At 38.1% G+C, this 140,397-nt stretch overlaps 4 protein-coding genes, 1 long non-coding RNA gene and 1 pseudogene across 7 annotated transcripts; 2 read left to right on the plus strand and 4 right to left on the minus strand.

Annotated features, from left to right (window-relative positions):
* Positions 1-26,709: 26,709 nt before the first annotated feature.
* LOC143856009 (desmethyl-deoxy-podophyllotoxin synthase-like) lies at positions 26,710-28,916 on the minus strand. Its single transcript, XM_077366052.1, has 2 exons — positions 27,889-28,916; positions 26,710-27,590 (listed from the first exon to the last, which is right to left on the minus strand). The coding sequence occupies exons 1-2, from the start codon at positions 28,786-28,788 to the stop codon at positions 26,970-26,972; spliced, it is 1,521 nt and encodes a 506-aa protein (XP_077222167.1). The 5' UTR covers positions 28,789-28,916; the 3' UTR covers positions 26,710-26,969.
* A 20,996-nt stretch (positions 28,917-49,912) lies between these two features.
* LOC143856012 (uncharacterized) lies at positions 49,913-66,300 on the minus strand. Of its 2 annotated transcripts, none has more exons than XM_077366055.1 (6): positions 65,710-66,300; positions 58,268-58,359; positions 57,987-58,109; positions 57,102-57,905; positions 55,723-55,942; positions 49,913-50,885 (listed from the first exon to the last, which is right to left on the minus strand). In XM_077366055.1, exons 1-6 carry the CDS (start codon positions 66,002-66,004, stop codon positions 50,338-50,340), a joined length of 2,082 nt encoding a protein of 693 aa, XP_077222170.1. In that variant the 5' UTR covers positions 66,005-66,300; the 3' UTR covers positions 49,913-50,337. The 2 variants fall into 2 exon arrangements, with proteins under 2 accessions (XP_077222170.1, XP_077222174.1); XM_077366059.1 differs by lacking the exon at positions 65,710-66,300 and adding an exon at positions 62,240-62,263.
* Positions 66,301-83,770: 17,470 nt separating this feature from the next.
* On the plus strand, positions 83,771-85,153 carry LOC143869942 (uncharacterized). The gene is made up of 2 exons (XM_077376484.1): positions 83,771-84,544; positions 85,058-85,153. Exons 1-2 carry the CDS (start codon positions 83,771-83,773, stop codon positions 85,151-85,153), a joined length of 870 nt encoding a protein of 289 aa, XP_077232599.1.
* A 1,443-nt stretch (positions 85,154-86,596) lies between these two features.
* LOC143863380 (eukaryotic translation initiation factor 3 subunit B-like) lies at positions 86,597-86,965 on the minus strand (annotated as a pseudogene).
* Positions 86,966-99,585: 12,620 nt separating this feature from the next.
* On the minus strand, positions 99,586-115,072 carry SAP (Transducin/WD40 repeat-like superfamily protein). Its single transcript, XM_077366067.1, has 2 exons — positions 114,794-115,072; positions 99,586-100,847 (listed from the first exon to the last, which is right to left on the minus strand). Exons 1-2 carry the CDS (start codon positions 115,007-115,009, stop codon positions 99,708-99,710), a joined length of 1,356 nt encoding a protein of 451 aa, XP_077222182.1. The 5' UTR covers positions 115,010-115,072; the 3' UTR covers positions 99,586-99,707.
* On the plus strand, positions 100,184-110,663 carry LOC143856028 (uncharacterized). 2 transcript variants are annotated; one of them, XR_013238090.1, is made up of 3 exons: positions 100,184-100,977; positions 101,750-101,898; positions 110,443-110,663. It is a non-coding gene; the product is annotated as an uncharacterized LOC143856028 (long non-coding RNA). The 2 variants fall into 2 exon arrangements; XR_013238089.1 differs by having other exon boundaries at positions 100,190-100,977; positions 101,753-101,898.
* Positions 115,073-140,397: the final 25,325 nt, after the last annotated feature.

Below are 140,397 nucleotides of genomic sequence, written 5' to 3' on the forward strand. Positions count from 1 at the left end.
ACAGGTACATATAAGTAAAAACAAGGACCTAATTATTCCAGCATACAGCTTGGGTGTTGAGGATATGGAGTTTTGAGCTGAGAATCATAAACAAGGATCACATAGTTCCAGGTGTAAGCAAGCTTTGAAATACAAAGTTTATTTATTTGTTTAATGACAATAACGGCAAGATGATATCAAAGCAAGAAAGGAGAAACGTATAGCAAGCATAGTTTTAAAACTCCCCCGCGTTCGCGCTGACTCCCCAAACTCATTCCGAAAGATCACCAGCAAATCTAATTTGCCTCATAATATATTATTTAAGAGCATAAAAGCATGTCCTATGATCTCTAAAGATTCAATCATTACTACATTTCTAGATTTGTGGACACGGATATGAGTGTCACATGTCGACACGGACATGTAGTGTCGGACACGGCAACGATCCCAAAAATAAGAAAAGGGAACACGGCTAAAACAAAAAGTATATATCTATGATTAGGGGAGCTATAGGATACATTAAATATAATATTAGAATAAGAGTTTGTTTAGGGTATTAGGTTTAGGAGAGAGTCTCAACTCAACTCAACAAAGCCTTTGTCCCAAACTAGTTGGGGTCGGATAGAGAGCTAAAAGAAGAGTATATAGCAAAAATATTAGTTAAAGATGAGCTAAAAGAAGAGTTAATAATTAAAGAGGTAAACACAATATTCAATAATAATAAAACATCACGCTTGATACGGTACAAAAAATGTGTCGACACGCCCACATTAAGTTTGACACTTATAGTAGTACATTTACAAGTGTCAAAAGGAGAGCCGACACAGGTTGACAGGACACGTGTGTCAGCAATAAGTTCAAAGTGTCGGCTAAATCATAGCTACCTTCTCATATCAACATGGCATTGGCAACATAATTGCCAAATTTAGGTAAGACTAGAAATTCAGGAAAATATTTCAACTTATTGAAACATCAAGTGGTTCGCGATTTATTCAAAATAAACTCAAATATCTATGAAAAAAATTTAAGTGCGAATTGAATCTGTTAAAGTATAAAAGATAAATAACGCCTTTCTCCAATAGCTTAAGCTTTTGGAGAAGTTGTAAGCTAACATGGTATCAGAGCCAAAGGTCTAAAGTTCAAACTTCCCGGGTAGCAAAAATCCACATGCGATTGTCGGCCCAAAGTGGGACCACATGTGCCACGTGTTTGCCAAGTGGGCCACACGTGAGGGCGAGTGTTAAAAGTATAAAAAATTAAATATTGCCTTTCTCCAAAAGCTTTTGGAGAAGTTGGTAAGTTAACATGGTATCAGAGCCAAAGGTCTCGAGTTCAAACCTCCCGGATAGCAAAAATCCACATGCGATGGTTGGCCCAAAGTGGGACCACATGTGCCACGTGTTTGCCAAGTGGGCCACACGTGAGAGGGAGTGTTAAAAGTATAAAAGCTTAAATACTGCCTTTGTCCAACAGCTTAAGCTTTTGGAGAAGTTGGTAAGTTTCTAACAATTTCACATGTTAACTTACCAACTTCTCCAAAAGCTTAATCTATTGGAGGAAGGCATTATTCATCTTTTATACTTTAACACTCCCCCGCAAGTGTGGCCCACTTGGCAAACACGTGGCACATGTGGTCCCACTTTGGGCCGACCATCACATGTGGATTTTGCTATCCGGGAGGGTTTGAACTCGAGACCTTTGGCTCTGATACCATGTGAAATTGTTAGAAACTTACCAACTTCTCCAAAAGCTTAAGCTGTTGGAGAAAGGCAGTATTTAATCTTTTATACTTTTAACAGAATCCATGATCATGACAATCCAAAGAGACACACCCAACCACTATACCATGCAATCCAATTCTAAAGGATTCATTAGCCGACCCCAACTAGTTTAGGACAAAGGCTTAGTTGAGTTGAGTTGAGTTGAGAATCAAATTTTTACAAATATTTCTCGAACTTTTCGAACATTTGTCTAGCCAAATTATTCCCGAACACGATCTTGGTAACTATGGTTGCAACCACAACTATTTCCATAAATTTCAAAATGGAATTTTATTGCTTGCAATTCCATGTGAAGAATTTAGAGCTAACTTCAGTTTGGGGTTTGTCCCTTTGAAGGAACTCGGATATGAGAAATGAAATGATGTAGAGATGATAGGGCTGATTGGAGAGAACCCAAATAGATGGAAAGGGGGACTTGTTATTACTTTCCAAAACAAAGCCGAAAACCATGAGGATGGCTAGGTACGTGAAGAGACACTTGGTCCAATTGTGACTATGGTGCATGCGCTCATGAACATGCATGCACACATGCAAATACAAGTGGAGGTTTTGTGTAACTACTTTCCAAAACAAAGCCCAAAAATGAGGGCGGAAAGGTAAGTAAAGAGGCACTTGGTCCAATTGTGACTATCGCACACATGCTCGTGAACATGCATGCTGTTGGGATATGGATTGAGTTACCCGTAACCCAAAGAAATGTCGTCGCCCACATAGGTTGGTGGGCCCCAACAAGCTAAAGGGATAAATCCAAATTAGTTGGGAGGAGATATTTGATGTCTATTATGGTTTATCATGATAAGGCATTAGAATTGGACTTGGGTGGGATTCCTAGACTTCTATCTTAAGAGGGAGACTTAGAATCCTAGACTACATATAGGTAGTCGAATTCCCTATAATAAAAAATAACATGAGAGGTCCATTCTCTCAATTTTCTCTCCCTCAAGTTCCCTCTCTCTCTCTCTCTCTCTCTCTCTCTCTCTCTCTCTCTCTCTCTCTCTCTCTCTCTCTCTCTCTCTCTCTCTCTCTCTCTAGAGCGATCATCCTTAGGCTCTCGGATTTGTGATCGTGAAGAACAAAGGAGCGACTCTCGTAGTTTCTCCTACGACACACAATGAGATCGTTACCAGATTGATTGCGATATCAACGGGCTCGTACTTCAAGCCAAGATTCTGACTTCCGCGTTTGGGTTGCGCAAATAAGGTATGACTCGCTAGCCATTTGTGTGCAAGGTGCTTAGTTGTTAATTATTATATAACACATGCATCCATGCAAATACACGTGGATGTTTTGAGAGGAGGCAGTAGTAGTGTGAGAAAGAACGCAGATGAGACTAGTGGTGGTTCTGGGTGAAGAAGAGAGAAGGAAAATTAAGGAGCAAATGTCAAGTACATCTTTTCGGCCATTTTATTTAAATTGTTGAAAATGAAAAAGGTGCCAAATTTTGGGAGTGCGGATATCAGCCCTCAATAGTTTAGTTCACGCAGATGTAGTATAGTTGTATTCATATCCCTTTGTTTAATGGTGATAGAAAAAAACAAATAGAGGGGGTCTCAAAGCAAAAGAAAGCAACACAAACGAAGGCCAACAAAAAGGAAACACAAAAGGAGCAGCAAAGAACCTCAGTGAGAAGATGACCAGAAGCCCTAATCTCATCTCTATCAACTCTGAAACGAGCAAGCGATCTGCATTGCAATTGGCTGATTGTCAGACGTGATGAATCTCAATATCATGAACCTTGATCAAATTGGGGATCTCCCCTATAGCATCCACAAACCTCCACGGGTAGAAAAGTATATGTCTCACCCATCTAACAACATTAAGGGAATATCCCTCAATGATAAGGTAATCCAACAAGGTCTGATCAACGAGAAAGATACCATAGCAAAGGGATTGCCCCTCCACCTCGTTGGAATGCTTCTCACCAATAGGACCTGAAAAAACCCACCCACCCACCTCCCTCCCTCTGAATTCCTCAGCAAGGTTTCAAATTTCAGTTTGGCTTTAGGTTTCAGTCGCCACGGAAATAGAAATATTTCGGTTTCGATTGAAAATTTCAGTGGGCATCTTAAAAATTATGAAAACGTATGGAAACATATGCAAATGATAGAATTTTAAGATGAAAGTTCAGCACATGCTAGAATGAACATAAATACAAACTTAGAAATCATCACATGACCAAGACAGTTATCCATAATGGTTTAATTACATCGAACACTGAGGGACATCCGTTGTCTGGTAAATCGATACATGGCACATCTCACATGTAATTCATATATAAATATGTATATGTAGTCCATACACCACATTTCACATGCCATTCATATAAATATAATCATGCAATGTGTATTGATATAGTATACCACTAATGCACTTACAATTTTGGTTTCAATATGCATTTTAGTTTTAGTATGCTACAGTGAGGATGGAAATGGATGAAAATGGAAATATTTCAATTGAGTTGTGTTGTGTCGTTTTCGATGGAAATTTAAACAATGCTCCTCAAAAGAACCCCAATGCCAGTTGGACCAGGATTCCCAAATGCTTGAACAATCGAAGTTGCATTCATATCTTCATTTATTTATTTATTTGAAATCACATCTTCATTTATTTGTGTAACTTCTAATACAACTTATATCTTAATTTATTAATGTGTAACTTCTAGTATAACTCATCATATGAATACAACATTCAATTTAATATGCAACAAACCAAACATAAAAAATATAAAGAAAAGGACCTCAAGGTTTAGGAGGGTTGATACACGATTCTTTTTTCTTTTTAACTACAGATTGTTAAACAATTCCTTGAACATATTTCCTTTAAATTTTACCACTCTAAGGGCTATACTTACTCCCTAGGAAACAAGGTGTAGGGGTGCAACTTGGGTCAGGTCGGGTTGAGCTTTTGCTAAAAAATGAATAGGAATCAACCCGAACCCAACCCGATTTCAACCCAAATTCCCAAAATCATCCCGAGTTGCACCCCTAACTAGGTGTGCATGTTTGTGACAAAAAAGCAAGAGACACAAATTCTTTCCTTCAATAATAAATTAAAAAAATTGATATTTGATATTTGATATTTGATATTTCAATTTAGTGTAAAAAGAGTTTTGTATTTAAGATTTAGAACCCTTGGAAATGAACACAAGAAAATATAATACAAACACAACTGGCAAAACTCATATACCCTATTTTCGAATGTATGCGTGTCTTAGTACCTAAACTTATGCCATACCTGAATCCCATAATACAGAAAATGTTTTCCCACGACAGCACCCTACGTTTGATTGTGGCTTTCATGTTGTCATGTCACCTTGTCCCGAACTGATTCGACCTTATCTAGCCTGGCACTTGGGAGGTTTACAAGACGCTTAGACAAGTTTCATCTGATAGATGGCAACTAGATCTTGTGACAACTCAAGGTATAACCGACTCTTAGTGTTAACGTCTATCAATGAGTGTGTTACAGTTGTTTTATGACCATGGATTAACCATTGAAGGCCCTACTAAGCCATGTTAAACACTCAATGGAAGCCAGGCTTAAAAAGCACCAGCATGGTTGGAGGCAAGAAGTATAAAGTCAGTATTCTGCTTAGGACTAGAGCTGGACCAAAACCAACTCAGTTTTCGCCAAAACAATCACAGCAAAACAGAGAGCAACCAAAATGTTTTTGTTCCAGTGTATACTTCGTACCAAAATGAACTAAAACCAGTAATTCAAACGAAATTAATCATTTCTGTCAGAATTTAAAATCCGCTTGGAGGCAACATCTATTTCACACAACAGCTTGAAAAAAGAACGTCTAACATGCAAGCTAAGAAATGTGACATGCTCTCCCACACGCACACAACCTCTAAAGCCTTAAAGCAGCTTCAAACATGCTGGTTTCACACATTGCTCTACCAACATGCACCACGAGGTCCAAGAGACCCAAAGCGTTCAAGGTGGCCAGGTACATACATGATTGACACCAGTATACTCCACATGTGCTAAGATGAACAATCCATCGGGGCGCAGGAGCAATGGCATTAATAATAGTAAGTAAACATATTACTGATTTCCCCGAAAAAAGGGTAAGCTAAAAAATGTAGAGCAATGACACCATTTGCTTGTGTGATGTCACAATCTGTCAGAGAAAACATTGACGAACATTTTCATAAGCAATATAAAGCAAAGCTGATAACACATAAGAAGAACAGACAAGAATTACCCAGAGAAAAATAAATAATCTCAGTACAATTGTCTTTCTGCAAGAGCAAATTGTAAAAAAAAAAAAAAAGGGACAGAAAAATGAAAATGAAAGAAATGAAGTCTAGCTCAATAACCAGATATATTGCTCCAGCAACCCATCATTTTCAGAACCATAGTTGCTAGAGTGAGAAACGAGTGCGAGAAGCGTTGTAGGAAAAAGAAGCACTAAGCGAGGAATCTAACAACAAGAAATGTGGGAAACAAAAAAGCTCTAAAGTAAGAATAAACATGTTGGAAACATCATCGATAAGTTAACATGAAGTATGTAATAAGCATCACTAGAAGTGAAGAAGAAGCATATAGAAAGAGAGAGGGTTATAGACTGCACCTCACATCCATGTGTAGATAACATAGCCTTAGTTATAGGTTTGTAGGATTTCGAGGTGAGAAGGCAAAAATGTAAAGAAATTTGTATTTTATATGTAACATGGGCCTTTGGGCCACATTGCTAATGTTTTAGTCTCTCTCTCTTTGGAGGCTATCATGTAAATGCATGTAGTATGCTTTTTTTTTTTTGAATGGTATGTAGTTATGTCATCTTTGTCTGGTATTAATGTTGTAAACTATGTAAATACGAAGCATTTGAAAGGTTCCTTCATTTGTTTTGCCTGCAAATGCTTCTGCTCATACAATCATTCAAAAAAAATAAAATTGCTTCTACTCATAGAATGATGTTATTTATCATGTTTGCTGTTTCATTGTACTACCAATACAAAGCAACAATGAGAAGTTGTTGCTTTTATGGACTCAATTTTGAGTTTGTTTTATCCATGATTTTGACATTCTAGAAGTTTCTTGGTAGACTTGATGAGAGGAAACGGAGAAAGGATTTTATATTGGAAAGGAATTTACTTTATCCTTATCCCCTGGAGGAGAAACTCTCAAGTGAAGACCGGGAGTTATATCAGCGTTATAAGGTTTTCATGCGTTTTCATTCACAGGAAGAGCATGATGCCTTAATTCAGGGCCTTATTCTGGAGCGTAATATTCGGAAAAGAATTCAAGAACTTCAGGTGTGATGGTTGCCCGACTTTCAGCTCACAATACTTGATTCTCTGCACATTTTTCATATTATATCATTATCTAACTCTAGCATAATTTCTTGATCACTAAAATATTATGAGAAAAGGTTCTTCCTGAGTAAATATCTGAGTTCGGTCCTTGATATACATGCTTTGTTGAGCTTTCTACTGCGACACATCTCTGGCTTAATTTCTTCAGCGGTTCAAAAACATGATAAAAAAATCCATCTCAAGCTTTCCATATTCTTTGACAATTATTTCTCAATAAAAGGTTAGCTGCGGCGTTACTGTTGCCAACCCAGAATACGCTTCATGATTTCTACTGGTACCTCTATGGCTGCCAGTTAAAAGGCCTTGCTTCTCAATCAGTACTTGGCTCTACTATAAAGTCTATTCTCACTTGCTTTTTCAAATATCTTTTTTTAAATGATCACCAATTTTTTTTCAAAACAAGAGGTGGTCAAAGTACAAAGATATAGAATCAAGAAAAAGAGAAAAGTAAAGACAAATACAATAATACTGTCAGTGTAACACCCAGCCCCAATGCTTGAACTTGTTTTAACTTCTTGAAATGGGTGTCATTACCAAAAATCAAGCTCGGGATTAATTGCTTAGAAATGAGTGTCGTTACCAAAATGAAGCTTGTGAATTTTCTTTGAAATGGGTGTTAATACCAAATGAACTTAAGATTAATTTTATTGAAAATGGTAAAGGGTGCTATTATCATCAATGGAGTAAAGTCCATTTAAACACCTTTTAAAAGACTGCTCATTTTGGAAAGCAAAATAAGGTTGACCGTATATAACACCTTCACTAAAGTTAAATTTGGCTTTGAATAGAATCTTCCACTAGTGGGTAGGATTTTTTAGGAATCTCTATCTTTTCAAGATTCAATCTTGGTAGGTTTCCCCCTATGGATTTTCAGCTAACAGAAAATAAGGTAGCAAACATTTCAAAAAGGAAAAGGGAAGGTCAATAATTCCTTGTTTCAAAATATTGCTTGCAACGAAAAGGGCATGTGAGCCACATCGTTTTGGACAGTTCCTATGGGAAGAAATATTGGGTTATCATATCTTTAGAAAGGAGCTGCTTCATAGGCTAATTGAAGGTCTTTAATTCTCTATTTAATTAGGATTCTATTCTTAATAAAGTAAGACACTAAATGTAATGGTAACTGCCTAATTGATTTGAATTACTTTCTAGGAAAGAGGGTGCCTCTATACATGAACGAAAATCACTAAAATCTTTACGGAAATCATATAGAAGGTGAGAAGGGTCGTGAGTTTCAAAATGCACAGAAGCCTTATGATATCTACTTCTACCCCAGACTTGCAATGGATTTCTTTTGCCACTTGAAGCTTGCTTCCAAGGTTTAGAAACTGATGAGCCTTACCTTGCAACTCTTGTCTCAAGTAGATTTTTATATTTTTAGCCATTGGAAGCCTCTGCTGCCCTCATCGTGCGGATTCAAGAAATCTGCAAACAACTTATAAAAGTTGCATTTCTTGATAGTTTTATAATAGCAATGGATCTCGCCCATAAACTCCATCCGTTGGTGAATCTCTGCTAATTTAGCAGCCGTAAGTTTCAAACTGGGTACTTCGCTAAAGGAAATTCTTGGAGTAGCGCTTAAGGTAGGTGATCCTACCCTATGTCAGTGTATTATCAAATATTTACATTTAGCTAAGTTGAAAGCTTTCTATTACAATTTTTGCATATCTACTCTCACTTGGAACTTGTTTTGGAGAAGATTCTCACTGACCGTTTTTTAGTATGTCATTCTAAATAGTTGAATGTCATTATGCATGGTATCCTTTAGTCTTGAAATGTTTTCATTCCTATACATGAAAAGCTTTATGAAGAACATGATTTTGAAAATTAGAATTCATGAAGCAACAATTTGAAAAGCACTTGGTTTACGATATGGTTTTCATAGATTGGAATGGGGGGAGTCCCCTATGGCTTGAAGCGTTTACAAAATTTATGGCACGGTATTGCAAACATTAAATTGCTTCTATCTATAATTGTATACAGTCTTGGTATGGAATGGATTCCGCCAGTAAGGTTGATCTCTGGTGGGGATCTAGTGCCCAACCTACCAGTGGGTGAGTACACTGGACGTGATCACGTTGACCGGTCAATTTTTATCTGCCCATAAGGTTGATCTCGGGCGGCCAGTAGGGAGTCCTCTGGCTATTGATAATATTACATTGCGCGCTTTAGGACCTGTGAGTCCCCGCGAACGAGTGTTCGCCTTGGGTATGCTACTTGCCAATAAGGTTGGAAATTGGCCACAGAGAAGACTGTTAAGTATTTGATTTCTAAGTGGAAAAAACTGCAAAACCAAGTGTTTGGAAATATATATTCATTGTCATTGATTTCAAAGCGGAAAACTGCATAACCGAGTGGTTGGAACCGTTTTTGTAAAAACATGTATTTTTCTTATGTAGCTAATGTAGAAATGATTTTCCCGCTTCTTATCAATTTCTGCATAGACTAAAGTTTTATGGCATGTTACTTCTTTTCCGCACCATCATGTTTTCATTTTTCCTATTAGCTGGCTTGGATTTGGAAAACCGGCTGGGCTGTTAGCTCATTATGTGGTTTAACAATTTTCAGATACCGAGGAGCGGCAGTAGACTTGCTGAGTTCAGGCACTTGGATTGGAACCTAAGACATTTCTTGCTTTCTTTCATTATTTCCACTTTAGAAGCGTTTGTTATTTTATTGTGGATTTAGACTTTTTGACCTATATATGTATTTCGTTTGAGCTTTAATTGAGACTAAAATTTCCGCTTTTATTAGTCGCTCTAAATATTGAGAATAGTTGGTTGTGAAGAAGCCTTGCATGCTTGTGGGGGTGACCCTATGGGCGTGTGGTGGCTGTCACGTGCGCCTTACCTCGAATTCTGGGTTCGGGGCATGACAGTCAGGTAGGAAGAGAATCAACCACGGCCACAGGTTCTTTCAACATTCCTCTAGCCAAACTGTCGGCCACCTTATTTGCTGATCGGTGGAAGTGCTTAAACACAAATGTAGAAGTTCTCATCCAATGGAATATCTTGTCAAAAAATCTGTCGAATCTCCACCGGTGATTTTACAAACCTTGGAGCCACTTAGTCACACTCAGGGAATCCCCTTCAACGGCCACATTGTCCACTCTATCCCTAGCCAATAATTTTAAACCTTGAGAGAGAGAGAGAGAGAGAGAGAGAGAGAGAGAGAGAGCTTGAAGCTCATATAGCTTATATGAGCTTGAGGGCCCAAACACATGTGGGCCCACATTGTTAGGATGATCCAAAGCATTCATTTGAAAGGCCCTTACATAGATAGGGTGTGTAAAAAAAATCAGCTCCGTAGGATCATCCTAACCCATCCAAAAGTGGAGGGAAAAATGGACAGACACCGTTTGCCACAAATCTTCCCATTTTTTCCCTCCGCTTTTGGAGGGGTTAGGATAATCCAATGGAGCTGATTTTTGGTACACACCCTATCTATGATGGGGCCATGTAAATGAATGGTTTGGATCACCACAAAAAATGTGGGACCTATGTGTTTGGGCCATCAAGCTCATATAAGCTATATGAGCTTCAAGCTCACAATCATTTTCCTCATATATATATATATATATATATATATATATATATATAGAGAGAGAGAGAGAGAGAGAGAGAGAGGAAAGTGTTGGTGAGCTTAAGCTCACCAAACTTATGGTGAGCTTAAGCGCCCAATCACATTGGGGGCCTACTTTGTTAGGATGATCCAAAGCATTCATTTGAAAGGCCCTTACATAGATGGGGTGTGTACCAAAAATCAGCTCCATAGGATCATCCTAACCCATCCATTTGTTGAGGTCAAAATGGACAGACATTATTTGTCCACAAATCTGCCAATTTTTGTCCTCCACAAATGGAGGGGTTAGGATGATCATATGGAGCTGATTTTTGGTACACACCCTATCTATGATAGGGCCTTGCAAATGAATGGTTTGGATCACCACAGAAAATGTGGGACCCATGTGATTGGGGTGCTTAAGCTCACCATAAGCTTAAGCTCACCAACACTTTCCTCATATATAGAAAGAAAATGGTTTCTGCGCTCGAGCGTAGATAAGCTTATCTGCGCTTGAGCATAGAAACAAGGGGGCGGGGGGGGTGGCACATTTTTTTGTGGGATCCAAAGCATTCATTTGATGGGCCCTTTCATCGATAGGGTGTCCACCAAAAATCAGCTCCATTGGATCACCTTAGGGTGTCCATTTGTGGGCCCCAAAAATGGGCAGATAGTGGACAAACAGTATCTACCCATTTTTGGCCCCACAAATGGACACTCTATGATGATCCAATGGAGCTGATTTTTTGTAGGCACCCCATCCATGATGGGGCCTTCCAAACGAATGCTTAGGATCATCCCCCCAATGCCCCCCTGTTTCTGTACTCAAACGCAGATAAAGCTTATCTGCGCTCGAGCGCAGAAACCCTTCTCTCTCTCTCTCTCTCTCTCTCTCTCTCTCTCTCTATATATATATATATATATATATATATATATATATATATATAGAAAAGTGATCGTACTCGGTTGAGCAGATAAGCTTATCAACTCGGCCGAGCTAAAAACAGTGGAGGCCTACATTGTTTGGGTGATCCAAACCATTTATATGAAAGGCCCTTACCTACATAGGGTGTCCACAAAAAATCAGATCCATAGGATCATCTAACCCCTCCAAATGTGGAGGGAAAAATGGACGGACACAGTTTGCTCGTAAATCTGCCAATTTTCCCTCCATTGTTGGATGGGTTAGGATGATCCTATGGGGCTGATTTTTTGTGGACACTCTATCTAGGTAAAGGACCTTTCAAATGAATGGTTTGGATCACCCAAAAAATGTGGCCCCCAACTGTTTTTAGCCGACCGAGTAGATAAGCTTATCTACTCGACCGAGTATGCTCACTTTTCCTATATATATATATATATATGGGGAAAGTGATTGTGAGCCGCCCCTCATACAAGCTTATATGAGGTGACCGCTAAAAACATGGTGGGCCCCCATTTTTGGGGTGATCCGAACCGGTCATTTGATAGGCCCTGACATAGATAAGGGATGCCCAAAAAATCAGCTCCATAGGATCATCCCAACTCTTCGTACTATGGTGGTGAAAGAGGGGAAAATGGACGGGTAAGTGGGCAAATTTATACCCGCCCATTTCCCCCTCTTTCACCTCCATAGTTCGAAGGGTTGGGATGATCCTATAGAGCTAATTTTTTGGGTACCCCCTATCTATGTCAGGGCCTATCAAATGACCGGTTCGGATCACCCCAAAAATGTGGGCCCACCATGTTTTTAGTGGTCACCTCATATAAGCTTATATGAGGGGCCGCTCACAATCGCTTTCCCATATATATATATATATATATATATATATATATATATATATATATATATATATATATATATTGTTAAATAGCATGTTGTAGGGTAGTTTAGTCATTACCTCTAGTATAGAGGGTATTGTAGTCTTTGTACTCACTTGCCTTATTTGGGCCTATATATACATTGTATGTGTGCAGAGCTCCAAAGTGGAGTCTTTCCAACCTTCACTCCTCTTCTTCTTACTCTCTTCTCTAACCCTAGATTACTTCTAACATGGTATCAAAGCCAATGGGCTGATCATTCAAGAAGGAAATAAGAAGTGTATATCTCCCTCCATGCCGTTCATCTCTTTCTCTCGTATCTCTCTCGTATCTCGTTTTCCTCTCTTTATCTCCTTATAGTGTCTCCTTAAATCTTCCCTAAGAACTCTCTTCCCTATTGTCTCTCTCATATTTCTCTATTTTTTGTTTCAAACCCTTAAAATCTCTCTCGGTATTTTTTTGTGTGTGTCGTCATTTTTCTCTCGGCAAACCCATTTTCCTCGGTCGTATTTACTCTCTTTCTCTCATTTGGGTTTTTGTATGGAGTATTGTCTTCTTGTCTTTCATTCTCTTCTTTGTTTTTCTCCCTCTATATTTGTTGTGTTTCATGTCTTTTGTCTTCAGCTCTAAGGTGCCCACCAAGTGTTTGGTGAAATGTCCGAAAGAGATTTGGTGCCTTGGATGTCTTCTTTTCGTTTCAAGTTGAAGGCCCTTGGCTTCAACTTGAGGGGGAGTGTTGTCTAGTGTTGTCACCTCTTTCTTTCCATTGTTTTGTATGTGTTTTATGTTGATGTCATCTCTTTCTTTACATTGTCTAGTGTTGTCTTATATGTCTTTTTTATATCTTTTATGCAGTTCTTCAAGGCGCACACCAAGTGTTTGCTCAAATGTCTAAGAGAGGTGTAGTGCCTTGTTTCTCTTTGTTTCTTTGTCTTCTTCAAAGTGCACACCAAGTGTTGGATGAAATGTCCGAGAGAAGTGTGTTGCCTTGTTTGGCTTTTTTTTTTTTTTAGTTACAAGTTGAAGGTATTTGACCTTCAACTTGAGGGGGAGTGTTGTCATGTAGTTCTTTGTGTCTTTTCTTTAGAAGGAGTGTTGTCCACTTTGTTGTCTTTTCTTGAGGGAGAGTATTGTTAGTGTTGTCTTTGTCTTCTTGAAGGAGTGTTGTCTTGTTTTCATGTCTTGTTTTTCATGTCTCTTCGTGTTGTTCGGCTTTATGCCTTATCCCTTCATGTTGTCTTCTCCCTCATGTCTTCTCTTGGCGTAGTTTTACACATTCATATTTCTTTCCGGCTTTATGCCTTATCTTCATCGGGCGATGGTTCCCTATCGTTGTTCGGTTATCTTCTTCCTTTTATCTTGTTATCTTGAGGCGGCGGTTTCCCCGTCGACCTCCCATTAGGCGATGATGTTCATGCCGTCGACCTTCTTTCTAGACGATGGTTCACCCATCGTTGATTGGTTATCTTCTCCCTCCTTTTTCGGGCGACGGCTTCCATATCCATCGTTGGTCGGCTCTCTTACAGGCGACGATCTTTTCCCGTCGACCTATCTTTTCCAGACAATGGTTTCCCCATCGTTGGTCGGCTCTTTTCAGGCGACGATGTTCATGCCGTCGACCTTGTCTCCAGGCAATGGTGTCCCAATCGTTGGTTAGTTATCTTCAGGCGACGATTTTCATGCCGTCGACCTTGTCACCAGACGGTGGTTTCCCCATGTTGTTTGGTTGTCTTCTCTATCTCTTCTTCTCTCTAAGTGACGGTTTCTCCGTCAACCTTCTACCTGATGGTTTCCACATTGGTTGTCCTCATTTTTCACATGGCGATGTGCTGCTTCGCCGATGTTCGTTGTGCGCACATTTGGTGTGGTCATTTTGTTTGCTGGATCGTAGTTGTTCCTGCCATGACGCCTCAATTGCTTGTGATATGCAGATGTGATCATCGTGCCCTCATTCAGGGGAGGCCATGTTTGTTTGCTCTTGCTGTTGTGCTACTTCAGGGGAGCTGCTCTTTTTTATGGCCATTGATCTCAATGCTGTTTATTGTGGCCACTGCTGTCCTTTTTAGTATTATGCTTTCATTATGTATTCACCACACCAACTTGAGGAGTGTTATACCAAGCTGGATGTGTGTATGGGCTTATTGTACCTTTTTAATGTATGGTCCTCTTCTGTTATTTTTAGTTGTTGTAATCTCCTTTGTACCAAGTTGGAGTTCCCTAGTATATACACTCCAGCTTGAGGGGGAGTGTTGAATAACATGTTGTAGGGTAGTTTAGTCATTACCTCTAGTATAGAGGGTATTGTAGTCTTTGTACTCACTTGCCCTATTTGGGCCTATATATACATTGTATGTGTGTAGAGCTCCCAAGTGGAGTCTTTCCAACATTCACTCCTCTTCTTCTTACTCTCTTCTTTAATCCTAGATTACTTCTAACATATATATATATATATATATATATATATATATATATATATAAGGAAATGGTTTGTGTGTAGCACCTGCACGGATAAGCTATTTGTGCATGACTGCACAAACCATAGTGGGGGCCATATTTTTTGGGGGATCCAAAGCATTCATTTGGAAGGCCCTTCCATGGATAGGGTGTGTACCAAAAATCAGCCCTATAGGATCATCCTAACCCAATCAAAGTTGGAGGGGGAAATGGACAGACACTGTTTCTGCCCATTTTTTCCCTCCACAAATGACAGGGTTAGGATGATCCTAAAGGGCTGATTTTTTGTACACACCCTATCCATGGAAGGGCCTTCCAAATTAATGCTTTGGATCCCCCCCAAAATGTGCCCCCCCCCCCCGGTGTTTGTGCAGCCATGCACAAATAGCTTATCTGTGCAACTGCACACAAACCATTTCCTCTCTCTCTCTCTCTCTCTCTCTCTCTCTCTCTCTCTCTCTCTCTCTCTCTCTCTCTCCCTGCAATCCTAAAGGGCTGATTGGTTTATGAGCAGCTGCTCAGATTGTTATCTGAGCATGGTTTTTTAAAAGACACCCTATATTGGTCTGTGACGTGGGTCCCAAAATGATTTTAAAGATGAAATCTGGATTTTACAGGTTAAAACCTGGATTTCTGAAGAGAACCTGGATTGCAGGAGCAGATCCAAGGTAAATAAAAAATAAAAAAAAATTCATAGATTTCGGCAGAGAATGAACCCATAGATTTCGGCAAAAGAGTTCTCTGTCTTTCCATAGATTTCGGCAAAAAACAAAAAAAAAAACAAAAAATTTTGTGGAGAACAGTGAGAAAAATACCTCGAAAGTAGCAAGGAAGAGTTTCACGCTAGGTTTCTCTTGCAACATTTTAGAGGGTATGAAGGCTCCTGTCATATTCTCTTTCAAACGTATAAAAGCTACTGTCGATATTGTCCTGTGGGACCCACTTCACAGACCAATAGGGTGTCTTTTAAAAAACCATGCTCAGATAAGCTTATCTGAGCAGGAGCTCACAAAGCATAGGGGGCCAACATTTTTTATTTTTTTTTGGGGGGGGAGGGGGGGTCCAAAGCATTCATTTGGAAGGCTCTTTCATGGATGGGTGTGTACCAAAAATCAGCCCTATAGGATCATCCCAACTCTGCCATTTGTGGAGGGAAAAAATGGGCAGAAACATGGACACACAGTGTCTGTCCGTTTTCCCCTCCACCTTTGATTGGGTTAGGATGATCCTATTGATTTGATATTTGGTACAAACCCTATCCATGGAAGGGCCTTCCAAATGAATGCTTTGGATCCCCCAAAAAATGTGGCCTCCCCTATGGTTTGTGAGCTCTGCTCAGATATTATCTGAGCAGCTGTTCACAAACCATTTCTCATATATATATATATATATATATATATATATATATATATAGAGAGAGAGAGATATATATATATATATATATATATATATAGAGAGAGAGAGAGAGAGAGAGGGAGAGGGAGAGGAAAGTGTTCCTGAGCTTGAGCTCAGATAAGGTTATCTGAGCTCAAGCTCAAAAACACATGTGGCCCTACATTTTTGGGAGGATCCAAGGCATTCATTTGGAAGGCCCTTCCATGGATAGGGTGTGTACATAAAATCAGCCCTATCGGATCATCCTAACCCAATCAAGGGTTGAGGGGAAAATGGACAGACACTGTGTGTCAATGTTTCTACCCATTTTTTCCCTCCATAAATGGCAGGGTTAGGATGATCCTATAATGTTGATTTTTGGTACACACCCTATCCATGGAGCTTATGTGAGCTCGTGCTCAAAAACACATGTGGGCCCACATTTTTTGGGTGATCCAAAGCATTCATTTGAAAGGCCCTATCATAGATAGGGTGTCCACAAAAAATAAGCTCCATTGGATCATCCTAACCCCTCCAAAAGTGGAGGGGAAAAATGGATAGATTTGTGGAAACACAGTGTCTGTCCATTTTTCCTTCCACTTTTAGAGGGGTCAGGATGATCCTGTGGATCTGATTCTTGGTACACACCCCATCTATGGAACGCCCTTCCAAATGAATGCTTTGGATCACACCAAAATTGTGGGCCCACATGAATTTTTACGCTCGAGCTCAGATTAGCTATCTGAGCTCGAGCTCAGGAACTCTCCTCTATCTCTCTCTCTCTCTCTCTCTCTCTCTCTATATATATATATATATATATATATATATATATATATATATATGAGTAAACAGTTCCTGCACTCGAGCTTAGATAGCTTATCTTCACTTGAGTGCAACAAACAAGGGTGGGCCCACATTTTTTGGGTGATCCTAAGCATTCATTTGAAAGGCCCCATCATGGATGCGCTGTGTACCAAAATTTAGCTCCTTTGTGGGTGAGAAAATGAACAAATACTCTTTGTCCACAAATCTGCCCACTTTTTCTCCCCACAAATGGAAGGGTTAGGCTGATCCAATGGAGCTAATTTTTGGTACACACCTCATACATGATGGGGCCTTTCAAATGAATGCTTAGGATCACTCAAAAAATATGGGCCCACCCACCATATTTCCTGCACTCGAGCGCAGGAACTGTTTCCTCTCTCTCTCTCTCTCTCTCTCTCTCTCTCTATATATATATATATATATATATATATATATATAGAGAGAGAGAGAGAGAGAGAGAGAGAGAGAGAACGGTTCCTACACATATGTGTAGATAAGTTATCTATACACTAGCTTAAAATACAGTGGGGGCCACATTATTTGGGTGATCCAAACAATTCATTTTTAAGGCCCTCACATAGATCGGGTGTCCACAAAAAATCAGATCCATAGGGTCATCCTAACCATTCGAATTGTGGAGGCAAAAAATGGACTAATTTGTGAAGGTTTAAAGACATCCATTTTACCTCCACAAATCGTAGGGTTGGGATGATTATGGATCTGATTTTTTGTAGACACCCTATCTATGTGAGGGCCTTTAAAATGGATGGCTTGGATCACCCAAACAATGTGGGCCCCCACTGTAGTTTAAGCTAGTGTGTAGAGAACTCTCTACACATATGTGTAGGAACCGTTTTCTCATATATATATATATATATATATATATATATATATATATATATATATATATATGGGATTTGCTAAGGTCCATTGCAAAAGGCATTTCACAGCTGATCTGTCGCATGTCAGACCAGCCACCTCATGAATGATGACAACAGCTTTTGTCTCCATTCACGAGGTGGCTGGGCTGACGCCTTTTGCAATGGACGCTAGCAATTCCCTATATATATATATATATATATATATATATATATATATATATATATGAAAAGGTTTCTGAGCTCGAGCTCAGAAACCACCACTCCCATAGTTGTTTGACTCATCCAACCCATTCATTTTATAGGTTATGGTTATGGTTAGGATTATGATTTGTGGAGGTTTATAATAGATGGCTAGAAAATGGGCTTCTATAGATTGAATGGTTAGGATTATGGTATGAAGATGGTTTGTTAGGAGCACCTTATCTATGTGAGGTCCTATAGAATGAATGGGTTGGATGACTGAAACAACATGGAAATGGTGTGTTTATAGAGCTCTAGCTCAGAAAATCTATCTGAGCTTGAGCTCAGATACCGCGCCCCCTATATATATATATATATATATATATATATATATATATATAAGGTAAACGTGATATAATATATATGTAAAACATAATCCTAGACGACGTGGGTGCGCCACGTGTCACCCCTCCTCAAAAAATCTATAAGGTGATATATTTGGATTGTAGAAAAAATCTCACCATATCCCATGTTTTTAGCAAAATTGTTTCTATTACTACAAAATTATTTCTATTTATTGGAGAAAAAATCTCCACTATGTCCCATGATTTTAACAAAATTGTTTCTATCTCTCAATATCCTACTTATAACTAACTCTCTCTATAAGGTGATATATTTAGATTGTAGAAGAAATCTCACAATATCCCACGTTTTTAGCAAAATTGTTTCTATTACTCAATATCCCACGTATATTAGCAAAATTGTTTCTATTTATTGGAGAAAAGAATCTCCACTATGTCCCATGATTTTAGCAAAATTGTTTCTATCTCTCAATATCATTCGTATATTGGCAAAATTTTGGCTAATTATTTATTTTTTTCCGTGCATCGCACGGGTTGTCCACTAGTGAGAAAACTATTCCTGCACAAGTGTGCAGGTAAGTCAGCTGCACACGAGTGAATAAACAGGGTGGGGGCCCACATTTTTGGGGGTCCAAAGCATCCACTTGGAAGGCCCTTCCATGGATAGGGTGTGGCCCAAAAATAAGCCACATTGGATCATCCTAACCCTGCCATTGGTGGAGGGGGAAAATGGGCAGAAACATAACACAATATCTGTCCAATCCCCCCGCCCCTCCCTACACACACAACTCTGATTGGGTTAGGACGATCCAATGGGGTAGATTTTTGGGCCACACCCTATCCATGGAAGGGCCTTCCAAAGGAATGGTTTTGATCCCACTAAAAATGTGGGCCCCACCCTATTTCTGCACTCGTGTGCAGGTAACTTACCTGCACACTTGTGCAGGAACAGTTTTCTCATATATATATATATATATATATATATATATATATATATATATATATATGAGGGAAGTGTTTCTAGTCTGCCGACTAGAGATCATTCTCTAGTCTGGCGACCAAAAAACATGGGCCCCACCTTATTTGGGTGATGCAAAGCATTCATTTGATGGGCCCTGACATAGAGAGGGTGTCCACAAAAAATCAGCTCCATAGGATCATCCCAACCCTGTGATTTGTGGAGCTTAAAATGGACGGTTATAAATTGGCACAAATCTGTCCATTTTTTAGCTCCACGAATGGAAGGGTTAAGATGATCCTATGAAGCTGATTTTTTGTGGACACCCTATCTATGATGGGGCCTATCAAATGAATGCTTTAGATCACCACAAAAAGTGTGGGACGCAAGTGTTTTTGGTCGCCAGACTAGAGAATGATCTCTAGTCGGACTAGAAACATCTCTCTCTCTCTCTCTCTCTCTCTCTCTCTCTCTCTATATATATATATATATATATATATATATATATATATATATATGTATATATATATATATGGGAAAACGGATCGTGAGCTTGAGCTCATATAAGCTTATATGAGCTTGAGTGCCCAAACACATGGGTCCCACATTTTTTGTGGTGATCCAAACCATTCATTTGCAAGGCCCCATCATAGATAGGGTGTGTACCAAAAATCAAGTCCATTGGATCGTCCTAACCCCTCCAAAAGTGGAGGGCAAAAATGGGCAGATTTGTCAACAAACAGTGTCTGTCCATTTTCCCCTCCAATTTTGGATAGGTTAGGATGATCCTATGGACCTGATTGTCTGTACACACCCTATCTATATAAAGTCATTTGAAATGAATGCTTTGGATCATTCACATATATCAAGTGATTGTGGAGGGTCAAGCAGATAACCTTATCTGCTCGATCGAAAAACAGTGGAGGCCCACATTTTTGAATGATCCGAAGCATTCATTTGATAGGCCCTGATTTTTGGGGCACACCCTATCTATGTCAAGGCCCATCAAATGAATGGTTTGCATCATCCAAACAATGTGGGCCCCCACTGTTTGTTGGCCGACCGAGCAAATAACTTATCCGCTCGACCCTCCACAATCTCTCTCTCTCTCTCTCTCTCTCTCTCTCTCTCTCTCTCAAAAGCTATTACAATTCCCAAAAAACTCTCAGCAGCCAATTAGAGAAGTGTACAACAAAGCGATTCGTCCCGTTATTAAAACATGGTTGTGCGGATTTAAACTTCACGCGTACTCAAACTAAAATAAAAACCTTTATTGGAATGAAACTAGAACTATAATCCTTGCATCCGGAATTAACCATCTTAGAAATTGCTGCATCTGTGAACCTAGCAAAAATCACCTCAAGTACGGCGGCAACAGAAATAAATAAGATAAGATAAGAGATTAAGACTTCTTGAATTTGATAAAAGGACCACTGAATACCAAACCACTGTTCATTGATGTGGGGACTTGTAGGCCACCTTTGTGTGCGTCGAATTTCGTGGTCGTCAGTTATTAGCGTTAACTGCAATTTTCTTGCATACCATATTTATTTTTTTCAAATACAACTATAGTTCCCATTCATATAGTTAATTCTATAGTTGGATATGAGCTTGATTTCATCTATCAAGTGGCAAATTGCATGCTTAAAGGCCCTGATGGGTTAATTTCATGTCTCCCAGGAACAAAAGCTGTGCTGCCAGAACAGATTACTGCCTTCTCATTATCTCAAAATGCTAGAGATCTTGACATTGGGGATGTTTAAAGGAACCATTGTCAAGAAATCTGATGCATATCAATTCTTCAAGGTTGATCAGAGCAAAGTCGATCTTGTTTATGATATGGTAGTAAAGAAGGGGTTGGTTCAGCGCCAGGATGCCCCGATTATTTAATTTTTCTTATTTATCTTTGTAGTCTTTCTCCTCAGTAAGTATTCGTCTTTCATGATCATCTATTGGGTACCAAGATGGGGGTCCGATTCATCAGGAACACAGATTTGTTCGGAAGATTCCAAGATCTACTTGAGAGTGAGTAGCAATGCTCTGAAAATCTCCAAGATGCCTCCGTAGACAAATTATCGAGAGACCACAGTGGACTCCGTAGGTGGGCCGTCGTAGGTTTCAAAGAAGAAATACTCCTGCAGCACTCCCTACCGAAGATGCTCCCAAAGATTCCAATATGCACTCATCACACTAGCCCATTATGTAAGTCATTACCCATCCATTGAATGTTGAACTACATCCACAAAATGTGCATGCATTACACGAGAATCCCATTTTTACATACTTCTTTCCTTGTTAAAGCTCAAAGGGAACCTTTGGCCTCAAGGCTGCCATACAAAGCGATGTCTAGGCTTGGCCCTAGGGTTTTTGTGTCGTTGACTGCCTTGTGATAAAGTTGCGGTCCAATTAATGAATTTTTGACCATTCAAGCAAATTGAATAGTTAGGATAATCTAAATAGGTGGGCCTACACTCTACTTCTTTGGGACTTGTATATATATGTATATATTTTCTATATACGAACAAAGATAAACTCTTTGCAACATAAAACTACAAAGTGCAAGCCATATAACAAAGAAGGCAAAACACTCTGCCATTTCTCTCTTTCCACGATGGGCCACCTTCAGTAACTAGTGTAGAGACCAACCTATGAAATTATTGAAATTTGCAGTGGGTTTCAATGTGGCCTACTTGTTTGCATCGTTTAATAATTATTTACTGTCATTAGCACCACAAGGTTTAGGTTAGAGGAAATTCATGGTAAGTTTGATAGGATCCTTGAAATTATAATCAAAGAGCACAAATAGAAGAAGACGATAAAGAATAACAAAAAGGAAGATGATCACGTGGACTTGGTTGATGTTCTTTCAAGACATCAACTGCATGGCAACCTCCACTGTCCTCTCACAATTGACAACATGAAAGCCATCATCTTGGTATGTATGTTTTTCTAATGACTAGGCAATGCAATGCTTTGAAGGACTAAACCCAGTAAGTTTGTAGACTCCCTTTTCTTTCCTTGGTTAATCAAACAGAAAACAAAATAGAATTTTGACTTTCATTCCTTTAGTTTCCATAGCTACATCAAACAAAGAAAATCTACTTTCAACTCTATTTCAACTCCTCTTTCACTTCATTGGAAATTCCACTTCATAGTACTTTTTGAAATATCAAACACAACCTATCTTATGTTCACTTCTCAACCTGAGCTCTTTATGACAACTACTACCGAGCTCCTTGAAGAAGGAGGTGAGTCCTATGAAGGAGGAGGTTGTGAAGAACAATCAAGGCTTGCATTTTTTTTTCAATAATTGGATTTAGCTAAGATTTTAGGCAATATACCCATTTTCGAATGGTAGATGAGTTGAACTTTTTGATTGAAAATAAGATTTAGACATGATACTCTATGCTTCTACTATTGCATCGATATCATTTAGTTTCTTACTAAACATCGCTAAATGGCCTTTTTTTTTTGAATTTTAGGGGGACTTTTTGGCTGAGATTTGAACTGTAAGAGCTAGGGTTCAAGCTTTGGGAGAGAGAAATCACTTGTAAAAGGAACTTTGAAGGTTGTTTGAAGGGAATTCCTGCTCAAGAAGGCCTTCCACTTCATCTACTTCTCGGTTTTGAGCTTTAAACTGTGCTAAGTTTTCTTTTACTGTTATCGTCATTGAAATTCAATAAAGAATCAGTTCATCTATGTTTTTCTCATCTTCTTATGTTTTTCTATCCATTTCAGCACATTTTCTGCATTTTCTGGACATTTTCTGCAAATTCCAGGAACATACTGGTTTTAGTACTGTTTTGATCAGTTTTTGTGTTCAATCAAAGGTGGCACCCACTATTCCTTAGTAGGAACCCATTGTGCCATGTGTGCATGCCGAAATGTGAGCTGCAATTTTTCTTTTCGACTTCAAGAAGATAAATATAGGGAAATGATGTATCCACCCGCTTTTCTTCTCCGGGCAACCCCTTTGTAGTGTAAAAAGAGTAGTCTTAAATACACTAGAGTGGGTGGCCCGGTAAAGAAAAGGGGGCGAATATATCACTTCATTGGGAAAAAAACTTCATCCTTCCTCCGTTCGAAAGCACGGGATGGGAAACGTTTTGGCACGCCTCGGAGGTGATTGAAATTGTGTCAGATGTACGGTGTCAACAGTGTTGACGAAGAGGGACCGACGGTGTGGGAAAAGATAGGAAAAATTAGGGGTGCAATTCGGGTCGAGCTCAACCGGAACCAGACGGGTTCAGCTTGAAAAAAAGTCGGGTTGAGTTCGGGTTCGGGTTGAGGGTTTGGGCAACCCGACCCGAGTGAAACCCGGCATTTTTTATGATTTTTTTTGTAAGCTTAAAAATTCCGGTTGGGTCTGGTTGAACTCGGTTTGGGTCGGGTTTGGGTTGGAAAAAAGGTTCCTCGGGTCACGTTGAGTTGAACCTCATCAAGTTGGAAATCGGGCCGGGTCGGGTTGGAAACTTGACCCGAGTTGCACCCCTAGGAAAAACAATGGGAAGGTGGTTTTTTTTTTCTTTGAAGATTTTCGTTTGGGTTCTTCTCTCCTTTGGTTTGTGATGAACTATGAACAGACCGGGAAGTGTAAGTGGCGGCTTTTAGACAAGGAAAACTGGACTGCTCTGTAAAATGAAGTTTAAGTGCCCCATTGGATCCACATCACTTATCATTTCTTTAATTTTGCATTTTTAGTGCAGTTATAAATGTAGTTGGGTGGCATGGATCCAATGGGTAGGGGTGCATCTTGGGCCGGGCTCAATCTGAACTCGAGGGGTTCAACCCAATTTTAGCTTAGGTTGAGTTGGCATTTCCAAATGTTGGGTTGGGTGAGGGTTGGGAAAAGCCAACCCGATTTAATAATGGGTTGGGCTTGGGTTGAGGCCTTGGCAACCCTATCCGATCCGAACCCAATGGCTATCCTCATTTTATCGTTATTTTCAAAATTGTTGGAAAAATTGCCTTGTTTCCCACCACCACCGGTTACCTGATATAATTAGGTTTTCTAATTGCGGTGGTAAGGCAAAACGTGAAAGCGTATTTTTTTTTAGATTTTGTAGAACCTAACATATAAAAAGGCGGAGGAGGGGGGGGGCATTTTTCTCTTAGGGGGCGGGAGGCTCTTTGTGTGGCAGTTGCAAAGAGCAGGCAAGAGAGAGAAGAAGAGAAGGGAGAGAGAAAGAGGGGATAATAGAGTTTCTTCTTGGGATTTTCTTCTCGAGTTTTCTCTTTGGATTTTTCTGTATGATCTTGGTTGAGAGGACAAGGAAAGGGTTATGGTTTGCAGGTTTGCGGGTTAATCCCATTGTAATCCTTGTAATTTTGCTTTCTCATGGTGAAGACTGTGTTCTCGCCTGTGGATGTAGGCATCTTGGCCGAACCACATAAAATCTAGGTGTTCATCTTGTGGCTTGTGTTTATCTTTTTACTTTTTCGTGTATTTATGCACGATGAGATCAGATTTGTCCGGCGGATTTCTCAACAAGTGGTATTAGAGCTCAGGTTGAAGCGATCGTCCTAGGGTCGCAGTTGGGAAGAGTAGTTTCACCTTTGGTAGATGAGGGTGAAGGACATCCTTGTTCAACAAGGCCTGGCTAAGGCGTTGAAGAAACGATACGAAGACAGGGAAGATGAAGGATACCGATTGTGGCAAATTGTATTGTTTGGTTGGGGACACAATGACTAGCGTTCATAAGATTCTCAATAGCTAGTTGGAAGCAGAGTGGTGACTTGTGCACACATAAGATCTCTAGCGCAGTTAGTGTAGAGATAAGTTTCTAGGTTGTAGACGATGGCGAGGAGGTGATGGTATCCGCGATGGGGATGATGTATTGGGATCCCTCTCTATGGTTGATTGGGTGAGTCAGCGGTTGGCAGCTACACATGTACATTGGCCGCGTTGATTGAGTGAGGTGGAGTAAGAACTTGGATGATTCGAGGGTGTGTAGCTGGCACTTCGAAAGGCCAATGGTGGTTTGCAGCGACAACAGATCGATGACGACATCAACAGAAAATCTTCAGTTGGCTGGGAAACAAGCCAAGGTGGAGATTGTTGGTAAAGTTACCTTATTTCTCACCACCTCTAGTTACCTAATATAATTAGGTTTTCTAATTGTGGTGGGAAGGCAGAACATGAAAGTATGTTTTTTTAGCTTTTGTAAAACCTACGATATGAAAAGCTAGAGGGAGGCTTTTTCTCTTGGGGGTGGGAGGTTCTTTGTGTGGTGGCTGCAAAAGGCGGCAAGAGAGAGAAAGAAGAGAAGGGAGAGAGATAGAGAAGAAGAAGAGAGTTTCTTCTCGGGGTTTTCTTCTCAGATTTTCTCTTGGGAGTTTTCTCGGGGTTCTCTTGTTTACAGTCTTGGTTGAGAAGACAAGGAAAGTGTTTTGGTTCGCGGGTTAGTGGGTTAATCCCGTTGTAATCCTTATAATTTTGTTTTCTCATAGTGAAGATCCTGCTCTCACCCGTGGATGTAGGCATCCTGGCTAAGTCACGTAAAATCTAGGTGTTCATCTTGTGGCTTGTGTTTATCTTTTTACTTTTCCGTTTATTTGTATACGATCAGATAGGGAGTGGATTTGTCCGGCAGATTTTCTCAACAAAAATCTTAGGGTCATGTTTTTTTTTTTTGTATTTTATCTATTTCTCCTCGGGCCAATCAAACTGATTTGGAAAATCATGTTAGATGGGTTGGGTTAGTGTTGAGTGTTTAGACGCGGGACTGGGTTAGGGTTGACCCTCTTCGACTCGAGGCTCGGTTTGGTTTGGGTTGGGTTAAGGCTGGGGTAATGCTACCTCAGTTGCTCTGGGGTTGGCCTCAAACCGATCTAACACGGCTTGAGTTGCACCCCTATTGTTGGGGCACCCTTACGACTAGGTTTTTGTTGCATTACTTAAAATATAAAAGCATACATGCAATGTGTGCATGCGCGCGCGCGAAAAAAGTGTTCAAAGTTCAATAATAAAGATTATCTGCCCATTTGTCACGACTTTTTGATCGAAGGCAAATAAACACAATCCTACATATAAGAAACTCACATGGTCTCCAAACATTGTATAGTTGATATACCCTATTGTTCATAAAGCGAAATGTAGAATTTTGAAAATGGAAGATGTAAATTGTCTTAATAATATCTACTTTACCTCCCTACTAGTTTTTTACCTATTCAAACTGTCTGAGTCGATGTACCAGCAGTCATCTATTCCTTGATTAGTATACAAAGAGGTAAAGAATACATTTCCATTACTGGGGCCGCCAGTTCCTCCTAGAGTACAGATGTTTCTGATGGAATATTTCCTGATGTTAATGAACAAGACATCTCTTTGTGGACACTCTCTTCCCTGTGTTTGTGTGTGTGAAACTCTCAAGATGTGGAAAATATTGATAAGAACATTTACATGTCACTATTACATAACTTGGAAGCATGAAACACATGAACTGTACAAATCAAACTTCTTTATTCTTCCTTACAAAAGCATGCTAAATTCAAAACCCATCTGGAAAATGAGGGGTTGCGATTAAGTTTAGGTTAGCTTTTCTTGCCAGAGTTATGCTAAAGTTCTCACTCATGTCCAAATCCTCTGCTTTCATCCCATGAGGGAGTTTCCAATCAAAGAAATAGAGAAGGTTGGCAAGGGCTAACTCAGTAGAAGCTAGTCCAAAATAAATACCAGGACAACCCCTCCTTCCTGCCCCAAATGGGGTATATTCAAAGTTCTGCCCCTTGAAATCGATAGAATTACGAGAAAACCTCTCTGGCTCAAACTCTTCAGGGTTTTCCCAATGTCTTGGATCTCTTGCTATTGCCCATGAATTCACAAGAACCCTAGTCTTCTTGGGTATCTCATATCCATTGATTTCACATCTCTCAGTGGATTCTCTTGGAACTAGCAATGGAAGAGGAGGGCGCAACCTCATAATCTCCTTGATAACTAGTTTTAAGTAGCTCAATTCATCAATTTCACTCTCTGCTATCTTGTCCTTTCCTTTGAAAACCTTTCTTACCTCTGCCTGTGCTTCCTCCATCAGTCTAGGGTTTCTCATTAGCTCTACCATTGCCCATTCCATGATAGTTGATGAGGTCTCAGTCCCTGCTGCGAACATGTCCTGTAAAGAGAATAAATACATTGATTTCACATAACCAACCAATGCTTTATTGGCTGTATCAGTGATTAAAATCCTAATACAATCAAGGAATTAACTAAATTTTTTGAGAATGAGATTGTTTTAGTTTTTTTCTCTAGTCTTTTTCTTTTCAATTTGTTTTGTGATTGAGTTTCAAGTTCAGTTTTTATTTCTACTTCTCTTGACAACAACAACAAAAAGTTCTGAGGTTGTTATTGGGTTTCAAGTTCAGTTTTTATTTCTATTTTCTCTTGCCCTATCTGTTAGGAAACATACATACCAAGATGACTGCTTTTATGTTGTCGTCTGTGAGAGGAAATTCAAGGTCTCCATGCTCTTGAAGTCTTACAAGAACATCAACCAAATCCTCTTCAACTTCCTCCTTATTAGTCTTCATCAGCTGCTTCTCTCTGTGTTCCTTGATGATGTTGTCCAGGATCCTATCGAACACCCGATGGAGCCTCTTTAACCTAAACTTTGTTCCCATAATCACACTTACGAATTTTAAAGAAGGGAAAAAATCAGTTACATTTAACCCCCCTGCATATTCCAATGCTGCCTTGACTGCTGTTATGAATCTTTCTTGGTCCCCACACTTGTTACCAAAGGCTGCCCTCGATGTTATGTTGTTTGTCAATGAGATGAGCATCTTGGTGAGGTTAACTGTCGACCCATTTACCGATGAAATGGATTGAACGAGATTTGATACCTCTTCTTCCCTCTCTTTGTAAAACGATTTGACACGGTTGGGACTTAAGAGCTCCAAAATGCAAATCTTTCGAAGTTGTCTCCAATAGTCCCCATACGGAGCAAAGACAAGGTCCTTACGATTATACAATATTATATCTGGGAGAAACAACTCGGGCCTGCTTGAGAATTTCAGATCATGAGTCTTCATGATCTCTCTAGCAACTTCGGGTGAGGAGATTACAACTGTAGAGACCTGGCCAAGCTTGAGGTGCATAAGAGGTCCATGCTTCTTGGCTAAGTCCCTAAGGGCGTGATGTGGTTGTGAGCCTAGCAAGTGGTGCATGCTACCTATGATGGGTAGCTTCGATGGCCCTGGAGGCAATTTTGGAATTGGGTTTTTAGTCTTGAATCTCTTTCTCACTTTCATCAACATGAACATGAAGAGAAGGAATGTGAGGAGCAGAGGAAAGGATGGTAAGTGGACTTCCATGGGTGAGAGGAGAGAGAAGTTGCAGTGTATTTTGATGTCTTTGTTATTGGACTCGTAGTTATGTTGATGCCAAGAGTCTATCTTTTTATTTATACTGAATCTGTTGGGTTTCAAAGAGCAAATCCCCACTGCAGCATCTTGCTGGTACTTCTCATATAGTACAAATATACATTCTTAGTATATTTTATTAAGGGAAGTGATATCAGCACAACCATGTTTTAATAATTGAATAGACCCAGCTTGTCTTTTTCTGTTTTAATTGTCTTCTGAGAGGTTTTCTGGAACTGTATTAACCTTTTGCCAACTCTTTAAATACTAGAAGATAAGATGGTAAGTGAAAATATCAAAACATGGTTGTGCTGATATCATTTCCGTTTATTAAAGGTAGTTTTAATTAGCGTTTTAGAACTCATATTCTGGATGAGAACTCAGAAATAATCGAAGGGAGCCGACTTTGGCGAGTCTTTGATTGACACAGTCAATTTTTATTAACTTGGGCAAGGAGTTATGATTGAATTGGTAGGAAAAAAAACTCAAAACTCGGGCGAACTCGGCCAAGATAAGAGGGAGTCGACTCGGACAAGTTGATGAATTACGTGGGGAGTTTTTAAACATTGGTTTTAATATAACACATTGATATTCAAAATATTAGACTGTTCTATGTTGTGTTTATGATAGTATAAAAAAATTCAGTAGTATTCCCATATGATACAAACATTCATTCATGGTTGGACATCATTTTTTTTTCTCGCCCAAAAAAAAAAAAGGGATCAATGTAGAAGAGCAAACAACAAGATTAAAGAAGAGGCAATGGGGAAGGAGAAATGACCAAGGAGAAAGATCATAAAAAAAATGATATTTAGGCACTTTGTTTATATCTTCAGCGATGAGTGAGCGGATTTTCTTATGAATTCAAAGAAGACCTTTAGGCTCCACCACTGTTGATTTTTTTAATGGATCCATTAGTGTTGATTATTAGGCAATTGCGAGGAAGAGGATTCCAATTTACTTGGATGATCTTTGGGTTTGTCAAGTGATTTGTGAAACTTAGTTCAAATTCACTGAAAATTGTAGACAATTTCATCTTTCTCATACTACATATTCCAAAGGATTCAATATATTGAAAATTAAGTAACCATTCAAATTTTTTTAGAAGAAAAATCTTGACGATAACTTGTGCTTCTGGACTTCGAGATTTTGTTATATTGGAGTCTAAGAGTGTTTTTTTTTTTGGCAAGAAAGCCATTCAAAATTTACACCCATCTGTAAATGAAAAAAAAAAATGAGCCTCAAATTTGTTTTTCGCCCATTTTATATTGAAAGAACATAGCCTCAAAGAATACTTTGGGGGGTAATATGGGCTTCCACATAAAGATGGCCCTAAAAGTCAGGATGTTTGTTTCTAAATCTTTCATAGGTTTATGAAAAAGATTACCATAAGAGGCCGAAGCTAGAGCCATTCTTTGTTTTACGAAGCATTGGTAAGGCCCACTAATTATTGAGTGACACTATTGTAAAGCAAGTGGCCCATGAAAAATCTTGGCATTATTATGGAAATCAGATACCTTTTTGTGCCAAATTTGCTCCTAAAAGTTCCAACAAAGGCCTCAGCGAATGAGCAAGCAAACAAGATGACAGTAGGTTTTGAAAAACAGATTGGTCTAGCAAGGTCTAATTTATGGCTTGATTGAATCCAGAAATGAGAAAGGTTATTCGGTCTTTAAATTGGGCACTGTTTTAGATTTCCAAAGAAAAAAAAATGAATTTGTACTTATCTATTTGTTGAAAACCTTGTTAAAATCAGATTTGAGGAAGAGAGGCTGAGTCGTGCCACATGGTCACTCTCCTTAAGAATCGTATTCGCCCCCTACGGTGCAACGGGATCCGCGAACCGACGCTCCAAGATAAAACAGCCAGAAAGGCTCCAGTCCATGTGCACTCGCTGACTGGTCCACCCAGAACCACCTTGGAATAGTACTCAGATATAGAGGGAACGGAGGAAGAAGATGACAGAAAACAGAAGCAATTCGTTGTAAAAGCTGTGATCTCCAAGCTATGATCTCCAATGGTGTTGTTCTCTCCTTTTTATAGACGAGAAAATGACTGTTGGAGGATGATTAATCACCATTATTAGTGTCTTAACCGTTTCTCTCCCAACAGTCACAAATATGACTGTTGGATATGAAACGGTTCATACACTTAATATGGGTGTTAATAATAAAAACGTGGGGAGATTAAAAACTGATTTAATTTTAATGGGAAAAAGAAATACGTTTTACGGGCCACGGCCCGGCGAGGCGAGGCGCGCACTCGCGTGTGTTTTGAACATGGATTTGTTCTCTTCTAAAAGCCTAGGATCCAACAAATTCTAAAGCCCCTTCAAGGCCCAAGCCTTTCTCCAACTCTCCATCTTATACGGATGAGAAGAATTTTGTTCCAAAGCAATGTGGGACTATTTGTTTTTGCTTGTAAATGAGAGCTCCCTTTTCAAACACACACACCAAGGTCTTGGGTTCAAATCCCTATTCAAACAAAAATCTTTTGCGTTAAAACAAGAGAGACTTTAATTTGAATCTTCCCTCAAATTTTTAAACTAAAAGAAAAGGCATCTTTGACTTTTCAACTCTTTATCTTTTAAAAATTTCTAACAATTCCCCACAAGATTCAAAATACAATTGAAATTTGAAAACGGACGTATCTGAGCACATTAGAAAAATAGAGTGGATTCATACCGGTGTCTTTTGGACTTCAACCGATATTTAGGATAAAAAGATTACGTTACTGAGTACGGGTAGAGTTAGACTCCTTCCACCTTTCCTCGTATGTGTAACCGACTAACCTGTTACCCACACCCTATCATCGATTCATTGGTGATTCATTCACAGTATTGGAACATTTTGGCCTTGTTCTCCGCTTGGTTCTCATGAATGTTCTAGAGAATTACCCGTTAAATTCTCATAGGAAGCGGCCTCACCTCCACATTCACTTAGGTTAGTCATCAAGTATGCACTACAAGTAACATACCACCTAATACAGGTAATGAACTGATTAAGAGTCTTCAACTCACCCTACCTCATTTGCAGTGAACACTATCTTCAATCATTTTGCATCTAAGAATATGGGTGATAGTATTAACAAACCATCCGGTGACTTGTTAGTACCCATTGAACCTAATTCCAGGGATCTCTTTTCACATAGGTTGGGTGTCCATCACTAATGGTTTAAGCCACGGCCTTTAACCCCATTCTTATCGATGCCTCATAAACCACGTTATTTATCTGTGGTTTTGTCAGAGGATCTGCCAAATTCCTTTCTGACCTTACAAAGTCGAATGCAATTGTTCCCTCACCCAAATATTGCTTTACCAAATTATGCCTCAGACGAATATGCCTTCTTTTGCCATTATAGGTCTTACTTTTGGCCTTGGCTAAAGCAGCTTGGCAGTCACAGTGTAAAAACACTGAGGGAACTGTCCTTGGCCATAAAGGCACATCTGCCAAAAAATTCCTGAGCCATTCGGCTTCAGCTCCTGCTAGATCTAAGGCTATAAATTCTGCTTCCATAGTGGAACTTGTACTACAAGTTTGTTTAACCGATTTCCAAGAAATTGCACCACCACCAAGGGTGAATACATATCCATTGGTAGACACTGAATCTCGTGAATCAGAGATCTAATTCGCATCACTATAGCCTTCCAAGACAGCAGGATACCCCTTAAAATGCAGTCCAAAGTTCATTGTACCTTTTAAGTACCTCAACAACTTAGTCAAAGCCTGCCAGTGTTCATGACCTGGCCTATGTGTGTGTTGACTAAGTTTTCCAACTGCTAGTGCAATGTCAGGTCTAGTACAGTTCATTAAATATGACACTGAACCTATAATACTTGAGTATTCCTTTTGAGATACCATCTCATCCTTGTTTTTCTTAAGATGTACCTGACAATCTAAAGGTGTTTTCACAGGTAAACTATCATATTGTCCAAATTTCCTTAGAATGTTCTCTACATAGTGAGACTGAGACAATATTATTTCATTTTCTTTTCTGATGATCTTCATCCCTAAGATTACATCAGCTTCACCCATATCTTTGGTTTCAAAGTTTGACATTAAAAATCTCTTAGTAGATTTAACTATGTCTAAACTAGTACCCATGATTAGTATATCATCTACATATACACACAAAATTACACCTTTATCACTATTAAACTTACTATAAACACACTTGTCAGATTCATTAATCTTATAGCCATTTGTAACTAATACACTATCAAATTTGTCATTCCACTGTTTAGGTGCTTGTTTCAAGCCATATAGTGACTTAATTAGTTTACAAACTTTGTTTTCATGTCCAGACACAATGAATCCTTCAGGTTGTTTAATGTAATTTTTTTCTTCTAAATCTCCATTTAAGAATGTTGTTTTTACATCCATTTGATGTATTACCAGTTATGAATAGAAGCTATAGCTAATAGAGTCCTAATAGTGGACAACCTAGCAACAGGAGAGTATGTATCAAAGTAGTCTATCTCATTTTTCTGTCTAAAGCCTTTAGCTACTAATCTTGCTTTAAACTTATCAATTGTCCCATCAAGTCTTAGCTTCTTTTAAAATATCCACTTGCTATTTAGTGCTTTAGTTCCAGGAGGAAGGTCCACTAGTTCCCCAGTGTGATTTTCTATTATGGAGTCTAGTTCACTTTTTATAGCTTCTTTCCAGAATACAGCATCTGGAGAAGTTACAGCTTCAGTATAAGTTACAGGATCTTTATCTATTAGATAGGTGAACATCCCATCTCCTAGATTTGTTTCTTTCCTTTGTCTTTTACTTCTTTTGAGTTCTTGAAACTCAGGGTCCAATTCCTTTTCAGTTTTAGTTTGATTTCTTGAAACATTATTAGGTTCTTTAGGAATTTCTTTCTTCATAGGGAAGTGATGTTCAAAGACTCAACATCCCTAGATTCAATTATAGTGTTATATTATAGGATATTTTCAACTGATTTCAAAACTAGAAATCTATAGGCTGTACTGTTTTGAGCATATCCTATGAATACACAGTCACAAGGCTTAGGTCCTAGTTTTCTTTTCTTAGGTTCAGGTATTCCAACCTTAGCCAAGCAACCCCAAACTCTCAAATGAGATAAACTAGGCATCTTGTTATGCCACAATTCATATGGTATATGACCCTTCTTCTTTGGAGGAATCCTGTTATATATATAACAAGCCGAAAGAAGTGCTTCCCCCCACGAGTTTAAGGGTAAATCAGAACTTATCAACATAGCATTGAACATATCCTTTAAGGTTCTGTTCATCCGTTCTGCTATACCATTTGATTCAGGTTGATAAGGGGTTGCGGTTTCATGGATAATACCATTATCATCACAGAACTTAGTTATAGAGTATTTTGTACCTCTATCTGTTCTAAGTCTTTTTATCTTTTTGTCTAATTGATTTTCCACTTCATTTTTGTACTTTACAAAGGCTTGTTCAGCCTCATCTTTGGTTCTTAATAGGTATACTTTAGTGTATCTGGAAAAGTCATCTATAAAGGTTATGTAATATCTCTTTTCTCCTCTAGATTCAAGTGATCTGAAATCACCTAAATCACTATGAATAAGTTCTAGTACATCTGATTTTCTTTCAACACTAAAGTGAGGTTTCTTTGTGAATTTTGCTACAACACATATTTCACATTTGTTTTCACTAGGTTCAATTTTTTCGTTTATTAAACCTAAGTTGCAAAGTCTTTTAATATAAGGTGCACTTCTATGGCCTAGTCTACTATGCCAAATATCAAAGGACTCAACAATGTAAGCAGAAGAAGATGATGCTTTTCCATTCAGGATTTCAAGTACATTAAGAATAAATAAACCATTGGAATTGTAGCCCTTTCTTACAAACACATTATTTTTGCTAATGATTGCCTTATCTTCTTCAAAGGTGAGCTTCAGTCCGTTCTTGTTGAGAAGTGCTCATGATACCAAGTTAGGCCGTATATCCGGCACATGCAGCACCTCCTGAAGTGCAAGTACTTTCCCTGAAGTTAACTTCAGCAATACTTTGCCCTTTCCAATAACTTTTGAGGTTTGTGAGTTCCCCATGAAAACTTGATCCCCTTCCTTAACTATGGTGTAGTTGTAGAAGAAGCTTCGGTCTCCACAAATGTGCTTGGTAGCACCAGTATCTAGAACCCACTCCTTAGGATTTTCCACCAAATTTACCTCAGTCACAACTGCTGCAATAACATCCGCCTCGGTTAGATTAACCTTGGCACTGGACGAACCAGTCTTTCGGTATCGGCAGTCCTTGTAGTGTCCGGGTTTTCCACATTCAAAACAGACTCCTTTCTTCTTGGGTCCAGATTTCTTGAAGTTCTTTTCCTTCTTCGGTTTCAGATTCTTAGACCCATCATTCTTGGTTTCAACAATGTTTGCCTTAGAGGTATACTCTTTGGCATTTTGTTGCTTATCTTTTAGTCTGTTTTTCTCTTCGATTTTAATCCGAACAACTACTTGGTCTAAGGTCCATTCCTTTGTCTTGTGCTTCATTCCGATCTTAAAATCTTTCCAAGACAAAGGCAGTTTCTCAATAAGAGAACCAGCCACGAATGTGTCAGGTAATTTCATACCTTCCTTAGCCAATTCTCCAATTAGGAACTAATACTCATCTATTTGAGCAAAAATAGGTTTCCCATCTTCCATAGCAAAGTCTAAAAAATTCCCTATCACATATTTCCTATTTCCAGCATCCTCTCAATCATCTTTAGTTACTAATGCATTCCAAAGATCAGCAGCATGTTCATATGAATAGTATACATTATAAAGGTCATTTGACAAACCATTCAAGAGATGGTTCTTGCAAATATAATCGGCATTATTCCAGTTTTCAAATTCAGCAGAATCTTCAGATGGTTTTGATTGGGTAAGAACAAAAGCAGCACCGATTTGTTGCAGAGCAAACAAGATCTGTTGTTTCCATCGTTTATAGTTCAATCCAGTAAGGCGTTCGATCTTGGAAAAATCTGGAACGGTGTTGAGAATTCTGTTCACAAGAGGGATGCGAACAACTGAAGTTGGATTGGAATTCTCAACAGAGATGGGATCAACAGAACTTGGGTTTTGATTCTCGGAAGCCATAAAATCAGATCTGGTAAAATACAATTCTTAAGATTTTTGTAAAAACAGATTGGTCTAGCAAGGTCTGATTTATGGTTTGATTGAATCCAGAAATGAGAAAGGTTATTCGGTCTTTAAATTGGGCACTGTTTTAGATTTCCAAAGAAATAAAAATGAATTTGTACTTTTCTATTTTGTTGAAAACCTTGTTAAAATCAGATTTGAGGAAGAGAGGCTGAGTCGTGCCACATGCTCAATCTCCTTAAGAATTGTATTCGCCCCCTACGGTGCAACGGGATCAGCGAACCCACGCTCCAAGATAAAATAGCCAGAAAGGCTCCAGTCCACGCGCACTCGCTCACCCAGAACCACCTTGGAATAGTACTCAGATACAGAGGGAACAGAGCAAGATGGCAGAAAACAGAAGCAATTCGTTGTAAAAGCTGTGATCCCCAATGGTGTTGTTCTCTCCTTTTTATAGATGAGAAAATGACTGTTGGAGGATGATTAATCACCATTATTAGTGCCTTAACCATTTCTCTCCCAACAGTCACAAATATGACTGTTGGATATGAAACGGTTCATACACTTCATAGGGGTGTTAATAATAAAAACGTGGGGAGATTAAAAACTGATTTAATTTTAATGGTAAAAAGAAATACGTTTTGGCACTAAAAAGATACCTTACCCAAGCCCGTACCTCGGACCACGGCCCGGCCCGGCGAGGTGTGCGCGCGCGTGTGTGTTTTGAACATGGATTTGTTCTCTTCTAAAAGCCTAGGATCCAACAAATTCTGAAGCCCCTTGAAGGCCCAAGCCATTCTCCAACTCTCCATCTTATATGGATGAGAAGAATTTTGTTCCAAAGCAATGTGGGACTATTTGTTTTTGCTTGTAAATGAGAGCTTCCTTTTCAAACACACACACCAAGGTCTTGGGTTCAAATCCCTATTCAAACAAAAATCTTTTGCTTTAAAACAAGAGTGAAACTTTAATTTGAATCTTCCCTCCAAATTTTTAAACTAAAAGAAAAGGCATCTTTAATTTTTCAACTCTATATCTTTTAAAAATTTCTAACAGTAGGCAGCAAAGTCGCTTTGTTGCTTAATTACCATTAAGAACCACATATTTGTTGGTACATCACATTCATGCATTAAATTACAATTAGGTCATTTTGACCGAAATTACAATAATTTTGGCCTAAATAACCAAAATTTGCAAAAATAAAATAAAATTTGGTTTCGGGTATTTTGGTTTCGGGCATGCTGTTGAAAGGAAGAAAGGAGTAGTTTAGGATATTGTACTTTGACTACTTTTTTCCATCTTCGAATTAGCCTCAGATATGCCGGTGTTTATACTCTTCGATATTTTGTAAAGCAGGATGGGACTCCTGGTCCCGAATGCCATCATAATATTAATGAGCATGAGTAAGCCACATAAAGATGGCCCTAAAAGTCAGGATGTTTGTTTCTAAATCTTTCATAGGTTTATGAAAAAGATTACCATTACAGGCCGAAGCTAGAGCGATTCTTTGTTTTACGAAGCATTGGTAAGGCCCACTAATTATTCAATGACACTATTCATACATCATCACTTGGACTTTAAGTAAAGCAAGTGGCCCATGAAAAAACTTGGCATTATTATGGAAATCAGATGCCTTTTTGTGCCAAATTTGCTCCTAAAAGTTCCAACAAAGGCCTCAGCGAATGAGCAAGCAGACAAGATGGCAATAGGGAGCAAAGTCGCTTTGTTACTGAATTACCATTAAGGACCACATATTTGTTGGTACATCAAAATAACAACTTCAAACTGTCCTCACCTCACTCTCTAGGCAAAAGAATCTCGAGAAGAATCATGAATAAAAATTTGACAGTTTGACTATATTTTATGATGATGTGATCAACCATGAGCACTGAGTGAAGGTTTTCTGATAGGAAAAGAGATAACATGGGATAATCTTCAAGCCAAATATCGAACCATAGCAATGCAATTTCTCGTTTTCAATTATCCATTTTTGAACAAATTTCATGCAGATAATAAAATGCTCTCCATATAATAGATCCATGGAAGGTAGGCTTAGCTTGCCAGATGGGGAGAGAATGAAGGAATTCTTCATTAATGAATCAGGATCAAACATAATTATGAGTCACAACATGTCACCCTAACTTCAACAAACCCACCATATTATGTCTTTGATGCTAGCTATAAAAGGTTATATTTCACTAATCTTGGATGATTGCAATTAACCCTGACAAGTATTGATATAGAAAACTAAAAGGGATCAACATTGAAAACAAAGATAAGTAGGGAAAGAGATACTCCAAATCTAGCCTGGTATTCTAATCTAGCTTAGTTGCGAAATCTAGCACCCAGACGATCTAACGACGTGATTAGGTGATCTCATATACGATAATATGCATCCTGAAACATATGTAGATTTAAAATTGATAATGAATTTGATTACAATAAAATTTCTTGAATAAGAAATGAATTAGAATCTATCAGTTTAATATGTATTATCAAAGATTTGTGATAGATGTTCGCAGAAGATAATAACTGATTCATGTTACTGAAGATGTTGAAGTTGTCACTTGGAACATGAGCCAAGAAATTGGGGAACGAAAGCCAATAGATTATGATAGAACCAATTTTCGGCCGAAATTAGTTATGTCAATTTCGGTCTCCTCGATTAGGTCATTTTGACCGAAATTACAATAATTTTGGCCTAAATAACCAAAATTTGCAAAAATAAAATAAAATTTGGTTTCGGGTATTTTGGTTTCGGGCATGATGTTGAAAGGAATCAAGGAATAGTTTAGGATATTGTACTTTGACTACTTTTTTGCATCTTCGAATTAGCCTCAGATATGCCAGTGTTTATACTCTTCGATATTTTGTAAAGCAGGATGGGACTCCTGGTCCCGAATGCCATCATAATATTAATGAGCATGAGTAAGCCACATAAAGATGGCCCTAAAAGTCAGGATGTTTGTTTCTAAATCTTTCATAGGTTTATGAAAAATATTACCATTAGAGGCCGAAGCTAGAGCGATTCTTTGTTTTACGAAGCATTGGTAAGGCCCACTAATTATTCAATGACACTATTCATACATCATCGCTTGGACTTTAAGTAAAGCAAGTGGCCCATGAAAAATCTTGGCATTATTATGGAAATCAGATGCCTTTTTGTGCCAAATTTGCTCCTAAAAGTTCCAACAAAGGCTTCAGCGAATGAGCCAGCAGACAAGATGGCAATAGGCAGCAAAGTCGCTTTGTTACTGAATTACCATTAAGGACCACATATTTGTTGGTACTTCAAAATAACAACTTCAAACTGTCCTCACCTCACTCTCTAGGCAAAAGAATCTCGACAAGAATCATGAATAAAAATTTGACAGTTTGACTATATTTTTTATGATGATGTGATCAACCATGAGCACTGAGTGAAGGTTTTCTGATAGGAAAAGAGATAACATGGGATAATCTTCAAGCCAAATATCGAACCATAACAATGCCATTTCTCGTTTTCAATTATCCATTTTTGAACAAATTTCATGCAGATAATAAAATGATCTCCATATAATAGATCCATGTAAGGTAGGCTTAGCTTGCCAGATGGGGAGAGAATGAAGGAATTCTTCATTAATGAATCAGGATCAAACATAATTATGAGTCACAACATGTCACCCTAACTTCAACAAACCCACCATATTATGTCGTTGATGCTAGCTGTAAAAGGTTATATTTCACTAATCTTGGATGATTGCAATTAACCGTGACAAGTATTGATATAGAAAACTAAAAGGGATCAACATTGAAAACAAAGATAAGTAGGGAAAGAGATAATCCAAATCTAGCATGGCATTCTAATCTAGCTTAGTTGCGAAATCTAGCACCCAGACGATCTAACGACGTGATTAGGTGATCTCATATACGATAATATGCATCCTGAAACATATGTAGATTTAAAAGTGATAATGAATTTGATTACAATAAAATTTCCTGAATAAGAAATGAATTAGAATCTATCAGTTTAATATGTATTATCAAAGATTTGTGATAGATGTTCACAGAAGATAATAACTGATTCATGTTACTGAAGATGTTGAAATTGTCACTTGGAACGTGAGCCACGAAATTGGGGAACAAAAGCCAATAGATTATGATAGAACCAATTTTCGGCCGAAATTAGTTATGTCAATTTCGGTCTCCTCGATTAGGTCATTTTGACCGAAATTACAATAATTTTGGCCTAAATAACCAAAATTTGCAAAAATAAAATAAAATTTGGTTTCGGGTATTTTGGTTTCGGGCATGATGTTGAAAGGAAGAAAGGAATAGTTTAGGATATTGTACTTTGACTACTTTTTTGCATCTTCGAATTAGCCTCAGATATGCCGGTGTTTATACTCTTCTATATTTTGTAAAGCAGGATGGAACTCCTGGTCCCGAATGCCATCATAATATTAATGAGCATGAGTAAGCCACATAAAGATGGCCCTAAAAGTCAGGATGTTTGTTTCTAAATCTTTCATAGGTTTATGAAAAAGATTACCATTAGAGGCCGAAGCTAGAGCGATTCTTTGTTTTACCAAGCATTGGTAAGGCCCACTAATTATTCAATGACACTATTCATACATCATCGCTTGGACTTTAAGTAAAGCAAGTGGCCCATGAAAAATCTTGGCATTATTATGGAAATCAGATGCCTTTTTGTGCCAAATTTGCTCCTAAAAGTTCCAACAAAGGCCTCAGAGAATGAGCAAGCAGACAAGATGGCAATAGGCAGCAAAGTTGCTTTGTTACTGAATTACCATTAAGGACCACATATTTGTTGGTACATCAAAATAACAACTTCAAACTGTCCTCACCTCACTCTCTAGGCAAAAGAATCTCGAGAAGAATCATGAATGAAAATTTGACAGTTTGACTATATTTTTTATGATGATGTGATCAACCATGACCACTGAGTGAAGGTTTTCTGATAGGAAAAGAGATAACATAGGATAATCTTCAAGCCAGATATCGAACCATAGCAATGCCATTTCTTGTTTTCAATTATCCATTTTTGAACAAATTTTATGCAGATAATAAAATGCTCTCCAAATAATAGATCAATGGAAGGTAGGCTTAGCTTGCCAGATGGGGAGAGAATGAAGGAATTCTTCATTAATGAATCAGGATCAAACATAATTATGAGTCACAACATGTCACCCTAACTTCAACAAACCCACCATATTATGTCTTTGATCCTAGCTGTAAAAGGTTATATTTCACTAATCTTGGATGATTGCAATTAACCCTGACAAGTATTGATATAGAAAACTAAAAGGGATCAACATTGAAAACAAAGATAAGTAGGGAAAGAGATAATCCAAATCTAGCCTGGTACTCTAATCTAGCTTAGTTGCGAAATCTAGCACCCAGACGATCTAACGACGTGATTAGGTGATCTCATATACGATAATATGCATCCTGAAACATATGTAGATTTAAAATTGATAATGAATTTGATTACAATAAAATTTCCTGAATAAGAAATGAATTAGAATCTATCAGTTTAATATGTTTTTTCAAAGATTTGTGATAGATGTTCGCAGAAGATAATAACTGATTCATGTTACTGAAGATGTTGAAGTTGTCACTTGGAACGTGAGCCACGAAATTTGGGAACGAAAGCCAATAGATTATGATAGAACCAATTTTCGGCCGAAATTAGTTATGTCAATTTCGGTCTCCTCGATTAGGTCATTTTGAGCGAAATTACAATAATTTTGGCCTAAATAACCAAAATTTGCAAAAATAAAATAAAATTTGGTTTCGGGTATTTTGGTTTCGGGCATGATGTTGAAAGGAATCAAGGAATAGTTTAGGATATTGTACTTTGACTACTTTTTTGCATCTTCGAATTAGCCTCAGATATGCCGGTGTTTATACTCTTCGATATTTTGTAAAGCAGGATGGGACTCCTGGTCCCGAATGCCATCATAATATTAATGAGCATGAGTAAGCCACATAAAGATGGCCCTAAAAGTCAGGATGTTTGTTTCTAAATCTTTCATAGGTTTATGAAAAAGATTACCATTAGAGGCCGAAGCTAGAGCGATTCTTTGTTTTACGAAGCATTGGTAAGGCCCACTAATTATTCAATGACACTATTCATACATCATCGCTTGGACTTTAAGTAAAGCAAGTGGCCCATGAAAAATCTTGGCATTATTATGGAAATCAGATACCTTTTTGTGCCAAATTTGCTCCTAAAAGTTCCAACAAAGGCCTCAGCGAATGAGCAAGCAGACAAGATGGCAATAGGCAGCAAAGTCGCTTTGTTACTGAATTACCATTAAGGACCACATATTTGTTGGTACTTCAAAATAACAACTTCAAACTGTCCTCACCTCACTCTCTAGGCAAAAGAATCTCTAGAAGAATCATGAATAAAAATTTGACACTTTGACTATATTTTTTATGATGATGTGATCAACCATGACCACTGAGTGAAGGTTTTCTGATAGGAAAAGAGATAACATGGGATAATCTTCAAGCCAAATATCGAACCATAGCAATGCCATTTCTCGTTTTCAATTATCCATTTTTGAACAAATTTCATGCAGATAATAAAATGCTCTCCATATAATAGATCCATGGAAGGTAGGCTTAGCTTGCCAGATGGGGAGAGAATGAAGGAATTCTTCATTAATGAATCAGGATCAAACATAATTATGAGTCACAACATGTCACCCTAACTTCAACAAACCCACCATATTATGTCTTTGATGCTAGCTGTAAAAGGTTATATTTCACTAATCTTGGATGATTGCAATTAACCCTGACAAGTATTGATATAGAAAACTAAAAGGGATCAACATTGAAAACAAAGATAAGTAGGGAAAGAGATAATCCAAATCTAGCCTTGTATTCTAATCTAGCTTAGTTGCGAAATCTAGTACCCAGATGATCTAACGACGTGATTAGGTGATCCCATATACGATAATATGCATCCTGAAACATATGTAGATTTAAAATTGATAATGAATTTGATTACAATAAAATTTCCTGAATAAGAAATAAATTAGAATCTATCAGTTTAATATGTATTATCAAAGATTTGTGATAGATGTTCGCAGAAGATAATAACTGATTCATGTTACTGAAGATGTTGAAGTTGTCACTTGAAACGTGAGCCACGAAATTGGGGAACGAAAGCCAATAGATTATGATAGAACCAATTTTCGACCGAAATTAGTTATGTCAATTTCGGTCACCTCGATTAAGTCATTTTGACCGAAATTACAATAATTTTGGCCTAAATAACCAAAATTTGCAAAAATAAAATATAATTTGGTTTCGGGTATTTTGGTTTCGGGCATGATGTTGAAAGGAATCAAGGAATAGTTTAGGATATTGTACTTTGACTACTTTTTTGCATCTTCGAATTAGCCTCAGATATGCCAGTGTTTATACTCTTCGATATTTTGTAAAGCAGGATGGGACTCCTGGTCCCGAATGCCATCATAATATTAATGAGCATGAGTAAGCCACATAAAGATGGCCCTAAAAGTCAGGATGTTTGTTTCTAAATCTTTCATAGGTTTATGAAAAATATTACCATTAGAGGCCGAAGCTAGAACGATTCTTTGTTTTACGAAGCATTGGTAAGGCCCACTAATTATTCAATGACACTATTCATACATCATCGCTTGGACTTTAAGTAAAGCAAGTGGCCCATGAAAAATCTTGGCATTATTATGGAAATCAGATACCTTTTTGTGCCAAATTTGCTCCTAAAAGTTCCAACAAAGGCCTCAGCGAATGAGCAAGCAGACAAGATGGCAATAGGCAGCAAAGTCGCTTTGTTACTGAATTACCATTAAGGACCACATATTTGTTGGTACTTCAAAATAACAACTTCAAACTGTCCTCACCTCACTCTCTAGGCAAAAGAATCTCTAGAAGAATCATGAATAAAAATTTGACACTTTGACTATATTTTTTATGATGATGTGATCAACCATGACCACTGAGTGAAGGTTTTCTGATAGGAAAAGAGATAACATGGGATAATCTTCAAGCCAAATATCGAACCATAGCAATGCCATTTCTCGTTTTCAATTATCCATTTTTGAACAAATTTCATGCAGATAATAAAATGATCTCCATATAATAGATCCATGGAAGGTAGGCTTAGCTTGCCAGATGGGGAGAGAATGAAGGAATTCTTCATTAATGAATCAGGATCAAACATAATTATGAGTCACAACATGTCACCCTAACTTCAACAAACCCACCATAAAGGTTATATTTCACTAATCTTGGATGATTGCAATTAACCCTGACAAGTATTGATATAGAAAACTAAAAGGGATCAACATTGAAAACAAAGATAAGTAGGGAAAGAGATAATCCAAATCTAGCCTGGTATTCTAATCTAGCTTAGTTGCGAAATCTAGCACCCAGACGATCTAACGACGTGATTAGGTGATCTCATATACGATAATATGCATCCTGAAACATATGTAGATTTAAAATTGATAATGAATTTGATTACAATAAAATTTCCTGAATAAGAAATGAATTAGAATCTATCAGTTTAGTATGTATTATCAAAGATTTGTGATAGATGTTCGCAGAAGATAATAACTGATTCATGTTACTGAAGATGTTGAAGTTGTCACTTGGAACGTGAGCCACGAAATTGGGGAACGAAAGCCAATAGATTATGATAGAACCAATTTTTAGCCGAAATTAGTTATGTCAATTTCGGTCTCCTCGATTAGGTCATTTTGACCGAAATTACAATAATTTTGGCCTAAATAACCAAAATTTGCAAAAATAAAATAAAGTTTTGTTTCGGGTATTTTGGTTTCGGGCATGCTGTTGAAAGGAAGAAAGGAGTAGTTTAGGATATTGTACTTTGACTACTTTTTTCCATCTTCGAATTAGCCTCAGATATGCCGGTGTTTATACTCTTCGATATTTTGTAAAGCAGGATGGGACTCCTGGTCCCGAATGCCATCATAATATTAATGAGCATGAGTAAGCCACATAAAGATGGCCCTAAAAGTCAGGATGTTTGTTTCTAAATCTTTCATAGGTTTATGAAAAAGATTACCTACAGGCCGAAGCTAGAGCCATTCTTTGTTTTACGAAGCATTGGAAAGGCCCACTAATTATTCAATGACACTATTCATATATCATCGCTTGGACTTTAAGTAAAGCAAGTGGCCCATGAAAAATCTTGGCATTATTATGGAAATCAAATACCTTTTTGACCAAAACCGAAATTTGTTATTCAAAGTTCTATACTATTCATTTGTTAGGCCCTAATGTAGATAGTCTTGGATAGTCTCCATCCTAAAAATATTTTTTATAAAATGATCATAACCCTCCCGTTTGTAGTGGTTTAAAATGAGCTTGGGACCATCGCAGAAGGCATTTCGCGGGCCTGCTGTTGCATGAGAGAGGAGCCACCTAAGATGAATTATAACCATCCGATTTATAGTTGTTTAAAATAAACGAAATGGCATACAAATCCCAAAAAATATTCTCGGACGGGATGATATACAAATCTGTCTATAATATGTACTTACCATGTTTCTTTCGGTTGTCATTTGGTTAGAACTTTTGTTACTAGAAAGTCTCTCTCCATTTTCTTTTTCTTTTTTTTTACTTTGAAAGGTAACAGTAACAATATATTCCAAGAAACTATGATACAGGGAAGAGGGACAAGATGTCCCAAAAACAAAAAAAGTATCAAGTGGTCAACGTAATGTGGGAGCAAATGGGAGCAAAGCTCAACCCAATTGATATTCCATCAATTACATAAGTTAATCAACATCCAAAATCCCCTCTAAAGATGGTTTCTAACTCTTTAAATAAAAGAAAACCAAAGCAAATTCGTTCAAACTCCTCCACTAGCTAGCTTAGAGACTAACATAACATTAATTGCATTGGAACTCACTAACTTTGACTGTTTTGGGAACCCACAGACACAGTCCATAAAAACTGCCAACCCATATATGATGAGGATCTTATTGACTATTCAAATCAACCCATATATGATGAGGAAGATGGCATACAAAATGAAGAAATCGAACCTGAAGAAGGAGAAAGTTTGGTGATCCAAAGAGCACTTGCTACACCAAAGGTTGAATCCGATAATGATTGGCTTCGTTTCGATATTTTCAAGACTCGATGCGAATCTCATGACAAGGTTTGCTCCATTGTGATCGATGGTGGGAGTTGTGAGAACATCGTATCTCATAAAATGGTGAACAAGCACAAGCTCAAAACCGAACAACATCCAAAGCCGTATCGGATTGCATGGTTTAAGAAAGGGTATGAGAGTAACTTTTTTATTTCCAAGAACGAATTTGATCAAAAGACCAACGATAATGGTAAATTCAATGCTCTACTTGTTGTTGACACTAACGAGGAGTACGAGGAACTTCAACGGCAATTCAATGAATTCATCACCAAAGAAATTGGATCTGATTGCATATTAGGTGAACCGATGGATATTGAAGTGATGGGTGAATGGAAAAATATTACATCGATTTTTTCATTCAATTACATCGATCCATTTTTATTCGATCCTACATTGAAGCTCACAGTTGATATTTATATATTCAAACATGTTCAAAATCTAGACAAATTATCACTTCTTCATGGAGATTTTGAAGCGGAGTTTGATCTTGGGAAGTTTCAATTGATGATCATTCTTCGATACTTCAAGGTTCGAGGGCGAGTTTTCTCGAACCAAGGAAGTTTAGCAAATTTCAAGATCGTGTGGATGCCCATTTTCAAGTGCTTAAGAAAATTGGGGATAATGCATTCAAGGTTGAGCTCCCTCCAAATATCACTACTCACCCAACTTCAATGTTAAAGACTTGACAACTTATCATGAAGAGCTTGATGAGAACTCGTGGGCGAGTTCTTTCTCTCCCGGAGATAATGATGCAGTGCAAACATGGCAGCCATGTCATGCCTAGGTGGTTTTGGTGGAGTTCCAAGGTGCAGTCCCTCATTAATGTTGCTGGCCCGTTTGTCTTGAAAATATCGAAACGAAGCCAATCATTATCGGATTCAACCTTTGGTCTAGCAAGTGCTCTTTGGATCACCAAACTTTCTCCTTCTTCGGGTTCGATTTCTTCATTTTGTATGCCATCTTCCTCATCATATATGGGTTGATTTGAATAGTCAATAAGATCCTCATCATATATGGGTTGATTTGAATAATCAACAAAATTATCATCATTTTCTTCATCACCGAAGGCAACTACTTGCCTCTTTGGACAATCTTTGAAACGATAGCCAACTTGACCACACTTGAAACAAGCATTTGAATTGTTGGGACGATTGAGCTGATTTACAACTTGATGTGTAGGGGCTGATTTTGTAGAATTTTTGTTGAAATATTCGGACCTTGACTTTGTACCTCCACCATGTGAAGATTCACCTTCGAAAGAAGGATAGAGACTACGAACATCCACATACTTTTTAGCACCACAACGAGAAAACTTAGCCTCCACCTTCAAGGCTAGTTGATAAGCATCATTGACGCTCAATGATCGGTGCATTTCCACCTCATCACGAATGGAAAACTTCAAACCATCAACATACATTGCCACAAGTTGATCTTCACCCTCTTGAATATCATTACGAGCCATGAGCTTGTAGAATTCTTCGGTGTAGTCCAACACACTCTTGGATTCTTGGCGTAGGTTGTTGAATTGAGAAAAGATAATTTGGGAAAAATCCAACGGAAGAAATTTCTCCTTAAGCCTTGACTTCATTTTCTCCCAAGAAGAGATCTTACGCTTTCCTTTGCGGATTCTCATCTCTTGAACCTTATCCCACCATGTTGAAGTGTAGCCACGAAGCCTTGTAGCCACAAGCTTCACACGTTGGCTTTTGGGCGTCTCCTTGTAATCAAAGAACTTCTCAATGACACTAAGCCATTCAAGAAACTCTTCGGGTTATAGACGACTATGGAACTCCGGCAAGTCAATCTTGACGGTGTCGAAATCACGATAGAACCTTCCCAACCAAGCCTCTTCATGAGTATTGGCGAAGGGATTCACATCGGATTCATCACTAGAACCTCCACGGCTTGATCTACCATGCTCACTACGAGCCTCTTGGCGTTCAAGTTGCATGGTAAGTTGTTCAACTTGTCTTCGAAGTGCTTGAAGTTCATCATCTCTTTCATCTCTCAAATCTTCCATCATTTGGTTACCACGCCTTCCTCTACCTCTTCGTGCCGCCATGAAAATCAAATCGAAGCTAGCCCAAGAGAGTAACGTTGGCTCTGATACCAGATAATGCGGGTGGTTAAGAGAGAAGAAGAAGAGAAATTAGAAATCAAGAACACAACAAGAAAAGAAGAAGAAAATGAGAGCAAAGCTCAACCCAATTGATATTCCATCAATTACATAAGTTAATCAACATCCAAAATCCCCTCTAAAGATGGTTTCTAACTCTTTAAATAAAAGAAAACTAAAGCAAATTCGTTCAAACTCCTCCACTAGCTAGCTTAAAGACTAACATAACATTAATTGCATTGGAACTTACTAACTTTGACTGTTTTGGAAACCCACAGACACAGTCTATAAAAACTGCCATAACTTTCTGCCCTCTTATCCAATTTTCAAGCATAAATACTTGTTGGAAAGATCTCAAAGAGACCTACAACTTTGTAGTTTACCACTTTCCATAATTCTTCCATTTAGAAGCTCAAAAATCAGGTACTGTTTTGGGAACCCACAGACACAGTCCATAAAAACTGCCATAACTTTCTGCCCTCTTATCCAATTTTCAAGCACAAATACTTGTTGGAAAGATCTCAAAGAAACCTACAACTTTGTAGTTTACCACCTTCCATAATTCTTCCATTTAGAAGCTCAAAAATCAGGTTCAAAACGGGCCAGCAACATTAATGAGGGACTGCACCTTGGAACTCCACCAAAACCACCTAGGCATGACATGGCTGCCATGTTGGCACTGCATCACAACGCCACTACAGTTTGTTTTTACTTTTCTGTTTTTAGTTTTGTGTTCTTGGATGATTTATTTGATTTTTTTGGCAACTCAAAACCGCAACACAAGGACTTGAGTATGGAAGTGGGACTACAGCTCTCTTCTGGAAGTCGTTCACTTTGGTCCCTAATCCGAGGGACCTCACTTCACTCGGCAGCAACGGGATAGGTTAGTTTGACTGATTGGACGGACCAGAGTCATTCCGTTCAGTCCCCTCACTTCAGTCAACGACTTAGAGAACGGTTTTGTTTGACCCGGCCGCGAAAAGGCCCTTTTTTCCAAGAAAACTTTTTTTGATCTTTTTCCCCTAGAAAGTCAAGTTTAGGGCTACTAAAATTGTTTTGCCACTACTAATTTTTCGACCCCTGAGCTTTTGTTGAATACTTTTTCTTTTGTTCATGATTGGGTCCCATGATTTTGCACCTCATGTTTTGATAGGATGGTGATGGAAATCATAGGCACGTCGCAAATCTGCGGGGGCCCAATAATGGCATAGTTGTCCTTTAGATTTATTTTAATTCCCCCTTTATGGGCCCACAATTTTACACCTCTTTAAAAAAAAAACAATCCCAAACTTCCACAGGTTATTCGAACATTTATCTTATTCCCTCATCAAAACTTTTAACTCTGCCAAATGCTAGTCTTGCAACTTTTAAAATTCCATAATAGCAGCCTGACACTAATTATAGGGAAATGATCTAGTGTTAAAACCAAAACCAAGTTCACAAACAGTCAACCACATAACCGTTCGATCGAGATCGGATGGTGATCGTGATGATGGGGGGCCACTTTAAGAGTTAATCAAATCAAGTAGGGCTCACTTCCATCACAACACATCCAGTGCCCCTCACAAATAAGACAACATAACACAAGTACAACACCCACAGATCCAACAGATGTCGTTACGCCCTTCAATGTATTCAGAATTAGAGAAGAAATGGCTGTAAGAATGCAAGCAAAAAATAAAATAAAGAGGTAAATGCAACAGATAACAAACTTAATTCATAGCAACATGATATGGAATTACTCCATAATACAATATAACCCTCAGTAATTAACTGTCTTTGATTTATATGTGCAAACGGCGAACAACACAGCATCAGGCACAAAAAATGTGAAGCGCGAATCACAAGCGAGTCCAGATTCCTCAAAAGAAATGCTTCTCCTAATTACATTCATCATCTAATCAAACTGTTAACAGCTAAAACTACAATACACCTCCCAGTTAGCCTACGGTCATGAAACACTGCATTAACCCCATCTCGCCTCTATCGCATTTACAAAAGCCCTAACATTTAACTCTCAACCAATTTCAAAAGCTTGCCTTGACAACCATCATCTTCACTATCCTCATTGCACATATCATGATTGTTCCAAACATACGTCTCAAAATTTCCTCCTTCACAATATGGCAACAACCAATCCATTGACTTGAACCCCTTCACGTGTGGGCCGAAGAACCTCCTCCTTGTTCATAACTAACTCAGAATCCTTGTCATCACCGCCGGTCTTGTTTTGACCATCATTGCCATTTCCAACACCATCATTGTCTTTCCCAAGTTCGTCTAGGTTCCATTTTTGTGCTCTAAAATTCACCAACTTTCCATTTTCGGGCAGCCCATTGCTCGCATCCAAACCAGCTATTGCTTGCTTATCATCTTCAACTGGATCAAGTTCAGAATTAGTGGGGACCTCGCGGACTGATACTGCAGATCCACCGGACTCGGCTCCCTTGGCGATGGTCGGGCATGCAGAGAACTTCGTGCAAGGGTTAACATCGGTTATAGAAGACACTATATTATGATTTACTGGGCTGCAATGGCTGGAGCCTCGTGCACTGGGCCACCCTTTTATATTATGATTTACCTCAATGTTGACCCACTGGTTCGATATCCAGTCCCTAGAAATCCTCAGATCCCTTCGTTGGATAATTGAGAAGATATCTTCACCTGAGCAGATTAGGAAAGGTACATAATTCTTTTTCTTTATTTTAAAGGAGAAACCACTTCACTAGAAAGAGTTAGAAAATAGCACTAAACCATACTAACCCACAAAAAATAAAAAACTCTAAATCAGCCCTTGCCTCGGAAAGAAACAGAAGAAATGGAAGATAGATGCAACCTGTTTCCAGGATCATAACGGGATAAAGTTGGACTTGGCCAAAAAAAAAAAAAAAAAACATGCAATACGTTTCAAACGACGAACCTACAAAATTTGTTTTTTTCAGTTTAAAATGAAGTTTTGCTAACTATGGTCAGGACTAAACCCAGAGATGATGTGTATTTTTTTTAAAGATATTTGATAGAGATGGAAATGCATTGTCTTGGTCAGAATCTAGTTCTACCAATGTGTATCAATATGAGTACTATCCTTTTCTAGAAAGTGCCTCTCATGTGGGTTAAACGTCTCCTTCAACTTCGATCATTAATATAACAACCACAGCACCGTTCCCAAACAAAGAAGATTGACTTGAATCATAGTTGCTTGGTTCCTGTAATTTCGTCCATTCTTTTTTTTTAATAATAGAAAAAATATTATTAGAAAGAGGAGAGGCTATAATGGTCAGAGGTTGCTCTACAGCGAGAACTGTCCTATCTAAATTCTTGTTGGCCATGAGTCTGCAACACCCTGACGTTCACAATACATATGAAAAGTTAAATCCAGAGCACTCACAAATGCAAAGGCTTGTCCACTATAAGCTGGCATCCAAGGCCAAGGCTATGATGAATATCCCATGACATTACATTGCTTGTGTCACGCAGTCACCATCCACCCACAAGCTAATATTCAAATCCTCAAGGAACACTCGAATACTGATAAGGAAACTGTGAAACTTAGCTTCCTTATAATTCATAATTTTGATAGGACCCAAGAAGACCTCTAGAATTTCATCTTTATTGTCACGAAATTGTCCACAATATGAGCTGGCGTCCAAGGCCCAGGGCGCGCTATTGACGAATTTCCCACGACATTACATTGCTCATGTCACCTAGTCACCCTCCACACAAGCTACCACCCAAATCCTTAAGGAACACTTGAATATTGATAAGGAAAGTGTGAAACTTAGCTTCATTGTAATTCAAAATCCATAGGACCCAAGAACGCTTCTAGAATTTCATCTTTATTGTTACTAAACACCCCACCAATTCCAGACCGACCCAGATTTCCCAAGGAGCAACCATCAAAATTCAATTTGACGGGGAGCAGATGCAACTAGGCCACTTTTAAGTTCTCCTTTGGCTTCCTTCCATAAATAATTTCACTTCAGTTTCTGAAGAGTTCGCCACTCCCTAAAACTCACCATGCACTAGCACCCAAGAAAATATTATGGTTCTTATATCACAAGGTTTTCTCCAAATAAGAGACCTTATCCTCAAACACACTTATTTATCCCTTTTGAAATTGCCCAAGTTACTAAAAAGGCAATCATTACACAAAGACCTTGAGCTCTATCCCAAGTCACCCCACTCTCTTCGTGCAATCTACTACTCAAACTCCTCTCTAACTAACTTATATAGATTAAAAATGGAAAAAACGGAATGCTACTGAATCGAAGACCCTCCCAAAACATAACCACCGACTTAAACATAATGAACTGAACAAATTGACCACCATGATTTTCAATCTCCACTTCTACTTAAAACCTCACACCCCCATCATCCACCCGAGTCCTCATATTTACCCAAATTTACCTTCCTTCAAAGGACATTCTCGTCAAAAAACCTCCATTATTACTTCTCAAGGAGAGGTTTGTTCCTACGGCATAAGTTTCCATGACCGAATTCCCCATTTCTCTTGGACCAACACACCCTCCCCTCCCACTTTACGAGGTGTTTTAATCTCTTTTACCTCCTCCCACTTTATGAGGTGTTTTAATCTCTTTTACCTTCCTCCTCGCCTTCCCATAAAATATCTCTTTTGGATATTCTAAATTTTCTTCCCAACCACCACTGGAATTTTGAATCGAGACATCAAGTAGATCGGAAGGATTGAAAGGGAAGCCTTGACAAGAGTAATCCACCCCCAAAAGAGAGAACTTATCTCCCAACAATCTAGCTTCCTTTCCATTTTTTTTTTTGATAAAATCTAGCTTCCTTTCCATTCTTTCCACCAAGAGGCCCTACTTCGCAAAATAAAATATTTGAAGGAAAATCAAGGTAAGATTTCCAAAAGAAAATCTAGCTTCCTTTGAAAGGATACCCTAACTGAGAGGCAAACCAAGGTAAGATATGTGTGTGTCATCCCCAAAATGAGATGGAATGAAGAAAGGCTCCAACAAGAAAACATTCAAGAAGCCCTCTTTCCAATGCTCGTCAACATTCTAATTGGTACTTTCCCTACTAAAGAAAGGAAGAAGAGGGAGCTTGAGTCATCTTGCAACAAATCTCTTAAGCACTTGAAGAAGCCAACATATCCTCCATTCCCAAGGATATGGAAGGATAATGAAGAGATGCACGCCAACCCCAACCTACAGGATTGTAAACTTCTTTCATATCCATCTTACAAAGGATGCTCCTATTACTTTATCTATTCCTTGAACCAATTCACTCATTTGCAACGAGGACCATGTCCAAATTTTGTCTCCCTCCCACAAAGACCCCTTGGTATGGAAAAATCACTTCCACAAGCACCTTTTCTAAGCACCTTTTCTAAGCCACATCGGTAAGACTTCAGCAATAATCTTGTAAAGACTACCAACGAGACTGATAGGGTGTAAGTCACCAATAATGACTGCAGAGACTAATGAAAGTGGTACTGGTCTCCTTGTTTAAGCAATCCATACATTTTTATTTTTTTTGAAAATTGACTTTTATTAATCCTTAGAATGTGAGGAGGGGACAAGATGTCCCCATCCATAATACATAGACTCCAGCACAATACACTTACAGTAAATGAGTATAAGTATCGAATTAAGACTGCCCATCCCCAATTCCCCCTACATTACCCGGTAAGCAAATTTGCATAGATTCGTGAAACATGCCCTGTTTTGCCAACACATTCGCCCTTTCATTTGCGGTGCGCCTTCTGTGGACGATTATCGGACGGATCGTTCTCACAATATTCTTAATTTCCAACATATAATTTTGCAGAAGCCATGGCCCTTTTGAATTGCCCAAAGGCCAGGAGATTACATTCGATGAATCGCCTTCAATGATCAGGGTTTAGAAAAGTGAGATATGTACCATTTTAAACCAAACAAGAGTGCTCTCACTTCTGCCTCATTTGGGTCGCATGTCCCAATGGGACCGGAGTATGACATCAGTAAATCCCCCTTTTCGTCCCTTAATATTCCGCCCACCCCTGCCTTTCCGAGGTTTCCGATAGCACTACCGTCGAAGTTTAGCTTTAATAAACCCATCTGTGGTGGCTCCCATTTTGGCTTGAATTTCACTTCAATCTTCCTCTCCCATATTACAGCCTTCCAGTTTCTCAGTATTTCTCCGAGTCCGTATGATACCCCTCTGATATTTTTAATCCAAGATATAAGTTCAACCTTTAACTCTAATCCAATCCTTTCAAAAGTCTTAGTTTTCTCCGTGAAGATACGACTGTTTCTCTCCTTCCAAATGCTCCAAATGAGAGCATATGGTAATAACTTCCAAAGCAGCTTCCTGGTATCGCCAAAAGCAACGATAGACCAGTTGGTAATCACCCTCCTAATTGATTTTTGCAAGACCCATTTGAGACCAAAGGCATTGATCATCCCCATCCATACCCGATTGGTAAATGGACAGTGGAGAAGTAGATGATCTAGTGATTCTTCCGCCTATTTACACAGGATGCACCAGGAGGCCATTTGAAATCTTCTCCTTTTCATACGATCGCACGTGTTGATTTTCTCGTGAACAACTGTCCATGCGAACGCGATAACTCGAGGAGGGGCTGAAGATTTCCGTATACCAGCGCGACGAATTGCCTTACGACCTCGGTTATTCAATACAGAGAAGAAGGATTTAGAAGAGAATTCACCATGAGTTTCAGGGATCCATATCATTTCATCTGATGCTACCGGCGAGTAGTACTGTGATTCAAGTAATGATACAAGAGAAGCAAAACGATTTATCTCCTCATCTTTCAAATGTCGGCTCAGTCTTATATCCCAGAAAATCTTTCCTGCCGCCGGTTCCCTTGCCATATAATCAGACACGAGAGCGTCCTTCTTGTTTGCCAATGCAAAGAGTCCTGGAAAAGCATCCTTCAACCGTGTTTTTCCACCCACAAATCCAGCCAGAAGTGCACCTCATTTCCCACTCTTGGTCAAACAGTCCATACATTAGAACTCCATATTTTTAATAAGCTAACCATCACACATTCTCACTCTTGGTAAGATGCCATAATAAAGCCATCTGAATCCCATGATTTGAACCTATTCATAGCCAACATTGAATCCCTAGTCTCTCCTTCCTATAATTGCTTTTCTAACCATCTCGTACTTTCATTGGACAGTGTCCGAGAGGGAAGGATGACAATCGAAGTTTTTAGTATAGCACTTCTTATAATAGCCATCAAGAGCATCTTCTAGCCCTCTAAGATCTTCCACAAAGTACTTGCTTTATTAAGACTATTGTCTAGCATTAGACATGATGCACATATATTCAGTATTGTTCAAACAGAAGAAGAAAAAACTTCAGAAAAACAACCCAATTTCTTGTCTAAAAAAAAAAAAGAGACAACAATTTCCAATGGATTCACAAGCGAAATTTCCATGCCAAAAAAAAAAAAAAAACCACCAATCATTTGAAGAAAATTGAATAGTGCACTGATCTTTCTAAGAAAAATACGTACCAGGAAAATAAACTTGCAGAGCGTCATCTCCAAAGCCGTCAACTCCAGTTACCACTCCTTCCCACCAGCCATCATTCCACCATGCATCCACTGGGGTTCCAACCTCAAAAACTACATCAGTCAACTTCCCAGAGGGAGGACATTGCCGAATTGTAAGGCGGCCCAAGCATCTCATGCCCAATTTATCAGGAGCGGCTGGTCTAAAGGCAGGGATCCATTCCTACATAAAACCAGAAAAAAGTCTAAGATCTTTGGAACCCATCCAGCCCTAACTAGAGTATCAATAAGGCATAGGGCGACTTCAATCATTCACTAATATGAAGAGGCACGTCATACATAGCCAGTAGTGACTTAGGAGATTTGAAGAATCAATAAAACGAACCAGAGACTTTAGCAAGCATTACCCAATGTTTAACGGTCAAACACTAGCCTGGTAGATGTAGAAATTTGCCAAATCAATTTGGTTTTGAACCTAACCATGTGCCAATAATGAATGTATCTGCGGAGTTGACTAAGGCACATATCTTATCATTGACTTGGTTGGGTCAATGAAGAATCAAAAAATAATATTTTTTTTAAATGATACTAAGACGCCGGTGTTACAGTTTTCGGTAACATGGGTTGCTGGTTGTAGATGCGGTACCACTTATATTGAGAATGAACCCATTGAACTGACGGGCCAATACTGATCCAGCTCATTGCCTGAGGTCCTACCATGATTGGATGATCCTACAGCCCTGATCTTCACCTAAATAAAAAAATGATAGATTTTAGGATTTTTAAAAATTGCTATTGCATCTATTTGTCAACTTGATCAACATCTTACCATCATCCGATCACGGTGGGGTCAGAAGTAACAAAAGGATTAGAGGTGGCCCATCCGAATCAACAGAAATGACCACCATATAATTGTGCCAGCAACAAACACATGATAAGGAAATCATTAACATATCCAAACTTTCCTAGCATGACTTTTTTTTTGGATTATCAACATTTTTTAAGGTTTCCATTACTCATTTAATTAGCCCAAGTCAAAGCAAAACTCAGAGTCAACTCTTCAATTTCCAAGTAATCAATCTTTTGAACATTGGCCTTCCCGGTTTAAAAGACAGAATTAACTAATCAAATTCAGAGAAGTCGGGACTCTAAGCAATTTTTAGACAATAAAATGATATTTACCATAAAATTTTCTGTGGCTCAAATAAAATGAAAACAAGGTTTTCCTGTGGTTTTTTTAGTTATGGAAATCTACAACTATCAAAACGCTATGAAAACTAGGAACGCCCTGATGGAAAAAAACAAAACCTACAGCATTGGACTTAATTTTTAAGACACTCAGATGACCAATAAGGCCGTGTCTTTGGTGCTTCTATACATACCTCTAGATTGCCACTCCCATCTTCATTCTGCAAATCATCATAATGAACCTTCAGTTTCTTCCGAGATAACTCTAAGACTGTACACCTGAACCAGCAACCCCTGATGCCACTATCTTGACACAAAACCTCTATCTTTTCATCAACCTTAAACGGTAGGGGATGCCAGTGTTTGTGCCCAATGTACTTGACTGCCATTGGCCTTCTACCTGATAATCCAAATCTCAATTTTCGATAGGCTGGCCTGCATGCGGTTATCTGGTCCCCAGGGCCTAAAATACTGGCACCTCCCTGATGCCCTCTGCTAGTTCTGATCCTCTTTGACCCCCCTTTCATATTACCCCCACAGCGAAATTCATCTTCCTTCCCAGTCAAACTATGGAATGCCAATTTGTGTTTAGGGATGGGATAGATATCTAAGCACGAGAGAATCATTTGGTCAAAATACCCCAGCAATTTAGTTAGATTGAAGGGCTTGACGCTATTGCTTTGGAACTGTCTAAAGCATATATGAATTCCATCCGTAGAAGTACTCGGAAGAGCGGCCAAGCATTTTTCATAGTGCTCAGGAGTTAAAACAGTCGCAAGACCATCCACACACTCAGCACTGATAACCTGGGCATAAGGTGTAATAAAGACTTCACTAGGGTTTGGAGTTGGTGGAGGAATCATACCAATAACTTCCTGATTCTGATGAAACCACCGGACTTTGACTTTTTTCTGCCCTTTCTTATTTTCATACATATCGTCCAAATATGCAAGATAGTTGTTTCCCTCTTTAGCCATGACAAGAACAAAAGAATGGCTCTGCAAATCAGAAAATCAATGTTTGACAATCAAAATAGCATATCGATGCAGCAAAACATGCAGAGAAGTACCAGAGCTTACAGGTATGGTGGTCCCACTGCGACAAAATGCTTTGTAATGCTTGAGCTGTTTGCCACAAGTCCAAGCAGCACCTGACCACACAATGTCCAAGTTGTGGCCTTTCAGGTTCCTTGCCAAATGACCCTGAAACAGGGAAGCTTGAAATAAGCACTAGTATGATTGCGTACATCCATAGGGATTAGTCCCGCCCTAAAATGGGGTGGGGATATCCTATGTGATAAAAAAATAAATAAATGATGAAATTTGTTAGAGAACATGAGAAATTATCAACAAATAGATACCATGTGAATGGGTTGGGAGTTTCCTTGATTATTCCATCCACACACTGAATGGTCAGCAGCTGAATTTTGTGCTGAATCATTTGTTGGAGATTCTGTCATGAAAATGTTGGGACTGCTGAGTAATCCTCCAAGGTGAGAACAAAAGGCAAGTACTGTTGAAATTATAAAACCAAAACCTTTCGTCTACAGATAGCTTGTGTTTTTTTAAATGATAACCTGCAGATAGCTTTTTTTTTCATCTACAGATAGCTTGTTCCCATTGATGTAGTCATATAACCTTTCAAAGGTGGCCACCTTGATTGTGAAAAAAAAAACTATTTTTAAATTCACACGAAAAAATATTGTTAAATTCAACCCACAAAGGCCATGTTTGTTTTAGATTAAAACAACAGATTGTGCAGTCCCCAACTGATTATTGGACCGAAAACTGCACTAAATTTTAGGCCGATAATCGGTTGGGGACTCCACAATCAGTTGTCATAATCTAAAACAAACAGGCCCTTAAATATTCCTACGTTGGTAGTTCCCTTGATTATCAACTAAGCCAGGTTGGCTCAACTAATTTTGTAACACAATCAGCATAATGAATGAAGGATTAAATTCTCATTCTCTGTTATTGCAATTTTCATCACATTGATATGATTAAGTTCAGACAGGTACATATAAGTAAAAACAAGGACCTAATTATTCCAGCATACAGCTTGGGTGTTGAGGATATGGAGTTTTGAGCTGAGAATCATAAACAAGGATCACATATTTCCAGGTGTAAGCAAGCTTTGAAATACAAAGTTTATTTATTTGTTTAATGACAATAACGGCAAGATGATATCAAAGCAAGAAAGGAGAAATGTATAACAAGCATAGCTTTAAAACTCCCCCGCGTTCGCGCCGACTCCCCAAACTCATTCCGAAAGATCACCAGCAAATCTAATTTGCCTCATAATATACTATTTAAGAGCATAAAAGCATGTCCTATGATCTCTAAAGATTCAATCATTACTACATGTCTATGATTTGTGGACACGGATATGAATGTCACATGTCGACACGGACATGTAGTGTCGGACACGGCAACCAACCATCCCAAAAATAAGAAACGGGGACACGGCTAAAACAAAAAGTATATATCTATGATTAGGGGAGCTATAGGATACATTAAATATAATATTAGAATAACAGTTTGTTTAGGGTATTAGGTTTAGGAGAGAGTCTCAACTCAACTCAACAAAGCCTTTGTCCCAAACTAGTTGGGGTCGGATAGAGAGCTAAAAGAAGAGTATATAGCAAAAATATTAGTTAAAGATGAGCTAAAAGAAGAGTTAATAATTAAAGAGGTAAACACAATATTCAATAATAATACAACGTCACACTTGATACGGTACAAAAAATGTGTCGACATTAAGTTTGACACTTATAGTAGTACATTTACAAGTGTCAAAAGGAGAGCCGACACAGGTTGACAGGACACGTGTGTCAACAATAAGTTCAAAGTGTCGGCTAAATCATAGCTACCTTCTCATATCAACATGGCATTGGCAACATAATTGCCAAATTTAGGTAAGACTAGAAATTCAGGAAAATATTTCAACTTATTGAAACATCAAGTAGTTCGCGATTTATTCAAAATAAACTCAAATATCTATGAAAAAAATTTAAGTGCGAATTGAATCTGTTAAAGTATAAAAGATAAATAACGCCTTTCTCCAATTCCTTAAGCTTTTGGAGAAGTTGTAAGTTAACATGGTATCAGAGCCAAAGGTCTAAAGTTCAAACTTCCCGGATAGCAAAAATCCACATGCGATCATGTGCCACGTGTTTGCCAAGTGGGCCACACGTGAGGGCGAGTGTTAAAAGTATAAAAAATTAAATATTGCCTTTCTCCAAAAGCTTTTGGAGAAGTTGGTAAGTTAACATGGTATCAGAGCCAAAGGTCTCGAGTTCAAACCTCCCGGATAGCAAAAATCCACATGCGATGGTTGGCCCAAAGTGGGACCACATGTGCCACGTGTTTGCCAAGTGGGCCACACGTGAGAGGGAGTGTTAAAAGTATAAAAGCTTAAATACTGCCTTTGTCCAACAGCTTAAGCTTTTGGAGAAGTTGGTAAGTTTCTAACAATTTCACATGTTAACTTGCCAACTTCTCCAAAAGCTTAATCTATTGGAGGAAGGCATTATTCATCTTTTATACTTTAACACTCCCCCGCAAGTGTGGCCCACTTGGCAAACACGTGGCACATGTGGTCCCACTTTGGGCCGACCATCACATGTGGATTTTTGCTATCCGGGAGGGTTTGAACTCGAGACCTTTGGCTCGGATACCATGTGAAATTGTTAGAAACTTACCAACTTCTCCAAAAGCTTAAGCTGTTGGAGAAAGGCAGTATTTAATCTTTTATACTTTAACAGAATCCATGATCATGACAATCCAAAGAGACACACCCAACCACTATACCATGCAATCCAATTCTAAAGGATTCATTAGCCGACCCCAACTAGTTTAGGACAAAGGCTTAGTTGAGTTGAGTTGAGTTGAGAATCAAATTTTTACAAATATTTCTCGAACTTTTCGAACATTTGCCTAGCCAAATTATTCCCGAACACGATCTTGGTAACTATGGTTGCAACCACAACTATTTCCATAAATTTCAAAATGGAATTTTATTGCTTGCAATTCCATGTGAAGAATTTAGAGCTAACTTCAGTTTGGGGTTTGTCCCTTTGAAGGAACTCGGATATGAGAAATGAAATGATGTAGAGATGATAGGGCTGATTGGAGAGAACCCAAATAGATGGAAAGGGGGGCTTGTTATTACTTTCCAAAACAAAGCCGAAAACTATGAGGATGGCTAGGTGCGTGAAGAGACACTTGGTCCAATTGTGACTATGGTGCATGCGCTCATGAACATGCATGCACACATGCAAATACAAGTGGAGGTTTTGTGTAACTACTTTCCAAAACAAAGCCCAAAAATGAGGGCAGAAAGGTAAGTGAAGAGGCACTTGGTCCAATTGTGACTATCGCACACATGCTCGTGAACATGCATGCTGTTGGGATATGGATTGAGTTACCCGTAACCCAAAGAAATGTCGTCGCCCACATAGGTTTGTGGGCCCCAACAAGCTAAAGGGATAAATCCAAATTAGTTGGGAGGAGATATTTGATGTCTATTATGGTTTATCATGATAAGGCATTAGAATTGGACTTGGTGGGATTCCTAGACTTCTTTCTTAAGAAGGAGACTTAGAATCCTAGACTACATATAGGTAGTCGAATTCCCTATAATAAAAAATAACATGAAAGGTCCATTCTCTCTCTCTCTCTCTCTCTCTCTCTCTCTCTCTCTCTCTCTCTCTCTCTCTCTCTCTCTCTCTCTCTCTCTCTCTCTCACGATCATCCCTAGGCTCTCGGATTTGTGATCGTGAAGAACGAAGGAGCGACTCTCGTAGTTTCTCCTACGACACACAATGAGATCGTTACCAGATTGATTGCGATATCAACGGGCTCGTACATCAAGCCAAGATTCTGACTTCCGCGTTTGGGTTGCGCAAATAAGGTATGACTCTCTAGCCATTTGTGTGCAAGGTGCTTAGTGGTTAATTATTATATAACACATGCATCCATGCAAATACACGTGGATGTTTTGAGAGGAGGCAGTAGTAGTGTGAGAAAGAACGCAGATGAGACTAGTGGTGGTTCTGGGTGAAGAAGAGAGAAGGAAAATTAAGGAGCAAATGTCAAGTACATCTTTTCGGCCATTTTATTTAAATTGTTGAAAACGAAAAAGGTGCCAAATTTTGGGAGTGCGGATATCAGCCCTCAATAGTTTAGTTCACGCAGATGTAGTATAGTTGTATTCATATCCCTTTTTTTAATGGTGATAGAAAAAAACAAATAGAGGGGGTCTCAAAGCAAAAGAAAGCAGCACAAACTAAGGCCAACAAAAAGGAAACACAAAAGGAGCAGCAAAGAACCTCAGTGAGAAGATGACCAGAAGCTCTAATCTCATCTCTATCAACTCTGAAACGAGCAAGCGATCTGCAATACAATTGGCTGATTGTCAAACGTGATGAATCTCAATATCATGAACCTTGATCAAATTGCAGATCTCCCCTATAGCATCCAAAAACCTCCACGGGTAGAAAAGTATATATCTCACCCATCTAACAACATTAAGGGAATCTCCCTCAATGATAAGGAAATCCAACAAGGTCTGATCAACGAGAAAGATATCATAGCAAAGGGATTGCCCCTCCACCTCGTTGGAATGCTTCTCACCAATAGGACCTGAAAAAACCCACCCACCCACCCCCCTCCCTCTGAATTCCTCAGCAAGGTTTCAAATTTCAGTTTGGGTTTAGGTTTCAGTCGCCACGGAAACAGAAATATTTCGGTTTCGATTGAAAATTTCAGTGGGCATCTTAAAAATCATGAAAACGTATGGAAACATATGCAAATGATAGAATTTTAAGATGAAAGTTCAGCAAATGCTAGAATGAACATAAATACAAACTTAGAAATCATCACATGAGCAAGACAGTTATCCATAATGGTTTAATTACATCAAACACTGAGGGACATCCGTTGTCTGGTAAATCGATACATGGCACATCTCACATGTAATTCATATATAAATATGTATATGTAGTCCATACACCACATTTCACATGCAATTCATATAAATATAATCATGCAATGTGTATTGATACAGTATACCACTAATGCACTTACAATTTTGGTTTCAATATGCATTTTAGTTTTAGTATGCTACAGTGAGGATGGAAATGGATGAAAATGGAAATATTTCAATTGTGTTGTGTTGTTTTCAATGGAAATTTAAACAATGCTCCTCAAAAGAACCCCAATGCCAGTTCGACCAGGATTCCCAAATGCTTGAACAATCGAAGTTGCATTCATATCTTCATTTATTTATTTATTTGAAATGACATCTTCATTTATTTGTGTAACTTCTAATACAACTTATATCTTAATTTATTAATGTGTAACTTCTAGTATAACTCATCATATGAATACAACATATCAATTTAATATGCAACAAACCAAACATAAAAAATATAAAGAAAAGGACTTCAAGGTTTAGGAGGGTTGATACACGATTCTTTTTTCTTTTTAACTACAGATTGTTAAACAATTCCTTGAACATATTTCCTTTAAATTTTACCACTCTAAGGGCTATACTTACTCCCTAGGAAACAAGGTGTAGGGGTGCAACTTGGGTCAGGTCGGGTTGAGCTTTTGCTAAAAAATGAATAGGAATCAACCCGAACCCAACCCGATTTCAACCCAAATTCCCAAAATCATCCCGAGTTGCACCCGTAACTAGGTGTGCATGCTTGTGACAAAAAAGCAAGAGACACAATTTCTTTCCTTCAATAATAAATTAAAAAAATTGATATTTGATATTTGATATTTCAATTTAGTGTAAAAAGAGTTTTGTATTTAAGATTTAGAACCCTTGGAAATGAACACAAGAAAATATAATACAAACACAACTGGCAAAACTCATATACCCTATTTTCAAATGTATGCGTGTCTTAGTACCTAAACTTATGCCATACCTGAATCCCATAATACAGAAAATGTTTTCCCACGACAGCACCCAACGTTTGATTGTGGCTTTCATGTTGTCATGCCACCTTGTCCCGAACTGATTCGACCTTATCTAGCCTGGCACTTGGGAGGTTTACAAGTCGCTTAGACAAGTTTCATCTGATAGATGGCAACTAGATCTTGTGACAACTCAAGGTATAACCGACTCTTAGTGTTAACGTCTATCAATGAGTGTACGTGTTACAATTGTTTTATGACCATGGATTAACCATTGAAGGCCCTACTAAGCCATGTTAAACACTCAATGGACGCCATGCTTAAAAAGCACCAGCATGGTTGGAGGCAAGAAGTATAAAGTCAGTATTCTGCTTAGGACTAGAGCTGGACCAAAACCAACTCAGTTTTGGCCAAAACAATCACAGCAAAACAGAGAGCAACCAAAATGTTTTTGTTCCAGTGTATACTTCGTATCAAAATGAACTAAAACCAGTAATTCAAACGAAATTAATCATTTCTGTCAGAATTTAAAATCCGCTTGTAGGCAACATCTATTTCACACAACAGCTTGAAAAAAGAACGTCTAACATGCAAGCTAAGAAATGTGACATGCTCTCCCACACGCACACAACCTCTAAAGCCTTAAAGCAGCTTCAAACATGCTGGTTTCACACATTGCTCTACCAACATGCACCACGAGGTCCAAGAGACCCAAAGCGTTCAAGGTGGCCAGGTACATACATGATTGACACCAGTATACTCCACATGTGCTAAGATGAACAATCCATCGGGGGCGCAGGAGCAATGGCATTAATAATAGTAAGTAAACATATTACTGATTTCCCCGAAAAAAGGGTAAGCTAAAAAATGTAGAGCAATGACACCATTTGCTTGTGTGATGTCACAATCTGTCAGAGAAAACATTGACAAACATTTTCATAAGCAATATAAAGCAAAGCTGATAACACATAAGAAGAACAGACAAGAATTGCCCAGAGAAAAATAAATAATCTCAGCGCAATTGTCTTTCTGCAAGAGCAAATTGTAAAAAAAAAAAAAAAAAGGGGACAGAAAAATGAAAATGAAAGAAAAGAAGTCTAGCTCAATAACCAGATATATTGCTCCAGCAACCCATCATTTTCAGAACCATAGTTGCTAGAGTGAGAAACGAGTGCGAGAAGCGTTGTAGGAAGAAGAAGCACTAAGCGAGGAATCTAACAACAAGAAAATGTGGGAAACAAAAAAGCTCTAAAGTAAGAATAAACATGTTGGAAACGTCATCGATAAGTTAACATGAAGTATGTAATAAGCATCACTAGAAGTGAAGAAGAAGCATATAGAAAGAGAGATGGTTATAGTAGGTTACGAAGGAAGGTTTAATGTAGGTTAGGGTAGCTAGTAGTAAAGAATACTTTGCAACTGATTAGGATTAAAAGTTTCAGTGATTTATAGTTTTATATGTTTTATTCATACAAGTTTCAGTGATTTATAGTTTTATAGTTTTATATGATTTATAGTGATTTATAGTTTTATATGTTTTCTGGATAAAGGTCCCCATAAGTTTGATTTGAAAACTCTATAGGTTTTAAATGCACTCCTTTGGAATTATCAGAAGAGGAAAACACTCTTTAAGGAAAAATAATCATCTAAATAGGAAGCGTGCTTCCCCTAAATTTGGTAAACGAGAAGAACTTAGATCCAGAAGTGAGCTTCCCACTCAAATAGGAAGTTTCTGATAACTATGGGCAGAACTATTGAAATTGACAGACCGCCATTAAAAAAAAAATGAAATTGACAGACAAACAACAACTATCTCAAAATAAAATCTATGCATAAAATCGAACAACCAAATAAAAGGATATGAATAGATAATTACTTGAATAATCTTGCGGGCAATGCTTCTTCGACAATAATGAAGTAAGCCAGTTCACCACCTCCCTTCTCGATCTCCATTTAAAACAAGTGTTGTTGAAACTCTCAGGGAAAAAAACTCGCAAGAACTCATCGGAGACAACGTAAAGCATGTGTCTGATACTCCTCTCAGTGCCCACAACAGCGAGGAAGGAATCTCCAAGAGTGTCCTTTAAGAAGTAATGAACAATGCGGCTACCCCGCTCCTGAGATACAAATTGTTCTTTCCATTCCACAAAATCATGCTCATTTGCAGACATTTTGACAAAGAACCCCCCAAATAGGGTCAAGAAAACATCCCAAAACTTGCAATAACCAGAAATAAAATGGGAGAATAGTCCAATGGGAGTTAGCAAGGACTCAAATCCAAGTTAGCCCATATCTCAAGAGCCTAAAGCTTGTATTTAAATTGGAAAATTCTAAGCAAAAGGTACTGGGTCTGCAGGAATTATAACCTAGAAAAAGAAACAAGAGAAGAAAGAGATGTGGGTTTCTAAAAAAACACTTCACCAAACTGGACTAACCCTAAGAAGAAAAAGAAAAATCTACCCATAGATTTAAAGGAGGGTTTCATGACTGTTTCCTTAAAGTGGGAAAACCCTTGGAAAGTAGTAGTGGGTTTTCAAAGAAGCTATCACTTGACTAGAAAAACCTATCTAAAGAAGAAACTTGGGTATCCAGAATGGGAAAAACTTGAGAGCAGATTTCAAAACCCTAAGAAGGACAAGTAACTGGGTTTTCCAGAAATCTCTCCTCTGATAGGAAAACCCAGAGCAAAAAGATAAGTGGGTTTTATACAATGATTAGCAGAAAAGAAAAACCCATAAATTACAAACATAGGATTCTAGATTACTTACCTAAATTGGCAACTCTTGAAAAAGGGGAACAGGTTTTTTTGGGTAAAGAGGCCATAGGGACGCCATGGAGAGTGCAAGTTACAGAATTTAGGCAGTCCACACATCACAAATTCCATGAGAACCGGAGAAAAACGAAGGGTACAAGGATAAGTAAGAATATACAAGGACCCATAAAGTCATCTCAAAAAGGACCCATAGGCCATAAGGCCCATAACTAGTCACCCCTCTCTCTCTTTCTCTCTCTCTCTCTCTCTCTCTCTCTCAACTCTCAACTAAGAGCTGTTTGGAAGCAGGGAAATTTGCTATCCATGGAAAGTAATCTTTCCAGCATATGGTAAACTCATTTTCCAAGGAATTTTTCCAATGTGGAATTTTTTCCGATATGGATTTTTTTCTCCATATTTCGAAGAAAAATTGCAAACTTAGAGGACTTTGGAATTCTTTTCTTCATGGGATATTTTTTTATAAAAAAAATAATTTAGTATTTTTTCCCTACATCCTAAGGGTCCCCTGAGAAGGAATTTTTTCAAGGAAGACACCAAGAGTAGAATTTAATTTCAATGTACAGCTGGGCTCTTATAATTAATATGATTAGTTGTCGCATTTTATATAAGGTATTAGAGAATATGCTTTTTGGAGAATAATTAATTACCAGATAGGCATTGTCCATTTTCCCTACATCCGACTACATCGTACTTCTGCTATCCAACTCTGTCTTGTTACGCCCATGCTTCTTGTGCACCAACTTTTATAACTATCTATTTGGAAAGGGAAAAATCTGGCGATATCCTACTGCTACTATCAAACGGGAGTTTAATGTTGTTGCACTATTTGCATATGCCATTAGTGCTACTCCCACTCTCGTGCAAGAAGAGTCCATGGCTGTTGCGACCACCACAATGAATTCCACTGAAGAGACAGAAAAATATTTTCTATGTACCTATATACACTATGAACTTACAATATGCACTTTTAACAACATTATTATTTACCTGTATGTCCTTTGGACAATGTTTTATGAGAAGGTACTCTTATAACTTATGTTATTGGATTTTTGTAGTAAGTATGGGAAATAAGAGATTATAAATTACCAGCATAGGAACAGTATTGGTTCATGGTCTTAGCAATAAGATATATGAGATTATAAATTTGTAGAACATTAAATATTAGAACCCCAACTGCAATAGAAACCCAACAATAATATGTATGGAAACAGACTCAAATGATTGGATGGATCGTGAGGATTTGGATTTTGTTTACTTTAAAGCATTTGAATAATTTTTTTGGTCCGAAGAATCCTATTGTCATGGTTTTAAAACTTTTAAATTGCTACTTCAATGCGAGGTTATTTTTAGAGTTTTATTTAAATTCCCGAAAAAATATTTGATAGGTTTTAGTTTTGTCTTCATCTTCTCTTGAGTCTCATTGCCGCCACCCTGCTTCCCCACATCGTCGAGCTACTCCATGGAGAGAAGATGAGATGGGTCATCGTCTCTCTCTTTCTCCTCTCTCTATTTGTCTAGGGTTTATCCCTCCCTCGCTCAAGTGATGTGGCCAGGAATTTGGTCAAGGGGGGCCGAGAATGGTTGATATGTAATAATCAATAAATTATTATAAAGTCAAAAAAAAAAAAAAAACACAAATTTTAATTCAAATTGCCTTCAATTTTTGAAAAAAATCATGAATGATTAATCGATTCTCCAAACTATTGGATGTAGGCAGCAGCATTCTACTTTGTTCATTACAAGATTAAATCTACAATTACTGAACTTAAAGCTAAATGTTTTGAAAAAAATGATTACTTGTACCTATGATAATAATATGTTAATCCAAAGAATGTTAGAAGCCTTGTCCAGTTTCGAAATAACCCTAATAGATCCAATCAACATCCTACCAAATAGATATCAACTCATCTAAATTACCTTTCCAAGCTCGGTTTGAAAATTACAGAATTATATCCAGCATTACTGTGCAATTTTATATCAGGTAAAAGCATTAAAGTAGGCACACAAAAAGATCAATATCAACAGTGAGAAAACTAAAATGTCAAAATAATTCACATATTTACCCCAAAAAAAGACAATCATAGGAAACAAATAAGTTCATTAATTCAATATACTCAAAGCAAAAGATATACTAAAAAACTTCAATTGGTCAATAAACAGCAACAAAGACAATTTTTTTTACAAATTTTCAATGTACCTCTGCCCCCTTCTTAGCAGCAGGGAGCTTCTTCATTGCCTGAATGGAGCTACATCAACCTGGACTATGGTGTTCTTTACTAGAGGCTACAAGAATTTAGAAAGAGAAATTGAGAGAGAAGAGAACTTTATAGAGAGAAGGGGGTTGAAACCATAGTTGGCAAAACTCCGTTTTGAAACTCCCTTTCACAATGCAAAAAAAAAAAAAAAAAAACTCCGGTTTTATTAGGCCAAACGTTTTAAACACATTTAAAATGTGTTTTAAATGTTTTAAGCTCGTTTTTTGTCAAGCTTTCCTATTTTACCGCCACCATATTTTGTAAATGACAAAACTCATTTTCTTGTGTTTCCCATTTTTTTACTACGTTTTTTTGAGCCAGTACCGTTTTAAACTCATTTTCTTGTGTTTCCTTTTTTTTACTACATTTTTTTGAGCCGATACCGTTTTAAACTCATTTTCTTGTGTTTCCGTTTTTTTTTTTTTTTTTTACTACAATAGAGTTTAAAAGAATTTGGTTACTTATATTTCTCCCACAATAGCTGATCAATTGAAAACTGAAAATTACCATTTTCTACCATAACAACTGTTATGAGATTTCTCTTTTAACAACTAGTTATAGTTAATTGAAAATTGTAATTTTCTCACACTGTATGTATCTTTTGTAGAGTTATATATGTTAAGTAAGGATGTATTTCACATTAAATTTCAATTGAAATCACATTAAAAGTTATAGCTGTTTTTATCTCATTTTTGAGCAAAGAAGAACCGAATCCTATTCTAAAGCTTGGTTTACACCTTTTAAGGCAAGTAAATAACAAGTCTTATCTGTGGTGTGACAATCTTCCATTGAGAAGGAGGGAGAGAGAGTACCTTTGGGGAAGGAGGGAAACCATCAAAAAAAGCGCTGTGGGACCCGAGAGAATGAAGTGAGTGAGAGCGTTTTGAAAAAAAAAAAGGCCCAGTAGGATTTTAAACAGTTAACTAAGTGGACAATAGGATTTTAAACTTTGCCTCCATTCTTGAAATGCAGTAGTGATGTAATATGTAGGGGTGTAAACTAGCCGAGCCGAGTTTTGGCCAGGCTCGGCTCGGCTCGTTAAGCTCAAAAGCTCGGGCTCGGGCTCGGGCTCGGTCAGGCTCGGCCAGGCTCGCGAGCCTTACCGAGCTCCGGTTATATTAAGTTCACACCCCTCATCTTCCCTGGAGAGCCCTATCTAGTGTAATTTGACTACTTTTTTTACACTATGGGTGGTGGTCCAAGTAACAAATGGCGTTCCAAAAATGAAGTGACATATTTTGCCTCCCCCTTTCACTCTCTGAACAACCCTTTTAGTGTATATATTAATATTATATATATATATATATATATATATATATATATATATATATATATATATATATATATATATATATATATATATCTTAACGAGCCGAGCCGAGCCGAGCCGAGCCTGGCCTAAATCGGGCTCGGCTCGTTAAGCTTAACGAGCCTGATGAGCCGGCTCGGCTAGGCTCGTTTAGGATTCGAGCCGAGCTTTTTTCGAGCCGAACTCGAGCGAGCTTCAAACTTTTATAATAGGAAAAATTATTAAAAAATGCAAAGTTTTATCTAAATTGTTAATAAAGGGTAGTGATTTGAAAATTATAAAATAAGGGCTATTAGGTGACAGAGTATGAGTTTTAGGACAAATATACCCCCACTTGGTTTTCCCACCATTTTTTATGCTCTAATCCTTAAACTTTTTTCACCAACCCACTTCACGTTTTTCTTTCTTCTTCCCCACCCATCCAAGGTGAAAAACACCCTTTGCAGCCATTGCCATCCTTTGGAAGCTCCAATACCATTGTATTTTGTAAAAAAAAAACACCATTACTTGTTACAAATTTGAACTTAGGTGAAAAACATAGCTCCAAGTAGGTCCATGTTCCTCTACTTGAATAGGGTTTAACATTTTATGAAGGTTTTCATGTTTTCTTGGGTTTTAACATTTTATGAAGGTTTTCATTATTTTCATTGTTTTGTGTTGAAAAAAACAGAGAAATTACCCAAGTTGTTCTATGTTGGTTGTATAATTGTTTTCATTGTTTTCTTGAGTTTTAAAAGAAAGTTAGAACCACCATTTTCTCTGTTGGAAAAAGACCATTACTTGTTTCTACCCAATTTGGTTCATAGTGGTTCCGGGGTAGAAAATGTTGTTCCGTACTGGTTCCGGGGTATAAAATACGGTTCCCTAGTAGTTCCAAGGTATAAAATGTGGTTCCGTACTAGGTTCAGGGGTATAAAATGTGGTTCCCTAGTGGTTCTGGGGTACAAAATGTGGTTCCGTAGTGGTTCTGACGTATAAAATGTGGTTCCCAAGGGGTTCCGGGGTTGCAAATGTTCCGGGGTATAAAATGTGGTTCCCTAGTGGTTACGAGGTATAAAATGTGGTTCTGTAGTGGTTGCGGAGTATAAAATGTGGTTCCCTAGTGGTTCCGGGGTATACAATGTGGTTCCCTAGTGGTTACGAGGTATAAAATGTGGTTTCGTAGTGGTTGCAGGGTATAAAATGTGGTTCCCTAGTGGTTCCGGGGTATAAAATGTGGTTCCCTAGTGGTTCCAAGGTATAAAATTTGGTTCTGTAGTGGTTCAAGGGTATAAAATATGGTTCCCTAGTGGTTCCGGGGTATGAAATGTGGTTCCCTAGAGGTTCCGGGGTATAAAATGTGGTTTCCAAGTGGTTCCGGGGTATAAAATGTTGTTCCGTACTAGGTTCAGGGGTATAAAATGTGGTTCCCTAGTAGTTCTGGGTTATGAAATGTGATTCCCTAGTGGTTCCGACATATAACATATGGTTCCCAAGTGGTTCCAGGGTAGAAAATGTGGTTCCCTAGTAGTTCCGGGGTAGAAAATGTGTTTCCCTAGTGGTTACGAGGTATAAAATGTCGTTCCGTAGTGGTTCCAGGGTATAAAATGTGGTTCCCTAGTGCTTCCGAGGTATAAAATGTGGTTCCGTAGTGGTTCACGGGTATAAAATATGGTTCCCTAGTGGTTTTGGAGTATGAAATGTGGTTCCCTAGCGGTTCCGGCGTATAAAATGTGGTTCCCAAGTGGTTTCGGGGTATAAGAGTGGTTCCTTAAAGGTTCTGGTGTATAAAATGTGGTTCCCTAGTGGTTCCAGGGTAGAAAATATGGTTCCCTAGTGGTTCTGAGGTACAAAATGTGTTTCCCTAGTTGTTCTGGGGTATAAAATGTGGTTCGCGAGTGGTCCCGGCGTAAAAATTGTGGTTCCCTAGTGGTTCCAGGGTAGAAAATGTGGCTCTCTAGTGGTTCCGAGGTATAAAATGTAGTTCCGTAGTGGTTGCGGGGTATAAAATGTGGTTCCCTAGTGGTTCCAGGGTATGAAATATGGTTCCCGAGTGGTCCCGGGGTAAAAAATATGGTTCCCTAGTGGTTCCGGGATAGAAAATGTGGTTCTCTAGTGGTTCCGAGGTATAAATTGTGGTTCCGTAGTGGTTGCGGGGTATAAAATGGGGTTCCCTAGTGGTTCCGAGGTATAAAGTGTGTTTCCCTAGTGGTTCCGAGGTATAAAATGTGGTTCCTGAGTGGTCCCGGGGTAAAAATGTGGTTCCTTAGTGGTTCCGGGGTAGAAAATATGGTTTCCTAGTGCTCTGAGGTATAAAATGTGGTTCCGTAGTGGTTGCGGGGTATAAAAGGTGGTTCCCTAATGGTTCCGGGGTATGAAATGTGATTCCCGAGTGGTCCCGGGGTAAAAAATGTGGTTCCGAGGTATAAAATGTGGCTCCCAAGTGGTTCCAGGGTATAAGATGTGGTTCCCTAGTGGTTCCGGGGTATAAAATGTCATTATGTACTGGCTCCGACGTATAAAATATGGTTCCCGAGTTGTTCCGGGATAGAAAATGTCGTTCCCTAGTGGTTCCAGGGTATAAAATATGGTTCCCTAGTGGTTCCGGGGTAGAAAATGTAGTTCCTGAATGGTCCCGAGGTAGAAAATGTGGTTTCCTAGTGGTTCCAAGGTATAAAATGTTGTTCCTTAGTGGTTCCGGGGTATAAATTGTGGTTCCCTAGTGCTTCCGGGGTAGAAAATGTGGTTCCCTAGTAGTTCTAGGGTATAAAATGTGGTTTCCTAGTGGTTCCGAGGTAGAAAATGTGGTTCCCTAGTGGTTCCGGGGTAGAAAATGTGGTTCCCTAGTGGTTCCGAGGTATAAAATGTGGTTCCGTAGTGGTTCAGGGGTATAAAATGTGGTTCCCTAGTGGTTCTGGGGTATAAAATGTGGTTCCCTAGTGGTTCCGGCGTATAAAATATGGTTCCCAAGTGGTTCCGGGGTATAAGATGTGGTTCCCTAGTGGTTCCGGTGTATAAAATGTGGTCCCTAGTGGTTCCAGCGTAGAAAATATGGTTCCCTAGTGGTTCTGTGGTATAAAAGGTGTTTCCCTAGTGGTTTCAGGGTATAAAATGTGGTTCCCGAGTGGTCCCGGGGTAGAAAATGTGGTTCCTTAGTGGTTCTGAGGTATAAAATGTCGTTCTGTAGTGGTCCTGGGTAAAAAATGTGGTTCCCTAGTGGTTCCGGGGTATGAAATGTGGTTCCCTAGTGGTTCCGGCGTATAAAGTATGGCTCCCAAGTGGTTACAGGGAATAAGATGTGGTTCCGTAGTGGTTCTGGTGTATAAAATGTGGTCCCTAGTGGTTCCAGCGTAGAAAATATGGTTCCCTAGTGGTTCCGTGGTATAAAAGGTGTTTCCCTAGTGGTTTCAGGGTATAAAATGTGGTTCCCGAGTGGTCCTGGGGTAGAAAATGTGGTTCCTTAGTGGTTCTGAGGTATAAAATGTCGTTTTGTAGTGGTCTCGGGTAAAAAATGTGGTTCCCTAGTGGTTCCGGGGTATGAAATGTGGTTCCCTAGTGGTTCCGGCGTATAAAGTATGGCTCCCAAGTGGTTACAGGGAATAAGATGTGGTTCCGTAGTGGTTCCGGTGTATAAAATGTGGTCCCTAGTGGTTCCAGCGTAGAAAATATGGTTCCCTAGTGGTTCCGTGGTATAAAAGGTGTTTCCCTAGTGGTTTCAGGGTATAAAATGTGGTTCCCGAGTGGTCCCGGGGTAGAAAATGTGGTTCCTTAGTGGTTCTGAGGTATAAAATGTCGTTCTGTAGTGGTCCCGGGTAAAAAATGTGGTTCCCTAGTGGTTCTGGGGTATGAAATGTGGTTCCCTAGTGGTTCCGGCGTATAAAGTATGGCTCCCAAGTGGTTATAGGGAATAAGATGTGGTTCCGTAGTGGTTCCGGGGTATAAAATGTTGTTCCCTAATGGTTTCGGCGTATAAAATGTGGTTCCCTAGTGGTTATAGGGTATAAAATGTGGTTTCCTAGTGGCTCCGGGGTATAAAATGTTGTTCCCTAATGGTTCCGGCTTATAAAATGTGGTTCCCTAATGGTTTCGGGGTAGAAAATGTTGTTCTCTAGTGGTTCCAAGGTAGAAAATATGGTTCCTTAGTGGTTCCGAGGTATGAAATGTGGTTCCTTAGTGGTTCCGGCGTATAAAATGTGGCTCACAAGTGGTTCCAGGGTAGAACATATGGTTCCCTAGTCGTTCTGAGGCATAAAATGTGTTTCCCTTGTGGTTCTGAGGTGTCAAATGTGGCTCCCAACTACTTCCGGGGTATAAGATGTGGTTTCCTAGTGGTTCCGGGGTATAGAATGTGGTTCCCTAGTTGATCCAAGGTATAAAATGTGGTTCCGTAGTGGTTCCGAGGTATAATATGTGGTTCCAAGAGTCTAACTTATTGTTCCAATTGTGGTTCTAACATTCTAAAGTGGTTGTATCATTGTAAATGGTTGTTCATAGTTTGTAATAATGGTTCTTATCCTAATAGGGTTTGCAAAAATGGTGGAAATAAGGGCTTCTTTTATCTTACACGTTAATGGGTACTTGAATGTGTAGACACCCCATTTTGACCGTACCCCAAACCTCCCATGTTTGAGCAAAATCCTTCCAAATTAATGATTTAGTGTCCCAAATTTCATCCTAGGGTAGTTTAGGATCCTAGGAAAGTCTCTTTAAAATTCGTTCAAATCCGTCGCAGTTTGCCTAGCGAATGAGCGTAACAAGTAGCGTAGTGTAAATATAGTGTAAGAAGAAGAAGTGTGTATTATCCCGACCAGGAGGTGACCTAGTAGAAGTAAAACATGGGTGATTTGCTGCAGGAGGGTGTCCGTGGGTAACCAGAGAGGCACGAATTTATCTTTTTTTATCTCTTTAAAATTTTTACTCAGGGACTACCACATCTATCTGAGGCAAGGTCAAATATATATAAAGGGAGTTGTCAAAGCAAGTAAAGGGGGGTAAAAATTAAATGATTTTTCTATAAATAAGAAGTTTGGGTCTCATTTACGGGGATTCGAATTTTTTTGAGAAAAGTTTTTAGAGAGAGAAGCTGCGAGAATTCCAGAGAGAGAAACTAGATCTCAAAAATCCAAACCCTCTTTTCATCTTCTCCGACGAGCCTCCAACAAGTTTTCCGGCCGAGTTTTTGCTCCGATCATCTTATTCTCCTCCCTTATAACCTTAGCTACTGTTAGTTTCCTTTTTCTTTCATTATTTCAGCTACAAACCCTCACCTTTATTCCTTTTATTCTTCTCCGATCGTCCATCCGGCAAGATCACTCGAGCTCCGGTCGGATTTTCACTCCGGTCATTCTTCTTCTCCGGCAAGCTCTAGCTGGCTCTCATGTTTCAGATTTGAGTTAATTCCTTTTGCCAAACCCTAACTTGCCTTCATCTGCTCCGGCAAGTCAACCTGAGCTCCGACTACCTTTTTGTTTCTCAAGCTACCTTGTTTTACTATCTTTGCAAAGTTATATCATCATTCGTCTTCTTCTTTAGCTAACTCTGATCGGAGCTCCGGTTTATTTCTGGATCTGGATCTTCAATACAGCCAGTTCTTAGCCTGGATCGAAGAATTTTCATCGGATTTGTGGATATTATCAAAAGAAAAGAAGGAGATCTTTGTCTCTAAACAAGAATTTCAAGTAAGTTACTGATATGTAAATTCTATTTTTCATTTTGTTGTTCTTCCTAAGGAGATAATTTTTATTTTTTTTGTATCTTGAAATGAATATATGATTAGCTTTTGAATAGATCTGCTAGTGAATAATGTTCTTTGTAGATGCTTATCTCATAATCTCTGAACTCAAATTTCGTTCTTCTTAACTGTGGTGAATTTTGTGAATTTGCTATTAAAATGAGAAGTTGATATGTTTTGCCTCATGTTCTCGTTTATTCTTAGTGCTTAGATTTTTGACCTGTGTGTAAAAAAAAAAAAAAAAAAAAAGTTAAGCAAGGCTAGTTTGATGAATTTAAACGACATTTGAATAAGGAGATGCAGAATATTTTTTTTTTTACTTTCCTTTTCTCTGTGTGATTCTAGCGTCCAAATGTTAGAAATGCTTGAGTTAATTTTCTGGAAAAGGTGTTTGAATCGTGTTTCTATATCGTCCATCTCTCTTAATGAGGGTTTCACTGTCTTAACTAATCGTTAATCGATTTTGAAGTTATGATTCATGTCCTATGTGTAAATCATAGCATATCAATACAAATTTTGATCATAAAATCATTGAGTGTTAAATTGATTGTGAAAGCTGCTTGTGGTTCTTTTAAATAAAGCCTAATTTCTAGTCCTGAGGTAATTTATCATTATTGTTGAAATGATTCTGATGAAAAATGATTGGAAAGTCATATTTATGGCTGGAAAGCAATTTTACAAGCAAAAATACTTCCAGTTTCATTGGTAATACTTTTTAATTTTACTTGAAATAATCTCTATTTGATTTTTTGGAAAGTTTTATATTACACAATTTAATGACATGCTTGTTTATTTTCCATTTTTTTTTTACTTTTAATTAGTAAATGTAATTTTTTTTTTGAGGTATTAAGATTTTTAATCGTTCGTGTGTGACAAAAGCATGCCCTGTTTTGATATTATATAAATATAACTATAGAATTGCAATCATGATTAGTTAATAAATTTTATCTCTCTAAGAATAATTGGTAATGGTTGGTGTTTACTTTCTTTTATTTTCTAAATGGAGAACATTTTCCCTATGAACATAATTGATTTTCTGTGATTGTCATAAGAAATGTCCCATCCGTCCAAAAGAGTATATAAAAATGGAAGTATATTTGATCAAAGGAGGTGGTCTTACAGGTGGAATGAGTAATTTCTTTTTGAGTAGATTACCCAAGTAGATGGAATTCTGAATGATGAAGCTGTTTAAGACAAGTCAGATGGCTTTCTTATTTGGGCTTTCGTTATGGTTTAACTTAATACATTCTATTCGTTTCTAATTGAATGAGTCACTGATAGTTATTTGAGGAGAATGATGATTTTGGTTGATTTAAAAAAAAAAAAAAAATTGTAGTGCAATTATTGTGGAAATAGAGTGAATGTGTATATATTCCTATACATAGTGTAAAGTGTAAGGTTTACGTTCTAAGCCAATAGTAGTTCATTAGGTGTGTATTTTTACTCCCAGCTGGTCATGTGGTTTTGATCTTCATTTTACTATCAACATGTTTCAAAAATCATTTCTTATGACAAATTTGGAATAGGTGGTTCACAAGGATATGATAATTATCTGTTTCATATTTTGAAATATATTGCCTTGGAGATTTTGCTGTACACGTTGATTATATGGATACAGCGTATGATCCTTATTTTTATGGCCATTAGTGTGTGGAGTAACAGTGTGAGAGATTAGAAATATTCATCCAAATTTGGTTCTTTTATTCTCGTTTATGACTGTTATTCTAATTCTCAAATCATATCGACTAATATATCAATAAGGATTGGGAGTAGTACAAAGCTTCATCACTGTTGGGATTGGTCTCTTTGATCTCATGATTATTAGCTCATGCTTAAAAAGGGGGTTATATTTCATGGACTGGGTAGTTTTCAAAACACTATAATGCAAGTGTCTGGTGGTTATTATTGATACAACTATTATCAAGAGTTGATATTAATGTCTGATGATGTGAAAAGTTTAAATGAATACAAGGGTATTTTGTTTTATACGACAATAGATAGCAGATAGCCCAGCTTGAAATGGGAATTTTATACATGACTATCTTCTGTTTGAAGATTTGGATTGTTATTGGTCATTACTGGAATGCCTCTTATTCATAATATATTTGGAAGGACTTGTCAAACATTTTAATTATATGCTTTGCAGCTAATGATCTATGTTATTGGATAGTATTTAAAATAGCTATTTTATATAGTTAGTTTCCAAATGATTACATGTGTACTGGCTGAGAAAGGTTAAGTGATATTTCTATGCCTTGGTCCTAATTCTGCCATTGTATAGGATTTTTTATATATATTTAGGTTTGTAATTAACTGGTATAATAAAATGGTTCAATGCATGTTCTATAGTATAAAGCCAGCTCATCAACTTTCGGTTCAGTTCATTTTATATGTATAGCTTAGTCTCTATTTTGTGTCATGAAATCAGCCCATACTCTTGTAGTTTAATCCACACTCTATGTGTCATAAAATCAGTTCCTTCCTTTATAGTCTGGTCCAATGGCATATCTGAATTATAATTCATTCTTGTAATGGGTCAAGTAGTTATTGGTTTCTGCATTTTTGGAGCTTGATTTGCTCGTATATGTCTGAATTATCATATCCTTTTGCATGTTGTTCATAGGATGCAGGTGTTAAAATCTGCTAACCTATAACCTGAAGATTTAGTTGTCATACAATCTGAAATCAGCTACTTCATAATCTGAAATCAGCTACTTCATAACCTGAGACAAATTAGCCACTAACCTGAAACCAGTTAGTACAGAACCTGAAAATAGCCAGCCTAAAACCTGAAATTAACTAGTCTAGAACCTAAAATTAGCTAGTATATAACATGAACCAGTGGCTATAACTTGGAACAGTATACACATAACTTGAAAACAATGCACATATATTCCATAAGCAGTGTTTATATTAGTGGAAAATTAGTTTCTTTCGGCAAGGTACTGCTGTTTAAAAAATCATCAGGAGGTCTGGTTTCTTTTCTTTTCCATGGATTCATTGTCAATTGTTCATATAGAATGATATTTGTCTTGCTCATAGTATAAAAATGGTAGGCTTGTTCTAAGGAAGTAGCTTTGCATACATCATTGAAAGGGTATTTGTTTAAGAGAATTTTGGTCATAGAGTTAAGATGATAGGCTTGTTTTAAGAAAATGGCTTTGCATGTAAATTTTTGTTCTTATGTTGTTAAAACACATTGTTTGCCTAAATTGTCTATGATGATAACTTTAAGAAACCGAGCATAATGTCATTACTTTTGGTTTATTGATTGATAGTGTGTATATCACAAAACATAAATCACTAGTCAATATTTTCGATATGGTATACATGGATTGATACATGCATGTAGGTTCAGGAGGTATCTAAAATGTTTATTCTGTTTGGTTAGTTATAAGGAATCAGTTTCAAGTCATTTTAGTGTCTTAGTTTTTGCTAAAAACCAAAGAGAATTGACATTTGTTCTAGTAGGTTTCAGTTATCCCTTTTCATGTTTTATCTTTGGGAATATCGGTTCTATTTACCCCATGATAATTAAGTAATTTTATTTTTACTCATGATTCAATAGATGCATAAATCAAATTAATTTTCTTTTCTTATCTATTTAGATAACTCATTCATAAGGTGCTAGCTTTCATGCTCTGTTCTAGTTACTTGCTATGAATAAGATGATTAAAGTTTTATTCATTTGACTCTAAAATTTTGGTTTTTAATAATTGGAGTTGAGGATTTTTTTTTTTAGTCTCAATCTGTTTCGGTACTTGTAATTAAATTTGTGGACTGGATATAGGTTATATTATCTGTTTGCATGTATTTTCGTCAATTGGAATTTTTGATGTTGGGCTATACGAATGGCTGTATTAATTTCACCATTACATTCACGAATTTTAGAAGTCAAGTTATATTCTGTATGAATCTGTTTGGGTACTAAAAATTGGATTTTTCGTTTGGACTTAATAAATGTTTCATTATGACTGTCATTTTCCTTATTTAGTTATTCTCTCTAGAATAAATTCTATTGTTTAGGTTCATTTTGAATTAATAATGTTATCTGTGTTTCTCTTCTAACATTTTCTTTTTTTGAGAGGGGCGATGAAGGCGCTAGCCCAAGCTCATCCTTAGGGGACTTGCTCAGTCCAAGTAATGCTCCCCTCTTTATTTAGTAGACTAACACAGTCTTTTAGACACCTCTTAGATAGTATAGCCCTCATTAGGAGACACACTATGTCTCATTAGGTAGTTCTCATTTAGGAGATAATCCTCATTTAAAATTTACCCTTAGGGAGTGTTCCTTGGTTTAATAGAGAGATACCCATAAGAGGCATACAGTGTCTCATTTATAGAACCTCCCCTACTTGTACCTCAATTTGTAACCCCTCTTTAGTATGGTTTGGTCTAGAGGTTTATCCTTAGAGACTGGCATAGTCTTGTTCGAGTTTGTTTTGTTAAAGACCTTATCATTTCTCTTTTACTTTAGATTTCAGTTACTTGTTTGTGGTTTAGTTGAAGTATTTTTTACACTAGTTTGCTTGTTCGGGGTTACCTCGTAGCTTTAGGGTTTTTGCCCTAGTTTGTTGTTTTGTGTGTTCCCTTTGGGTCTTTGACCAAAAGGGTGAAAGCGTCTTAAAAATCTAAAAAACATTTGAATACTTTGAAATTTAAAACAAAAACATTTGAAAATATCTTAAAATTCAAAAACATATGAAAACTTTAAAAAAATATCAAAAGCTTTAAATCATTTGGAATGTTAAGCTTTTTAGTGGTAATTAGGAGAGTTCGTTTCGAACTACGTTGGCTTGATCCTCTTCCACGAGGTACGTAGTGCAGCTTGAGATTCACATCCCAGGTCCAGCCAAACCTTTAAAAATAAATTTGTCAAACCTTCAAAAAATACAAAGTTTCTTCAAAACCTTTTCAAAAGAGATCTTCCTCTAGAGTTAAGACTCTGTCCTAGTTGTTTGGGGTGTTTTAGAGTTAGGAGGCTGTCTTGATTTGTATTGATGTGGTGTGTCTTGTCGTGTGACTGTCCCTAGAGTTAAGAGGCCTCGAGTCGATCGGTTAGACATTTAGTCGAACCGGTGGCTAGACTAGGAAGCATATAGTCAGCCCATGGTTTTCCTTAGGTTGCACAGCCTGGATACACATAGGATGTAGGGCCCACCTGCATTACCTTAAGGCTAACTAACTTGCATTAGTTAGAGCATATAGAGAGTCCTAAAAATTACAATTCACCTGAACTTAAGCAATCATGCAAAAAGCTTTAAAAATCAGTCGAGTCTAATGGATCGAGTCTAGGATAGCGGTTCTAGATGGTTAGGCATCGTAGTTTAGAATAGGGCATCGAACTACGTTGACTCCGATTCTTCCCGAGGCCGGGATACGCAGAGCAGCTGGGATGGACGGCCATCTTGGTCCGAGTCAGGTCGCATTAGAGTTAGGATTTGTCTTAACATGTCATATATAGGATTGATTTGTGTTTTATGTTTTGATGTGTTTTCTTACTTTCTTGTACTGACACTATACCTTTAGCTGTAGCTTGCATGTGTATGTCCACCAGAACTTAGACACCTATTAGGCATGTCACTCATAACCTAGCTTTGCTTAGGTGACACCTTTTTTTCATTTCATTTTGTGTATGCTTATTTCTTTATCTTCAGGAAATGCATGCTTAGGTAGACGATTCCTGAGAATTGTTCCTATTTCATATGATTTTCGCCCGAAACTCTTCGAAGTTAATAATAAATGGCATAAGAGACCAAGTGCTTGCACTCGGACGAATTAGGGGTGCTCTCAGACCTTCTCCATTCGTAATCAGGCACGAACCCATATATATTTCTGGTTATCCATGGTATACGGAGCATATTTTTGTTTAAAGGATCCATGGCCGTATACCATGGATGGCGACTCTGAGTTTGTTTAGGTACGTTTCGAATCTGGACTTGTTCCCGAATCGAGAGGTATCTCTTTTATATCGCCATTCGTGCTATGCTATGAGGGTGGCATCCGTTTTGAGAGTTCCTTGGTAGATCTCTCCTTCACATGTGGATGATCCAAGAGGCCGCTGGGGGCTCGCCCCCCACCTCTCTCCCGGATCGAGGTCCACAGAATGATGAAGTATTGGTGGGATGAAGATGCCTTTAATTGTGAATCGGCATATAAAATTTTTAGAATTTGAGTCTCTAGTTCACCAAAAAATTGGGACCACAGCAACCGGTATCTCGCTATCTATAAAATGTCGATATGTCGTGGATCCATATCAAATCTTATTGTACGACATTCGAAATGATGATGACCTAACTATGGTGATGATGCTTTTTGAGAATATCCTCTTCAATTGTATGAGCCTGTACATAACCAAAGAGTACAACGTAGGAGGAATTAGTTCTGCACCGATCCCCATCCGGAGGTAAAATATTCACTCAGGTGGAAATTTTCATTCTTTTAACTCTCATTCCATTACACTATTATCTGATGTGAAATTTGTCATTGCTCTGGAATATGGTGGATAGAAATCAACATTATGAAGATCATATTTTATATGGAAATATTTGTGAACCTTCCTCTTGTCCTCTTGAACCGGCATTGAACCCCTGAAATAATTCCATCCGTGCAGCCTCAGCAACACCTAATCAAAATGACGTTGTTGGTCCCAAGGACATACCAATATTGGGCAGAATCCGAAAAGATACCAATATTGCTCGGAATCGGAAAAGATATTCAGTGGACTTGAACCAAGACTATGAGGACCCTATTTTTAATGAGACAGAGGAAAATACAACTCAACATATGAGCACTGCCATGTAATCTTCTAATTACTAATTATATTTACTTGGCCAGTTCTATGTTTGTCTCATACAATATTCATTCTAACGTTGTCCCTACTATGCAGGCACGATGCAGAGTTCAGCAGGGATTTCCATAATGATATGCATGTTAGTGATGGCATTGAATGCGAGGATGGTAACAATATAGAGGGTGATGATGCATTTCGTGATGATGACTTTGTTGAGGACAGTGAGCGCGAAGGTGACTTTGGTAAGGAAGATGAATGCGAAGGTGTACGCCCCATCGTTGGTCTACAGAACGTTGTGGGCGACCCGTTCTGTAATACGTATACAAGGGAGCCGTTGGAAGTAGATGAGATGGTTGTAAATGAATTAAATGAGGGACGTATAGAACTTGAGGAGATCAAGGTGGGGGGAATCTTCCCGAATTTGAAAGTATTTAAGAACAAAGTCAAAGAGTATGCAATTGAACAGAAGTTTGTATTCGTCCCAGTAGACTCAAAGCCTACAAAGTATGTCGTTAGATGCAAGGACAAAAGTTGCCCCTTCAGAATCAGTGGAAGAAATTATTTGGATCATGTTAGGGTAAAAAAGTTTGTGCCAGAGCATACATGCTCACGTACTTTGAGGGGTAATGACCATCCCCTTATCACAGCAGCTTGGGCAGCAAACACCTGCCTTGGGTTATTTCCCCGCTTAGGAGACGTGAGGCCTACTTTGATAAGAGCATACATCAAGGATAAGTGGGGTATAACTATAAGCTATGCGACGAAATAATGTGTGGAAATGCGGAGGCGTCTTGCCGCATCCTTCCTGCATATGCTCAAGAGATGGAGAGATGCAATCCTGGCACCATTATGCGTGTATATCAAAGTCGAGAGCTATGAAGTGGTGGAGATAATACATTTGGTCGTTTATTTTGGTCATTCGGCCCTAGCATACGCGCCTTCAGTCGAACAATTAGACCACTGATACTAATTGATGGGACACATTTGCGAGGCAAGTATAAAGGAATTTTATTGACTGCGACTGCAGTAGATGGTGACGGTGGATTATTTCTATTAGCATATGCAGTGGTTGAGAATGAGATGTATGAGAGCTGGCTATGATTTCTTCGTTTACTCCGCCAGAGGGTGATACCAGCAGAAAAAACAACAACGAATGCACGATTTCCTCTGATCGGATGAAGGTTTTGCCTAGAGCTATTGACGAAGCATTGCCGGGATCATACCATAGCTACTATATTGGTCACCTCAATGCCAATTTTTTGAAGACCTTTAAGAGTCAAATACTTTGCAAACTATTTTCGAGAGCCGTATATGCTTTAGGGGAGAGAGACTATAAGGAGACGATGGAATGTATTAAAGCGAAGAATGCAAAAGCAGAGAAATGGATATCTGAGATTCCTAAAGAAAACTGGGCTAATGTATACTTTAAAGGGTCTAGGTGGAATATGTTGACAACTAATGCAGCGGAGTCCTTCAACAACGTATTAAAGGGCGCACGGGAGTTACCAATTGTGGCTCTAGTCGATCACACTAGATGGAAAGTACAAGACTACTTCCACCTTCACCGCAAGGCTGCTTCTGAATGGAAAACGCATTTGACCCATAATGGAGAAAAATGGTTAGACAGATCATGTATGTATGGCAGTAAGTTTACACCCCGGCCGTGTAGTTGGAATGAATATGGAGTGATATCATCAACTAATATGGATTGTGTGGACTTAGAGAAGAGAACGTGTACGTGTGGTCTTTTCCAAATGATGGGATTGCTGTGTGGGCATGCCATAGCAGCCATGGGAGTTAACAAGCTGGACAAATATAGGTACTGCCAGGATTGGTTTTTGGCTTCAACTTATCGGACTACACATGAGGAGGTGATTCACCCTACTTTAGATCGAACACAATGGCCGGAGCCATCCAATGTTTTAGAAGTAGTGTTGTCACCACGAGTAAGAAGACAGCCTGGACGACCCAAAAAAGTACGAATGGAAAGAGGGCTGCAATTTGGACAACATCACAACTGCAAATCATGTGGGGACCCTGGACACAACAAAAGAACGTGCAAAAATTCCCCCTTGTAAATCGTCAGTTAAATATGACGCCCATCGGTCCATCCGCACCTACAGAAAATAGGTATGTTCCATTATTACTCACTCGATATGATTTCTTTATCAAACCTATCATTTTATTGATTGTTGCAAGTTTCTCTTGTAGGTCCGGTGTGTCCTTCGCACCACCTTTCTTTGCTTAGGGATGGAGTTGTTGGTTTTTTTGTACAAAGTGGCATTGATTTTGAGACACTTCATACTGCACATGATATATACTTACACTGAATTTGTAGAAATTAAACGTTATTATAGACTTATAGTATTAAATTGGTTGTACAGCTGATCGTGACTGTTGTAAAAGTGATCATGAATGTATCATTGGTGTTGGAAATATCATTGGTTCCAAACACTACCGAAAACTCAGTCGGCCCATAATGTTTGGATCATCCAAAGCGTTCATTTGATGGGCCGTCACATATATAGGTTGTGCCCAAAAAGTCAGCTCCATCAGATCATCGTAACCCTCCCATCTGTGGACCAACAATGTGTACGTAGGCCTACTCGAAAGTTCGAACAAAGCTTCGGACTTCCGAACAACCTTTCGGAATTCCGAATGAAGTCCAGCAGAATTGCCATTCCACTGGATTTCATTCGGAAGTCCGAAACTTTGTTCAGACTTCATTCGGAAGTCCGAAACTTTGTTCGGACTTCCGAGTGCAGTCCAGTAGAGTTGCCATTCCACTGGACTTCATTCGGAAGTCCGAAAGAAACTTTCGGACTTACGCTTCTGACTTCCGAAAGAACTTTCGGACATCCAACTGAAGTTCAGTGGAATGGCCATTCTACTGGTATTCATTCGGAAGTCCGAAGCGGAAGTCTGAACAACATTTCGGACTTCCGAATGAAGACCAGTAGAATGGCCATTTTACTGGACTTCATTCGGAAGTCCGAAACAAACTTTCGGACGTCCGACTGAAGTCCAGTGGAATGGCCATTCTACTGGTATTCGTTCGGAAGTCCGAACGTTTTTGTGGAAGTCCGAACAACGTTTCGGACTTTCGAATGAAGACCAGTAGAATGGCCATTCCATTGGACTTCATTCGGAAGTCCGAAACAAACTTTTGGACTTCCGCTTCGGACTTCCAAAAATACTTTCGGATTTCTGATCTAACACCAATTCAAATCCCAGTGTTTGGATATGGGAATGGGGTTCAGAGGGGTGTATGGGGTCTTCATTACCATTGCTTGTATTTGAAAGAGGGGGCTACCTTATACAAATTCAAACCTTTAAGGGGGTTTACATGTAACTGTTTAAGTAATATTGGGTGCAATTCCAGTATTTTTTTTCGTATGGGCAGAATTCAAAAATGTTTGTCCAGCCGAGAAAAATGAATTTCAGGTGAAGGGGTGAAACAACGGCAGAGAGAACGATGACACAGAGAGACTAAAAGCATTGCCTTATACACGCATTGATCCACAAACAAACCTAAAAAGTTCTAAGGGGAGAAACAAATCCCATGGTTTGATAATGGAGCAAACTCACCTTCTCTTTTTTAACTTAACTAGCTGTCAAAGTAGTACAATTACCAAAATGCTGTCATAAGCCAAAGATAAGAGGAGTTCACCCTAATATCAAAACATTGTAGTGCCAATATCAGTGAAAATAATAAATTACAGATTACATTTATAAATAGTGAGAAACCAATGGCTGAAATAAAAATTAGCACCTGCCTCTTGGATTCATTGAACATAGGGACTGAAACAAAAAGTCCCAGCTGTGTCAGTTATGGGTTGAAATTAAACATACAATCAACATTTAAGAGTTAAAACAAAAAAAAATAGACTGTGATCAATTCGTACAACTACTAAAAAATCACATCAGACAATCTGTTCTGTAACATCCACGACTTCTTCAACTTCCACTTCTTTGGCTTGATATTCTTCCTCTTCATCACTAGGTTCGCCATCTCATGCAACTGTATCCAGTGCTTCCCCCATCTCTCCCACTCTTCCTGCAACTTCTTCCGCTTCTCCCAATCCTGCTCACTCAGAAGCTTGCCATTGAAGGACCAGATGTTGAAGCCATTCTCCATCTCATGAACTGAAGGAACCGAGGTCGCAACATACCTGCAAATTAAAAGATGTTGCTTTTAAGGTTTAGAAATCTATATTCTAAAGAACCGAAAAGCATGGATGACTGGAAAACACATACCTTCCAGTTGGATCCCACTCAATGTCAGTTGCCATGAAATGCTTAGCAGTGACCATGGTTTGAAGCTCATGAACATTGTAAAACCCCCACTGTCCATTGAAAACCTTCAACCCTGCAAGAATAATGAAACGACCAGCAGGGGACCAATGAAGAGCATTAGCCTGCTTCCCTTTGAGAGTCGTTAGCATTGAGACTCGACCCGTGTTGTGAGTAGTTCGCATTGAGTAGAAACTTATATCAGGCCTTAAGCTATCTTCGTGGATAACAGCAAACCTGTGACCTTAACGGTGAGGTACTCCCCGTTACTTTGCCAATACATTTTGCAGTCACTAACGCTGAAGAGAGCGAGGAATTGGAACAAGGCTTACCTGCAAACAAGCGCAATTATCACAATGAATAACTAAAACATTTTGATGTTTCCCAATTGTTTGAAAAATATCCACTCACCCTAGCAGGTTGAATTCCGCCACCTACTTCTAGAACGAAGAGAGCAAGTATCGGATCAGCTGGCGACCAACTGAAGTCTAATACATTTTCCACCCTTAAAGATTTCTTATTAATAAGACTGAACGTCTCAGTTTCATAAACAGAGATCACATTTTTCCCGATCCTTGGAAAGTATCTATCCTTATACAAGCATTTCAGGCGAAGGGGAGAAACTAACGAACAACCCACAATCGTGGAATATAAACATACTGTACATGTACAACCAACAACAATGTCTCCCAGGTAAGAATGTCAACAAGTTACAGGGATACTGTCCCACACACCCCATTCAACATTTCGGAAAGTAGCGAATCTCGCATAGCCGTAATATCTTTCTGGGTGAAATCAAGGCTAGCGTCACGGGTGATGTATTCCATCTCTTTCAAAACGAGCAGCCGCACAGTCGTGGCTGCAAAACATGAATATATGCAACAATAAGAATTAATCGTTTACGGAGGTTTCGTAAACTGAAGTAATTACACGTAACATACCTGTTACCTTGTATGGGCCGATCGGCCACTACATCAATGGGGAATGCAGTTATATCACTGTCTTTCACCCTTCTGAACCATTGAACAAGGTAATCGACCTACAAATCAATAATTCCGTATGTTAGGGCAGTAGTTAGCACAAATTAATTAATAATTGGCCTACGAATCAAGTTTAGAGTAGTACTCACAAGGGGTTGCACCCTTCTAGAATCCGTGCAAGCAACTAGAGAATCATAAAGAAGGAAGGTACGATGCCCCATATCTAACACTAGAAGAACCCAATGAACCAAATATATGTTAATTGGAATGAGTACTTTTCGTATCTCTTTAAGTGGGATGTTCTGTAGATGATTTACGAATCTGGCACATGCATCGGGACGTTCACATCTTTCGTGAAGTATAAGTTGTTGCAACCACAAAAAGAAATGTTAGAATTGCCTGCAGCTTCAAAAATTAAAACAATTACTTATAAGTCAATTTAATCTCACAGCTAGATGGATAGTAAGGCAAATGCATGCTCCCTTTTGTTTTATTCGTAAACATTCGTCCCACAAGTTCAAGTAGTCCGTATATACATTAACAATCTACAGAACAGACCATAGGTCAACGAGAAGGAACTTAAGAAGAAATGTGTAGTAACGCATTATTCACTCTTTACGTTACTAAGTGAACCATATAACATCTTACCGGAGATGATAACCACCCTCTACGATCGGTTAGTATAAGCAAGTCTTCTTAACACATGTGGTACCCATCACTGTGAATGACTCTGTCACTGCAAATCCAGTAAAAAGTCATCTCCCTATATGCACCTTTGGTCATATAATTGTACTGAAACAACCTATCTATGAAATTAATCGGAGAAATTAGAATTTCAAAACAATCTAGGTTATACGAAAATTTACCAAGGTTGTAGCGCTGCCAATGCATCCACCTTCATCGCTGCAGGCCCGGTGACATTGCGAAGAGCATAAATGCTTTTTCGCTTGCTTATGACATACGGTGAACTTAGTGGTCTACTAGGTTGTAACCTTCTTCGACGTTGCTTCACATTTTTTTCATTGCTCCCAATCAGTTTCTTATCTTGTTTCTTATTTGATTTCTTACTCTAACTGGGGTTCATATCAGGATTGTCAAGCAAGATAGTAACCATATTAGCTGCAGCATCCCTGACATCCTGAGTAATTAGGCTATCAATAGAGATATGTTCTACGCTATCATCAACCAAATATTTTCCCATATCATCTACAAAAACACCATCCCCTACTTCCCCCTTAGCAGTCACTATCTCGGCTTCCCCATCCTTATTTTCGGCCTCTCCTTCCCTCTTTCTCGTTATCTTCGTTGGGATATCATTCCCTGACTCCAAACCTTCCCTCTTTCTCGAATCTCTTCCGAACAAATGATTTTTTATCTCCCTCATTTCATGTTCAACTTTGGTTATCCTCTCCAACAATGATCTCTTTCTAACAGATTCATCTACTTCGGACTTCTCATGTGCCCCACTTCCTCTTCTACTCCTCCTCCTTCTTTCCCTCCCCTGCTCTGCCGCAGTTGGCTCCATTGAATCCCCCACTACAGGCACAATTGGACCCATGCCATCCCCCACTGACCTCTTTGTAACGGCTTCATGTACCTCAGACTTCCCATGTTCCCCTCTTCCTCTCCTACTCCTACTCCTTCGTTCCCTCCTCTGATATGTCGCAATTGGCCTCATTGGATCCCTCAGTACAGGCACAGTTGGACCCATGCAATCCCCCACTGCAACCACAATTGAACCGATTGAATCACAATGAATACTAGCATCGTCGTCTTGATCATCGACTCGAAGTAGAGATTCTTCCCTTGCCACAGCTTCGACCCTCCTAACCACCTGGAATACATTCCATATTATTAATTACAAATACGACGGTAAAAATAACACAAAAGACATACAACGACCAACATGCATTATACTCTCACCTCTGAGGCTTTCACCGTCCCATGAAGAATACAGTTAATCAACTGTTTATGCTCCATATTCTTCGTATCCATCTGAGCGGTCCACTTAAATAGACGCGGATACGCATCAGGACAATTAGGTGCCCATAACGTGGTATGCTCAAATAGCCATACCTGATATCAAACTAGATTAGATCCGTATAAGATAGAAACAAAAAACTATATGCAATGAATGAAAAATTACCTGTAAAAGGATAGAACAACCAAATATATGTCTCTTTCCACGGAGTGCAGCATGTGAATCTAATGATCTGACCAAGAACTCATGAACGGGATAAGCCCATGCAACGATTTCTATAGTCTGCAGATCAATGTACGGGAAGAGGTAAGAACATGCCTTCTGGTCCATCTGCGCAAACAAGACAGTGCTGCGGAATAACAATATCAAATGCTTCACAGTCGACTTCACGAAGTCTTCTTCGTCTGAATCCATATCGGCATGAATAACCTTGACCACCTCGTCAAAGGTGGCGGTTGGAGCCCCAAACCTCCAACCATCCACACTATCCCTGCTAGACCAATCTAATTGCGGCATTTCCCCAATCATACTTAAACCTAATATTTTCGCTACATCACTAACTAGAAATGGGACTACAATGCCGCCCGAACGAAATGCTTTCCGTTTGGGATCCCATTTATTTACCAATGTCGTCAAAATCTTCTTCCGCAACTCCATATCTTCGAGGCCCTCATGTAGAATCAAATCTGTAAATGGGGTCTCCTTTATGAAATCCCTATGCGCATCGCATAACCGAATCTTTTTTAGGGACTGGTGAAAGCATGATGGACAGCATCTAGATAAGACATATTTCGCCTGCAAAAAATGGCACTATGAAACAGTTGAGGTAGAAACACGAGGAGATGCAAACGGAAAATATAACAGTTACTCACCATGACGAAGATGCAAATAATTGATGGGAAAGATCCACAATTTTCTTAAGTTGGTCTGTATCTGTCGAAACCAGCAACAATCACTTCAAACACAATATTAGTCTATTCAAACACAGTATTACTCTATTGAAACAACAAGGATAGAGAAACCATAGCTAATCACTTGAAACAACCATACGTAAAGATCATCAACACCAAATACGACAACCGTAGCTAATCCCTTCAAATTTAAACAATCAAACATCACTTCAAACAACATGCGGCTCCCCAACTCATAGCAACCATAACAAACCGTACGAGTGGGAGCTAAACCATTCAAACTTAAACCACCAAAAATCACTTAAAACAACCATAGCTATATAGATACTTGAATCAAATTCATAACAACCATCACAAACATACCATGCAACCAAGACACAGAAATAGAACCACAGTAACATATGAAACTCGTATATAACATAACATCCATCAATCCATAATATCAACCACAACAACCATAATAACATACGATCCATATACATGCCAAAAACAGTAAGCAAAAAAAATTGCACAGCAATGGTTTAATGATCTGGGGGCAATAGACGGCAGACCAAGTTGGTGAGTGAAGAAACCTACTCGGTGAGTGAGGTGACCGTTGTGCCGTAGTCCTGGCGGAGGGAGGTGACTGCCGTGGCATAGTCCTGGCGGTGGGTGGAGACCTCGGTGCGTAGCTCAGTCAAAGCTTGCTGAGTCGCCAATTGGTCCTGATGATGGGATTCTAGAAGCTGATGAACCGCGGTAAACTGCCAGTCAAGGTACTGACGATGTGCACGAAGCTCCTGCGCAACAAACTCCCGTGATGCAAAACGCTGACCCGGCTGACGAGGAGGGGGAGCAGGGCCCTGTATATAGCCACATGGCCTTTATAGTTTTAGCATTGAACGTAGTAGAGGGACTAAGGCGTTTTTCACCACCTTGTATCAACATCTCATGCTTGAAGACATGCGTGAGAAGCATCCCGAATGGTAGACTAGCCAATGCCTTCATCCTCGTGTCCTCCATGAACCTAAGGAGGATATAGCCAAGATGAAGGGCCGTGCCGCGAAGAAGTCGGTGCATAATAAAAGCCTCAAAAGGCCGGACCATGTCAGCATTGCCTCCGCGAGGTGTGTTATTGCTCGTCAGAATCTTGTGTAGGACTTTGCACATAGAGCTGAGGGAATTGTACGATACGTTGGTTGAGCCGTCAGTAGGTGGGTCTTCACAACCAAGCTCCCTATAGGCGGCGACCGGATCATGTATACAGGCACTAATGTCATACATATTACCGGGCCAAAAGTAGATTTCGTCGCATGTGGTGGGAAGAGAGAACTTCACAAAACTTTTGAAGTGTCATATGGATGGTTTTATTGTTTACTCTAGATTAGAAGACCTTCAAATCTCTGTCGAATCTGTAATTGGTATAGAATTGCTTCACGAGAGTCGGGTACGAGTCACAGTGAATTTCGAGAAAATTGACCCATCCAAAGGCCACAAATAAGGGTTTCACATTAAAAACTTCGAGATCTTTAAAAATGACTTTCCTACCTCGGAGTATGCCCTTCGTTTCTATACGATCGAGGGAGCCGACCTCTACATCTTCATCCTCATTGCCCATATCCTCGTCAGAGGCAGGAGGACTAGGGGAGGGCTCACGGATAGCCTTCCCACGCCGTTTGCGATGGGAAGACCCTTCGTCTACATTCACATTCTTCTTTGTTTGCTTGGCACGCCGCATGACTATAAGGGTTTTCACTTAGGTGGTTAGTGGGGTTCACAAAGTAAAAAAGGGAGCCGCTTCCGGTCCTTATCTACAGAAAGCTGGAGAATATAAAATTTCAAGTAGATACTATTCAGAAAAATAATAGTTATAACAACAATAGTGGATATGAAGACATTATAAAGCTTCAAGGTAATACAAATTATGGAAACATTACACCATAAATGGCAGTGAGAGCTGAGATAACCTTATAGAGGTAGCAACATAGACAGTCAAAGGACAAGAATCGTTTGAAACTGCTCGAGTCAGGGTTCTCCAAAGAACATGTGAGAAGTAACCTGGAGAGAAAAAATTAAGAATTTAGATTTAGCAGGGTAGCAAGCACCATGGCATACTTAAAAAAATGTCCAAGTTCAACTTCAATGATGCATACAAACTAGTATTGAAGTGTCTTCTTTCAACAATCTCCAGTCCACAGATCAAATGATGAAAGGAACCGGGATTTTTTCCTCGTTAATTGCATGCAACCCAAGCACGCAGGCATGGTTATGTTTTCATCAGTAAAGTTCACGGTAAGATGGAGGGAAGAAGATGATTCGGGTTAAGATACTAAATTTACATTTTAAAATGCATTCCGCATGTTAAAGATCTATTAGGTGTGCTTAGATGCACCCTTAAATCACAATAAACAGCAACATATCCGATATCACTATACATTTAAATTTACTATCAACATTCTCTCCCTCCCCCTCCCCCTCCCTCCTTTCCAACACCACCACCACATACCAAATAGATGCATCAAACCAGGGGCATTCGCTCAATTCAGGTTCGAGAAAGATGCCCCATCCAAAAAACCAGGCTTGCAAAATGCCATCGCTTACCTCCACATTGGTTCTTCGTCACCACAAACAACCAATAATACATACCATTGCATTTTATATTGACAGATTTCTGCAGAGGAAACACCTTGCCAACTCCAAGTGGTTTTTCATCACCCCTTCAACCCTGTATTGGAGTCGTCAGATGCTCTCATGGATTATTCAACTCAAATGTTCTTGCAGCTCATCGAATAAAAGGTGGAATCCTAACTTGGATTTCTGTTTTTTTCATGTTGATCTGATGATGGTAAATAAATTTACATGTGTTCTTTTAGTTTTCTTTATAAATCTGTTTCGTTGAAGCAGCATACTTTGTTTGTTTTTATAGCCGATATGTACTCAACTCATCTCAACTAAGCCTTTGTCCCAAACTAGTTGGGGTCGGCATATGAATCATTTACAAAAATAGCCGATATGTAATAATATATAAATAACGGCAAAGGGCTTGAGTTCATATTCGAAGCTTCGTCGAGTTGAAATCACCTAGCTTTTCCAAATCTTCGCTACAAATCCATTTATCTCCTCCATGAATCTCATTCTCCCACTTCACCAAGTATTGCTGATATTTTCCCTGTCTCATACTCATAGTCTTCACCCACATTACTCGCTCAATTTAGTCATGTTTCTTATGAATTTGCTAGTCTATATCATCCACAATCTCAACTTGGAATTCCGACAAATCTCCATGGTAGGATGACAGATCTTGGGTATGAACTAGGGCTGAAGTATTAGGATTTTAGAAATAAATTTCAGGTTTAAGGACTGATGGTAGTTTTCAAAGGGAAACAAGTTGTAGGCTGAGGTTTACATCACTGGTGCAGTGCTAAAGTGTAAAGGCTGCAAGGTCAGGGTTTTACGTAAAAAGTTAGAATGGCAGATCGGTGGACTATTAAGGGGTATGGGCAGATTTTCAATTACAGATTTACAATGGATAATGATGCCGATGAACTGTTCTCTTTTTTTTTATCTAACGTAGATGTCATCTTCATTCGATTAATAAAATACTCAGAAATTATTATTCCACTTGTTTGAAGCTCCTTTGCCATTATAAATAACGGCAAAGGAGCTCAACATTTATGTACCAGCACCGTGAGAGGAGTGCCAGAAAATATCAATCATAGTTTCATAGTGTTTTTTTATGCATCTTTTTTACTCTCATTTAGGTTCCTCATTAAAGGATTGGTATAATATTTATCTTTGCATGTTGATTCGTAATAACAGAGGGATGTCCCCACACAAGGGAGATGCCTCACGAATTCTCTCTACTCCCATCTTGCTCTTTTACTCCTCATTCTTCCTCTTCCCTTTTGTATTTCACATAGTTAACCTTGATACGAGTTCCATTAGAATGCAAAAGAATTTTTTTTAAAAAAAAACACATGTTTTCGAAAGCATAGCCAATTTTGTTCCATGATGGCATTAGAGAGACAAGCAAAATATCAATAACATGAACCTGTAGTGTTTAAAGGACTTTCTTACTAGCATTATCAACAACTGTGAAAATTTACTCTGCGGAAAGAAGCCTTCCACTAATCAAAATTGCTCTTGATCGTAAAATGGATTCCACTGATGAATTGCTGCATACCAAAAAAAGAATATCCAACAACTTGAAATTAGCATGACTTTTAAAAATAAAAAGGAAATTGCAAAGATCAGCAAAACAGTGCAAAACAATTCAAACCCTAAATAAAAACCTAAACCATTCGAAGCCATTCAAACCCTAAATGAAAACCTAAACCATTCAAAGCCATTCAAACCATAAATGAAAATATTTACACCCTCTCAAACCCTAAATGAAACCATTTAAAACCCAAAATCAACCCCAAACCGATTGAAACCCTAAATGAGATCATTGAAACCATTTAAAGCCCTCAACAAAACCCTTTGAAACACAAAATCAAAGCCCAACCATTGAAAACCTAGAAACCCTATATCAAAATATTTTGTTTCTAACAATTAATGGTTCCAGCCCATTAAAACCCTAAAATTTCTAAATCCATCCAAATGAAACCCCTTACAAAGCATTTCAAAGGCTTCAAAACTACATACTCATGCAAATCCGTCTCACAAACTACCAAAGAGGTACTTAAAACAGGTTCAGAGACCAACAAACATGGTTTGTTGTGTGTGAGATCCAACCCATCAAGAAACAAAATAAACAAAACCCTAGATGAAATGTTTAAAAATAACCTTTCCATAGTGGATGAAACTGATTTCTGGCAAGAGGGGATGCTTTCCGGCGAGTAGGTCGTGCGTCAGCGAGATTGACGACGACGTACGACAGTGAGAAGTTTTGTTTCTCCACCGAGAAGAGGCTCGTTTGAGAAGAGAACGGTAAAAAAAAACAATGTAAAAAGTAAAAAACGAAAGTAAGAAAGAAAAAGTAAAAAAATGGTATATTTGTCTTAAAAGACATTTTCTCTCACCTGACACCTTTATTTTATAATTTTCAAATCACTACCCTTTATTAACAATTTAGATAAAACTTTGCATTTTTTTAATAATTTTTCCTTTATAATTTTATTCCACCATTTCAAAAAAAAAAACCCCGTTATTTATGAGTTTGGTAAATCATGTTTAATTAGGAGCATCAACGGCTAGTTTGTAAATACTTAGTTCATGGAGAAATAATTGGCAAAATGTGATTGCATCAAGCTAAAATCAATCTCGAGTGGTTTTCGAAGGGGACTGATATCGCATTACCATATTTTGATAATAACACTAGTAACTTTGCTTTACACTTCTCTGATTGGAAGTTGATAGCATCTTAGTATTATTACAAGAGTGAAAAGCTAATTAAAAAGTGTTAAACAAGTGATTAGAGCCATTGTTTATTGGTTGTTAAATGAAGGTTTTTCCCATTAAAAGAATATAAACAAATGAGATCAATAAGCTATTATTTAGACTGTGCAATAATAGTTGAAAACAAGATAGTACTTAAATAACATGGGTTTCCTACGTAATATGCTATGTATCCAACGCTTATGAAATGAAAACTGATATTTGCACCCCTCTTGTTTTGATAAAGGCACCCCACTCTTTGTTTTTGACTTACCTGGTTGGTAGTTGTAGTTCCAAACTTCCAACAAGTTGCCAACAAAATATGGATAAGCTTAAAGTAAGTGCATTTATCAACATTTGTGTGTTTGTATAACGAGACAGAATCTATTGTTAGTTGACCATACCGGATTTCAGAGCCTATTTCCCCCACTTTGACGGATAACACCCCCCCCCCCCCCCCCCAACACACACTAACGTTATCTGTTAACTTTCAAAGGTAAGGAAAAACGTTAAAAGGGGTGAATTTATCCTCAAGTAATGGACAATTCTCATGGAAAATGTTAAGGGGGAGATTTCATCCAACAAAGGCGGGGAAAATATCATTCCCCTTATGTAATTATCATAATACCAAACATTAAAACTATACATCTTGTGGTTTCAACAATGTGGCGTTAAGTATTCCTATTGTTTACTTGCAAACTGATGGGAGGACGTGCCATCAGGTTGGCTTGAAATGCAAAAATGGCTAGTGCAGGAAAACCATTGGCAAAGATGTTGGCTATCTGGCTATGATCAGTTCAAACAAAGTGGAAAATAATGGTTCTTTGGCAAAGAGCTTGATGTGTGCATGATAGTGGTGGTGTAATGGGGTTAATTAGTGGATGGATGTGTGTTTATGGGTGTTATCGAGTTTTATAGCTTATGTGTTGTAGAGTTGTGGGAGTAGTTATTGCCTATGTTTATGTAAGTGGGTTGTGGGTGTAGTTATTTTCTATGTGTTACGTAAGTAGGTTAATGGGATAGTGATGTGGCACTCCCTTTTGATTGTATTTAAGTAGTAGTAAATCAATGAAATAAGAGAAAGAGAATTTTATAGCAAAGGAAACTTTGTAGGAGAGTCATGGTTCCTCTCGATTTGAACCACTAGGAGGATCGATTGCCTCGAATCAACCTCTCTCCCCCTCATTTCTATTTTCTTTTTGTTTATCTCCGTTACGGCCGATTAGGCACGAAACAGAGCTCATGAAAAAATGATAGTCTACCTCGATGTGTTCGGTACGTGTGTGAAAAAATAGGATTACAACCATGTGAGAGACACTAATATTGTAGCAGTTGATGGCTAGTGGGAGAGACAAAAACTCGTAAATTTTGAAATAGATATGAGTCACAGAACTTTTGAGATGGTAACAACCAACAATTTGTATTTGGCTTCCGCTGAGGACCTAGCAACTATAGATTGTTCCTTGGATCCCAAAAGTGAAGATTGGGCCTAAGATATGAGAAGAACCCATTGGTGGTCCCAAGACTATATAAGAGGCAACAATTTTAGAACTAATCGGAGGTTAGATTCGAGAGTGAGGATGAGAAAGTATGAGGTGCCTGATTTAAAGCATAGTTGATGGAAGGATGAGAGAGTGTAAGGTACTACAAAGCTCTAATGAATTTACACAAGTACCAGTCCGATGAATGCATTCATGAGGGTATGTATTCAAGCTTGGTCGGTTTAATTATGCGGCATAGACTCGATGAGTAGTGGAATAAGTAGTCAATGGGGAAGAGACACACATTGGATTTGCCTTCAACTTACCTCGGAGAATAGTGATAAGTAGTGTTTGGTCGTCAGCAGTAGTAGGGGTGTAATTACCAATAGAGAGAAAGAGAGAGAAAAGAGAGAAAAAGTACCATTTCCAAGAAATCCAAGCAAAATTCTGCCTTTTTTCTGTGATTCTGGGCTTGGATGTTAAGGGACAAGGGTGACGCGTCAACAAACATGCAATGATAAAACAATAGACATCCTTGGGAGTATCCAAGGATTTTAATGCTGTATTAGCAACCAAACAAGGAGTTTAGCTAGCGTGTCACCCAAATGCCAAGCAAAACCACTAAGCCATCCCGGTTTTTTTTTGCAACCAAACACACCCTAAATCAGTGTTGAAGTTTAGCTAGCGTGGCACCCAAATGCCAAGCAAAACCACTAAGCCATCCCGGTTTTTTTTTTGCAACCAAACACACCCTAAATCAGTGTTGAAGATAGCTCGCTACTTCGTGTTTGTTCTTTAAAGAAATATCAATGCGCAGTTCGTTTGTGTTAGCACAAGATACGGTAAGTTTAACTTCCATTTCAAGAAAATAGCTAAGATCCCATAGTTCCTTGATTGCATGTTGGTCACTAAGCCAATGGATCAAGTGGGAAAGGAGAATTGGTGAATCACCTGTGACTCTGTGAGGACGATATCATCTACAAAGAAAATCAAGATGACAATCCCAATGCAGGTAAAGTGGAGGAACATGTATGTAGTTGGGAGTTGCAACACTCTGCAAAAACCCAACAAACAACACAATGATGATGAATCACTCTAACCAAGCCTGTGGTACTAGAAGTAGACCATAAAACGCCTAGTGAAGAAGACGTGTAGGAGTATCCGCGAAGCCTTGGCATTTTTATGTCCATTTGACAGGACTAACAATCCATCCTTGAGAGACAATATTATAAGAACTACACTAATCATGGTAGGCTTCACAACAAGGCAAGCCTTGTAGTGATCAACAATGCCGTACTTAGTGTCTTTCAGGGCCATTGGGACCCAGGTTTAAAATTCCGGTTTCGGACCATGAGATTTCAAAATTTCAGTCAAAATCTGGTACAAAAATCAAAGCCAATATTTTATTCAATATTAAATTTCGGCCGAAATTACCGAAATTTCAAGGTGAAATATTAAATTAATTTTAAAAAAAACAGATTTTTTGGGTCAAATTTCAGGAAAACAAAATTTCCGACTGAATTTCTGAAATTTCAGCCAAAATAAATGACCGTTTCGGTTTTTGATGGTTTCGGTGTCGGTCTCCACCGAAATTCAAAAATTCAGTCCGAAATTTCAGATTTCGGTCGAAATTTAAAACCATGATTGGGACTAGAACTGGCGACCAAGCATTCTTACAAAGGGGCGTGGCATTAATAATTTGCAAATTCTTTTATCTGTATCATCTATACAATCTGGGAAGACTTGAGTGATACCTAGGGTAATTTAAAACCTTATAAATGCAATTAGTTTTATAACTATTACTTATCTTATAAGAGTAGATTGTTGAAGCATAAATGATTAAATAAACCCCTGAATTACCAATTAAATACAACTTTAAATTTCCTTAAAAATCCATAACTAGCGGTTTATATAGAGCCAAATACAAAACCAAAGTGGTGCCCCACTAAACTACATTCCTACTCTACCCGCTTACGTTAGCAACAACCCCTTCATTTTTTAGAAGTGGGCATAGGGTAAGTGTGTCATTACTAATCTTCACCCCCTGAAAAGTCCCAAAGATGAATTCCGGTATCAGGCGAACACCCGGCAACATGATCGTCTCCGGCCACCAGAGCATTAGCCTCCCCAATTCCCTCCCTAAGACGATACAAAAACCGCCCTTTTTCGGCATCCCAAACCCTAATCACACCCCCATTAAAAACAAAGGCATAACCAGTATTCAAACACCCTAAGACCCTTTGCTGGGCCCCACCCCCACGCCTCACTACAAACCTACACACCTCCTCTAAATTACGCACCCTGCGCACCCTAGCCAACCCTCTATTGTCTATCACTAAAAAGTGCCTGTTGCTAACATCAACCGAGTCAACAATAACCCCTTGGTCGGGTTCCTCTTCCCCCAAAATGATTCCATGGTTCCTTAAATCAAACACCATCACCTTAAAACTCGTACACGCTAACCCTGACTCGTCCTCACTCGACACCCTAACTCTCCCAACTGACTCAGTCAACTCGGTCAACAAATGCCAACCCTGGACCGAGTCGGGATCGGTCAGAGACCCACCTACAAAAACAAGCTCCTCCGTGTCACTATTCCACACGTGTAAGGCCCTACCGGGAACCCCCGCGTAGAGACCCACCCACCACCGGCTACAGCCGGTGAAATCCACCAGTGTCCCATCATTCACCACGTTACCCATGTGGGCCCTCCGGGTCGGATTCGGACTCGGGTCATGTAAATCCGCCACGTGGATATCACCGCCGAGTGAGGCGAATACGACTCGGGATCCGTACATGATGATACCGGACACGGCACACGAGAACCGGCCGAGCCGGTCGCGTTGGTACGGACGGAAGGTGCTTACGTTGCGGCGCGTGGGGAGGTCGAAGAGCCGAGCCGAGCCGTCTAAGAAGCCGGCTGCTAAGTGGCGCGAGGAGAGAGCGAGGCAGCTGCAGCTTGAGCCGCCGCCGTCTTCGTTTGAGCCGGCTTCGAATTCGAGGTGCGTATATACGGCGCGACGGATACGGAAGTTGTGGGCTGTACGGTGGCGGTGTATGTATTCTTCGCGCCAAGATGGTCGGTGGAGGATGCCTTGGCCCCAGATCCGACGGGTGAGATTCTGCCACAGTAGTTCTGATCGGGATACTGCTCGCCACGTGGAACACACCTGTTTAAAAAAGTAATATCAAATCAAATCAAAGAAGAGAGAAGACCGTCCTCCTGGATCATAGTCAATTTAGAACAGAACAATGGCAAGGAAATTTCAAGCAAAATTGAGAAATTAGGCTTAAATTCAGGTATGAGACTTTTAGAATTATTTCATATTATAAGTTGAGAAATTAGGGTTTTGAATTTTGAATGAGTGGGAAATCCATGAATCTATATATGGGTTTTTTTTTTACTTTGGCATGAGAATGCATGATATAGATTATAGAGACACAGAACCATGGCAATGAAATTTCAAGCAAAATTGAGAACTTAGGCTTAAACAGATTTATTTCATGTCATAAGTTGAGAAATTAGGGTTCTGAGTCTTAAATGAGTGGGAAATCTATAAATCTACATGGGTTTTCTACTATTGTATGAGAAACCATGATATGGATTATAGAGACACATTTTGTCTTTGAACTATTCTAATTTTATTTTTATTTTTAATATTTGGGTTTTCTTCTATAGAATGATTAGGTTGTTTTAGGATAGATTAACTATTGAGTCAGGTATTCTGTTGAGGAAAGAAAGAAAAAACAAACATGAAAGCATTGACAGTGATAATGGTTGAGGAAGAGGGTTAGTTTGTAGAGGCAAAGAAAAAGGATTCTTACAATAGGAAAAGATGTGGAAGAAGAAAATTAAAATAACATGGGGAAGTTGATTCCTCTCTAGAGCAAGAAGAATTGCAAGAAGAAAGCTTTTGTTTATGCTTGTATTACACATCTTGAATTAAAGCTGCTAAAAAGTATTTTTTTGAATAAACCACACATCATTTTGTAGAGATAACAGAACTTTTGTGCCGACCATTGTCCTTTAGATAAAAGCAGGGATCTTATTAGCTGTTGTTTATGATTTTAGCAGAATGGCATGGGCCTATTTAAGGATTATGTTGAGAAACAAAGTGGTTGTTCCTTCAGACTAAAGCAAAAGGACTATCTTCTTAGTGCTCAATATTTTTGCTTGATTTGACTACATATTAGGCTTGGCATGGAGGAAGACCACCATCAGTAAGTATCTAAAATTCCTTTTGAGAATAGAAAATTTCTTGACAAGATGCTACAAAATGCAGGTTTAGTTTGGGTATGGCAGCAGTGAATTGAAGGGTTAGTATTTGTTTCATTGCAAAAGCAAAATATGAAATTGGTTGTTTGTTACCATTCAAAAAATAAAATAAAAATGAAATTGGTTGTTTGTAATGTTGTCGACTCTGATGAAACTTCTTGGAAACTAAACACAGATGTCAATAGAAAATCAATGTCTCTGGTTTTATGAAATTATAAGATGTCAAAACAATTTTTACTGAAACAATGTATGAAAACCCTAATATCATGTCCATTGCCTCAAAACAAGAGTGTTAGGGTCCCCTCCTAGTAGTCCTCCAAAGAAGGCATCTAATGGTAGAAATAAATTTATGGAAGTAGTAATTTTTCTTTAATATCATGAATGATGTGGGCATAAGAATTTGAATGTGCTTGAAGCTCTAGAGGATCAACTAGCCACAATAGAAAGAGAGATCGGAGACAGAAAAAGAAGTGAATGGACTAAGGTTCACAAACACAGGTACAAAGCATACATGCATGTACCAAAGCACAGAGCAACCAAGTTCACAAATTCAGATTAGGCTTCTCCTAACAAATAGTAAGAGTGGAGTTTCCAGGAATGTCTTATGCTGCTCCTAACAAATCGCTTGAGTATCAACTTAATAAGTTTGTAGCTTCAAATGGCGTGTACAAGAGGATGTTGTTGTATAACATGAATCCGAGGCATTTTAGAAGAAGCAAAGGTTTAAAGATTTTGAATAATGAAGACATTAGGTACCGATGAATTTCGCAATCCCATGGAATCTGAGTTTGAAATGTTTGATTTCACAAGACAAGTATGCCTAATCTACCAATGGCAAAAAAAACGTATGCAGTTGATCTCCTGAGAGATAGAAAGTGATAATATCATCATTCACTCCCTTCAATGGAAGTCAATTAATTGAAGGAGTAAAAGAAAATGGAACACAATTTAATTTGAATGCTTGATCAAAAGACATGCATCTTTCAGAATCACCTCAAACTCATAAATCGTAATGAGTAACATTATAAGGCATCAAAATAGTGCCTGCATATATTTATTCATGACTAAGAATTGTGGAATTTATCTGCCTGTATTTTTTAATTGACAGGGGGTTTATAACGGTGATTGGGTAGTTGAGCTAATGATATAATGAGTATTACAATTAAGCCATGTCTTTAGCTTGGCTAATCTCGATGTTAAATGGTCTACAAATGTACAAATAGTGATGTCTCAATCTTCATGTGATATTGAATACCCTAATTCTGGATACTAGTTAAATTGACAATATGGGAGCAGTGTGATGACAAAGGATCTTCCACAAAAGATAAAACACATAGGAAACAAGCAACATTACATCAATAAATTGGTGTCTGTCCGAAGAAAAAATTAATGAGTACAGAATAAGTAAGCAAATATTTTCTTTGTAAGAAAAACACAAAAGCCTAGACCATTTCTACATCAGATGAGACTGTTGTAGCGACACTGTTTGTTCACCGGTTTTTCTTTAATTCTTTAGACAAGACTTTAAGTAGATAATTATGTTTCAAGTTAAATAAGAATCCTTAATAACGTATTCCTAAGTTCTGCTTGGAAGTTGTATTATATGGGTTATTATGTGATGCATGTGCGTCAAAAATATTCAAAGGCAAACATGCAAGTGCACATCCATCGCCAATTTCTCTGCCAGGCCTTGCTATGGAAGGGCAATGGACCAAATTCACCCTCATTGGATTATTTTAACCCTCCAATCTTTAAGTAGATAATTATGTTTCAAGTCAAATAAGAATCCTTAATAACGTATTCCTAAGTTCTGCTTGGAAGTTGTATTATATGGGTTATTATGTGATGCATGTGCGTCAAAAATATTCGAAGGCAAACATGCAAGTGCACATCCATCGCCAATTTGTCTGCCAGGCCTTGCTATGGAAGGGCAATGGACCAAATTCACCCTCATTGGATTATTTTAACCCTCCAATCTATTTCTATTAAATATCGGGCGAAAAAAAATAAAGGACTTCAACCTTGTATTCGTTGAGAAAGCCTCCACAATTTAGAGGAATCGTTCAATGCTACTTGATTTGGTGCATGACCTATCATAGCAAGGCTTTCGGATCATTGAGCAAGTGAGCTTGTATTTCTGCCAATAGTTGCTACTAAAGAAACTAAAGAAAAAATGAGTGGGAAGAGTCATTGAAAATCAATATGAAATATTTAATAAGTTCCATTGGAAGCAAGCAAGTGTATAAAATGGGTTGGGTTATAGTTGATTAAGTAGGAAGGGTTAATATAAATAAGAATTACAACTAGTAAAGAAGACATTGTGACTGATTAAAAGTACAACTTTTAGAGATTTATAGTTTTATATGTTTTATTCATTTAAATTTAATGCCAACCCCAACTAGTTTGGGACAAAGGCTTAGTTGAGTTGAGATTCATTTAAATTTAATATTAAGGTTTTGGAAAACTCATTCTAAGCAAGCAAGAAGTGTATAGAAAGAGTAGGGTTATAAAAGGAGGAAAAGTTAACGTAGATAACAATTACTAGTAGTAAATAGTACGTCGTGACGCATTAAAAAGTACAACTTTTAAGGACTTATAAATTCACATGTTTTATTCCTGTAGATTTAATGTCTTTATAGTTTCACATGTTTTATTTATATAGATTTAATGTTAATTTTTTTGAAAAAGATCCGTGCGAGTTTCATGAAACTTAGATGGGTTTTAATTTTTAATTACTCTTTTTTTAAATATGCTCCTTTAGCATTACCAAAAGGAGAAAAATACTCATTTAAGAAAAAAAAATCACCTAAATAGAAAGCATAGTCTTAATTATTATAGAGTAAATGCGTAAGAAGCATATGGAAAGTATTTGGGAACTGCAGGAAGTTAGAAGAAACTTCCAAAACGGGCTTCCCATCTAACCAGGAAGTTTTCGGTAACCTATTTCTTCGCGTACCAATTGAATTATTTTGAAATGAACTGTGATGAAGAATGAATGCTTTCTTTTTTGAGGTTTCAATCGATTCATAGGGTCTCAACAAGAGAATCCTATCAACAGAGTTTATTTCTAAAAGAAATGGAGTGGCTAATTCCAAGAAAGAAGTATTTTTTTTCACAAGGTAGGAATGTATTTTTATAGACCAATCATAATTGCCTCCTTTGTGAAATAACTCCGATGAGAAGAAAAAGAATGCGTTAAGAGACCCTCTTTGTTATGCATGAACTCATTATGCTTAGTTATTTTCTTTTGGATGACTTTGATAACTTTTACATTACGTGTGTATGCATCGTATAATTATCTGTGTCATATTTTGTGATCATGTGTTTCACATTTTTTGTTTATACATTCATAGAAGAAATGGATTTTCACCTTCAAATATTAAACTCAAGACACTACTATCTTGTTGACTCCCTACAAAATGGTCCCAAAGTTTTCAAAGTAAGACCTCTCAAATATAAACTCAAGACAGTACTGTTGTCTTATTGACTTCCTACAAAATGGACTCAAAGCTTTCAAGTAAGACTTTATCGAAGAGCTTTGTCAGGAAAAAAAACTTCCAAAACGAGCTTCCCATCTAACCAGGAAGCTTTTGGTAACTACGCTTTGTTATGCATGAACTCATTATGCTTAGTTATTTTCTTTTGGATGGCTCTGATAACCTTTACATTACGTGTGTATGCATCGTATAATTATCTGTGTCATATTTTGTGATGATATGTGTTTCACATTTTTTGTTTATAAATTCATAGAAGAAATGGATTTTCACCTTTCAAATATTAAACTCAAGACACTATGCTCCCAAAGTTTTCAAAGTAAGACCTCTCAAATATAAACTCAAGACAGTACTATTATCTTATTGACTCCCTACAAAATGGTCTCAAAGCTTTCAAGTAAGACTTTATCGAAGAGCTTCGTCTTAATACTCCACAAACAGTTGCAAAAGAGCTACTACACGAGCTTCTGTCGATGCATCAAAGAGGCCAACCCACCTATGTTGTTGAGACCCATGCAATACAAGTTAGCCACCTCATTTTCTATCCATTTTCCCTTTTCAAAATGAAATATAGTGTACATTCTTGTTTCCTCATCCCTTCTCCAATTCCACCCATTCAGATGGATACTCAATTCTATGTTATACTACAAATGTCAGTTTCCCTCTTTGATTAATTTTAAATTAATTTTAATTATCAATATATGCATTCTTAGAATAAAACTGCAACAATATGACAACCACAAGCTTCACATAAGACTCACATAGCATACATTATCAACTTATCTACAGATCAGATTGATAGAATTTACATACTTATTTGAGATAATATGGCAGCATTTCAATTTGGGACAAAGGCTTAGTAGAGTTGAGTTGAAGATTCAGTTTTCAAACGCCTCTTCAAGTGTACTAAAAATCCTAACCATTCATCTTGCCGCGCCGATGGTATGTAAGTAGTAGATGTTAAAGGTATCATGGAAAAATGTTGTTTTAACAGAAACACTCTCCTGCATTATACAAAAGGTTCACCAAGGAAGAAAGATGTCTTTTCCAGTTCAGGTAACAGATATTATGAATTAGAAAAGCCAAAGCCCACAAGCTTGTGTGCAGGGTAGATTCTTGCAAATTAATTAAATCCATCTCAGGTATATTAAGATGATGACCTTGAAACTACAAAAATGAAGGTATGCTAAACTCAAGGGCACCCTTGCGAAAGGGCGCTCCCATTGGCTGCATGCATTTTATAATGACCTGCAGCCAATGGGGGCGCCCTTTCTCTCCATTTTTTGCATTCTTCACTAAAATGTTTACTTGGGATGGATGATTTTTCTCTCCATTTTTGCATGGGCACCTCTGAGTTTAGCATTCTTCACTAAAATGTTCACAATGTTTACTTGGGATAGACAATAAAATTAATAGATGAACATTAACCCTTGGACAATCCGTGGGACTTTCAACAAATCTTTTATTTTCATATTACTGTTTCTACCGCTTGGACTTTCAACAAATCTTTTATTTTCATATTACTGTTTCTACCGTTTTGGTTCCTGTATTTCTTTATTTTTATTTTATCTTAGTTTGAAGATGATAAGATCTTCAAAAGCAATTGCCTGCGAAATAAGAATTCTTCTACTTTATTGGATTCATTCAAAGAATAAATGAGGCTGGCAATAAATTGCTAATTACAAATATTACGAAAATAAGATTTTCAGAAAAAGAAAAGAAAACTTCTAAAACAAAAGCGGATTATCCATTACCAAATACTTTCCAACCATTTTTTAATAATTTAGAGTAGTTCTCAAGCGTTCAGTTCAAAACAGTGTTTCAAGTGTACAAGAGCATGACCAAAGCAAATCCTAGTAGACTCGCCCGACGGAAAAAATTGGATCACTTGGTATGTTTGGTTGCTAGTAAAATTTTAAACCTAGGAAGTTTTTAGTAAAATTTTCGTTCCATCCCATTCCATCCCATGTTTGGTTGCCTTTTAGCACTAGAATTTTTTTAATCCCACTCTTATAATGATTGCTTATGAGTATGACATGACTCCTTGTCCCCTCTCTTTTTTTCTAGGGAATGATGTCCTCTCTCTTTCTCTCTCTTCCATTCCCATATTTGGTAATGACACCCCTAAATTTTGACGGGAATTCGTTGAGAACGATTCTGATCTAGTGCATGGCCTACTAGAAGTAAAGGCACTCTGCTGGGATCCTCATGTATAGAAAAAATGTGGCACAACTCAGTTGAGTACATGGTGGAAGCATCTAAGTACTCAGTAGAGTCAAATGAGCTTTGATGGTCTTCGTAGGCAAAATGCGGAGTCGGAACAAGAACATGGCCAAGGTAAAAATGAATTGGCTCAAGGGAGTCTACAATGACGCTAGGGAGTTTTGAAACTATTGTTCAAAAGATTGCAACCGTTCGTACAGCAAGTCCCCCATGGGAAATAGCAGATGCTAGAGATATAGAGTAAAAGTATTGTTTTAATAGAAACACTCCTACATTCACGAGAAAAGGATTCATTTAGCCGACTCCAACTAGTTTGTGACACAGGCTCTGTTGAGTCGAGTCGAGCCTTGAAACTAATTCTAACTCTGGATATAGCCACCATCTCTACTTTCTTTCTCTCCTCTCTCTTGGGGGTGCAGCTCGCCAACCCGACCCAAGTCCAACTTGACCCAACCGAGTTTTTTAGCTTATAAAATAAAATTTTCATAAAAAATGTCGGGTTTAACTTGAACCCGACCCCAGTTGCACCCTTAGTCTCTCTCTCTCTTGCTTACCCTTTTCCCTTTTTGAGCGGAAGAATCTCTAGTGTATTAAGTTGATGAGCCTTGAAAAAACTTTATCTTTTGAGGAAAGAGCAAAAGAGAAAAACATAACAAATGTCCCTTTTTGAGCGGAAGAATCTCTAGTGTATTAAGTTGATGAGCCTTGAAAAAACTTTATCTTTTGAGGAAAGAGCAAAAGAGAAAAACATAACAAATGGATGGAGAAGAGGAAGCAAACGTGGGTCTGAAGCGACCACTCTCAAAGGAAAAGAAAAATAGAGGGAAAAGTGAAAGTGAAGACAGTCAAAATAAAGGACCGACCCGCTTTTTGGAATCTAGAGTTGATCTAAAGACAGAGTTTCTGCTGTGGGTACTTCAATTGATTTGTCTTGTAGAAGTACCTTACATCCCATCAATAATAAGTATAAAAAGAACAAAAGACGTCCCATTCTATCACCAGCTTTTATTGCTTAGAGTAGTCTGTACCAACTTGTACAATACTGTTATATTGAAAGAACTGTAGACTTTTTTAATAGAAAGAAGAGAGCTTTCAAAGAAGAAGACAAAATCTTCTGAAAGAGAAACCCTACTACTTTCTTCTAAACGACTTGAAAATGTTCGTGTTCTCAGACAAGGTGACAAAAAAAAGAGGATCATCCGATAATGGTGGGACCAGGAGAAATGGGCAGATAAGATTAACAAACCATAATCACCGTACACGTGGCTGTTGGGTACAATACAATTAACTATTAAGTACGTTTTAAGTTAAAATTAAGAAAAGAACATGAAGAAACCAGGAGAACAAGGGAGATGTATCTTATCTATACAAAGAAAACTAAAAGGAATATAGTACTCTTGTAAAATGTAGAAAAGGTGCGCTTTTCAAACCTGGCACAAATACATACAGAACTGTGTGTGAAATAGTATACGGAAGCCTTTTGGCCATTGTGTAACGTTTCAATTCAAGCAGCACCTATGTACCCATTAATCTAAACTTATCTAAAATCGTTTTTTCTTTGCCTTGTGAGTATTTTTCTACTGTTTTGTTCATCAATCCTACCTTGCTTTTTGGTTGTAAACAGAAGTTGTAAGGAAAAAACAATCCACATCCCTTAGTATTGAGACATGTTTGAGAATGTTTACAGATTTATACACTGTAAATCTAATGATTGGGTAGTTTCTAAACCAGGAATTTCTTGTGGAGATTCATGAATTTGCTTAATTTTATGACCACCGTGTGTAGATGATGTTGATGTCTAAGAGCTTAAGAAAAATATTTTCTGAAAAAAGTAGGGGACAGAAATTACATTGGTACTTTCTCTTCTATTCTTTTTCTATTGAGAGCAGAAATATTGTCTTTTGTGTATGGAGGGCACCAACAAACATGTTAAGAAAGCACATGAGCTGCACTTACGTGAAGGGTTTTTCTTTGCAAATGAAACAAAAAAGAAAAAAAAAACAATTAGCAGACACTACAGTACAAAGAACGAGATTAATCATAGATTAATGTAGTATCATTTTCCATACTAATCGTACTCTTAATGGCATTTGTTTTATGTCGTGTGGAGAGTATTCGGACTAGAAGACATTACAGCTTTAATTTTATTGCTTGTTGAGAACATGTTCTCTTCCTCTTTTTTACATGTAATATAATACAATCCATAGCAGATTAGAAGGCAACACATGTATAACGTGAAGCCAATCACGTGCAAATGCTGTCATGGAGGTATAACAGCATGTGGAATAGAGAGAAATGTATTGGAGACTATGTATCTTTGTCCCTTTTATCAACATAAAAAAAACACACACAAATCCTTAGCTAGAACATAATGCAAAGAATTATGTTGCATGGGTTGTTCACTGAATCAAGTCAGACATCTTAGATTCGGATGGTCACAAGTGCATGAGCTACACTTTTATGTTTCTTTTCTTTTTTTCAGACCTTTTTTCTTCTGGAATGGCACATTATATGAATATTTACAAGCTAAAAGTAATGATAAAGAATTGGATTTTACTAATCTTCTTGATTAAGTCAATCCTAATAGTGCTAATATTGAGCATTTATGGGATAAACAATAAAAGATAGAAGATAACTGCAAAAAGAGATTATCCTAATCTAACTCCGACTTATCTAACCTTGGCTGCTTAATCTAATACTTAATTACATAATCTATCACTCATTAATCCAACGGTCGGATCTAATGAGATCTGATCTATCTAACATGGACAGGTTAGGAGTGGTCGCATTGCTTACACATTCACACGATGGATGGTCGCCGTGGTGCAAGGGCCCAGTTCTCGAATTCCTAGCATGTAACTGAACCATGAATCCAACTTTTAATGTTACTAAATATGTATAAACTAGATTACAATACAAGAAACTCTTATATTGATGTGATTAGAGACATTTCTTTGGGTTTAATTTTTTGAAGTTGATGTGTTTGAATGGCCTATTATGTCCTTCGTTGATTATAAGCTTATGAAATGAAAATACTAAACCAAACTTACAAGAGAAGGCCGCTGACAGATAATGCTTGAGTTACTTTCTTTAAACAAGGCAAAGGCATACAATCTAGACAAGAAACAGATTACAAGAAAGCCGTATCTTGGAAAATGACCAGTTCTACCCGAAATTTTCTATTAAGGATTCAATAGGAACAAATCAGTGACTTAGTTTGGATTAACTGGAACTGGGTGAATTCATAAAGCATGTTAAATATGGAGGTAACAAGAACGATATACTGATTAATGTATTATCCTCTATGTTGGCAAAAAATTGTTTTTTCAAATATGACTCTTGTTTCCATTTTTTCCAAAATGTATTATTGACGTTTTTCATAAATGTATAATTGGCATTTTAAAAAGAAAAAAGTAAAAAACTTCAACAGACTGAAAATATTAAAAAACATTGTTTCATTCAATATTTCCAAAATAGAACTTTCGAAAATACTTCAGAGCTTTTCCTCTCAATATGGATCTTCTCGTCGGTATACTCATTAAAATCAAGGGAAATAAAGGTTTTTAGTATTCATCTTGAGGTTTTGGGTGGAAACAAGATCCTTTCCACTTCTGTCCATGGGGGAGACTCCCATAACATTTTTACATGTCTTGTATCTTTTAATTTAGTCAGTAAACTATGATAAATCATGAGTTTTTGTTTTTCTTTCTTTCGTTTTTGAATGGCGAAAATCATGGGCCTGGAATGAAGCCAATTATGGAATATGATCATATATTGTAAGACGATTTTGATTGATTAGAAAGAAATAATAAACATCTTACCCCAAATAATATTCTAATTTTCCTCGTCATATTTAATGACATTTCTGTGTTAATTTAGTTCCATTGATTCTTCTAAATGGGATAGTACCCATGTCGAACAATTTCGGTTCCGACACTCTCTGGATTCATATGCAAAACTTCTATATCTCATTTATCTATATTATTTTGCTTAATTCTATATCCCATTTATCTATGTTATTTGTCTTAATTCTACTAATACAATGTAATATTTACCATAAGTTTTGACATATATCAATCCTATTAAATTCATAATACACAAGCTATTATAGGCATGCCATTATAAAAATATTAGTCTTAAAACTAATTACAATACAGTGCGGAGCCCACAGTAAAGATCAAATCATGAACAATCATCAAACCCTAACTGTATCATTTGCTCAGACTATTTTCTTATTCAGGATTCAAATCTTGACCGTGAACAACATTATACAAGAACCAGATCGAACCGTGTGATTGACAACATAGACGCTTAACAACAATGGTTGCAACCCTTCTGCCAAAATCATCAACATTTTTAACGAAGGGTTAACGAAGGGGTTTACCCCGGATCAATTCTCAAACCAGTGCTAGTAGGGCAAACTAGTCATTGTCTCTAATCAACCACCCATAATACGGAATTTACCATCCCCTCACACCCAATCCTCCCACACACAACACACAACCCCACTTAAGCAATAAGACTTACCTTAATTGCTAAATTCTCTTCATTTTCATTGTAATACAACTAGTTAAATACAAGCATAAAATAATGACACATCATCAATCCATTTGCCCACTTGCAAGACACCATCATCAGCAGCTAAAACCCACTACACTAAACACATAATACATAACCACATAATTATTACATTCTAAGGAAACCTCATACACCATAATAACACAAGCACATATCTAATAGTAAATTTTCAAGTGCTGTCTAGCAATTAAGACTTACCTTAATTGCTAAATTTTTCTTCATTTTCATTGTAATACACAACTAGTGAAATACAAGCACAAAGTAATTACACATCATCAATCCATTTGCCCACTTACAAGACACCATCATCAACAACAAAAACCCACTACACTAAACACATAATACATAACCACATAATTATTACATTCTAAGGAAACCTCATATACACCCATAATAACACAAGCACATGTGTAATAGTAAATTTTCAAGTGCTGTCTAGGAAATTCAAAGTGTTACAGTGGTAGCTACTGATATTTTCATGGTATAGTCTTATCTATTAAAGGGACAAACAAGACAAGACAAAAAGGCAAAGATAACTATCAGCCAAAGGCCATCTGAGATTCTATATATGTAAGGATAAGTGGATAACTAAAATGACAATAGAAAGGGACGTATGAAGATATTCAACGCCTATAATGTAAGCTGTGTTTTGTGGGTGTAAGTTTTAATGTAAGAAAAGCAACAGAGATATGTCTGAAAAAGGAGTGTGTGTAAGCTTAAAAGGGCAGAGTCAAAGCCGAATCAAAGACTCGAGAAACCCAATGGAGAAAAAATTAGAAAAATTGAAAAAGAGAGGTTAGAAAGGCAGTGAGAGAAAAAGGACATCACGTTTGTCAGTGGGAGGCCAGAAGAAGAAACGGTCTAAAACGTGAAACGAACCCTACTAGGGAAAAACGCCAAAACATTATCTATAAATGGAAATTTTCAAAAAAAAAAAAAAAAAACCCCCGATAAATCGGATCCGGCACGAGTCGGGTTTTGGAGCACGTATCGGTGTACTTAAATGGAAAAAAAAAAAAAAAAAAAAGGGAGAGAGAAAAAAGTGATTTCTTCTGAATATTTCAGAGAGCAAATGTACGAAATTAGGAAGGAGACGTTTATTATCTTGGGAAATGATATCAGCACAACAATGTTTTGATATATGAACTAATTCATCTTGTCTTTTACTATTTAAAGAGCTATAAAAGGCTATTATTAAACTTCCCAAAAAATTATCACAAGGCCAATTAAAAAGGAAAATACAAGCTGGAATTGTGAAATTAATAAAACAGGGTTGTGCTGATATCATTTCCCTTAATTTTAGAAAGTAGACGTTTATTTTTTGGGAAATGAGAACAGCACAACCATGTTTTGATAATTGCACGAATTCAACTTGTCTTTATCATTTAAAGAGCTATAAGAGGCTATTACACTTCCCAAAAAACTGTCACAGGCGAATTAAAAAGGAAAATACAAGCTTGAATTGTGCAATTAATAAAGAAGAGGGAGAGAATTGCTCCAAGGAAGATGATATTGAAATAGAGATGGAAAAAAAAAAATTGTTTAGAAGATGATGATGATGATGAAGAAGAAGGTGAAGAAAGAGAAAAAATTAGGGATTGGAGAAATCACCTCTAAATCTCGTTACAAATCTCTAACATAAGAACTATCACTTTCAGAGGATCGAATATCCGACACATTCATAAAATCACGTGTCGGACGAACCGAAACTTAAAAAACACAGATTTTTACTGCGGATGTAACAAGTCAAAGAAAAAGGATCTACAAGATAATCACATCAAGAGGAGAGAAAAATAGCACTGAAAATTAGGGATTAGAGAAATCACACTCTAGAAAATCGTTACAAATCTCAAACTTAAGAACTATCCCTTTCAGAGGATTCAATATCCGAAACATTCGCAAAATTACGTATCGGATGATCAGAAACATTAAAAAGACGAGATTTTTCAGGCGTTTATAACAGATCAGAGAAAAAAAAAAGGAAAAAATATCAGAGATCTAAAGATAAAAAAAAAATATCAACAGAATCAAATCAGCAAATGAAGATGAGAAGAAAAAAGCATTGAAAATTAGGGATTCGGAAAATGACAACCTAAAAAATCGTTACAAATCTCCAAAGAATCTCTAATATACGAACTATCCCTTTCAGAGAATCTAATATCCGAAACATTGGCAAAATTATGTATCGGACGATCAGAAACATTAAAAAGACAGGTTTTTCCTGCGTTTTAAACAAATCAGAGAAAAAAAAGGAAAAAATATCGGAGATTAAAATAATATATCAACAGAATCACATCAGCAACTGAAGATGAGAAGAAAAATAGCATTGAAAATTAGGGATTTGAGAATCTCTAACATAAGAACTATCCTTTTCAGAGTAACAAATATCCGAAACATTAACAAAATTACGTATCGGACTATCAGAAACTTGGAATACACTGATTAAAGTAATATCAGAGAGCTAAAGATATAAAAAAAATAAAAAGAAAGAAAGAAAAGAGTATTGAAAACTAGGTTTTAGAGTGATTTTTTTTTTTTGTCTTACTTGAAAGATTCCGGCAAGAGCGGGACCGGCGGCGAGCCTTCCGTCATCGCCAGCGGCATTAACGGCTACCTGAACGGCGAGTTCCTCGACAAATGGCTCAGGCCAGACTCCGTTTCCTTGTCTTATTCGAGAAGATGAAGGCTCTCCGATTTGTCGTCCAATGCGAAAAACCTCCGTCTCTCCTCCTCCTGAAGAGGAAGAAGAAGACGAAGACATGAATGGGAAGAAAAAGGAAAAGAGGAGGGAAGAATGAGAACTGGAAATGGAGAGATACGGAGAGAGAGGGGGGGTGTGGGGTTATAAAAATGGGGTGGGGTTTTTATTTTTATTTTATAATTATGGTGATCTACTAATCTTTTCCCGCGCGGGATTAAACGCGCGGGTATTTTGGGGGGGAGATTATTGTATTTAAAAAGAACGTTTGGGGGGATTGAATTCTCGAGACGGTTACAACGGTACTATGCTTATTTGGTAGTCCTCAAAAGGGTAATAGTAATAGGAATGGATTAGTATACCGATTCCAATTCCAAATATCCAGTAATGCAAATGCAGCCTAACATATTTAAATATGCTTAGACAAAGTTTATCTATCCAAAAGATAAATATAACTCTAATATTAAAAAAAATCTAAAAGTTTTGTCAACTTTTGAATGTTAAATGAGTTTCTGAAAAAAAAAAGAAAAAAAGTCCTCCGTTTGGTTGCCGAAATTTTTTTATATTCTTGGGACTTTTGTGGAATTTCCGTAGGAAACCCACGTTTGGTTGGTGGGCTCAAAATAATCATAGGAACCAAAATAACCCCGCATGAAAGCCCATGAAGGAAATAAAAAATCCTGGGAACCAAAAATAAGCTTGCAGAAGAAAAAAAATTTCTTCCCAACAGTTCAAGCAACCAAACAAAGCTAAATTTCCCACCATAGTCTGGTCAACCAAACAAAGCTAAATTTCCCACCATAGTCTGGTCAACCAAACATGGGATTTTTATTTTACCGGGATGCTTCTAGGGAGTTTTTTTCCCACCAATCTCCCAAGAAGTTTTTTGTTCCACAAAAATCCCAAGAAGAAACAATATCTTTCAAGTCAAAATGGATTAGATTTAGTAAAAATTTAGATTTGCCGGGTTTTTTTTGGTTCCTGGGAGGGAGAAAAAAAAATCCAAGGAGATTGGTGGGGAAAAAAAAAGTCCTAGAAGTACCCCGGTAAAATAAAAATCCCATGTTTGGTTGACCGGACTATGGTGGGAAAAAAAAAAACTTTGTTTGGTTGCTTGAACTGTTGGGAAGAAAAAATTATTCTCAAGCTTATTTTTGGTTCGTGGGATTATTTTGGGATGGGATGAAAAGGCAATCATTAACGAGTGGGATTAAACAAAGCTTACTCGTTAAGGAGCATTTGAAGCACCTATTTGCATGCACCCCACACTTATATCCTCAAACACATTTATTACTGGAGCAACGATTGTAATCGAGACTTTATTTCCACAATTACAATTTCAACAAAAGAGGCTTCAGTGGGCGAGGGTTTGGTTTTTACAAAAATAACCCCACCATGACAAAATAACAAGAATACCCCTATCTCATAAAAGATAGATCTAATTTTATTCTCTAATAGTTTTTACAGGCCCACACTATCTACATCATGGCCCAACAAAATTAATAGTTTGATCACCAAAAAAAATGCGGCCACCAATATTTTTTTTCGGGTTGCATGTACATGCAGAGCCATCCACCATATAAATTCTCTTGCATTAGATACGGTCTTTTTTTTTTTAATTTTCTATGAGATATAAGTATAGTGATATTTTTTTATGAGTGAGTGATACTTTGATCATTTTCTATGAGATAGGGTCTTTCTATTTTCCATGATATATGAGTATTTTCCATAGAATGATACCCTTTGATTTGGGAGGTTTAAAATGGACACCGCAATATAATAAAAAAAACTACATAGATCGGGGGGTTAGGATCATCCTATGAAAAATATTTTCTAGGCCCACCCTCAACAAATGAAAAAAAAACTAGTGCCAACATTGTTTGGGTGATCCAACCATTCATTTGTTGGGCCATGATGTAGATAGTGTGGGCCCATAAAATCTGCTCCATAGAATGATCTTAACCCTTTGACTTGAGGAAGTTTAAAATGGACACCACAATATAAAAAAAATGCATAGCTTGGAAGGTTAGGATCATCGATCCTATGAACAAAATACAGTATCTCATAAAAATGACAAAATACACTATCTCATAAAAATGACAAAAATAAACTTATCTCATATAAAATACTAAAATATTTCAATCTCATGGAAAATGGGTTAAGGTACTTTAGCTATTATCTTTTATGAGATAGGGGTATTCTTGTTATTTTCTCGTAATGGGGGTATTTTTGCAAAAACCAGACCCTCCCCCAATGCACATACCTCTTATGTTGAAATTGTATTTCTGGCATATAAACAACAGATTTAATGTTTCCCTAGATAAATGAAATTGTGGGAAACAATTCTCTAATAATAAATGTGTTTTGAGGATAAAAGCGTGGGTACATGAAAATAGGTGCCTTAAATGTTCCTTAACGTTAGCAAAACCCTTCACCACACAAGCAATAATTACAAGAGTGGGATTAAAAAAATTCTAGTGCTAGAAGGCAATCAAACATGGGATGGGACCAAAATTTTTACTGGCAACCAAACAGAGCCGCGAGCACTCTCAAATTTTTAAATAACAAGGATAATAATTTGCTAACCTTTAAAACTAAAAATTTCACGGTATTTTTTCACATGAAGGTGTTCTAGTTTCCATAAATTACTAATAAATTATTTATGAGAACTACTAATTCTCATTCTTAATGGCGTTGCTCACCATTGTGATTCAAAGTCAGGGTTCATTTTATTCTTGAATAGACTTTTCTTGGATAAAATTTTACCTAAACAAAATTGAAAACTACCAACATAATTCAAGAGTTTATTCAAGCTGTATATTTATCCCGGTGGTGAACAACCGATTGGTAGAATTCTTATTAATTGTCCCACCTTTTGATAAAACACCTATTAATTGTCATAAAGGACTCTTATTTATTCTCACCATATCTCATTAATTATCTATCATCCTTCGTGCATACTCTTATTACCTTTGTAAGTAGAGTGACTTAAAGTACTGTATTTAATAGGCTTTTTTGCAAAAGAAATCTTCTACTTCGCTTTATTTGCAAAAATAGTCTTCTAGTTTGACAATTTGCAAAAAGAGTCATCACATTTGAGTGAATTTTGCAAATCAAGTGCCATCAGAATCTGGGACCAAAACTAGTGGTGCAACTCGAGTCTGATTCGGTCGGGTTGAGGCTATCCTGAACCTGACCTTTTAAGCTCAAAAAATAAAAAATGGTAACAAATGTTGGGTTTCATTTAGGTCGGGTTGCCCAAGCCCTCAACTCGAACTCAGCCCGGGTTGGAGAAACCCAACCTGAACCCGGCTTTTTTTTCGGGGTGAACCCTACTTGAGTTGCACGCCTAACCAAAATACTCGTGGAAGATTTTCTTGACTCATTGAAAAGACAAAATTGCCCTTATACGTGAAAAGAAAACGACTACCTCGCAAAAGAAGACCAAAATACCGATGATGCTGAGTGATATGCTTTGATAGGGTGGATCCCACCAACTCAATTCAATCCCATGCATCAGGTGGGACCTACCGTTTTGCCTCTTGTTTTGATGGGCAATGTCCCACGTTTTCCGCCTGAGCCCATGCATATGGTGGGGCCCACAATTTTCCACCCCATGTTTTGTTTCGATGGACTGGGCCCATTTTTTACACCCATATCTAGAAATGATATTCCCACACCCTTTGTTTCGAAACTCATCATGGGTATTTTGGTCTTTTTACAAGATAATTTTCATCCTTTAACCTTTAATGAGTCAAAAAATATTTACCATGGGTATTTTGGTTACAAATTGATGGCAGGAAGTGATTTGCAAAATTCACTAAAATTTGATTACTCTATTCGCAAATTGTCAAACTAAAAGACTGTTTTAAAAAATAAAGCAAAGGAGAGGACTTGTTTTGCAAAAACCCTTATTTAATATTTGCATGACCACAAGAAATGGGAGTGATATATTCGCCCCCTTTTCTTACTTGGAACACCCCCTCTAGTTTTATGACTACTGTTTTACACTACAGGGGTGAATAACTGATACCTCATTCCCGTTGTGATTGGATTGCCGGAATAAGAATCAGAATCAACAACATATTTTGATTCCTATTCTGATTCTTCCTTAAAAGCAATGAGAATAAAATTAAAATAAAAATTTTAATTAAAAAAATCTAATAAAAATTCAATTATGACTGAGGCGGAATCAGAATACCATCCCTTGAGGCGAGAAACAGATTTCAAGATTTTCCCGTCCCTCTATTTCTGCCCATTGTCAATTCCACCCCCTTGATTCTGGCGTTTTTGAACCAATCATCTGAATCAGAAAGAATTTGAACCATATCCCGATTTCAGCACCTGATTGCAATAATCCAAATGTGCCCTTAGGGTGAATAGGAGACAGAACACCACATGCACATCCATCCAATGTTGAAAAATGAGATCAAAGTGCAAGAACCAAACACCCCCCCCCCCCCCCCCCCCCAAAAAAAAAAACAAAAACCCACTAGAGAGAGGAAGAGAGAGGGAGAATTCTCTTTGAATATTTTTATTCCAAAGCAATAGTAACGTACACTGGCCAATATCTCTTCACCCCGTGTATAAATGTTTTCACGTTTTTCTCTCCTTTATTTTTATCCAATGGCTGACCTTATAAAAAAGGAAAACTACTAATCTAATGGAAACTCCTAATTACCAAGACTACCACTCTTGCAGAAGTAAACCACTATACAAAATAAAATACCTACTGTGCTATTCTCTATCATATATATTTCCTAATATAAGTTGATGCTATTATTAATAGAAATCTACCAAAGTGGGATGATTTTTCATGATGCCAAGATATGCTCCTTCTAGATCGGTAACAACACATGTGAAGGTGGTGTGCTGTTCATTTTCTCCACCTCACTCCATTTAAAACAGCAACTGCACTCCATAAAGAGCAGCTACCACATCCTCTAAATTAGCAACACTTATTGGCTGATTGATGTCCAAAATAGAAACACAACTAGCAGCCAATTTGTTAGCCCAAGGGTTCAACAACTAACCATGTTTTGATGACTTGCCATTGCACTAATGGTTTCTATGAAAGTGTTTATATCTAAGTCCAAGGCTAAGGAGATGGTATTCAAGAACTCAAAGCAAAGAACCAAAGCCAAGGTGATTGTACAAAGAGAAGACTGAAGACCAAACCTCAAAGTTGATGCGAATTGAAGATCTTTTTCAAAGTCCAAAGTCCAATCAATTGAAGAAGTGAAGTCTTGGAGATCGAGAAGAGAGATTTCTACCTTAGAATATAAATCCATCCTCCCAATCGAGAAACCAAATTAAGGCTCACAAAATGATTAAAATGACCAAAATGGGCTAAAAAGACCGTTGGAGCAAGCGGTTGAAAACAATAGGACTAACTAGAAAAACTATGCAAAAAAAAAATTACTAACTTGAATGGAGGATGACAAACAATCTGTATTGAAATATTGTCATATGTACTAGAACGCCCACCTTAAAGTGTTATTCGGCTCAATTCTGGTGTAAGGATCAAATGACCGAACCATCTCCAGGAACAGCAAGAGAATATATTGTTGTAATGTAACGCCCAACAATCCGATCAGGCAAGCTCTTATGAAATCAAACACTTTCTATTATTTTTGAGGCTCTAGAGTAATATTTTTTTCGTGTCATTGGATGCTAAAATGAAGGCTCTATTTATAGAGTTCAAATCACAACCCAAAGGTCTCCTTGAAAAATCAAAAGGACTCCTTGAAAAGACACACCCATTCATAGTGATTATTCATGGATTCATAGAATTCTAGGTGACTCTTCATAGGTTCAAAGTCTTCTAAGAGTCATGCATGAATCCTTAATCTTAACAGTCATGCATGAATCCACATACATGGAAGCTTCAAAATTTTAATGTTCAATGAATGTAGAATATTCACCATCATTAGAGCTCTCTAAATTAGAAGTTCAAGGTTTGAAACTCACAGAGTTATAGCCTAAAAACCAACAATCCTCCACAAGTTCCAAACCTATCAACTAAGTATTAAGAGCACTAGTCACATTGTGCATAATGAAGATATCCGAATATTTGAATTTCCAAATAGATTATCTGAATTGTAGTGAAAGTACATGGTGTAGGCACCCAATGTTGTTAAGGTGGCACAATGATAGGTTGTCGCGAGGATGTATCCCATGACGAGCCCAAGGCCCATGTTCTCTTTCTATCGATCTCTCTCGTTTACGAGAGAGAAACTATCTTTCAAAAACGAATTTTTCCCAAAGTTAAAACTAAAAGCATATTTCCACATGGCACCCGCCTTTTACGGCATAACCAAAAAACCCATTTTACACGGTATCCCCCCGCATTTAACTTTGAGTCAAAACATACCAAAATTTTGTACACCAATTCAAGGTGCCGAACTAGGTTCATAGTCGAATTCCCCCTACAATAGTTTTTCGGAATGGTCTACACATCCGATCACCAGAGAAAGGGTCCTGGGTTTTCAGATCTTCTTCCCTATGGGATGGCCAAGCCAAAAGACAACATATGGTGGAGGAAACAATACAGGCGTGCAGAATCGTTGAAGTTCGATTGGGCAGATAACTTGGGTCTTGGTTTACTAGAATCTATATTTTTGAAGGATCTTCCAATTGTTAATATAATCGAAGAGTCTACTCCTATGTTTTCCCCACAAAGTATGATTACCAATACTGGCAATGCAGAACTTTCCAGGTGGTCTGATACCTACATTCCCTTTCTCACTTCAAATATCCCTTCAGATATGGACTTCTCGTCCTCTGAATCAGAATACATGTCCGATTCTGATTCCTCTGTTAGAACAACGTCAAATGTAAGTGAGCCCAATGAGGGCGCGTCCGTCAGTTCTTTTTCGAATATATCTTGCAAATCAATGAAAGAGCTTCCTCTGTACTATCCATTATCTCTTGATTCTTCTGAAATAAATGCTTTAAATAACAACAAAGAGCCCCATCGAGATTAAGGAATTAATCAAACGAGAGGAGGAGCATCAAGCAAAACTTTTAGAAGATAAAATTGAAACTATTAACATCGGCACTGAATCACTACTTCAGGAGATAAAGATTGGCAAAACCTTATCTCCTGAAGAGCGTGAGGAATTAATAAAATTGTTAAAAGAATTCAAAGAGGTCTTCGCCTGGTCGTATAAAGATATGCTAGGATTAAGTGAGGAAATTATCCAGCATCATATCCCTCTCTTTTCACAAGTTAAACAGAAAAAGCAGAAGTTCAGAAGAATGAAGCCAGAATGGGTTCTCAAGATCAAGGAGGAAGTAACCGGGTAGCTAGACGCAGGGTTTCTAGAGGTTGTCAGATATCCCGAGTGGTTAGCAAACATCGTTCTAGTCCCTAAGAGAGATGAAAAAGTTTAGTGTTGTGTTGATTTCAGAGATCTGAACAAAGCTAGTCCAAAGGATGATTTCCCTGTGCCATATATCTACATCTTGGTTGAGAAACGAGAGCCCTCACTCTCCGACGGTGTTGGACAAATGGAGGGAATAAAAAACCCACCCTTTCTTTTCCTTAATGCTTTGTCATTTCCGTTCATTTTAGTTGGTGTCTTATTTTCTTGTCTTTTTAAAGATATTTTGACATCTTAGTTGTTTCCTGCCCACAAGATTACAACAAATTAATTTTTTAGCCTAATAGGAAAATAGGTTATAATGACCAAAATGTCCTTGAAATGACCACAATACTAACTCATACATGGAAGTGCTTTCAATGGTATTTTGATATTCACTTTAGGCTTTCATCCTCATAGTCGAATTCCCTACTAGTCAAACCCTATTCCATTATCAAATACAACCAATTAAATGACACTTCATGGATTAACTGATAATTTGGCGCTATAATCTTAGAGATTGAGAGTTGGACGGTTTGATTTTTATTAAAATATGGTTTCAAGGTTCAAGATTTTGAAATGACAAAATCTTCAAAAAAAAAAAAAGGACAGGAGGAAAAAATATAAGAAAGATAACTGCATCTTTGCTTCTCTCTCTTCATTTGTATTTCTCTTTATATTTTAGGACAACAAAAGATTTAGGGTTATAGTTTGGTTGGCTTAAAATGACAAATGTAACTTTTTTATTCATAAATTAACTATAATTCTATGTAATGATCTCAGAGCTCGAGTCTTTCGAAAATTTGAACTCAAAGCTCCTAGTCTTGAAATGATAAGATTTAGGGCATATTGGAAACCATGAAAATTTATTTCATGGAATATTCTATGGCCCAATTGTGAAAGAGGAGCTGATAAGGAGCATGGGAGAGATACTTGAGAGGGCACGGGCAGAGGGAGCCTGATAAAACCTTAAAACAGTGAATAAAAAAATACCCTACTTCAAATTTATTTATTTTTGTTTCTTTTTGGGGAAATGATATCAACATTGAAATATTTTAACAAGATGTGCAAGAGGATCTTGTCGTTAGTATTTCAAGGGCTGTCAGAAGGATATTACAGTTCTCAAAAAGTAGGGGTGCAACTTGGGTCGGGTTGAACCTGATTTTTGGGCGGGTTGGGTTGACCAAATTCGGGTTGGGTTCGGGTCCGGGTCCGGGTTGGGATTTGGCAACCCGACCAAAATTCGGGTTGGGTTGGGTTGGGTATCAGGCAACCCGACCCGACCCGTAACCTGACAAAGAGTAATACACGTTTTTTACTTTTTGTAATTTGTAGTTTCTGACGTTTTGTTGTTTCTTTCTATCCTTTGCAAATATAATAATAGATACTTATCAAAAACAAAAAATAAAGGGCTAAAGTCACTAAAGTAAAAACCCTAACCTAGAAGAGATTTCAACCGCAAGATTGAAGCATGCAAAAATCGATTGATTGGATGATCTCAACCTTTTTTTTTTGGGACTAAACACTCGCATATCCTTGTGATTGTGATTGTCATGTTTTCCTCGCATCATTTGCAGTTATTAATATGTGCATGTGTTCTAGTAGTATCTTACTGTTTTTTTCCTTTGGTTTTGAACTTGGGTGCCATTTCCCTTACTAAATATCTCATCTGAAATGTCTAAACCCGATCCAACTTGGGAATTCGGGTTGGGTTGGGTTAGGTTCGGGTTAGGGAAAAACCAATTTGGGTTGGGTTGGGTTAGCCATCCCGGGTTGAAAGTCGGGTTGGGTTGGGTTAGGGTTGGAGGTTGAGCTCCTCGGGTTGGGTTGGGTTGGCCTCAACCCGACCCGAGTTGCACCACTATCAAAAAGCTCTTACAAGCCCTTTACATACTAAATGACAAGATTATCCGCTCATCTTATTAAAACATTGCAGTGTTGATATCATTTCCCTTCTTTTTTGGGGAGGATTTTCACGCTCCCCTTACACGTGCCCACGCTCTCGAGCCTCTTCCTCTGCTCAGATCGCTCACAACTGGCCCCACTAATTTTACCTGGAATATTTTTTCATGGAGCCAAATGTACCCTTAGGTAAATAATAAAAAAGGGTGATGATATTTTTTACTCCCCCTGCAGTACGCATCCCCCCCCCCCCCCCCCTCCCTCTCCCTCGAGGAGTCCTTGGCGCCAATCTGATGACACCCAAAATCTGACTGCACGTACTAACCTGGCAGAACCTGTAATCCTGCGCTCACAGAAAAAGCCAGTGGGCTCAGAGTTGTGGCTCCAGACGGCCACTTCGACACTCAAGTCAGAGATAGGCAATCACAGACAATGGACGATGTGATATTTTCACTCCCCCTGCAGTACGCATTCCGCCCCCGCCCCCCTAATGTGATTTGACGTCAAAAAGCGTTAAAGTTGCCCATTTTTCCCGTTATAAGGGGGGCGAATGCGTACTGCAGGGGTGAAAATATCATCTCCCATAAAAAAAAAATAGGCATTTTGTTTCTCAAAAAGGAAGCACCCCTTCTGGTGTATTTATGATATAAGTCTTTTTACACAAAAAGCGGTGGCCCATGGAAGAAAAGGACGCGAATTTGTTGTTTCCCATTTCAAGTATATTGTTTCTCTTTCAAAATATTAAGGATAAATAAAAGTTTTTCTTGTGAATATAACTGAAAGAGAGTCTCTCTCTCTTCCTCTCTCAAAATCACATGTGCAAGTTGATGTTCTTATTGAATAAGCTAAAGGCATCTCACATGGCTACAAGACCCAGTATACTACTAGACGCAATATTCCAAAGATACCTAATGTTCAGTAGGGGTGCAACTTGGGTCGGGTTCAACCCGAACCCAATGGGTTGAACCCGAATTTGGGTTGGGTTGGGTTTTTTTTTAAAATCGGGTTGGGTTCGGTTGGGAAAAATCAACCCAAATTGGAAACCGGGTTGGGTTGGGTTGGGGTGTCGGGCAACCCGACCCGACCCGACCTGAAACCCGATTTCCATTTCCAATATGTATAAAAATTTTACTTCTATATTTGTTTTGTCATTATATAACTCAAATTTAGAAAGAAATAAAAAATTTGATGAAAGTTGTCCTAATTAACCCTCTTGTTGGGGAACATCTGATGACTAGGATGAGATGGAAATACAAAAATAAAATGGAGAAATCAAACAAATGGTGAAATCGGGTTGGGTCGGGTTGAGAAAATTACAAATTGGGTTGGGTCGGGTTGGAAAAATGGGTTCCTTGGGTTGGGTCGGGTAGGCCAACCCGACCCGAGTTGCACCCCTAATGTTCAGCCATTACCCTGAAAACAACAATCATTGTTTGCTTTCTTGTTATAGTATTCTCCCACACGAGCAATATCTTGCAACTGATTTTCACTTTACCCACATATTCACCAGCAAACCACTTTTTTTTTAATGGTTTGCCCTTCGATTAGGACCACAATTAGCTCAGCCACAGATCAATAGGAATTCTCATTATGTTTTCCGAGCAATCTCCCATAACAGCCTTTGATTAGAAGGGGCAGTGGGATTTTCGAGAAGCAGCCCACTTGTGGGTATAAAGTGGTGGGCTCTATCATATCAAAACATGGTCCCAAAAAATTATTTCCATAGGATGATCCTAACCATCCCATCTATATAAGATTCCGTAAATGATTCTTGGGGCAGTACCTCTACAGATGGGAGGGTTAGGATCATCTTATGGAAATGATTTTTGGGGCACAACCTATTTACGTTGTAGCCCATCAAATGAACAATTTGGATCATCGTATGGAGTGAGCCGTACCCTACTTTTAAAAATCACGTGGCACAGCCTCCGATCATATAATTTCTCATGTAAAATGGAAAATTTTCATAGAAAAAGCCATTTCGCAACTGGCTTTTGCATGTGAGAACAGTCACCTTAGATGAATTAAATGAATAACACAAAATCTGCCAAAGAGTCAACCGCTGCTATTCTGACATGCAAAAGCCAGTCGCGAAATAGCTTTCCGCAAAGTTGGCTAGCAGATCCCTATATATAAATAAGGTTTTTGTTACCTACCATGTTGAAGTATAAAATGATTAAATAACACCAACTCTAACCTGTTAAGCTTTTGGAGCAATTGGTTGTTTCATATTAAAAAAAAAAGTTCATGAATTATGATGATTTTCTGTGTGGAGAAAAATCCACGCCAGCTTCTTCTTTCTTGGCTTGATTAGTTCCCACACGAGTTATCACAATTTTGATAAAAAAAACATAAAAACTCATTCCAAAGACATCAAAGACTTGAAATTTATATAAAATTTTGGTTTGAAATTTGCACCAAAAAACTCACCATTTTAGGTCGGAACTTAACTGCACTAAAAACTCCTCACGAATATCAGTCTGAAAATCTTGAACCAAGTTTGGAAAGGATTTTGCGATAAAAATATGCACTAAAGATCTTGCTAAATTTATCCCAAAGAATCCAAACGAAATTCTCTTCATATAGAAGTATTATGGAAGCTTCATTGTCTTTATATTGAGACTCTTGGTCCCTCTTCCTCTTACCACATAGTGTTTATTATCTTTCTTGAGAAAGCACATATAAGGAGAGGTTTCCCATAAGCCTAGCGGTGAGGAGAAGGAAGAGAAGAACAAGGGGCGTTTCCGAGTCATCTTTGTGCCCGAAAAAGTTCTAAAGGATCGTCGGAATACAAGCTTAAAAGCGGCTGTCATGGTGAAAGGTATTTCTAACCCATGTCATTAGGTTCGAATTTTTCTTTGTTTTTCATTGCCCAAGATCCAAAGGGATCATCAATATAATGTATATAATTACATAAAATAGCGGTTGTCTCTTTGGCAAATTTCGTCTTATTCATTTAAATTAATGAACTAAGTGAAATAGACAAAATCTGCCAACTATTTTCACATGCAAAAGCTAGCTGCGAAATGGCTTTCCACGAAACTGGCTAGCAAATTCGTATATACAAATAAGGTTTTTGTTTCCTACCATGTTGAAGTATAAATTTCTAAATAACAAGAACTCTAACCTCTTAAGCTTTTGGAGTAATTGATTGTTTCACATTAAAAAAAGGGAAATGTTATCAGCACTACTGTATTTTGATGAGGGCACTCCCCACTTTATTAAAAGTACGGTATGGGCCGCACCATAGGATGTTCCAAACAGTCCATTGGATGAGCCACAGCCTAAATAGGTTGTGCCCCAAAAATCATTTCCATAAGTCGATCATAACCCTCTGATCTGAATGTTAGAGAGTTGACCTATGGAATTTGATTTATGTTTTGATATTTCTTTCAAGGGATTTGCCAGGCAATTTCACAGCTCACTTTTGTAATAGGGAATGGCCAAGCAATTTCCGAGAAAGCCATTTCGCGGCTCACTCTTGCACGAGAGAACAGCTGCCTCAGATGAATTAAATGAATAAGATGAAATCTGCTAAAAAGTGAGACCTTGTGGCTGTTCTCTCCTGCAAAAGTGAGCCACGAAATGACCTTCCGCGAAATTGCCTAGCAAATGGCTTCTTTTAGTGGTATATTTAAAAAGAACGAAAGATATAATCAATGTGCTAGTAGACGATAATAAAACTAGTATTAGCATCTTTATAAATTGCAAGGCTCTAATATATATTAAGAGAGTGAGTATTACTTATTAAAGACTAAATTATTATTATAAGAGGAATTCTAGACTGAAGGGAGCCCGTGCAAAAAAGAGGTGCAAAGGCTCTCCTATTGGCTACACATCACCATCATGCATTAATAGCGGCTGAAAAGTCAAACATGATAGTGATGTGCAGCCAATGGGGGAGCTCTTTCACCTCTTTTTTGTAAGGGCTCCCTTCAGTTTAGACTTCCTCTTATTATAATTAGTAAGGAAATAATACATCCACCACTTTTCTAACATTTCACCCATTTTCAGAAGGAGGTGAAACAGTTTTGAGAAAAGTTAAGGACAAGGGGGTGGAAAATGTCATTTCCTCTATTATTATTCTTATTATTATTATTATTATTATTGGGATTTGCTTGGGACCATGCAGAAGAAATTTCGCAGATGGTTGGTCCCTAGCAAATCCCATTATTATTATACACTAGTATATATGTGGGGTATAAATTTAAGATACTAATATTGGCACTACCATGTTTTTACAATTGCACTAACTTAACTTGTCTTTTCTTTTTTAATTGGCTTTAGAGAGTTTTTTGGGAATTGTAAATTTGACAAATTCTGCGAAAAACTGAGCATGTGTGGCAGTATCTCATGCAAAAGCCTGCCTCGAAATACTTTCCTAGCAAATCCCAACGTTTTATAGTTTTATGTTGGGATTGCTAGGCAATTTCCCAGGAAGCCATTTTGCAGCTGACTTTTACAAGAGAGAATAACCCCTCAGATGACTTAAGCAAATAAGACAAAATTTGTTAAAAAGTCAGTGTGTGTGGAGCTTCTCTCATGCAGAAGTCAACTGCGAAATGGCATTCGGTGAAATTGCCTAGCAAATCGTTTTTATATTGGATGAGGGTTGGTTAATTAATAACATGGTATACTTTAACTCAGGACACAAACTTTGAAAATAAGGCCCAAGCCCAACCTGAGTTGGTATGAAGTAAACAGTGGGCCCTAGGTGGTTTACTTACACAGGCCTTAGGGAGGCCCATCCCAACTTTTAACCTTGAAGCTGGCTTCCTTCTTAATTTAAAGATTTACATGGTGTGGCTGTATAGTCCAGTATTTTTCAAAAAGCACTATAAGGCTCACTCCATAGGATGATCCAAGCCGTCCATTTGTTGGGCCACACCATAAATAGGCTGTGCAAAAAAAATCATCTCCATAGAATGATCCTAAACCGCCGATCTATATAGTAGGGGGTTGGGTTCAACCCGAAGAAATCACGGGTCAGGTTTTGTTTGATCGGGTCGGCTTCGGGTTGAGGAAGTTGAAGCAGAGTATCAACCCGACCCGCATCAAAACCTGACATTTAAAATATTACCATTTTTCTGCTTTGTTTTTTTAGAACAAAAAAACCTAAAGGGGAAAGACATCACCATAGTCAACCTGACCCAACCTAGCCCGAATTGGGAAATCGGATCTGGTTCTAGTTGAGATATTAATTTTTTGAGCCGGGTTGGGTTGCATACCCCAACTAGTTTGGGACAAAGGCTTTGTTGAGTTGAGTTGAATTGAGTTGAGCTGGGTCGGGTTAGCCTTCATCGGGTTGAGAGTTGGGTCGGGTCGGGTCGGGGTTGACAGTCTAGAATTTCAATTTGGGTTCGAGTTGGCTTCAACTTCAACCTTACCCGAGTTGCACCACTAATCTATAGAGGGTCTGCACATTATGAAAACCTCTATAGATCGGACGGCTAGGATCATCCCATAGAAATGATTTTTGGGTCACAACCTATTTACGCTGTGGCCCAACAAATGGATGGTTTGATCATCCAATCAGAAGTGGGCCGTACAGTACGTTTTATTTAAAAAAAAACTGGACTACACGGCCACATACAAAACTCCTTAATTCAAATACATGGTAGAGATTAGGGCGGACTACTAACATTGGTAGTCCCAAAAGGACTACTACCTTCTACCTACCCAACGCACGTGTCACCTTCATCCTTGGGTACGTGCGAACGGCGATGTTTTGGTTTCAAAATCGGCGACTCCGTACGCAACAAAGTAAACAAAAAAAAAGTATAGGAAAAGAGAACGGTGACACGGTAGCCGAGGCGAGCAGCAATTACTCGCCGACATTATTGACTCATAGAGATATAGGCACGCTCGTCTTTTCAGCTATTCTCTCGAGGAGAAATACGAGATTGATTGCTACTTGCAAGTACAATAGCCTTCCCTACCTCGAGCTCTGCCATTTATACTGTTATGCAGATTACTAGTACTAGAAGTAGATCTCGTCTCGGCTTGGCTGAGGGGATTTTACAGCCGAGCCGACTCCTGATGATTTGCATGGGCATGTAACCATGTGTTTGGAAAGGAAACAAGCACGTGGCATTCAAAAATAAAGAAGTGGACCAAATTAGGCCTAAGGTTGCAACTTGGGTTGCGCTTGAGCTCCGAACTTGATGGGTTCAACCCGATTTTGGCTTGAGTTGGGTTGGTTTGGGTTGATATTTCCTCGGGTTAGGTTGGGATTAGGGTTTGGAAAAACCAACACAATTTAATTTTGGATTGAGTTAGGGTTAAGGCCTTGGTAACCCGACATGACCGAACCGACCTCTGTTATCATGATTTTCTTTAGATTATGTTTTGGGTGATGATAGATTCGCACCTACTATAGGATAATTCGCACCCAAAATCATCCAACAGAGAGCGCAAATTTATCAGCTCTCTATGTTTTTCCCTTGTATTTTTTTGTTTGACCTTAGGTAAACTCGAGCACAACCGGATCTGATTTGAGGTCAGATAGGCTGTGTTGGGGTTGAGAGATTTAGGGGGGGTTGGGTTAGGGTTGACCACCCTCAACTTGAAGCTCTGTTTGGATCGGGTTTGGGTTGAGGGAATGCTAACTCGGGTTGGGCTAGAGTTGGCCTTAACCCGTCCCAAGTGTTGGGTATATAATATAACTCATATATGTTCTAATATAAGCCCAATAATATAATGGACCGGTGTAGTGGGCTACATGGGCTAGAGTCCATTAACCAGTCATTAACGCTAATGTATCTCTATATATAGGGGCTGGAGGCAACAAACTTGGTATTCCAAACTAGATACCTTGGGTGTAATGCTTCAAGTAGGGGTGGAAGTTTGGCCATGTGAGCCCTAACACACCTTGACCCGCCCTGAGCCTGAATAGGGTCTGGGCTGGATTTTTCAACCCTGAGGGCGGGCCAGGGTTTATTTTTTAGGCCCTGACTCAAGGTCGGGTCGGGTTGGGTTTAGGTTGATACCTTGGGTCAGCCCAACCCGGTCCAACCCTAAGTTTTCTATTAAAGAATTGAACTATCTGTGCATGTTTCTTTTGTTAATGTTTTCTAATATACCGGATTGATGTTTCTTTAGATTATTATTATTGTCTCTGTTGCCCGTCATATTATTGAATTCATATTGTTTTATTTTGTTCCCTTTCTCTGTTTATTAATCATTTTGTTCTATATGATATGTGGTTGTTGTATTTTTGGCACTCTTAACAGGAATTTGCACTAGGGTCAATCAGGGCAGCTTGGCCTGGCGCGGCTCAATCAGGGCCAATCAGGGCGGGCTAGGGCTGCGCTGAGCCCTGCAGGACGGGCATTGGGTTGAGGAAGGTTAACTACTATCGCGGAAAAATTTGCCCATCTGATATTTGCCCATCTGACGGATAAAATCCCCCCCCCCCCAACGTTTATGTGAGAAAGGTTAACTACTATCGTAGAAAAATTCAGCCCCCTTTACGTTTTTAAAGTCTATGAGAAAGGTTAACTGCTCGAGGATAAATTCACCCCCTGTACGTTTCTCTTTGCCTTTAAAACTTAACGAATAAAATTTATATTTTCTTTTGCTACTTGAATCCCTATTTTTAGGGTTTCTATATTTTTTCGGAACTCTTCTGCTCCTCTTTTCCTTGAGTGCTCAAGAAGGGTTTCTACGAAAAAATTGCTAGAGTTGCTTCAATCTCCGTTGCAAAAAGAAGAATAAGAAGAAGCAGAAAAGGTTAGTTCTATTCTTTTCTTTTCCCCCTTCTATTTATAAGGTTTCTGATTCTTTTCTGTTCTTTTTATTTCATTTTTTCTAGGGTTTATTAATTTATGCTTCTGTTTTTTCTAGGGTTCTTTTCCTCTTCTGATTTCCTTTCTTTCTTTCTTTTTGAGAGGGAGAAGGAAAGAGATTTGAGACTTGAGAAGGTCGATTGAGATCAGGGTCGAAGTTAGGAGTCTGGACTCGGGAACATTAACACCATGTTTGGCAGCATGAATTTTTTTTCCATGGAAAAATAGTTTATAATGTGGTGAGAGAGGGCCAGAGGAGTAAGGAGGGTGAGAGAAGAGGAGACTTGAGGGGAATGTGCTATATGGGCAAAAAAATTGCCTTTTTTTCATTGGGTGATGATATATTTGAACCCCCTATAGGATAATTCACATCAAATTTGGGCACATTTTGAAGGCCAAGCTCTACTCTTAATAAAATTATGTCTAATGATATGGATATGTGATTTGGATTCTTCATTATATGAGTCCAAAACCAATTATTTGACATGCATTTGTTTCATTGGACGATGATATATATGCATGCATTTTTTTACTACTAGTCCGGCCCCCCAGGTGTAAATTCCTGGTTCTGCCCCTGTTGCCATGGGTTTATTCCATTCATGCCATGGGTTTATCTCTCTCTCGTAAGACACGTGTGCTATGCCATGAAGTAGTACTCATGCATAGAGAACAGACGAGGCATTAAAGATCGACCAAAGCCGACAAAGAACATATTGATCAAACCCTTAACACACTTGCATCTCGTTATAGCAATCTTAATTGAGGAAGAAGACGAACTTTCAAGCCCTCACAAACAAGATTTTGAGTGTGGGTTTATTCCCCCACAGACACAGATTTAGTCGTGGGTTTGTCTCAATCCAAATTGATGAATCCATAGCTCGGTATAAAGCACGTTTAGTAGCTAAGGGCTATACTCAAGTAAGTGATATAGACTACTTTGATGTCTACCACCGGTCTGTCATTTGTCCACGGTAAGAATTCTTCTTGCTTTGGCATCTATTGAGCAATATGTTGTGCATCAAATGGATGTAAATACAGCTTTCCTTAATGGGGAACTCACAGAGAAAATCTACATGAACCAACCTGAATGGTTTGTCATGGAAGGTTTTGAGTACAAAGTTTGTAAGTTAAACAAATCTTTGTATGGTCTTAAATAAGCACCTAAAATGTGGCATAAAATTTTTGAGAAGGTAGTAAAGAGCTTTGGTTTTCAGATCGGTTACTCAGATAAATGCCTTTACTTTCGTTCTGTGTCGAATAAGGTTGCAATTATTTGCTTGTATTTACACGATATGTTGATTCTTGGTTCTGATCTCTCTGTAGTGAGTGACGTGAAATCAACTTTGGCTAAAGAATTCGACATGAAAGATCTTGGTGTGGTAGATACCATTCTTGGTATGAAAGTAAATTTTGAAAGGCAAGGGATCACTCTTAGCCAAGCTCATTATATTGAGAAACTACTTTCTACATGGGAATACATTGAGTGTAAACCGATTGAGACACCATTTGATTATACCAAAAAGCTGAGACCTAATGAAGGAGCCAGCGTGAATCAGTTGGATTATTCTAAACTGATTAGTAGTCTCATGTATGAGATGAGTTGCACTGGACCAGACGTAGCTTTTACAGTTGGCATGCTGACTCGTTTCACTAGTAATCCTGGCCATGAGCACTGGGATGCCCTTATGAGGCTGATGAGATATCTTAAGGGTACTCAAGGTTATGCTCTATGTTATAATGGCCATCCTCCTATCTTGGAAGGATACTCTGATGCATCATGGGGCTCAGAATTAGGAGACAGTAAATCTACCAGCGATTATGTATTTACACTGGGTGGAGCCGCTGTTGCATGGAAGTCAAAGAGATAAACTTGTATTGCTCTATCATCTATGGAATCAGAACTTTATGCTCTAGCTTCTGCAAGCGATGAAGTAGAGTAGATAAGGAATCTTATCATGGACATTCCATTGACCCATTTAAATATTAACTCTTTAAGTTTGTTCTGTGATAATCAAGCTACAAGTACGATTGTAAAGAACTCACTCTTTAATGGTAAGAGGAGACATGTGAGGCAGAAACATGCCACGCTGAATTATCTTATAGAACACGGTATTATCACTTTGGTTGATGTGAGATCGAAGGATAATATGGCCGATGCTTTTACGAAGGGACTGAATAAAGATCGAATATTCAAAACTGTGGAGGAGATGAGGTTAAAGACTGTGTAGACATATCTTAATGTACATCCATGTTATTTTGAATTTTTCGAATCTCCCTTTCTTGTCCAAGATAAGCACTTGATATGTTTCAATGATGTTTACAATTATCTTTATGTCATTCCACATTTAATGACATGTCCTTCTTGAGAAATGTTGTTTCATTCCAAACTTGATGAGACAACTTAACTCAATTTGGATATGATGGCTGTAACATTCCAAATGGAAACATGGAATGGTTCTTTGCAAAAGAAACTGTTTTGGTCTTGTTCTTGTATTGAAACTTGACACGGGTGAATGGTTCTTTGCAAAAGAAACTAATTAGGTCTTGTTCTTGAATGAAACTTGACATTAATGCTTATTGATATTTAATTTTCAGTCATTATGAAATTGTACTAAGTTCTTTTGGTAGAACTAGATAATTTCGTATTTTACACAAATGATTGGATTCATTTTACATGAAATTCATATTTGGTAATTTACAGGAATTGGCGAAAATAGAGAAGTTTGCCTCGATCTGGATTTTGATGAGTATGACTTGATGAGTGAATCCTTATAGAGCAGTGGGGACTATTATTTTCTTTTCAGCTAAAAAAAATAATTCACTTACATGTGAAACTGCTTTTGTTTGAGTTTAGATTATTTCTAAAACTCTTGGTTAGTCTTAAAAGTATTCTTGTTTTCAATTGGATTACAGATATTTTTTGATATGGTGCTATAGATGATTCAATATTTTGTTTGAACATTACATTATTTATCTATTGGATTGTGCTATATGTAGAACATAGAAGGAGATTGTTGGGTATATAATATAACCCATATATGTTCTAATATAAGCCCAATAAGATAATAGACCGGTGTAGTGGGCCTACAAGGGCTAGAGTCCATTAACTAGTCATTAACCCTAGTGTATCTCTATATATAAGGGTTGGAGGCAACAAACTTGGTATTCCAAACTAGATACCTTGGGTGTAATTCTTCAAGCACTCTTTGCTTGACCTAATTACTCTAACACCAAGTTGCACCTTAAATTAGGGTGTGTTACCAGGGACATATGTAATCGTGACCGCTGATCTAGTAGACGTTATTGGGGAGAGAGAATACTGCATCTATGATCCCTGTGATACCGAAAAAGAGAGGAAAATAAATAATCCACACCACTTTCAAATTTCTTATTAATGTGCCATTGAATGTACATGAACAAATATTAAGGAAATCCATCCGTAAGTCTTAAGCTGTAAGCCCAAGGGTTCCCATGGGTTAATCATTCACCTTACCTTCTTGTTTTGATGCTAACAAACTAAATTGATTAGCTTTTATGAACTAATGTGTTGTCTTGAGGTGTTGTGTCATATATAGGAATTTCATGTCATAATCGCTATTACACAACTCAACTCAACACATAGCTTGTGGGTCAAGAAAGCAAGGAATAAAGAGCTTGCACCTACATTGAAGTCATCACCATGTGGAGATGATCAAGTCAAGGAGCTCAATATGAAGATCCCACAAGTTCCCCAGCAAGTGTCAAGAAGGAGCCCGGAGTTGAACATGCCATGGTGACACCTCATGTACCTCAACATGCATTGAAGATTGGAGGACAAGTCACAATAGCAAGACAAGTTGAAGATGTTCACCTCAAGCTAAAGAAGTCCAAGAAAGTGCAAAGGAGTCAAGACATTCTAAGAAGACTCAAGGTTCTTATTTTTAGAATGTATTTGGAGTCCTCTTGATTTTATGTTTAAATGCATTTTCAACAGGTTTTCAAATGGTTTTCATACTTAACTTTTTACATCCTTGAAAACCATACACACACCTTAAAAAGTGTTTGAAAGCCTAGGACTTAAGCCTAAGATCATGGCCCAAAAGCCCCAGGATTTTAAAGTTAAAAATAAAATTTTACTCATGACTGGTCGACCGGGCTATTCCGGGCGACCGCGGGATGCTACCTGGAATCCAGAGCATCTCAAAATTTATCGAGCCGGTCGACCGGGGTAAGCCGGGTGACCGTGGATATGTTTTCTGGAAATCCAGAAAACATCCAAGTTGGGCTTAGAGGTCGACCGCGATAGTGTTTTTGAGCCTACTTTTTATTCAAACAGATTGCCCTCGCCGGACGACCGCCATAGGGCCAGTCGACCGCGCCGGTATGAAATTTGAAATTCAAATTGAGAGCCCGATAAAGGCAGGCAACCGCCATGCCTCGGTCGACCGCCGCGACATGGAAATAGAGCCGTTGAGGCTTGCGCAGGTTGACTTTTTCAACCCTGTACTTTACAGTTTTACCCCCAAACTGTCATATTTCCTTGTGGGCTATATATACAATATCTAAACATTTCTGAATAACATTTTGAAAGATTAAATCCTATCTTCTTGAACCTAAACTTTTATATGAAAGGTTAAACCTCTTTGGACTTAGATTTTTACATTTTATCAAGAGGTACTCCATAGGCTTTACATTTTATCTTTCTTGGAGTGTTTGTGAGCTATACAAGATTTGTAATCAGCCTATTCAAGAGGCATTGAGAGTTTTTCAGTTTATTTCTTCATTGTATTTGAGGTTCTTCTCGTCGGCCCGGTAACAAAGGTGAAGACGTTGTGAGGGTCTACTCTTCGGCCCATTAAGAAAGGTGAAGACGTTGTAAGAGGGTGTGTCCCCTCTCAAGGCTTTGTGCAAAAAGGGTTTGTACCCGTTGGAGTTGGAGAAGTCGGATGTACGACTTGGAGATTCGCCCGTTGAAGAATCTCATATTTAGTGGAGCGCCCAAGGAGGTAAACTTGGAAGAGTGGAGTAGGTCAAGTTGTGACCGAACCACTATAAATTTTGTGCCTTGTGGATGCTTTATCTTCTCCCTCTCTTTGCACTTGGTTATTGGTAGTCTCTACCCTTTAATTACATTTATGGTTTATTGAACAAGGGTTAGAGTATATAAGCTTAAAGTAACATCTAAACCCTAGATTTCACTATATTGATTATTGGAACAAGGGTTGGATTAACTAGTGCTTAATTAGTAAATTAATTTTAATAATCCTCATAATTAAGCCCCAAATTTTTAATTAGCCAATTCACCCCCCTCTTGGGTTGTCACACCTGTATTTCATAAGCCATGTTTGGCAACCATGGATTATTTTCCCATGGAATATTTGCTTACCCAATGTCGAGAGAGGGCAGGAGGGGGGAAAACTGAGGGACTGAGCGAGGAGAGGGTAAGAGAAAGCTGAAAAACAAGGAAAAATAAACTCCACTCAAAATTTGATTTATTTTGGGAAGTGATTTCAGCGCTCCATTATTTTGATAAACATGCGCTGCACTTGTTTGTCGTGTAATATTTAAATGTCTTTAAGAGCTTTTTGAAAACCGTAATATTCCTCTGACATCCCTTTCAATACTACACGATAAAAATTGGAGCGCCTGTTTATCAAAACATTGGAGTGTAGAAATAATTTCCCTTTATTTTTTTTCTTACTTTTTAGCCACTTCTCATCTCATCCTCTCCTTGCATGACCCTCTAAAGTCTGTACATACTTCTCCCACCGTCACCTTTTGCTCACCAAATTGTTATACCTTAATGTCATTTTCCAAAGACATGAGAAGAGTGCATCTACTTTTAGTCTTTGAGTCTCCCTTTTTTTTTCCATTCACTTTGTAACTATAGGATCATTGAGATTGATCTGATGGTGTCTATCTGCCTACTTAGAGCGACAAAAACATATTTGCATATTGTTTTTATGAGGTTGGTTTTATATGATGCGTGCGAAGTCTAGTATTTTTTCAGAATGTCCTGTGGGGCCCATTACTTAGGGTGATCCGAACCGTTCATTCAATGGGCCACAACATAAATAGGTTGTATGCCATTAATCATCTCCATAGGGTGACCTTAAGCCATCGATCTGTAGAGTTTTGAGGCTTTTGTAATGTGCAGTCTATCTTTAGCTAGATCGGTGTGTTAGGATCATCCAGAGACGACTTATGAGGTATGGCCTATTTACATTGTGGCCTGACAAATGAACTTTTTTTATCTTCCTATGAAGTGGCTCCACTAGACTTTGTGAAAAATACTAGACTACAGTTGCAGGCATCATATAAAATCTCTATTTGCATAATGACTCTCCTCACATTATCGTTCCCTATATGATGATGAATGTGCATATTTTTCAAATAAAAAATAAGACCAAGTAAAAGTACATCGCTGATAGGCTAGCGAATGAAGGGGTTTCTAAGAAGGGCTTAGAGATGTTTGATTTTCTCCTTCCTTGATCCTTATCTTCTTTGCCTTTGCTATCCAGTATGGGATTGTAGTTTTATTTTCTTTTCTTTTTCTTCCTTTTTCTCTTTTCTTCCCTTTGTATTGACCATCTAGGTCCTTTTCTTTATTAATGAAATATGTTGTTGTTCAAAAAAAAAAAAAAAAACAACAACCAAGCAGAAGTACAAGTGAGATTCATTTGTTCAATGATCCAAATTATTCATCTATTGCCTTGCTACAAGGGAGAGCCATTTGTTCAACTATCCAAACCATATATCTGTCAGGCCTCACAACAAGTAAGAGCCATTTGTCCAATTATCCAAACCATTCATCTGTTAGGCCTCGCCATCGATAGACTATGCATCAAAATCCTACGGAACACTTTATGGAGGCTTTCCTACTCCATAAAATTAGTTGTGTGCGTATATTGTGGTCGATTGCGTATATTGTGGTCGATAAATCAACAGTTTGGAACATCCTACCAAAATGATTTTTGGAGTATGACCTATTTAGATTGTGGACCAATAGATGAATGGTTTGGATCATCCAATGAAGTGAGCCCCACTGTACTCTTCTAAAAATAATATTAGACTCCACACGGGCAATGCATATAAAATCTCTTCTTAATGAACACTTGCTCTCTTTTTTTGGGAAAATTATTAAAAAAATGTGAACATTTGCTGAAATTATGAATCAAAGGCAAAGTTTTCAAAATCATGAGAAAGGGGTGTTAGGTAATGTCAGAGGTGTTTTAGGACAAGAATACCCTTCTCTTTCTTTTCCCTCCACCTTTTAGGAACGGATCCCAATGCACCTCACCAACCCTTTTCACCTTTTTATCTTCTTATCTCCCAAGCCACTCTCATTTCCAAACGGTAAAACTCTATTGCCATTGTGTAAGCCCAAGGGTTCTCATGGGTTTAATCATTCACCTTACCTTCTTGTTTTGATGCTAGCAAACTTAAATTGATTAGTCTTTATGGACTAATGTGTTATCTTTGAGTGTTGTGTCATAGATAGGAACTTGACATGTCATTTCGCCATTACACAACTCAACACAACACATGGCTTGAGGATCAACATGCAAAAGGAACCAAAGAGCTTGCACCTACATTGGTGACATCATCATTGGAGGATGTTCAAGTCAAGAGCTCAAGTCAAAGATCCCACAAGTTGCCTAGCACAGTGCCAATAGAAGCTTGGAGTTGAACTAGCATTAGTGGCCTTCTCATGCAACATTGAAGATGTCCAAGAGATGGGGGAAGCCACATTATCTGAAGAATGTTGAAGAGTTCACTCACAAGTCGAAGATGTCCAAGGAAGTGCAAAGGAGCCAAGCAATCCGAGAAGACTAAAGGTTACATCATTTTAGATTGTATTTGGAGTCTTCTTGCTTTATGTATTTGCACTTTCAAAGGTTTTTAAAATAGTTTTCATAACAACTTTAACATCTTTGAAAACCATCTACACACTCCCCAAAATGTACTTGAAAACCTTGGACAAAAGCCCAAAGACCATGGCCCAAAGTCCCTTGTATTTTAACTTTAAGATGGAATTTTAAACACGGCAGGTCGACCGGGTCTTCCCGGCGACCACGGTAAGGTGGCTGAAAATCCAGCACCTACAAGATTTTAGTGGGCCGGTCGACCGGGGCTTGCCGGGCGACTGCGGAGGTTTTCTTGGAAATCCAGAAACACTCCTTCATGGTCGGGCCGTCGACCGCCTTAAGACTGGGCGACAGCGGATAGGGAACTGGACAAAAATAAAAATGTTCAGGTTGCTCTCGCCGGACGACCGTATGACCCGCTCGACCGCGCCGGTTTGAAATTTGAAATTTGAAATTAAAAAGAGAGCGCCCGATAGGGCGGGCGACCGCGATGCCTCGGTTGACCGCGCCGGTCTAGAAAACTAGCCGTTGTGGCCTGCGCTGCTTGACTT

Source organism: Tasmannia lanceolata, unplaced genomic scaffold (genome assembly GCF_043159265.1).
Source record: "Tasmannia lanceolata isolate RefF3 unplaced genomic scaffold, GAP_Taslan_0.1 ptg000003l, whole genome shotgun sequence".
Classification (NCBI taxonomy): Eukaryota; Viridiplantae; Streptophyta; class Magnoliopsida; order Canellales; family Winteraceae; genus Tasmannia; species Tasmannia lanceolata.

Excerpts from the sequence above, each read along its gene's own strand:
- LOC143856009 (XM_077366052.1), bottom strand. The coding sequence starts at position 28,788 with ATGGAAGTCCACTTACCATCCTTTCCTCTGCTCCTCACATTCCTTCTC. Across the intron at positions 27,591-27,888 it reads ACATAAAAGCAGTCATCTTG|GACATGTTCGCAGCAGGGAC; the intron begins GTATGTATGTTT and ends TTCTCTTTACAG.
- LOC143856012 (XM_077366055.1), bottom strand. The coding sequence starts at position 66,004 with ATGTCTGCAAATGAGCATGATTTTGTGGAATGGAAAGAACAATTTGTA. Across the intron at positions 58,360-65,709 it reads TTGCCCGCAAGATTATTCAA|AATCTCCAACAAATGATTCA; the intron begins GTAATTATCTAT and ends TTTTCATGACAG. Across the intron at positions 58,110-58,267 it reads ACTCCCAACCCATTCACATG|GGTCATTTGGCAAGGAACCT; the intron begins GTATCTATTTGT and ends TCCCTGTTTCAG.
- LOC143869942 (XM_077376484.1), top strand. The coding sequence starts at position 83,771 with ATGATTTCTTCGTTTACTCCGCCAGAGGGTGATACCAGCAGAAAAAAC. Across the intron at positions 84,545-85,057 it reads ATCGGACTACACATGAGGAG|CTGATCGTGACTGTTGTAAA; the intron begins GTGATTCACCCT and ends TTGGTTGTACAG.
- SAP (XM_077366067.1), bottom strand. The coding sequence starts at position 115,009 with ATGTCTTCGTCTTCTTCTTCCTCTTCAGGAGGAGGAGAGACGGAGGTT. Across the intron at positions 100,848-114,793 it reads CTCTTGCCGGAATCTTTCAA|GTGTGTTCCACGTGGCGAGC; the intron begins GTAAGACAAAAA and ends TTTTTTAAACAG.